At 34.5% G+C, this 102,048-nt stretch overlaps 12 protein-coding genes and 1 long non-coding RNA gene across 22 annotated transcripts; 5 read left to right on the top strand and 8 right to left on the bottom strand.

Annotated features, from left to right (window-relative positions):
* Positions 1–646: 646 nt before the first annotated feature.
* On the top strand, positions 647–6,471 carry LOC117925684 (CRM-domain containing factor CFM3, chloroplastic/mitochondrial). Of its 2 annotated transcripts, XR_004653012.1 has the most exons (10): positions 647–1,674; positions 1,908–2,388; positions 2,476–2,606; positions 3,818–4,168; positions 4,281–4,437; positions 4,516–4,808; positions 4,931–4,990; positions 5,099–5,188; positions 5,695–6,070; positions 6,244–6,471. XR_004653012.1 is itself a non-coding variant. In XM_034844752.1 (9 exons), exons 1-9 carry the CDS (start codon positions 682–684, stop codon positions 5,791–5,793), a joined length of 2,655 nt encoding a protein of 884 aa, XP_034700643.1. In that variant the 5' UTR covers positions 647–681; the 3' UTR covers positions 5,794–6,434. The 2 variants fall into 2 exon arrangements, 1 of the variants encoding a protein (XP_034700643.1); XM_034844752.1 differs by having other exon boundaries at positions 5,695–6,434.
* A 447-nt stretch (positions 6,472–6,918) lies between these two features.
* LOC117925686 lies at positions 6,919–17,079 on the bottom strand. 4 transcript variants are annotated; one of them, XM_034844757.1, is made up of 8 exons: positions 16,848–17,077; positions 15,220–15,338; positions 13,964–14,046; positions 10,866–10,987; positions 9,541–9,705; positions 8,897–8,990; positions 7,350–7,552; positions 6,919–7,228 (listed from the first exon to the last, which is right to left on the bottom strand). In XM_034844757.1, the coding sequence occupies exons 1-7, from the start codon at positions 17,023–17,025 to the stop codon at positions 7,354–7,356; spliced, it is 960 nt and encodes a 319-aa protein (XP_034700648.1). In that variant the 5' UTR covers positions 17,026–17,077; the 3' UTR covers positions 6,919–7,228; positions 7,350–7,353. The 4 variants fall into 4 exon arrangements, with proteins under 4 accessions (XP_034700648.1, XP_034700647.1, XP_034700646.1 ...); XM_034844756.1 differs by having other exon boundaries at positions 6,919–7,264; XM_034844755.1 differs by having other exon boundaries at positions 6,919–7,552.
* Positions 17,080–18,231: 1,152 nt separating this feature from the next.
* Positions 18,232–30,988, bottom strand: LOC117925685. Its single transcript, XM_034844754.1, has 8 exons — positions 30,797–30,988; positions 29,298–29,416; positions 28,120–28,202; positions 27,426–27,547; positions 26,110–26,274; positions 20,020–20,107; positions 18,682–18,884; positions 18,232–18,560 (listed from the first exon to the last, which is right to left on the bottom strand). Exons 1-7 carry the CDS (start codon positions 30,834–30,836, stop codon positions 18,686–18,688), a joined length of 816 nt encoding a protein of 271 aa, XP_034700645.1. The 5' UTR covers positions 30,837–30,988; the 3' UTR covers positions 18,232–18,560; positions 18,682–18,685.
* Positions 30,989–32,469: 1,481 nt separating this feature from the next.
* Positions 32,470–34,540, bottom strand: LOC117925525. Its single transcript, XR_004652985.1, has 2 exons — positions 33,114–34,540; positions 32,470–32,787 (listed from the first exon to the last, which is right to left on the bottom strand). It is a non-coding gene; the product is annotated as an uncharacterized LOC117925525 (long non-coding RNA).
* Positions 34,541–41,193: 6,653 nt separating this feature from the next.
* LOC117924674 (putative transcription factor bHLH041) lies at positions 41,194–44,324 on the top strand. The gene is made up of 8 exons (XM_034843376.1): positions 41,194–41,563; positions 41,674–41,799; positions 41,889–42,000; positions 42,113–42,127; positions 42,222–42,284; positions 42,366–43,013; positions 43,108–43,488; positions 44,037–44,324. Exons 1-8 carry the CDS (start codon positions 41,427–41,429, stop codon positions 44,103–44,105), a joined length of 1,551 nt encoding a protein of 516 aa, XP_034699267.1. The 5' UTR covers positions 41,194–41,426; the 3' UTR covers positions 44,106–44,324.
* A 2,153-nt stretch (positions 44,325–46,477) lies between these two features.
* LOC117925594 (DNA repair protein recA homolog 3, mitochondrial) lies at positions 46,478–53,972 on the bottom strand. 2 transcript variants are annotated; one of them, XM_034844653.1, is made up of 8 exons: positions 53,756–53,972; positions 52,934–52,991; positions 51,789–52,006; positions 50,856–50,943; positions 50,298–50,470; positions 49,767–49,913; positions 48,806–48,940; positions 46,478–47,610 (listed from the first exon to the last, which is right to left on the bottom strand). In XM_034844653.1, the coding sequence occupies exons 1-8, from the start codon at positions 53,810–53,812 to the stop codon at positions 47,221–47,223; spliced, it is 1,266 nt and encodes a 421-aa protein (XP_034700544.1). In that variant the 5' UTR covers positions 53,813–53,972; the 3' UTR covers positions 46,478–47,220. The 2 variants fall into 2 exon arrangements, with proteins under 2 accessions (XP_034700544.1, XP_034700543.1); XM_034844652.1 differs by having other exon boundaries at positions 50,289–50,470.
* Positions 53,973–56,010: 2,038 nt separating this feature from the next.
* LOC117925526 (nucleosome assembly protein 1;4-like) lies at positions 56,011–60,155 on the bottom strand. The gene is made up of 11 exons (XM_034844548.1): positions 59,952–60,155; positions 59,783–59,826; positions 59,403–59,498; positions 58,756–58,848; positions 58,285–58,366; positions 58,138–58,199; positions 57,853–58,037; positions 57,542–57,719; positions 57,408–57,451; positions 56,787–56,982; positions 56,011–56,566 (listed from the first exon to the last, which is right to left on the bottom strand). The coding sequence occupies exons 1-11, from the start codon at positions 60,016–60,018 to the stop codon at positions 56,498–56,500; spliced, it is 1,116 nt and encodes a 371-aa protein (XP_034700439.1). The 5' UTR covers positions 60,019–60,155; the 3' UTR covers positions 56,011–56,497.
* A 1,010-nt stretch (positions 60,156–61,165) lies between these two features.
* LOC117924671 (30S ribosomal protein S16-2, chloroplastic/mitochondrial) lies at positions 61,166–65,079 on the bottom strand. Its single transcript, XM_034843372.1, has 3 exons — positions 64,840–65,079; positions 64,235–64,280; positions 61,166–61,701 (listed from the first exon to the last, which is right to left on the bottom strand). Exons 1-3 carry the CDS (start codon positions 64,970–64,972, stop codon positions 61,470–61,472), a joined length of 411 nt encoding a protein of 136 aa, XP_034699263.1. The 5' UTR covers positions 64,973–65,079; the 3' UTR covers positions 61,166–61,469.
* Positions 65,080–66,904: 1,825 nt separating this feature from the next.
* Positions 66,905–75,712, top strand: LOC117925500 (zinc finger CCCH domain-containing protein 65). Of its 4 annotated transcripts, none has more exons than XM_034844517.1 (10): positions 66,905–67,157; positions 67,240–67,314; positions 67,572–68,802; positions 69,409–69,471; positions 69,574–69,702; positions 71,553–71,603; positions 72,650–72,790; positions 72,915–74,121; positions 74,218–74,474; positions 75,118–75,712. In XM_034844517.1, the coding sequence occupies exons 3-8, from the start codon at positions 68,062–68,064 to the stop codon at positions 74,016–74,018; spliced, it is 2,229 nt and encodes a 742-aa protein (XP_034700408.1). In that variant the 5' UTR covers positions 66,905–67,157; positions 67,240–67,314; positions 67,572–68,061; the 3' UTR covers positions 74,019–74,121; positions 74,218–74,474; positions 75,118–75,712. The 4 variants fall into 4 exon arrangements, with proteins under 4 accessions (XP_034700408.1, XP_034700411.1, XP_034700407.1 ...); XM_034844520.1 differs by lacking the exon at positions 67,240–67,314 and having other exon boundaries at positions 75,118–75,350; positions 75,460–75,712; XM_034844516.1 differs by lacking the exon at positions 67,240–67,314.
* Positions 75,713–77,158: 1,446 nt separating this feature from the next.
* LOC117924900 (5'-nucleotidase SurE-like) lies at positions 77,159–80,377 on the top strand. Of its 2 annotated transcripts, XM_034843631.1 has the most exons (10): positions 77,159–77,439; positions 77,887–77,981; positions 78,239–78,306; positions 78,393–78,436; positions 78,579–78,656; positions 78,737–78,890; positions 79,434–79,586; positions 79,706–79,816; positions 79,954–80,019; positions 80,107–80,377. In XM_034843631.1, the coding sequence occupies exons 1-10, from the start codon at positions 77,204–77,206 to the stop codon at positions 80,215–80,217; spliced, it is 1,116 nt and encodes a 371-aa protein (XP_034699522.1). In that variant the 5' UTR covers positions 77,159–77,203; the 3' UTR covers positions 80,218–80,377. The 2 variants fall into 2 exon arrangements, with proteins under 2 accessions (XP_034699522.1, XP_034699523.1); XM_034843632.1 differs by lacking the exon at positions 79,434–79,586.
* A 1,570-nt stretch (positions 80,378–81,947) lies between these two features.
* LOC117924677 (heat stress transcription factor A-7a-like) lies at positions 81,948–84,501 on the top strand. The gene is made up of 3 exons (XM_034843379.1): positions 81,948–82,975; positions 83,237–84,069; positions 84,200–84,501. Exons 1-2 carry the CDS (start codon positions 82,586–82,588, stop codon positions 84,047–84,049), a joined length of 1,203 nt encoding a protein of 400 aa, XP_034699270.1. The 5' UTR covers positions 81,948–82,585; the 3' UTR covers positions 84,050–84,069; positions 84,200–84,501.
* A 589-nt stretch (positions 84,502–85,090) lies between these two features.
* Positions 85,091–88,942, bottom strand: LOC117925301 (BTB/POZ domain and ankyrin repeat-containing protein NPR1). Its single transcript, XM_034844288.1, has 4 exons — positions 88,164–88,942; positions 87,077–87,824; positions 86,205–86,408; positions 85,091–85,601 (listed from the first exon to the last, which is right to left on the bottom strand). Exons 1-4 carry the CDS (start codon positions 88,692–88,694, stop codon positions 85,330–85,332), a joined length of 1,755 nt encoding a protein of 584 aa, XP_034700179.1. The 5' UTR covers positions 88,695–88,942; the 3' UTR covers positions 85,091–85,329.
* A 4,653-nt stretch (positions 88,943–93,595) lies between these two features.
* On the bottom strand, positions 93,596–95,389 carry LOC117924599. The gene is made up of 3 exons (XM_034843272.1): positions 95,137–95,389; positions 94,252–94,704; positions 93,596–94,078 (listed from the first exon to the last, which is right to left on the bottom strand). Exons 1-3 carry the CDS (start codon positions 95,159–95,161, stop codon positions 93,753–93,755), a joined length of 804 nt encoding a protein of 267 aa, XP_034699163.1. The 5' UTR covers positions 95,162–95,389; the 3' UTR covers positions 93,596–93,752.
* Between the last annotated feature and the right edge of the window lie 6,659 nt (positions 95,390–102,048).

Consider the following 102,048-nt stretch of genomic DNA (forward strand, 5'->3'; position numbering starts at 1 on the left):
CATTGTATGAAACACGCATATAGATGATTGTGGTTGATTATCAAATCTTGTTTGGTTTCCCAGAAAATGTGACTACATACCCTCTTGGAAGGAGTGACCATGATAATGCTGTTGATGGGTCCCAATGTTCTCTTTAAGTTTGGATTTCCATGATGGGGCTTTGTTCCAATTAAGGACCACAGGAAATGGGATGGTGTGGGGCTCTGGAATCCAATTAGACACTTCCCTTTAACTGAGTCTTTGGATTGTTAAAATGATTTATAACAAATTTAGTTATTATTACATACTAAAAGATTTAAAGTATAAGATTTGGGCGGTGAGCTACTAAGACCTTTTAGATTTATTTTCTTTTTCTCTTTCATTCTGAGAAAAAAAAAATTTAAATATTAATTTTTAAATAATTTTCATTGTATTTAATTTATTGGTATTTTGGACAATAAACTAGACAATTATTCCGAGGTCAAGCTTCCCAAGAAACAAGGACAAAAGCTTTCGACCGGGCTTAGACATCCGGGTGCAACAATGGGCTCAACGTGGCCCATCTGTTCAATCAAAGATGACTTTGGGCACAGTTCATTGGACTGAATGTGGGCCTGATGTTGGGTTGGTTCAGGCCTGCTAACTAGAAATCTCGACACTTGGGAGCAGAGCTTCCTGGTCGGGCACCATCTCTCAGTGGTGATGGCGCTCTCACCATCTCCATCAAATCTTCATCTTCATCTTCTTCTTCAACCTCAGGCCCACTATTCAAACACTTTCAGAACCCTCAAATTCAACTGTTCTTGCTCTTACCACTCAATCCAAGTCGACACACAGCAAGTAAAAGTGCCCTTGAAGACTACAAAGGCGAAGAGGAAGCCCAGGCCGAGCTTCTTTGAGCAAATTCGCGATAAATGGTCTCTCAAAATCAACTCTCCCAGAGAGAAATTTCCGTGGCAAGAGCAAGGGGAGGAAACCCAGAACTCTTCTGGGGTTGTTGTGCCTGATTCAGAAGTTATAGACTTGTCCGTGGGTAGCCCGGTGAGTTCCGCTTCGGAGAGTCGTTTCGTTTCTGTTCCTTGTATCCATGAGAGCAAACCCAGAAATCCCCGGTTGGTTTCTGAGCCTGAAATTTCGCAGAACAGTTGTGAACAAGGTGTAAATGTGGTTGGGTTCGGCAGTCATCTCGCAAGTGTTGATGAATGGTCGAAGAGTTTCCAGAAGGAAGTTGATTCCGATGGAAAATTTGAGGGAGAAGGTGTTGAAGTTGATGAAACCCCAATTGGGGTGTTGGGAACTGAGAAGACTGAAATTGAGATGGGTGATGCCAATGTATCTATGAATGAGAAGCCCCCAGGTGGTGATGAAGACTTTGGAAAATTTGAGGGTTTTAGTGGTAACAGTAGTTTAATTGAGTTGCCGTGGAAAAGACGAGAAGGATTGCAGCCTGTTGAAAGAGATGGGTGGGGAAGGAGAAATACAAGGATGGCGGAAAGAATGGTCCCTGAGCACGAACTGCGGAGGCTTAAGAACATTGCACTGAGGATGCTAGAGAGAATAAAAGTAGGAGCTGCAGGCGTTACCCAATCATTAGTGGATGCTATTCATCAGAAGTGGAGGAAGGATGAAGTGGTGAAATTGAAATTTGAAGGGCCTTCTTCATGCAACATGAAAAGAACCCATGAAATTCTTGAGGTCAGTGTTTTTGCTTTGTGTTATCCTTTTCTTTTCTATAATTTGCTTGGTTCAAGGATTTCGAAGTTTCAAATATCTTAATTGGGTGACTTACTTGTACTTAGTTGAATTAAACTAAGATTCTCTTGCTTGATTCTTGAACTAGCATTTACAGTGCATTAAATTTTGTGTATGGAGTACTTGTAAAATTGTGTATGCTACTTCTTACAGTGCTTTAAATTTTGTGCTCTCAGACTAGAACCGGTGGATTGGTAATATGGAGAACTGGTAGTTCTGTTGTTTTGTACAGGGGAATGGCGTACAAACTTCATTGTGTTCAATCATACATCAAGCAAGAACGGGATAATGTGAATGTTTCGGAATATTCACAAGATGCAGCAAATGTCATTATTCAGGATATAGGAGTGAAAGACATAGTTAAAACTACAGAATCAGTTATCTCTGATTCTGCAAGATATTTGAAGGATCTATCTGAAGAAGAACTTATGGATTTAAGTGAACTCAACCATTTGTTAGATGAGTTGGGACCACGCTTTAAAGATTGGTCTGGCCGTGAACCGCTACCGGTTGATGCAGACTTGCTTCCTAGTGTGGTTCATGAATACAAACCTCCATTCAGGCTTCTTCCTTATGGGATGAGGCATTGTTTAAGAAACAGGGAGATGACATTCATCCGAAGGCTTGCAAGAACAATGCCTCCACATTTTGCCCTGGGTATGTGAGAATGATATTTATGCTTGTTAAATTCATAGTAATGCCATCATGTTTCTTATGGGTTCTGTGTTTAATTGAATTTCATAGGAAGGAGCAGGGAACTGCAAGGTCTGGCTATGGCTATGGTGAAATTATGGGAGAGAAGTGCCATTGCAAAGATAGCGATCAAACGTGGTGTACAAAATACTTGTAATGATAGGATGGCAGAAGAACTGAAAGTAAGAACTAACAACTATTGTAGCTTCTGAATATAGATCATTCTAATAATTACTCCTGCAGAATGAATATTGAAAGATACGAAACTTGAGTGTTTAAGTATCAGAAGGCTGATTTGTATGATCAAAGCTAACATCATACTTCTTGTGTGACATAAATCAAAAAAAATTTCAATGATCTGTAAATCTGTTAACATCTGATTGTATATGCTCTAAGTCCCCCAACACTTGTTGAGAACTGGTTTCTCCTCCCACAATATATCATCATTGACCTAGCGCATCGAGATAGTCTGAGGATTGACCATTATTAACTATGAAGGAAAAAATCATCTGGCCATTTTATGCTGTCCAAGTGTAAATGAGAAACCACATTTGATGGATAAAATCCTGAAACAAGGGCTCCATTCAGGTTAGTTGGGTAATTATTTTTCACTGTACCTTTACTTGATTTTTGTATGTTATAATTTGTTAAAGAGCATCATTGTGAACCCAAATCCTGCAAGCTTAAACTTTTAAGAAAATTGGTAGTTCAACATGATATCAAAGCCTCATTTGAGAGGAGGTCATGTATTCTAGCCTCACTGCATATTTATTTCCCCAACTTATTGAGTAAGCTCGAAAGAGGCTAATTATGATTGTTTGCCTATTGGTTTGTGCATCTCTCCATGTGTAAGGGACAGCATGTGAGGGAGGGTACATTGTGAACCCAAATCCTACAAAACTTAAGTTTTTAGAAAAATTGGTAGTTCAACATAATCAATTCGTTAGATTCTTTTAAAGCAAAAGCACAATATTCTTTTATCTTCTTTAGGAACACACATTGTTGATTTACTGCTAGACGAAAATGACATCTAGTTCCAAAATCGCACAAATATATGCATGACTGTTTTTGTTCTTTTTATTTGTATATTAATATTTTTTGTTAAAAGAATAAAAATAAAGTAAAATTTCTTAATTTTGGAATGAATTATGCATGCTTTTCATATAAAAGGCTGGCTGTTTCTGGCCAGATACATGTCAAATTGTGTTGTTTAAACTCTGAAGTCCAGGTACTAGTAGAATTATTCTTAAAAACTCCTGGATTGCATCACCTCTTTTTTATCTGCTCTGCTAATCCCAACTGTTCTAGAATCTACAATATCTTAATTTGAATACTCCATCAATGTTAGTCATTTCTTCTTTCTTTTTTGATTACTTTCATCTTATTCATGCAGAACTTGACAGGCGGAACACTAGTCTCTAGAAACAAGGACTATATTGTCTTTTATAGGGGTAATGATTTCTTGCCACCACATGTTATGGAGGCATTGAAAGAAAGGCGGAAACTAAGAGATCTCCAACAGGATGAGGAAGAGCAAGCACGAAATAGGGCCTCAGCCTTGATTGATTCAAAGGCCAGATCTGCTAAAGGCCCTTTGGTTGCTGGAACCCTTGCTGAAACATTGGCAGCAACTTCTCGCTGGGGAAGTGAACCGAGTGAAGAAGATGTGGGGAAAATGATTAGAGACTCAGCTTTGGCTAGGCATGCTTCACTAGTCAGATATGTTGGCAAGAAACTTGCTCATGTAAGTTAGAAATGCAATAAACTGAGCAGTCCATAAAAGATTATGAGACGCGTAAAAACCTTCTGTGGAGCTTCTTGATTTTCAATGTATTTATTACTCTCATTCATACCAGGCGAAAGCGAAATTAAAAAAGACTGAGAAGGCTTTAAGAAAAGTGCAAGAGGATCTGGAACCAGCAGAGCTCCCAATAGATTTGGAAACCCTAAGTGATGAGGAAAGATTTTTATTTCGTAAGATTGGTTTGAGCATGAAACCCTTCCTGCTTCTAGGTATGGATCACAGCAATTATTCTTGGGATGAATGGTTCTGATGGGAAGGGTCTAATACATGTTTGGTTTTTGTGTCAGGGACGCGAGGGATTTTTGATGGTACTGTAGAAAACATGCACTTACACTGGAAGTATCGGGAGCTGGTAAAGATAATTGTGAAGGGAAAAAACTTTGCACAAGTCAAGCATAGTGCTATTTCTCTAGAGGCTGAGAGTGGTGGTGTGCTAGTATCTGTGGACAGAACTCCCAAAGGCTATGCAATTATTGTCTATCGTGGGAAGAATTACCAACGCCCTCATGCACTGAGGCCCAAGAATCTATTAACAAAAAGGCAGGCATTAGCTCGATCAATTGAACTTCAGAGACATGAGGTAATACTAGAACTAATTCAAGATGCCAGGATGCTAAGGTTTTGGCCTTTAATGGTTCTTCTCAAACTAAAACCATCATATTCTTTGCGTTTTACATCTAAATTTGTGCCCAATTTTTGCAGGCACTAAAGCATCATATCTCAGATTTAGAGGAAAGGATCAAATTGCTGAAGTCTCTACCTGTATGATACCCTTCTTGACAAATATGTGGTCATATGGCTATGCAATACCAGGGATAACCTGGAGAATGACTGTGCATATCTTATAATAATTATGCTGTTCATTTGTAGGAAGAAATGAAGACTGGCAATGGGATTGATGACAAAGCCTTCTATTCAAGATTGGATGGTACTTATTCTACCGATGAAGACATGGAAGAGGTGAATGAGCATTTAAGATTGTTTTATCTGGGTTAGAGATTCCTATATGGTTTGTTAGCATGCAAGATGCACTTGCTTCAAAATCTTCCTGTGCCTTTTTTACTTTAAAACCTAAGAACTAGTTGTTGCCACGACAAACATGCTATTTTGCTTCACTTACTCCAGTTATAACTTGCCATAGAAGGTCGTTATTCTTTGAAGTTCTCTTATAATTCGCTTTTTATTAATCCTGCTAAGTGAGTCATTATCCTTTGAAGTTCTCTTATAATTCATTTTCACTAATCCTAGTAAGTTTATTTTCTTACTCTCCATTATGTTTCAACTATGTAATTTAGACTCTGTATGGTATTATGTTGTTCACTGCACATCTATTTTCGTGGAGATGAGATTCATCACTCCCATTTCCAAATCTCTAGTTTGGATACACTAGGATGTCATTTGGATTAGACTGAAAGTCTTTGGCTTATATTCTTGTTGCTAACCAAAATGCTGGATTTCTTTACTAGGATGAAGGGGAAGAAGCATATCTTGAAATATATGGGAGTGAAGACAAGGGTAGCAATATCCAAAACAAGGAGCTCCTGCTTGAAGGAGGATCAATATAGTAATTCCACCATCTGAGGCTTGGAAGATAAAGCTACTGCATGAGTAAAACAAAGATCAGGAATTTCAACTTCTTGAGCAATGCACGAGATTGAAAACCTAAGAAGGGTGATTCTAACTTAATCCATCAATTGAACTGTCCAAGGATGAAGTTACACAAGTTTTTTGTGTGTGGCATGGACAGTATATGGTGGCATCATGAACTTTCCTCCTGCAATTACCAATAATGGAGGTCAGAAAATCACTCTTTTTAAGCAGGAAGGGAAGGCAATGAAATAGGTATCTCTTTCTCATTCATTATGCCCTGTGCAGCACCATTTGAGAAGTTCACCATTGCCTGTATACCTGTAAATCATGGCTGTAAATATGTCAATCAATTAATGATTGCATTTTCTGATCATTGTTCTTTGGCCTCTTTAACATATTACTGATCTTTCATGGTAAATTATTAGGGACAAATGCAAAGCAGAGTGGTTCTTTTAAGGCATAGAAAGAATTTGAATTTGAAATTGCTGTTCAAACAGGATGGTGTTGTTCAGCTGAATCACTTATACATGTATAATTGAGGTGGCGTGAGATTCCCTTTTTCATTTCTTGGAACCCATTAATCAGAGGAGTTGATACAATATTGAGGGATGTTAAATCATATTGCAGTGATCAATACTCAATACTTCCCATGAGTTCTATGTCTACAATACCTAGGTTTTCAGCTAGACAGCTGCAATTCCTACTGGAAATTGTCATTCATAACTTTACCAATTCAAGAATGCTCCCACTTCCAGTCAACCTACCTGATACATGGTAGTGGAGTTTAAACTGTGTACATGTTTTTCATTAGTGGGTATCTCTTTTTTTGAGGGATGAACTTTCAATGTAGATGGGTTATAACTCACAAGTCATTATCAGTCCTTACGAAGGATGATGACCTAATAATGCAAACCTTTTTTCCATTTTCCAAAAGAAACTTCCCAAATTCCAGAAATTCTCACATCTGTGGGGAATTTAATTGGAATTGAGTTCAATCATTTTATCCAAATTCAAAGGGCTGTCAACTGTAGCTAAAATGACCAATCAAAAATCCAGAAAACCCCCAAATTACTAAACTTGCTTTCTGTCAAAGTTGACTGTCAAGAAAAACTTTAATAGGTTAAATAAGATTCCAAGAGTGGTGTTCCACTCTGATTTGTGCTGCTGGAAATCATGTGGGTTCTTGCACATTGAAAGAGGCATTACTGTCTTGGAAGGGAAAGGTGCAAGCAAGGGAACCGGTTTCTCAACAATTTCATCCAACAAAGAAGACTCAAGAAAACAATATGAGCTGTAAATGCAATCAGCAAACTATTTATGCATGTCCATCTCATGAGCATCGTCGTTTAAAAACCCTAAATGGTTGAGCTCGGGCACCAAGCTGTATCATGAGTAGGGTCCTTAAGCCACCTGAACAACATATTAGATTCTTCACCAGGAACAATGCTGAAAAACTCAACTTTAATAAGATTTACAAATTGTTTTGAACTCTTGATTCCATAAATTTATCTGCTAATGGGCTCTGCATTACCTGGCTAGGGGCTATCCTTGTCTTGCTGCAGGCCTGTCTTTATGAAGTTCAGAGCTACCAAAGCCAACTCAGCTTGATGTGAAGTGTATCTATGATCAGCTCCTTCTACAATGTGTAATGTGTGGTTAGGTATAATCTTGGCGAACTCCAAAGCATCTTCAACAGGGATGATTTCATCGGCAGATCCATGGATTGTCAAAACCCTGTATATACAATATCAATGTGGCAACTAATAAACAATAATCATTTGAAATATATGACCATCATGTGGTCCTTGAATTACAAAATTCTAGGAGTATTAACCTAGTCATCAACCATGAAAATACCCCAATTTTTCACCCACATATAAATAAAAAGGCAAGGTCATTCATCTCAAAATTTATAGCTAAAAGTAGAATAACAAGATTGCAGACAATAACCAAGCTTTGAACTAAAAAAATTTCTGTGGGAAACAATAAACTAATTAATTAAGGGAGTATTAAAACATCCAAGGGAATGAGCTTGTTGAGTTACTAACTTTCCTAATAGCAATGTCAATCATTCTCTGATGCCCCACATGTGTGACCCCATGCCCACTGTGGGAGGCACAACCATGTATATCATGCCTTTACACAACTCTAAAGCACCCACACTGGTACCTCTTGGATGAATCACAAATTTGTGATCAGCCTGATACCCACCATGGGAGGCACTGACAACAGTAGTTGCAGACAAATGGACAACAGCAGATAATTAAACAGAAAAATTTTTGTGATCACAAATTATTAGACAAATAAATAGATGGGGGGAGGACATGAACACGAGACTTCCGATCAACCAAAGCTTTGATACCATGTTGAGTTATTCTAAAAGCTCAAGTTATTAGAATTTGGGCCCACAATGTAGATCATGCTCAAACAGAGTCCACGGATTCAGTCAATGTTTTACATAGAATACGACTTGAAAAGCCCATTATCTTCTTTACAGCATTTAAAATGCACCTTTTCATCTTTTCTTACTTGGGATGAAACCTATGGACTAGGAGTAGACACTGCCCAAGTAGAACAAGATAATGGAAAAAGGATTTGATTGGCAAACACCAAGTAGTCGGGTTAAAGTTTTTTAGAGTTGAAATATTTGTATGAGCTCCCATTTCTGAAATGACTCCACTTTTGTTGTCTGACAACTGAATGATCTCATGGGGCCTCAAATTAAGGGGGAAAAAAGGATGGTTTCATTATATATAGAAGATGGACCATCAATGCACTGTTATTGCAAAACTCATTAGTCCCCTTTATGACTAGCAACCTTTTTGTACATAATAAGCATTTATTAATAGGAAAAATGACTAGGCTTATATATACATAAAGTATACAAGGGAAGCCATAAAAGTGGCAAGAGCAAAAAGAAAAATGGAACTCCACATATACAAAATTAGATATTATAGATTATTAGTTTATTAGTCTATGGAATATTAATTATGTGCCTATTTTAGACACAAGAACATTATTTCAACCAAAAACAGTGTAGATGTAGTCTGCCTGATAAATTTATTTATTTTTTCTGACCTGCATCCTTTTTCAATCTTAAGGCATGCTTCATGCATGTCAGTACTTAGGCGATCCATCAAACTCTTCTCAGTCACACGATAATTAACACTTCCTGCAAAGTAGATATCAGTCAAGTTCTAATATACATTAACAAACAAACACATACACACACACACACAGAGTCTATTGTTGGGTCCCCCATTGGAGAAAACAGGGAACCATATATCAAAATATCCAACTTTCTTGTTTTAAGTTATAATCATTTGACAACTGTAGAGCATGTTGCCAAATCTCATATGGTAATGAATAAGATTTTGTTTTCTTTAGAATTCAAAACAAAGAAGGGTGATAAAAGGTTTTATTGGAATTTTCCCTTACTCTCTTCTGTTAAAGCATTTAGAAAGAAAAAAAAAAACCTGAGGGAAATGATAAAAGAACAGTCAAACCTGCTGGAAAAAAATGAAAATATATATCAAAACATGGGCCAATGTATGAACACAGAAAACAACACATCAGACTCACCCACATCATACTTTTCTTTGTTTGTTTATTTATTTTGTTCGGGATGGGGTTTGGGATTCTAAGGGGGGAATTGGATTTGACTTTAAATGAACAGAATGTCATACAGAAAATGACAGGTCAGACACAAAATAATAGGTTACCTGTTTTATTTTTAACATCAATAAATCCATCCTTCTTGATTCTTTCGAAAAAGTCTTTACCCAAGCGCTCATCAATGCCTCTCTTCAGATTATAACGGCCAGAAACATTGAGAACCATTTGGATATCATGATACTTTGAAGCATACAACAGCACCACATTGCCTCCTGCAATGCAAGAATTCAAAGAGAAAGGGGTACATGAAGACAATTACTTGATTATTAGAGTTGCCTTTCTAAGCTGGCTAAACATATTTTAGCATAAATGAAAGATGAAGGTGCCATTTGCATACGTGTTTTATTTTTTTCATAGGTACATGGAGAAGATACTAGTGAGGAGAAATGTAATTGCAGAAAATCAGTTCCATGGATTGACGTTACAAAGCCCCCATACACAGTGGTTCCTATCAGTATGAGTAACATACAAATTATTTTTGAAAATAAAAATTCTTGAATATCTATATATTTTTTTGATACTTGTGTTTACTCAATTTCACGTATTTTAATTTTATAAATTGACAAGAATATTTTTGAAATATAGGGAGACCAAAAAAAAAAAAAAAAAAACCATTTCCTATCTAAGCATTCTGTTTAAAAAGAAAAAGAAAAAAAATGAAAGTAGAAGTGTATGACAATGGGACCGATGAAGCTAATTATTTAAAATGAAAACCATACTAAATCTAAACATTGGATTCATAACAATTCTATATGATGCATGTCCCCACATCCTTTGAAGGTTATAAAATCCAATCTCATTCCAACTATTGACAATCTCTATCCTTGGACAAGGCACATGGAATGTCTATATCTTAAATTGGGCATTTTTTTTATTCAGGAATTATGGGTGGAATTAGGGATAGTATGTGGATCTAGAACTCACCATTCTACCCCCAGATAAGCAAAGAAACAAAGTTAAATCTCAGGTCAAGAAGTGTTAATCTACAGATCCCACTAAAGCAAAATTGTGGATGAGCGAAACAGAGAAGAAAAAAAAAACCATATAGGCAATATCACCACAACTCCAGCACTCAGCACTACAGCCAATTGAACTAAACTCATACTTGCTTTTTGATTGTAGCCCTTCATCACCATCCCCTCTATCTGTCTAAAGCTAACAATAATAATTGCATGAATAAGAATAAAAATGGCTAAGAGAGTAATCAGTATTGTACCCCATGGCTTGGAATCCAAGTTAAGGCACTATGCTCTATTAGATTGATCTTCTTCACAAAACTCCCATAAAATTATCAATTTATAAATTGAAAATTTCTCTTTTGTTATTTTTATTGCTGAAATCTTTATATTTGAACAGATATAAACTGGCACACCTTTACTATGCCCCAGAATTGCATGTATTACACGCTTTGCACCACGGAAATGTTGGATTACAGCATGTAAATCATCAGCCTCTCTCCAATAGCCACCGTACTGAAATGAACCTTCACTTTCCCTGGAAATCAGATAACTATTTAATGTATAACTAAATCAATATGAATTGAAGTGCAAAGTTTTAGAACTCTTAGGATTGACACCTAGAACTAGATCATTTAAGTGATTTCAAGGTCCTCAAAATCACTTTTGCAATAATTTTTGTATTTATATTTTATATTGCTAATTTGGAACACTTTATCTAACTTGCCTATCTACTTTATGTCATTATTCCAAATCCAAAGGAAAGTGAGGTTGAGGTTGGAACAAATTTAAAGGGATTTCCTTTGGGGTCGAAGGAATTTAGAGAAAATGGGTTGGAGAGAATTTAAAGAGAAAGCCTCATTTAGTGAAGTGACCTATTGTTTGGTCAAATAAGAAAAAAAGGGGCTTCGAAGTGATCAAGGCTCTTCTTAGCAAATGGTTTTGGTAGTTTGCAAATGGAAAGGGAGGATTTTTGGAAGCAAATTACAAGGGGCAAATAAAGAGAAGTTGAAGGGAGTGGTGCTCTAAGGAAGTGAGTGATAGGTACAAGATTGGGTTATGGAAAGCCATAAGGAAATTGTGGGTGATTGTTAACAATGAAATCTTTTTTTTTTTTTAGGCAATTGAAGGAGGGTGGATATCTGGAAGGATAAGTGGTGTGGTAATGAATTGTTGCGTGTTTCTTTTCCCTCCTTATTTGCCTTAGCTAGTTCAAATGAGGCATGGGTGGTGAATATGTGGAATCGGTCAAACGTCAACAGTTGTTAGACTCCTAACTTCTCTAGGCATCTAAACGATTCAAAGATTGAGATTATGGAGCGTTTTTCATTAAGGTTTCAAGATAAGGTGGTGAATAGGGAAGGAGAAAATAAGGTGATCTGGTTGGAGACAGAGAGCGGTTCTTTCTTTGTGAAGTCCCTTTACACTTGCTTAGAGCCTGGGAGTTTAGCCCAATTTCCAGAAGTTGTTGTTTGGAACTCTTGGATTCTACCGAAGGCGAGATTTTCGTATGGGAGGCATCCTGGGGTAAAGCTCTACTTTAGATCAACTTCAGAGGAGAAAGTGGTTCCTAGCAAGCAAATCCTTCCTTTGTCATATCCAGGGGAAGTCAATTGACCACATTCTGCTACATTGTGGTATGACAAGGGTTTTGTGACAATTTTTGTTCTCTATCTTCAGAGTATCCTAGGTGTTATCTTCCTCAATAAAAGAGACTACGTGAGGTTGGCAAAGGTCCTTTGTGGCAAGGAATTGAAAAAAAGTCTGGGGAGCAACTCCCTTGTGCCTTTTTTAGACAATTTGGAAGGAGGAAAATAGAAGATTGTTTAAAAACAAGGAACCTTCTGTCCAATGACTAAAAACTTGTTCCTTTATAACTTGTTATCTTGGACCAATTTGTACATAATTGAAAGTCCAATGTCCTTGTGTGACTTTATTGATTGGTTGGGTTCTCACTAAGGGAGGAAGAAGTTTTTTTATTTTCCGTTTCCCCCTTTTTTTGTCCATCTTTTGGCAGTCATTGTATACGCCCTATGTACTTTGGTGCACTCTTTTTAGAGGTTTTTAATGTATTCTTTTTTAACTATCAATATATATATATATTGAAATTGGGGAAAATTTAACATCCTTGTTTGGTCATTACACAAGCTTAAAACAATTCAACAATTCAATTTGTCAAACACTTAAATGTTCCTTTTGAAACTCACAGCATTTTTTGAACCATGGTTTACCAAATGCTTAACTGATTTCATCACAGCTAAATTTTCTTTCAACATATCTAAAGAATGATTCTCTAAAGAGCTGCAAATATACCTGTCTACTATAGATTTAAGAGAATAAGAGAAGAAGGCAAGAAACAACCACGCTTAGCACTACTATCAGAAATATTCTTGCTGTTATGTCTTCATATGAAATATTTTAGTAGACTGTACGGTCACTAGTGAATTGTAGGGCATTGATGCCCATTGGAGTATAATATAACAAAGTTTCTACTATTAGGATCTATTACACTGAAATCTTATTAAAAATCTAGCTATTTATAATAAAGAATCATAAAATAGATAAATAGAGTGTGTGCTATATTAAAAATGCCAAGAATATCTGAAAGCACCCAAGGAAACTATCTTAGCAACTTTAATCATCAGTAAATCAGCTTTTTATGAACACATGGGACATCCTAATACACCAAGGATCAACTTGTAGTTCTTGAGACTGTCAAATCAGATTAACTCCATGGGTCTGAGAAATTGACAAACAATTCAAGCAACAACAGAAGGAAAAAAGAAATTCTAATCACGAAACAGAGGTTGAGAGGCCTTGTACAATATAAAATAAAAGAAGAAAAGAGACCAAGCTGTGACAAATAAGAGAATGTGATTGGTTTTTTCAATGCAAAAACGAAAGAGACAAGGCACATGAATTGTGGCTAGGGATAGAAAAAGGGAGATTTGAGGTTTACTTGTTGTGTGCATAATGGCACATATGAAATTAAATGCAAGTATAAGGATAGTTAGGAAATTAAATCCAGGGTGGGCCAGGGCATAACCCTTTTCAAGCTTGAGTCCAAATTGGATTCAACCATTTTACCTCAAAACTGTCCATATCCAATTCAATCTCACACGTACCCTGCTAATAGGGGCAGGCAAAATTTTCTCCTCATTGCCAAACCTAGGTCTCATCCCAAAAGCAAAGCAGAACAGGAAGGTGAAAAGAACAAAAATAAAATAAAATAGCCAACACAGGTAAGAAGAAGTACACAAAAAACACAGTTTATTGAAAATTTGGAAGATGAGCACAAAAGAAAAACTACATGTCAGCTAAAAAGAGGACTCAGTTCTAAAACTGAGTTACAGCATGGGATCAGATCTGCAAAAAGAGTGGCTATTTGTGTTATGCAAGCCACTTGACAATTTGGTGAGGTTTATCTCTCAACAGCTAAACAAATAAGTGGCAGAGGCAAAAGCAACCTTCAAGTTCAGGAGCCATGTTTTGTCCTATAATACTACAAGCTTACCCATTTCCAGCAAAGTCAAAGCGAAAGGCACTGATCCCCTCATTTTCCAGAGCAACAGCAAGGTTCACCATGGTATTGTTTTCCTGGAGATGGAAACAAGAGCTGTAAAATCATTCCTCTCCTGAGCATCAACCAATCAAATAAACATACTGCATTTTTAAGAAGAATGATATGTATCCAGTCATTGAAGTAGTATCATGAAAGCTATATTGATGGGTTAAGCCTTATCTACACACATATACAACAGTGTACAAATTTTGCACCTTACTCATGATATGTTCACATATACTCAATAGAGTCCACATTTTGCACCCTACTCACCATATTCTTATCATGCATATATTTAGGTTATAATATTTTGAAGTTAAATGACAAATTCTGTCTCTATAATTGATTTTTTTTTTTTTTTGATAAGTAAAGAAGAGTATATATTAGAGTCTTTATAATTGATTTCCAAGGATTCATTTTAATTTTCTATCTTATGCTACTAAATTGGATCACATTTCTCCAAATGGATATGTCTATACCAAAAAGTGGTTGATAATCCATGTTTCTGGACCCTTAACAAGATTTGAGACCTTGAATGCACAATCTCCAGACTCTCAGAGAATAAATTCTTTAAATTTGGTAGTTCAAAATTTTCCACAAATTGCCAATGAGCATAAAAATGATCTATAGTTCATTTGTCTTCTAGGGAGCAACCAATGGTTTTCAGATTCCTGGCTTCTTGGAGCAAACCAGGTTTAAACATAAGATTGCTTAAAAAGAAAATTTCTGTACATGATGCAATTCATTAAAACAAATTTTACCTATATTCATCACTTTATCTAGTAAGTAATTCTTTTATTTTATTAGTTTTTTCAATTTCTTTTATCAAATAGAATTTGTCTGGGCTGGAAAGTTAAACTGTAGCTGAAAAACGCTAGCTTAAACTTGAGTCCTCCAACCAACACACTTGCAATAAATCTGTTTATGTTTCGGTTCTAAAAGTATTGCTACTATTAGAGAGCAGTAGTTTATAGATCATACAAACACCATTTCAACATGAGAAATCCCAAGACAATATAGTAACAGGCAAGTGCCTTGCTAACTAGATTCTATTTGAGTCTTTGGTCTATCTTACACCTTAATTGGAGAGGATGCCCTCACTCCACCCCAACAAAGAAAATACAAAAAAAAACAAAAAAGAACTAGATAGTATGCATCATAGTCAAAATGGAACACAAAATAGAACTTCAAATATCGAAACAACCAACCTTTGTGGACCGAAAACCATGGCACAAAATTACAATTTCTGCAGATCCAGTTTCATGTAATGAGCCCATGAGTTTTTCACCATGATTGTTTGTTATTATCACTTTCTTCTGCTGAATCACTGAAACAGGGTAATTCATGTGAAAGTATTCAATATCTCTGACAATTGTCAATAGAAGAAAAACTAAAGCCAATATTAAATATAGATGAATCACACAGGAAATCTGTTTACCAAATTTAAATTATCCAAATTCCTCTATTCAAGTTCCACTTTCAAACATCCAAGCCCAGATTCTCAATTTTATCTATCCTTCCAATTATCTAACTTTCATTTGAACACATTAATTTTTCAATGAGTATTTCATGAAGATATGATGGCTCAAATTCTATTATCAATTAGGATTTATGTTACTAGGAATAAAACAGCATGGCCTTGTTATGCATTGCACACTAGATATTTATCAATTAACAAATAAATTGTGTGTCTAAGTAGGAAGTTTTACAACCAACATTAGATCTATACTCGGTTTAAGGAGCATATAGTAAATTATCTATCATTAACCTTTGCAGCCCTTTTAGAAGAAAGAGAAATGTTGGAAGAGAATCATTAGCCTTTAAAACCTCAAGATGAACAAATTTCAGACTAAGATGACACTGACAGGCTGAAATGATCCCTGTACAAAAAGCCTTTCCTCTAACACTCAAATAACAAAAGTCGACAAACAAACACAAAGAATATAACGACCTGCTTCCTCCAATATAGATATTGCCTACTTTAAGCCTAATTGATCCTCACAACTTTAAAACTTGTCTACATGATTAAGAAAAGCTTGTACACATAGTGTTGGGAACCTCTTCCCCTATTTGATATAGAATATCACAATCTCCCTTATGTGACATCCTCGTTGTCTCCCTCAGTATTGTGAGACCAAACAAATAGACACCCCTTATGGGGCCGAATAGACAAAGACCCCACATCAAGTCCCTTCAAGTTGGGGATCAGCTCTTATAACATTTTATAATAGTCCACTCCCTCCTGTGTAAATGTTGTCTGTTTTAGGTTCAATGGGCCTTCTACATCATTAAGAAGAGTCCAAAAATATAATAGTGTTAATAACTTTTTCTCCTATCCATCTATTATCACAAGAGTCACTGGTTAAATACTTGGACGTTAGGAAATTGAACTGCCAAACCTAAGATGAAGGAAACAAAAACCCTACTTCACTGTGCCTAATACAACAGATTCGAGATATCAAGTTAAGTGCATTTATCTTCTTTTTTTTGGTGCACATTAAAGAACATCATTCAAAACTTTATTTCATTTTCTCCCCCTCTGTGTTCTCACCAACCAAACAGCACATCAGCGCTGCAAGAAAAACAGCAGCACTTGTACTCTTTCTTAGCAAATCCACTTCAGATTCAATCAATAGAAACCAGCATGCCACACTTACACAACCAAAAGGGCGTTCATTAATCTCATCCATTTTCATTTTTTTATCCGAATCTCCCACATTTGCAATCATCTGAAAATGGGTATAGCTTAATTTCATTGGTATTCGTTTCAAAGCACAAGAAACAATCAGAAAATAAAATTTAAAAAAAAAGGAATTGAGCTGATGGGTTTGCTCACCTGGGTTTTGTGCATCATGGTTCGAACCTGGTTGAGCCATCCTCAGACTGCTACTGGCCCTGTGCTTGCGAGAGGAGATGAAGCGGACCCGATGGAGAGGGAAAGTGGGCACAGGACTTCTTTCGCAAATAAATGAGGTTGAGAGAACTGAATGATAATTACTGACGAGTTGTTCCATGGGCTGTCTCGACTCTCCACAGTCCACACTCTCCCAAGTGATTCGAACGCTGGAACAAGAATTTACTTAAGGTTTATTACGTTTTGTCTCACTACATAATTTGTAAAAGGGAGCTTCTTTTTTTTTTTTTTTTTTTTGCATCATATATTCTTGCTATATAATTATGTTATATTTAAAGATGAATAAGAAAAAATTAATATTACTATTAAAAAATTTTATTATGTTCATAATAACTATAAATGCTCATTTATTTATTTTTTATATTTAACTTTATTTACTTTCAAAAATTTTATAAAAAAATGCATAAAAAGTAAAGTGTTAGTATACGGCCAACAACATCTTTGTGCATCAAAATCCATGGCATCAAAATCCATTCCTAACTTTCTTCTTCAGAATCACTGAAACAGGGTAATTCATGTGCCAGTGTTCAATGTTTAGCCCAGTGTCCAAACTCAAGCCAAATAAAATATACAGATATTCACAATCAGCTTAGGTTATGTAACATGATGGCATAGCAACTGACTTAAGCAAATCCGGAAGCTTTATAGTCATCAAAGTCTTGTATTGTTGAACCTTTACAAGCCCTTTAAAGGAGGAATAGAAAAGGTCCAAGGGAACATTTTAAGCTTTCAAGGGCCAAGACCAAGTTAGGTAACATTGACACACAATGATTTGTTTAAATCAAAATTCTTTTCTCCAACACCCAAGTAAATAGGAGTCCACCAACGACCCAAAATTCAACAAACAAAACCAACTCTCCTCTTTTACTAGGTAAACTAACACATTCAAAATCACCCTAGACTTCCATCTACCTAATCTCTTATATTTCAATGAACAAACACAAGAAGAAGTCATGAATTACCAAATGCTCCAGTTGGTTCCTGTAAAAGGGTAAGGATTGCAAAAGATGGAAATCAACCCCCAACCACCCGTTGATTACTCTTGACTTGGTATCAAAGGAAACAAACCCCCCTTTCTTGACTCTGTCTAATACAACTATTTGGCTTATTAAGTTAGGTGAATCTATTCTCTTTTTTTCTTGTTCTTTTTTGTCCTTTAAAGAACAAAACATCACAAAACACAATACTAGAAACTTCATTTTCCATTCTCACACCTGTGGGGAATTTAGTTTGAAATTGAGTTCAATCGTTTTATCCAAATTTGAAGCACTATCAAATGTAGCTAAAATGACCAATCAAAAGTCCAGAAGCCCCCAAATTACTAGCCATGCTTTATGTCAAAGTTGTCTGTCAAGAAAAAGCTTTACTGGTTAAATAGGATTCTAAGAATGGTGTTACATTCTGATTTGTGCTGCTGGAAATCATGTAGGTTCTCTCTTCCACATTGAAATAGGCATTTACTTTCTTGGAAGGGAAAGGTGCAAGCAAAGGAGACTCATGACAACAATATGAGCAATAAAACCCAATTAGCAAACTATTTATTCATGTCCATCTCATGAGGATCCTGATATAATAACACCCAAAATGGTCAAGCTCTTATGCCAAGCAGTATCACGAGCAGGGTCCTTCAGCCACCTGAACATATTAGATTCTTCATCAGGAACAAAATGTTGAAAAACTCAACTTTAATATAAAATTTCAAATTGTGTTGGACTCCTGAATCAATAAATTTTATCCACCAATGGCACTGCATTACCTGGCTAGGGTTTATCCTTGCCTTCTTGCAGGCCTGTCCTTATGAAGTTCAGAGCTACTAAAGCCAACTTGGCTTGATGTGAAGTGTATCCATGATTAGCTCCTTCTATAATGTGTAATTTGTGGTTAGGTATAATCTTGGCGAACTCCACAGCATCTTCGACAGGGATGATTTCATCAGCAGATCCATGGACTGTCAAAACCCTGTAGATACAATATCAATGTTGCAACTAATAAACAAATAATCATATGAAATACATAACCAACATGTGGTCCTTCAATTACAAAATTCTAGGTGAAAAATCTCTCTGGGGAACAATGAACTAATTAATTGAGGGAGTATTAAAACATCCAGGGGAAGAGTCTGTTGAGTTACTAACTTTCCTAATAGCAATGTCTATCAGTCTCTAATACCCCATATGTGGCTCCATACCCACTGTGGGAGACCCAACCATGTACATCATGCCTTAACTCTAAAGCACCCGCACCTGCGCCTTGTGGACGAATCACACATTTGTGATAAGCCTCATACCCACCAAGGGAGGCACAGACGACACTAGTTGCAGACAAATGGACAACAAGAGATAATTAGACAGAAAAATGTACATCACGTTGAGTTATCCTCAAAGCTTAAGTTATTGGAAATTGGGCCCACAATTCAGATCATGCCCAAACAGAATCCATGGATTCAGTCAATGTTGTACATAGAATATGACTTGAAATAAGCCCATTTTCTTCTTCATAGCATTTGAAATGCACCTTTTCATATTTTTCTAATTTGGGATGAAACCTATGGACTAGGAGTAGATGATACCAAAATAGAGCAAAATATGGGAAAGGATTTGATTGGCAAACACCAAGTGGTCGGGTTGAAGTTTTCTTGAGTTGAAATATTTTTATCAGCTCCCAATTCTGAAATGATTCTACTTTTGTTGTCTGACAACCAAATGATCTTGTTGGACCTCAAATTAAGGTTTAAAAAAAGGATGGCTTCATAATATATAGAACATGGACCATCAATGACACTGTCATTGCAAAACTTGTTTCGCAGCAGTCCCCCTTCTGACTAGTAATGTTTTTGTACATAATAAGCATTTATTAATATTAAAAAGAACTAGGCTTATATATACAGGAAGTATACAAGGAAAGCCATAAAAGTGGCAAGAGCAAAAAGAAAAACGGAACTCCACAGACACAAAATTGGATTTTAGAGATTATTAATTTATTAGTCGATGGAATATTAACTATAAGGGTGCCTATCCAGACATAAGAACATTATTTCAACGAAAAACACAGTGTAGATGTAGTCTGTCTGATAAATTTATTTATTTTTTCTCACCTGCAGTCTTTTTCAATCTTAAGGCATGCTTCATGCATGTCTGTACTTTGGCGATCCATCAAACCCTCCTCAGTCACACGAAAACTTCCTGCGAAATAGATATCAGTCGAGTTCTAATATACTGTAACAAACAAACACACAGACACACACACGGTCTATTGTTGGGTCCTTGGAGATAACAGGGAATCATTTATCACAACATCCATCTTTCATGTTTTAAGTTAGAATTCATATGACAACTGTAGAGAATGTTGTCAAATCTCTTGTATGGTAATTGTTGAAATTTGGCATTCAAAGTTAGGGTTTTTTAATTTAGGAAAGTATTTTAGGAATAAAGAAGGAGAGATCATTTAGGATGATTCAGTTTCCTAATTTTAGGAGAGAATCAAGCTAGATTGATTTTTTCTTATTCAGTCAGTTGTGTATATATATGTGTATGGTGTGTACCTAAAGTATCAATAAAGGAATTCAGAAATTCTTCATGGTATCAGAGCCAGTTTTCTGAAACCCTAATCCCTTCTGGCCACCTCGTATTCAGGCCATCATTCATTCCGGCCAAATCTCTCTGGCCATCTCTCAATCCGACCATCTCTCATTCCGGTCATCAGTCCCTGTTCTCAGAGCCAAGGGGGAAAACGCTTTCCGGTCGGTCGAATCGTCGTCAGAAAAACATTCACCGCCGGCGAACTTTTCCGGCGACGGTTTTTTTCACACCGCAAGGAGCGTCTGGAGGAGATCTACAACTTTTCCAAAAACACCGGAGCCAGAAAACCATCCACGCGCCTCCCACGCGCGTTTTTCCGGCCGGCGACTGCATCTCACGCGCCGGCGCGTGAGGGCGCGTGAGCCACTTTCCGGCGACGCGCTTCCTACTCCAAGCTCGCTGACGCCGACCAGCCACCCTACGTACCTGTTTCTGCCATCCAAGCCCTGCACGTGCCTCTTTTGGGGTCTTTTTGCCTCCGCGAGCCCTCCGATCAGCTTTTCCGACGTCCTCCGGCTATTTTTCCTCAACTCCAATCCCTGCACGTGCCTTGGGAAGTGTTCTTCTACCTTTTCGGTCCATGACGAAATACGGAATGGCATCATCACAAGTATCCAGCGTCACGTCACCAGAATTAGGAGGCAGATCTGAAATTCCAAACCTTGGTGGTAGTGATTCCTCTCCTATTCTCATCACAGGACACAAATTAAATGGCCATAACTACTTACAGTGGTCACAATCTGTGTTGCTGTTCATTTGCGGTAAAGGAAAGGATGAGTACCTCACTGGAGAAGCAGTCATGCCAGAAACTACAGAACCGGGTTTCAGGAAGTGGAAGATTGAAAACAGCATGATCATGTCATGGCTTATCAATTCCATGAATAATGACATAGGTGAAAATTTCTTGTTGTTTAGGACTGCAAAGGACATATGGGATGCAGCCAAAGAAACTTACTCAAGTTCTGAAAATATTTCAGAACTTTTTCAGGTTGAATCAGCCCTACATGACTTCCGCCAAGGAGAGTAGACAGTTACTCAGTATTACAACACACTCACAAGGTATTGGCAGCACCTTGACTTATTCGAGACTCATCATGGAAATGTCCTGATGATGCAGCAACATACAGGAAAATTGTGGAACAAAAGAGACTGTTCAAGTTTTTCCTAGGACTAAACAGGGAATTGGATGATGTTAGAGGCCGAATCATGGGCATTAAACCCCTGCCAAGTCTCAGGGAGGCTTTTTCAGAGGTTAGGCGTGAAGAAAGTAGAAAGAAAGTGATGATGGGATCCAAAGAGCAACCTGCCCCAACATTGGATGCCTCTGCCCTTGCGACTCGGTCATTTAATAGTAGTGGTGGAGATCGTCAGAAACGGGATAGGCCTTGGTGTGATTATTGTAAGAAACCAGGCCATTATAAGGAGACTTGCTGGAAGCTTCATGGCAAACCGGCTGATTGGAAACCAAAGCCACGGTCTGACAGAGATGGCAGAGCACACGTGGCTGCCAACTCTGAGAGCACCTCTGTTCCCGAGCCGAGTCCATTCAACAAAGAGCAGATGGAGATGCTACAGAAACTATTAAGCCAAGTTGGCAGTGGCAGTACTACCGGTGTAGCCTTCACTGCTAATCGAGGAGGAATGAAGTCGTGGATAGTGGACACAGGTGCTTCTGATCACATGACAGGAGATGCTACCATTCTTCAAAATTACAAGCCAAGTAATGGTCATTCATCCGTCCATATTGCTGATGGTTCAAAGTCAAAAATTGCCGGGACAGGTTCTATAAAACTTACTAAAGACTTATATCTTGACTCTGTTCTCCATGTTCCAAACTTGGATTGTAATCTTTTGTCCATTAGCAAATTGGCCCGTGATCTCCAATGTGTTACTAAATTTTATCCAAACTTGTGTGTTTTTCAGGACTTGAAATCGGGGAAGATGATTGGCAGTGCTGAACTGTGTTCCGGGCTCTACCTCCTCTCATGTGGCCAATTCTCAAACCAAGTCTCTCAAGCAAGTTGCGTACAGTCTCAGAGTATGTTAGAGTCTTTCAATTCTGTGTCAAATTCTAAGGTCAATAAAGATAGTGAGATTATAATGTTACACTATCGCCTTGGTCATCCTAGCTTTGTTTACCTTGCAAAATTGTTTCCCAAATTATTTATCAATAAAAATCCAGCATCTTATCACTGTGAAATTTGTCAGTTTGCAAAGCATACTCGAACAGTCTATCCTCAAATCCCATACAAACCTTCGACTGTTTTCTCTCTAGTACATAGTGATGTGTGGGGTCCCTCCCGGATAAAAAATATTTCTGGCACTCGATGGTTTGTGACATTCGTTGATGATCATACACGGGTAACATGGGTTTTCCTTATGAAAGAAAAGTCAGAGGTCGGGCACATTTTTCAAACCTTCCATTTATGGTTCAAAATCAATTCAATTCCAAAATTCAAGTCCTCAAGTCAGATAATGCAAAGGAATACTTTACTAGTAGTCTCAGTACTTATCTTCAAAATCACGGTATTATCCACATAAGTTCTTGCGTTGACACCCCACAACAAAATGGGGTGGCTGAACGCAAGAATAGACATCTCTTGGAGGTTGCCCGGTGCCTTATGTTTTCCTCTAATGTTCCAAACTATTTCTGGGGGGAAGCTATTCTCACAACTACTTATTTGATTAACCGTATGCCATCCAGAGTGCTTACCTTTCAATCCCCACGTCAACTTTTCTTAAAACAATTTCCTCACACCCGTGCAGCCTCTTCTGATTTACCACTCAAAGTATTTGGTTGCACGGCATTCGTTCATGTGTATCCTCAAAATCGTAGCAAATTTGCTCCTCGAGCGAATAAGTGCATTTTCCTAGGGTATTCTCCAACCCAAAAAGGGTACAAATGCTATTCTCCAACCAACAAAAGATTTTACACCACCATGGACGTCTCTTTCTTTGAACATGTCTTCTTCTATCCCAAATCTCATGTTCAGGGGGAGAGCATGAATGAACATCAAGTTTGGGAGTCTCTTCTTGAGGGTGTACCTTCTTTTCACTCAGAGTCACCAAATCCTCTTCAATTCGCGCCCACTGAGTTGTCCACACCCATACCGTCATCAGTCCAGCCATCTCCTGTGACCATCCAGTCTCCCATGCCTATTCAACCTATAGCCCCACAACTTGCTAATGAGAACTTACAAGTTTACATCAGGAGGAGGAAAAGACAGGAATTAGAGCACGGATCACAGTCAACATGTGGCCAATATATTGACTCCAATTCAAGTCTTCCTGAAGAGAACATAGGTGAGGATAGGGCTGGAGAGGTGTTAATTCCCAGCATTGATGATTCTACTCTGCCGATTGCATTGAGGAAGGGTGTTAGGAGATGTACAGATCACCCAATTGGGAATTATGTTACATATGAAGGGCTATCACCATCTTACAGAGCATTTGCTACTTCTCTTGATGATACTCAGGTTCCCAACACAATACAAGAGGCATTAAAAATTTCAGAATGGAAGAAGGCAGTACAAGATGAGATTGATGCACTTGAGAAGAATGGGACGTGGACTATCACAGATTTGCCGGTTGGGAAGAGGCCCGTGGGGTGCAAGTGGATTTTCACCATAAAATACAAAGCAGATGGATCAGTCGAGAGATTCAAGGCTCGTTTGGTAGCTAGAGGGTTTACGCAATCCTATGGGATAGACTATCAGGAGACTTTTGCTCCTGTTGCAAAACTGAACACTATCAGGATTCTTCTCTCATTGGCTGTCAATCAAGATTGGTGCTTGCAACAACTGGACATAAAAAATGCGTTTCTAAATGGTGACCTAGAAGAGGAAGTCTACATGGAAATACCACCTGGTTTCGAAGGAAGTATGGCAAAGAATCAGGTTTGCAAACTCCAAAAATCCTTGTACGGCCTTAAACAATCTCCCCGAGCCTGGTTTGATAGATTCACAAAAGCAGTCCTGAAGCTGGGCTACAAACAAGGTCAGGCTGATCATACTCTATTTGTCAAGAAGTCTCATGCCGGGAAAATGGCCATATTGATAGTCTATGTTGATGATATTATTCTATCTGGGAATGATATGGAGGAATTACAGAATTTGAAGAAGTATTTGTCAGAGGAGTTTGAAGTTAAAGACCTTGGAAATTTGAAATATTTCCTTGGTATGGAAGTGGCTAGATCAAGGAAGGGAATTGTAGTCTCTCAAAGAAAATACATACTCGATCTTCTTAAGGAGACCGGTATGCTTGGATGCAAACCAATTGATACTCCTATGGATAGTCAGAAGAAACTTGGTATCGAGAAAGAAAGTACACGGTAGATAGGGGGAGATATCAGCGGCTCGTCGGGCGTTTGATTTATCTCTCACACACTCGGCCAGATATTGGCTTTGCAGTGAGTGCTGTAAGTCAATTCATGCACAGCCCCACTGAGGAACACATGGAAGCAGTCTACAGGATTCTTAGATATTTAAAAATGACACCAGGGAAAGGTCTATTCTTCAGAAAGACAGAGAACCGTGACACTGAAGTATACTCAGATGCGGATTGGGCAGGAAACATCATTGACAGGCGGTCTACTTCTGGATATTGTTCTTTTGTCTGGGGAAATCTTGTTACCTGGAGGAGTAAGAAGCAATCAGTTGTAGCCAGAAGTAGTGCAGAAGCTGAGTACAGAGCTCTTGCACAGGGAATCTGTGAAGGGATTTGGATAAAAAGGGTTCTTAGTGAACTGGGGCAAACGAGTTCATCTCCAATTCTGATGATGTGTGATAATCAGGCAGCTATAAGCATAGCAAAGAACCCCGTGCATCATGACAGGACCAAGCACGTTGAGATTGACAGACACTTCATCACAGAGAAGGTGACTAGTGAGACGGTTAGATTGAACTATGTTCCTACCAAGCACCAAACCGCAGACATCCTCACCAAAGCTTTACCTAGGCCTAACTTTGAAGACTTAACTTGCAAGCTGGGATTATATGATATATATTCTCCAGCTTGAGGGGGAGTGTTGAAATTTGGCATTCAAAGTTAGGGTTTTTTAATTTAGGAAAGTATTTTAGGAATAAAGAAGGAGAGATCATTTAGGATGATTCAGTTTCCTAATTTTAGGAGAGAATCAAGCTAGATTGATTTTTTCTTATTCAGTCAGTTGTGTATATATATGTGTATGGTGTGTACCTAAAGTATCAATAAAGGAATTCAGAAATTCTTCAGTAATGAATAAGATTTTGTTTTCTTTAGAATTCAAAACAAAGAAGAGTGATAAAAGGTGCAGAAATTTTCCCCCCATCATTTCTGTAAGAGCATTTTATAGAAAAAATAAACTGAGGGAAAACATAGAAGAACAGTTAAATCTGCATAGTACTTTTCACAACATGCACAGTTAAATCACAACATGGCTGATGTATCAACAGAGAAAACAACACATGTCAGACTCACCCACATAGTACTTTTCTTTGTTTATTTATGTATTTTGTTTGGGGATGGGGTTTAGGATTCTAAGTGGGGGAATTAGATTTGACTTTAAATGAACGAAGTGTCATACAGCAAATGACATGTCAGTTGTCACACACAAAGTAATAGGTTACCTGTTTTATCTTTAACATCAAAAAATCCATCCTTCTTGATTCTTTCGAATAAGTCTTTACCAAAGTGCTCATCAATGCCTCTCTTCAGATTATAACGGCCAGAAACATTGAGAACCATATGTACATCATGATACTTCGAAGCATACAACAGCACCACATCGCCTCCTGAAAGATTCAGCAATGCAAGAATTCAAAGAGAAAGGAGTACATGACAATTACTTGATTATTGTCTTTCTAAACTGGCTAAACATATTTTAGATAAATGATAGATGGAGGCGTCATTTGCATACGTTTTCTTTTTGCTCTTTTTTGGGCTTCTCCTCATTCTTCTTTGGCACTTACAGTAGAGATCAAAGTATTTGGTCCCCAAATTTTTTTTATTTTTTTTATTTTTTTACATAGGTACTTGGAGGAAATACAAATAAAGAAAAATGCAATTGCAGAAAATCAGCTCCATGGATTGGCGATACAAAACCCCCATACACAGTGGTTCCTATCAGGATAAGTAACATATGATTTATTTTTGAAAATAAAAATTCATGAATAATTTTTTTGATGCTCATGTCTACTTGTATTTTCATGTATTTTAATTTTGTAAATTGACAAGAATGTTTTTGAAATATAAGGAGACAACAAAAAAAATGAAAGTAGAAGTGTGTCACATGAGACCTGATGGAGCTAATTATCTAAAATAAAACCACACTAAATCTAAACATTGGATTCATAACAATTCTATATGATGTGTGTCCCCACCTCCTTTGAAGGTTATAAAATCAAACAGTCATTCCAACTTTTGGCAATTTCTAACCTTGGACAAGGCACATGGAATGTCATCTTAAATAAGGCAATTTTTTTATTCAGGAATTATGGGTGGAATTAGGGATAGTATGTGGATCTAGAATTCACCATTTTACCCCCAGACAAACAAAGAAACAAATCAAATCTCAAGTCAAGAAGTGTTAATCTACAGATCCCACTAAAGCAGAATTGGGGATGAGTGAAACAGAGAAGAAAAAAACCATATAGGCATGATCACCCCAATTGAGCTAAACTCATACTTTTTGGTTGTAGCACTTCATCACTATCCCCTCTATCTGTCTAATGCTAACAATTATAATTGCATGAGTAACAACAAATATGGCTAAGAAAGTACTTTGTGTTGCACCCCACAGTTTGGAATCCAAGGGACAATGCTCTATTAGATTGATCTTCTTCCAAAAGCTCCCACAGAATTATCAATTTATGAAGTGAAAATTTCTCTTTTGTTATTTTTATGGCTAACGTCTTTATATTTGAACAGATATAAACTGGCACACCTTTACTATGCCCCAGAATTGCATGTATTACACGCTTTGCACCCCGGAAATGTTGGATTACAGCATGTAAATCCTCGGCCTCTCTCCAATAGCCACCAAACTGAAATGAACCTTCACTTTCCCTGGAAAGCAGATAACTATTCAATATATAACTAAATCGATATGAATTGAAGTGAAAAGTTTTAGAACTCTCAGGACTGACACTCAGAACTAGATCATTTGAGTGATTTTAAGCTCCTCAGAATCACTTTTGCAATAATTTTTGTATTTATATTTTATATTGCTCATTGTAAAATGTAAAAGGAAAAAAAAAAAAAAAACTCTAACTAAAAATACATTTACTTAAATTCAGTCAAAATAGAAAAACGAGATTATTCTTTTAAAAGAAATAAAAATGAAAATGAAAATTCTAGTAATTAGTTCAAAACTGATTTATTGAAAATTTTACAAAATGAGCACAAAAGAAAACTATATGTCAGCTAAAAAGAGGGCTCAGTTCTAAACTGAGCTACACACCATAGGATCAGATCTGCAAAAAGAGTGGCTATTTGTGTCATGCAAGCAACTTGACAATTTTGTAAGGCTTATCTCTCAACAGCTACAACATATATAAGTGGTAGAGGCAAAGACATATATCACAAAGAAACTTCAAGTTCAGTAGCCATGACTGTGTCTTATAATACTACAAGCTTACCCATTTCCAGCAAAATCAAAGCGGAAGGCACTAATCCCCTCATTTTCCAAAGCAACAGCAAGGTTCACCATGATGGTGTATTCCTGGAGGTGGAAACAAGAACTGTAAAATCATTTCTCTCCAGAGCATCAACTGATCAGATAACCATATTGTATCTTAACAAGAATGATATGTGACATATCCAGTCATTGAAGAAGTAGTGTCATGAAAGCTATGTTGATAAATTACGCTAAATCCACATATACTCAATAGTGTACTGTTTTTGCACCATATTCATGATATGCTCACTAGTGTCAACATTTTGCACCCTAATAACCATATTCTCATAATGCATGTATTTAGCTTATACTATTTTGTATTTAAATCACAAATTTCTGTCTCTCTAATCAGTTTCCAAAGATTCATTTTAATTATCTACCTTATGCTACTGACTTCAATTACAATTTTCCAGACTGATATGTATATACCAAAAAGTAGATGATAATCAATGTTTCTGGACCCTTAAGAAGATTTGAGACCTTGAATACACAATCGCCATACTCCCACAAAATCTATTTAAATTTGGTAGTTCAAAATTTTCCATGAATTGCCAATGAGCATAATATCAATCTATAGTTTATTTGATTTCTTGGGGGGTAGCCAATGGTTTTCAGATTCCTGATCTCTTGGAGCAAACCAGGTTTGTACATGAGATAGCTTAAAAAGAAAAATTCTGCACATGATGCAATTCAATTAAATAAATTTTACTTATATTCATCACTTTATCTAATAAATAATTATTTTATTTTACTAGTTTTTCAATTTCTTTTATCAAATAAAATTTGTCTGGGCAGAAAAGTTAAACTGTTTGAGCCCCCAACCAACATGACACACTTGCAACAAATCCATTTATGATTCAGTTCTAAAAATATTGCTACCATTAGAAAGCAGTATTTTATAGATCATACAAACACTTAACACCATTTCAATATGAGGAGTCCCAAGACAATATGATAACAGGCAAGTGCCCTGCTAACTAGATTCTATTTGAGTCTTGGGTGTATCTTACACCTTAACTGGAGAGCATGCCCTCCCCCCATGCCACAAAAGAAAATACCAAAAACCAAAAAGGAACTAGATAGTATGCATCATAGTCAAAATGGAGCACACATAGAACTTCAAATATCAAAACAACCAACCTTTGAGGACCGGAAACCATGGCACAAAATTACAATTTCTGGAGATCCAGTTTCATGTAATGTGCCCACAAGTTTTTCACCATGATTGTTTGGTATTATCACGTTCTGCTGCTGAATCACTAAAACAGGGTAATCCATGTGGAAGTTTTCAATATATCAGACAGAAAAAACTACAGCAAGATTAAATATTCATGAATCAAACAGAAAATCTTTTGCCAAATTTTTTAATTATCTTAATTCCTCTATTCAAGTTCCACTTTCAATTATCAAAGCCCAGAACCTGAATTTTATTTAGCCTTCCAATTATCTAGCTGACATTTGAACACCGTAACTTTTCAATTAATATTCCTGGAAGATATGATGGATCAAATTCTACTATCAATTAGAATTTATGACACTAGGAATAAAACAGCATGGCCTTGTCATGCATTACAAACTATATATTCATCAATTACCAGAAAATCAGGTGTCTAAGTAGGATGCTTTACAAATTCAACCAACATTATATCTGTACTTGGTCTGAGCAGCATAATGTAAATTATATATTGTCAACATTTGCAGACCTTTCAAAGAAGAATGAGAAAGGTCGCAAGAGAATCTTTAACCCTTGAAAACTTAAGATGAACAAGTGTCAGAGTAAGACAGTGCTGACAGCGAAGATGAACAGTTTCAGAGTAACACCCAAATAACAGGGGTCGAAAAATGATGCAAATATCAATCAAGGAAAACCAGCTTCATAAACCAAATGAAAGCATTGTAATGATTTCACCTTTAGCCAACACATATCCAAAATCCCAATGTTGTGCTATCCACCTAACCCCCCCTTTATTTCAACATATGTTTACAAGGAGTCACCAATTGAAAATTTTACCGTAAAGAAATTAAACTGTCAAATCTGTGATATTACAGGAAAATATATATGAGTTTTTCTTAACCTTGTGAACGCGTTTTAAAGCCATGATAGGAAAATATATATGAGTTCTTCTTAACCTTTAGACATGTTTTAAAGGCACGAGGGCTCTTTGGGCCTACACACAATATCTACAAGGTTAGGAGCAACCATTACAAATGGTATCAAGGTTGATTCCTCTACCCAGTGTGGGAGTTTGTTTGGCCCACAAAGAGAGTTTGTCTATTTGACATATTGAGTTAAGTACATTTATCATTTTTTTAACATTAAAGAATATACATAATTTCATTTTCTTCCACATTGTGTTCTCACCGGCCAAACAGAAAAACAGCACTAGTACTGTTTCTTAGCAAATCCACGTGAGATTCAATCAATACAAACCAGAATGCCGCACTTAACCAAAAAGGGCGTTCATTAATCTGATCCATTTTCATATTCTTATCTGAATCTCCCACATTTGCAATCGTTTGTGCAGATGGGTATTGCTTAGTTTCATTGGTATAGGTTTCAAAGCACAAGAAACAACCAAAAAAAAAAAATTATTTAAAAAAAAAAAAAAAAAAAAAACTGAGCTGATGGGTTTGCTCACCTGGGCTTTGTGCATCATGGGTCGAACCTGGTTGAGCCATCCTCGGATTGCTTCTGGCCCTGTGCTTGCGAAATAGGAGATGCAGAGGACCCGATGAAGAGGATAATCGGAGAAAAAGGATCCTTGGTAAATAATTGAAATTGAGAGCACTGAGTGATAATGTGCCGTCTCCACACTCTCCCAAGTGATTGGATGGTGGAAGGAGAATATATCGACTGTTCATTACGTTTTTGTCCTGTCCAATCACTTTTATTTTATTTTAATTTTTTTCATACACTAACCCTTTTACATTTTGCAACATTTTCTATTGTCTTTACATTTAGTATAAATGTTGATTTATTTTCTATTTTCTATTTTAATTTTATTATAAAAAAATGCATAAATAAGAAAGGTAATACAAAAAAATATTAAATGTATAAATTAATGAAATGGATACATTCTCGTTCGCTTTGAGTTAAAGAAGTTCGACTAGACTCCCAAATCTCACTTTTTCAAAATAAAATTTTCAAAAATTTATATTTTATATTTATCTCTATTATAGTTTTAAAATGCTTTTGTATTTTTATTTTGATATTTAAAAATATATGAATGTTCTCCTCGTTTTTATCAAACTAGTTTCCTTCAATTTTTTATATTAAAAAAAAATTCACATTTAAAAAAAATGATTTTAATAAAATAATTCAATTATTTACTTAGTAATATTTTTTTGAAGAAAACATGTTCTTCCTAAAAGATATGTCCAAATATTTTACCTCAAAGACGCAACCCTTCCAACGGACATATTTTGTATTAACCTCCGATAAACATTGTTATTTCAAAGACATAACCCCTCCGATAATCATCACCTTCAACTATAGATAAGAAACTTTACAACATCTTTTACTTATTCAATACGATGTCTCTATTTATTTTTCATTTAGTTACTCATCTCTCAAGTTAAATCAAATTCTTTCTAATATTTAAATCTAGTCAAACATTCATTCCATCGATTATTTAAGAGAATATAAATCAACAAGTAATTCACTATTTCTTTTTATATGATATACTATTATAAACAAGAAATTGAACATTGTATCTAAAAATATTGACCAATCTAAAATACTGCCTCTGAATCACCAAACCATGTCACCACCTCAAAGTGGTAGTACCATAAATGGGAACCAACCAACCAAATACCCTTGAAAGGAAGTGGCCTATTCTAACCCTATATCTCGAAAAGAGACGACCTTAGGTACCAAGCACAAAGGGATACCTCCCTAAACCCCCACCTAATCACTAAAATGTTCATATTAACAAGACTCGTGATTTATAATTTAGAATCTAGTTAAAAGACCGTAATCGCCACCAAAATTGACTACCAAAGTCAACCTGCACCCTAATATAAACAGGCAAACCAGCCCATTGTATCACACAATAAATCAAGAAGGAAAAATTGCTTCCAATAGGCATACTCAATAACCCAATCTAACCTAATCTTTGACTAATTGGCCTAAATTTGACTCAAAGTTGAAAACTTCTTAAGAAAGTGACTACAAAATGATGGTTAACCGTTAAAAATACCTACCATAAGATGACCAAGACCCGTGAGGCTAATAAACTATAAAAAGTCCTTCAAGCTAGTTCAAAGGCAAGTCTTCCACCTCTACCAAATCTCCTCCTACATCCAACAAATGGAGAAATAAAAATTTATTTATTCATAAAAATTTTCACAATCTCCAATATCCTATAAGACAATCATCTTTATATTCTAAGTATTTAAGAGACATAGAGTCAAACTTTAGCCTCGATATAAACCTATTATTTGTGAGTTTTATTTTTTTTGTATTTTACTATTCCATTCATCTTTGTGCAACACTTTGACATGTAGTAGTATAGTTTATCCTTGTCCTCAACAACACAGGCTGCAAACACAATCACCAACTATTCTTCATGTCCACAATCCCATCAGGATCCAACTTTCATCAACTCCCAAATGATTGCTCGATAAGCATCTGTTAACAAAACAATACACACACGAGCAGAAATATAGAAAAGATCAAAAATCATTAACATGGTTCAACAATCGATGTGATCTTTACATTCACGAAGTGCATCAACACTCAAGAATCCACTAATCAACCCTTAACATCTCCTACGAAGCGCAACAAAATCGATTAAGGTTTCCCAATCCAACATCACATTGAATCAAGAGAAGATGCATCGGGCACCTACATCTATTAAGATTATTCATCATAAGCAGGGTTGAAAGACTCGATTTTGATCAAAATTTAAAGTCATCTTGATTGTATTAAGCTTTCTGCTATGGACACAACATTACCTGGCTTAGGACTTAGGGGCTAGGATTATCCTTGGCTTGCTGCAGGCCCACCATTATCAAGTTCTTTACCACCAAGGAAGCTCAGCTTGATGAAATGTGTATCCATGACTAACACTCAGAACCAAACCAAACACCATAAATCTAAGAGAAGAACAAGAAACATTTGTGAATATAATTGCAGTCAGTCTCATTGTGTAAATGTACAGTCATTACAGAATTGTTGGTCATTAAACTATGCCCACTGCAATCCGATAAAACAAATTTTCTTCCAGCAGAATCCATTGTATTGAAATCAATGAAAAACACAAAAGAACATTACAAGGCACCCTTGAAAACTGTCTTAGGAGTCAAGTACTCCAGCCATGATGCAAATGGCTTCCCATGCAGCTAGAATTCACTGCTCTCATGTGGGAACATGAATTACTTTCCCTTCCAAAGCACTAAATGATCAGATAATTGCAGAAGATAGCTTTCAAACAGTACTCCAGGGACTCCAAAGTACTAAATGAAACACAAAATAGAACTTCAACAATCAAAATAACAACCCTTTGTGCATCAAAATCCATGGCATAAAATTACAATCTCCACAGAGACAGTTCCCTAACTTTCTTCTTCAGAATCACCGAAACAGGGCAATGCAATTCATGTGTCAGTATTCAATATTTAGCTCAGTGTCCAAACTCAAGCGAAATAAAATAGGTCATGTAACATGGCATACTATTGATTCAAGCAAAATCCAGAAGTTTTATAGTCATCAAAGGAACAGAGAAGGATGTTACACAAATTCAACCAACCCTCAATTCTTATTTGGACCAAGAAGCACATCAAAGTCTGTATTGTTTGAGGAAAAGAAAAGGTCCAAGATAAAATTTAACCTTTGAAGGTTTTAAGGGCAAGGACCAAGTTAGATAACATTGACACACAAAATGATTTGTATAAATCAAAAGTCTTTTCTCTAACGCCCAAGAAAACGGGAGTCCACCAATGGCCCAAATTTCAACAAATAAAACCAACTCTGCAAAGCAGACTCAAAGCATGGTAATGTTTCAAAACCACCCTAGAATTCCATCTACCTAATCTCTTATATTTCAATGAAGGGAGAAGAAGTCATGAATTATTTTATGCTCCAGTTGGTTCCTGCAAAAGGGGAAGGGTTGCAAAAGATAGAAATTAAACTAAACCCTTACTTGACTCTGTCTAATCCAACTATTTGGGTTAATGAGTTAGGTGAAGAACCCAAAACCTTTCATTTCCCTTTCTGGCAACCAAACAGAGAATCGTTCTACAACAAAAAAGAAGCCCTTGTGCTGTTTCTTAACAAACCCACATCAGATTCTGTCAATGGAAACCCCGCATAACGCACTCAGACAAACAAAAGGCCACCCATTAATCTCATCCATCTCTATGTTTTCATTTGAACCCTCCATCATCTGCAGTATTTGCAAATGGTACTCCATAATTTCATTGCTCTTCATTCTAAACAAAAAAAAAATCCTATAAATAAATAAAATTTGAGTTGATGGGCTGTCTCATCTGGGTTTTGTGTATGATGGGTCCAACAGGATTGAGCCATTTTCTGACTGCTTCTGGTGATACCTGGTGAAGAGAAAATGTTGATCAATGCTATTTTTTTATTTTTTTTTTCAATTATTGTATTGGGCCTCTGCACTGAGATTCCACTCTTTGCAGTGATCGGAAAGAGGTATTTTTCCCATGAAGAGAAACCTTAGAAGGAGAACTTCCAAGTGGAATTGGAATTTTTTCGGTTTTCATAAATTGATTAATAAAATTGCTATCAAAATTGATATGCTTTATCCATAAGTTACAATTGAAATAATTTGTATATATAAACAACAAAATGGACAATGAGAATGAGAGGTGTAATACAATGAGAGTTATAAATGTATCCTCAAAGAAACAAAATTATAATCATAATCTCATCTTATTTACAAACTCATTTTAGCATAAATTACACTTGGAATAACAACCATCCTCTAGAAAAATCAAAAAATAAGAAATAATTTTATTTAAATTTCATTGAATTTTATAGATTCCTACTTTCACTTGATTTGTGATTCATCTTCTAGATTTTCTATTTCATTATTTCTTACCTTATTTTTCTTATCTTTTAACTCATTTTATAAGATTATGATCTATAGTGACTATTATATGCACGTGAGTCAAAATAATCCATAGATGTAACAAACTTGACTATAAAAAAATTCAAAAATAAGATTAATTTACTGAAAATTGAATAAATAATATGATATAAGAAAATATTAAACAAACATATAACATTATTGTTAATATATAAAAAAACTCAAACTAGATTTTGAAGTCTTATTAAGAACTAAAAAAAAATACTAATTCAATTGTTGAAAAGTTTAATATTAAGAAATAATTTTTTTTGAATATAATAATAAAATAACATATGTAGTAGCATGTTGCATTGTGTGTAGCCATAAGCAATGTTGTGTGCAACTATAGAAAGTGTTGCATGCGACTATAGGCAATGTTGTGTGAAACACCTGTTGGTATAGTACCAATCAAACTTGAGTTCGTCTAACTTCTCTAGAGTTAGATGGGTTTTTTTCCTATACAAAATGATGTCTAGACGGGTGGTCCGAGTATGTCCCTTTGAAGCTTAAGTCAGAAAATAATAAGGATGAATCTAGTTATTTCAAATGGCTTTGTATGTGTGTGTACATTTTTCATGCTTTTTGAAAGGTTTTTATGCAGTGGATGACACCATCGTAATAGCGCTAATATTGCATTCATGCCTTTTTTGTGATGAAGATTGTCATCATGACGGAAATCAAGTCTTAGCAAGAGAGTCAACGCCACCATCTCTATGTGGATTGGACAATCATATCAAACAAAATCTGCTGACTGGTGTCATTTGCTAGCTGTCGAGTAAAAGTCTCTAACCATGTAGTTGACTATGCATTTACGTTTGTCAATGTGACTTATTACGCGTAGCAATTAGTAGACATTAACTTTTAGGCGTAAATGTCATCTAGGTCATTGCTCAGGCAATAGGTGTGATTATCCATTTGTTTAATGTCTAGAATCTCTAGCTATTTCGATTTATCTATTTGGAAATCTCAATTGGCTTGGTCTGTCCATTCCGTCTGGCATTCAGAAAGGAGGAAATCATTTTTCTCTTGCACCAGATGGAGCTTGTTCTAGTCAAGACAAACCATTTGCTTACCTTAAACGGACCAAGAGTTTTTGATTTGGAGAAGGATACATGGAGGGAAACCCCCCACAACACCCACTACATCGCGTGTAGCATCCATCATGTCACATATTAATGGTGCGCTATAGTGTGCTAAGTCACAGAGGATGCCTAACATGACTCTATGTTAGCCTATTTGTTGCAACCACCAAACATTACCAACCCACTTGGCCCGCTCCTATAATGTGCTAATACCTCTTTTCCCACTTTGCTTCTCTTCTGAGACTCCTAGGTGCAAGGTGTCTACTCATGAGACCCTTAGCGTACTGGCATCCATAACCACCCACATACACGTGGAAATAAGAAATAATTATAATATATGTATTGATGTTTCCTATGTTAGTAGCTTGTAAAGATATGTCACAAATATTTAACCTCCAGAAGTAAACTTTTGGTTAATTATAAATAAGGCTTTACCTACTGAACACAAAAAAAAAAATCTAATAAAAATGTACTAGTAACTATTTTTACATCTAATTAAACATAATTGCAAACAAACATAAGACCTTTTTGTTAATAATTTTTCTCATTTCTGTCTCATTTGAAATTTTTTATGTATTACATTAGTGGGTGTTTTGGCCTTTAGTTCGAAAAAAATAATCATTGAAATCAAATAATAACCCTTTATGATCTTTTAAGTCTTGACCATTCTCCCATCTCAAAAGCGATTGAACTCTTTCTTTGTCCTTTTCTTACCTTCATGGTTATTTCCTTTTATAATGAATGAGTGAATAATCAAAATTCTTTAAATTTCATTTTAACAAAGAAACGTTTTTCAAATGCGAAAGGAACATTGAATTTATGTAATCATTTCTTAATTGGCAAAGTATATGACCATGAAATTGAGGATTAAATGGAGCAAAATTTTATGTGGTAGGATTGAGAATTAATAGTTATCACAATGACTTTTTCAAATGGTTCTATTGACCAACATAATAGACATTCTAGAGAAAAGTGAGAATCTTCATAGATTAACTTACAATTCAAAGTTGTATATGTTGCAGGTAAGATTCATCTTAGATCTTAAGAAGAATCAAATTATGCTTCCATGAAAATAAAAGTATATACAAGTCAATAAGCAAAAGGACAAAAGAAAAATACTTATTCAAACAAATCATGCAAGAAAAAACAAATGTTCATGAATCATAAAAAAATATATATTAATAAAAAAACTAGCCAAAAAGAAAAATCAATCAGGTGTGAAAACAGGAATGATCTTAGAGTTGTTAAAAGATTAGTCTCAAGTCTCAAAGCAAGTGGATGAGTCTTCTGACCCTTCTTCTAGGAGGTTGGTGGTTTGCACCATTAACCCTCGGCTAGAATCCCAGGGCCAGTTCTTTGAGGAATCAATGAAGCACCAAATTTTAGATGGTTATAAATGTTGATAAGAATTGTATTTGATTGTCACCATCTCATAGATTTTTCCATGAGGCCATGATTTTTATAAGAAGTTATGCAGAGTTAGAAGGAAATTCTTACAAGAATGGTAGTTGGAATATTAGTAATAGAAGATGAAAATCCCTAGCATCATATCCTACTCCAAAAGACTTGGGTCGAGGTTGAATCACCAATCCTCCAGCCAAGGCCAACCACTAGTTTGACTCTATGTATGTTCATGATAATTTCAAATTGTGATGGCTTTTGTTGGATTCTTTTTAACTTGAGAAATATATTTTTAAAATAATTTTAATATTTTAAAATTTTAATTAAATAGAATTTATTTTTATTATGACATTTGTGAAGAAAAAAAATAATAATAAAATTCTCTATTAAAACCCACTTTTAACCATTAAGAAGCTCTCATAAGTGAAATTTATTATTACAAAAAGCGTTTCAGATTCCAATTTAACATATATATCTTTTAATAATTAATATTATATAGAATATTTTTCATCTAGGTATATTTTTATATAAAAAATTATTAGAAATATCTATGTAAATAATTTAATTTTTTTAAAAAAATTATGAAATAGAAAGAGACATAAGTTTATATCAACTAAATAGAAATGTGAAATAAAGTAAAAGACATCTGATGGACATATCGTAAAAATATTATACACTCAATAATTATGTTTTATATTACTTAGTGACTTTGAAGTTTCCGCTAAGACAATAATTACAAATAAATATATCAAATATATATATATATATATATATCAAAGTTTTTTTCTTTTTCTTTTTCTTTTTTTATGGGCTTTAATATTAATGTATAGATGCCATATTTCCCTTCAATAATGTATACATCTTGTCTATTGTGATTGTAGTCTTTGAATGTTGGGTGGGATGTCTTTAACATAAGTCTAGTCTAAGAGGTCTCTTCAAAATCAGAATTGGCTCCAATTGATAACAACATGGTTGAAAATGGCATCACTAGAGAAAAATAACATGGACTATTTTGTAGATACACCATCAAAAGTCATACTTATCCATGCCTTTGCCTTAAGATGCTATACAATTACTAGGATGCTCATATTAGTTTTGGCATGGCTCCTTTGCTTTAATATTCTCTCTTCCATAAATAAATATTTATGTTGTACTTCCATTTATTTTTATAAGTCAAATCTCATTTTTTTTAATTCTTTTGTCTAAATATAAAAGTCATACTTTACAAAAATCAAATTTTCACACTAAAAAGCGAATCTCATTGTTTCAAGTAGGGATACACATGTGGAAAAATGTGGATCCACACATACAAATTTAGATATGTTTTTATTTCAAATAAAATATTTTATTTTTCATGTTAATGTCTTTCAAAAATTTTAATGTTTGTGTTGTTTTTTCAATTAAATATTTTATTGGAATACAAAAGAAAAAAAAAAAGGAGTAATGTTTTATTAAAATTTCAAATAAATTTAAAAAAATAACAAACGTGATGATGTGAGTTCAATAAATAAAGTTTAAAATCATAATACCCGTTAACAAAGGCTTCATATCATATTAAATTATTAATTTTAAGATTAAAAAAATCAGCATAAACTAAATTATTAATTTTTTTAGCATATAATAATCTAAGGAAAAAATGGACAAATATTTATCATTTTTATATTCAATTATTAAAATTATAGAGTATGTTTAATAATATTTCTACTTTAAAATATTTTTAATAGAAGTGTTTTCTCGTGTTTATAAGAAAATCATTTATAAGTGTTTATCCAAAAAACACTATTAAAGTATGTTTGACCATGATGGTACGAAACGTTTCTATCATTTTTAACACTTAAATGATATAAATTTTCAAATGTTAAAAAGTGTTTCTTAGAATCACTATCAAACACATCCTTAATAATTTTTTAAAAGTGTTTCTTAAATTTTTATCAAACATTTAAATTCTCTTTAACAACTATTTTTAAAAATAATTTTTTGTTTTTTAAAACAAAAAAATAAGAAAACATATTTGGCAATCAGAAACTATTTTTTATTTTTTTAATAATATATTATATATTTTTTATTATTTTCATGAAGACTATTTTTTCAAATAATTATATAAATTTGTAGAATAATTAAAAATAATATATTAGATATAAAAATTATTTTTAAAATATATATAAAAATATGTTAAAAATATTTCAAATTCTTAAATAAACTTTTTTTACCTTGTAAAATATCAAAAAATAGTTTTTGAAAATTATTTTTAAAAATGGTTAATAGATAGGATTTTTTTTTTTTTTTTCTAAAACAATTTTTATATTAAAAACGCTTACTAAACATATCATGGGTATATGAACGTGTCTTCTCCTCCCCCTTTGAGAGTCGTGGTTAACCGCCGCGGTTTGTGCAGGAAAACCGCGAGCGAGTCAATTTCAAATCACCAGGCAGTAGTTATCCGGCTCATTTTTCCAATTTGGCGGCACTACTCATGTCTCCAATTGCAGCACGCCACGTCATCAATGACCCAAGGCTTGGCTGTTAGACAAGCTTAAATTGCTTTTACCCCATACTTTCAAGTGCAATTTTTAATAAAATGACAAATACCCTTTCTTGAATAAAAAATAAATTATTTATTTATTTCCATATTAATATTATAATTATTATATAAGTCATATCTTATTTTATTTATTTAAAAAAATAAAATAAATGTTTAAATTTTTCATAATTGCACCACTTTTCCATGTGTAAAACTTATAAAATTATTTGAGAATATATTATTTTATTTTTATTTATTTGGTGAAATATTATCTATTTTTTAAGCAAATTGAAAACATTTTTGTTATGATTTAAGAATTTGTTTGTGCTGAATTATGATTTTTTATTTTTTTTTTTGGCAATTTTTAAAAGTAGGCAATAACAAAAAAAATTAATATTTCATCACTTTCCTTCAATATTTTTCATTAAAACTTAAGTGAACTAACCAACAAAGAGACATTAGCTACCCAAAAATTATTCTTAAATCTAAGCTATGTCTTAGTTGAGAAACACTCTAGAATCATAAACTTTTCAAAAAACAATAATAAAAAAATTCATATAAATTCATGAAGAATCAAAAGTCCACCCCTTGGATTTCCATCCTTGATGTTCTTCACTGTGATGCAATCACAGTAATGAGTACATGCCCTAGCCATGGGTGGCTAAGAAGAAACAAACGAAGAAGAATTAAGAAAGGGTTCAAAACCAAGCAAACCCGACAATAAACAAAAGCGAAAGAAGAAGAGATCCAAGGGAGCAACAACCACCAAAATAAGTGAAAGAGACAGGTTGCCTTCCTCTCTTGACTGTTTTCAAACCCATGCCATGGTGGACTTTGACCTATACTTTTCTCACCCTTTCTTGGCTGGCTCTCTAATACTTTTCTTCACTAGACATTTCCCATTTTTTTATTTCAACTCTTTTTATAAGAATTCAAAGCTTTCTCCAGCCATTAATATCATCTCTTTGATCTCTTCATTGCTTCTGTTTTCCTACATCATCATCACTATTTTTTGGGGGGTTTGGTTTCTGTGTATAATATGGATGACCTTGTCATCCACCATCTTCTCATTTACCCCAGACACCTTCAACAACCCCATAAAAAGCCCCATTTGAATTAGCCTCCAAGACTGTTATCTTTCTGCTGATGATTTTAAAGTTGGGATGGTGATATGAGTTCTAAGGTCCAATTCATGGACTCTACCTTCCTGCTCGATGAAGCAACAAGGACGAGCTTTCTTCGCTATGTGATGGAGTCTTTTGGCTGCTCTTACATTTGCCTTTGGTCATATCAACCGCACCCATCCAGGTAAGAATCCATCATCATCTCATGATCGATCTTTCTTTCCCTTCTGTCTTTGCAGGATTGGCATAGGGATAACCTAATTATTCAGATACTAAGTTCTTGAATTTTAGCAGCTGCTTGCGCTTCCTGGATGGGTGCTACCATGAAGAGAACAGCAACCAACCCTGCTCCTCATCTGGGAGTCTAGCTAGGAGGCTTTTCAACGAATACTGTAATTCAGTATTCATCCTCGAAAACGAGTATGTCACATCTTAGAAGCTTTGATAGAATTCATGATATGATCATCCCTCTTTATATTTGTTGTGATCAGTGCATTTTTCTTTCACAGCATCAGCCGAGTTCCAGGGGAGGCGTTCAAGAATTGCGTGTCGTATATGGAGTTGAATGAATCCCAGCTCGGTAGGATGGCAACAGCCCCAGCACAAATGAAATTCTACCAGGTATATATTTATATAGAGAGGGAGTTTTTTTTTTTTTTTTTGTTTTGAGAGAGTTCTTTTGTGTAGATTAGTACATGGTGGCTAACTTAGAACTTTCGTGTGTTTGTTGCAGGAAGCTAGGATTAAGGTTTGTAAAACAATAATGATCTTAATTTTGAGTGTTCTTCAAGATTCATAAATGAGTATGTATTCATTTTTTCACAATGTTGATTGAATTACAGACTGCGGTATTCATGGGGTGCAGGAGCGGAGAGATCGAATTGGGCATGTCCAATCCAACAATGGTAAGAATCTCTTAGCCTTTTCATCACTTAAAGCGGAAAATTCTTGATGTTTTGGTGCTCAATTGATTTGTGTTTTTTCAGAAAAACTTGGAAATGGAGACGAAAAACTGGTTCCTTGAGGACTTCTCTCCACAGTTTCCTCAGCCTGCTGACCAGAACCGGCAGTCGTCCTCTTCGTCGAGATCAATGTCCATGGACAGCCCAGAGTACCCTCAGGCTCTTCTATTCAATATTCCAAACACATCCTACATTCCAGAACCCCTCAAAGAGGTTTCAATGGAGCCAGCGTTGGGGCCACCATCAACCACAATTAGTACTCCACATGAGCAAGCCATGCAGGCCTTGAACCAAATCAGAAGCCTCAATTTCCCAAGCTTAGAGAGTGAACATGCTGCAATGACCAGAGCCATCCTTGCTGTCATATCTTCTTCTCCTCCATCTTCTTCTTCTTCTTCTCATCACCCACCCCAGCATAATTATGTCAGTGCTTTCAGGAATTATAAAAAGCCTTCAACAGCCCAATTGACAGCCAGTTCAGGCAGGCAAAGTATGCTCAAAAGATCCATGGCATACTTTAAAAACTTACATTTGAGGAGAAGACAGGAACTTATACAAGGAAGCCATCCTTCAGTTTCTCAATTACACCATATGATATCAGAGAGGAAAAGGCGAGAAAAGCTCAATGAAAGCTTCCATGCATTGAGAACACTGCTTCCTCCCGGATCCAAGGTATAAGCATTAATACATATCATCATATTCATTCTATAGAGATAAAGATTAATTCTTTAATTCTTAACATAAATTTCGATTTCGGGTTTTGCAGAAAGACAAAGCATCAGTTCTTAGCGGTACAAGGGAGTACTTGAGTTCTTTAAAAGCTCAGATTTTAGAGCTTACCCAAAGAAACCAGGCTTTAGAAGCTCAAATTAACCTGAAAAATGAAGGTAATAATGAAGGGGGCGGTGGTTCTTCGAATGAGAGACTGAGTGTTCAGATTACAAATGCCTCAGAACCAACACCAGAAGAGAGAAACATCGACTTACAAGTGACCGTGAGAGCAGACTGTTCTATCCTGGATTTGGTCATCAGGATATTGGACTTCCTGAAACTGGTTAAGAATGTAAGCTTGATGTCCATGGACGCTAAGACCCGGATGGCAGAAACAAGTCCCATTAATCACGTAATCCTGAGATTGAAAATCGAGGTATGTATGCATGCTCTCATACAAATACAAATTCATACAGCAAGAACCAACATGCATGCCGCAGCCATGAAAACATATACACATATATATCCAATGAACTCATCCTTCCAATCATGCTTCTGAAGTAGTTTTAATTTACAAACAGTATGAAAATTACTCCAACCTTATTCTAGGGTTTATTCATTTGATCCCCATTAGAAGCTAGATCCATGCTTCTTTTTGAATTTGAGGGTTTTCCTCCATCTAATATTTTCTTGGTTGGTTCCTCCAGTGCATGTGTTTTAATCATCTAAATTAAAGTAGCACCCCACAAACATTCTCCTTTTTTATCAGAAATCAATTCAGATAATCCAATTGAAGAAATCTCTGATTGTCACTTTTGATATTTAACTATGAATACATTGCACCTACTAATGTCTAATATATTCTTTTGGGTAGTGCATGACTGATAGTAACTATAGGAAACAAGCTGGAAGGAGGTGATAAAGTACTTTTCCTGCTATTATTGTCATTATTATTCATATGTTGTTCAACTTCTTTGTTTGTAGGCCAGTGAATGGGACCAGTCTGCCTTCGAGGAAGCCATAAGAAGAGCTGTTGCAGACCTGGCAGTATGACTAGGCAAAATCATCCGCTGCGGTGCGCCGCTCTGTCGCTGATACCGCCCATCCTTCTACAACCAATCTGACTGCCTGGTCAATTCCCACAATTTTTTTTCATCCAATTTTGCTTGATTTTCTCCTTTTAGTAAGCTTAGCTAGCCATTAACTCTCAATGTATACGAGAATTTTGGATCACAAAAGCATATGATTAATGGAATGACTTTAGATTTCTCATGAGTTCCACCGATTGGGGTGAAGCCCCATCGACTTTGAACAGACCCCCATCACATAACATCACTTTCCCTCTATATCATGTGTCGCCCATATTGACTGCGATTTTATATATATGGTTGATGTGTGTATATATATATGAATTCAAAGATGGTCCAAGTTCAAAAAAACAAACCCTAGAAACTACCTTTTCAATATCATCAACCCACCAGCCCTAGTAGCTTTCATGGCTTCAGGGATGATTCGTCACTACTAACTAGTCAATAGAGGAGACGTTTTGTCCTTGTGTCTTCCTAAACCCTACCGTGTATTTCTTTTTGGCAACATGGGCTATGTCTCATTAGGGTTTCTTTTTTCTCTTGGGGGAAAAGTCTTCTTTTTTCTCTTGGGGGAAAAGTCTTTCTTTTTCCTGCATAATTCAAAGTGACCTTGAGACGGCGGGTTTGACTAAGAATCTAATCTGATCAGAGACTGTGTAGATGTTTGCTTCAAAATAATCATGGTGGTTTTAATAATGGATATAAAAACTTATAAGTTTATTTCAGTACCTAATCTATATATTAAAAATGAGAGCCACCATTTTTGAGGTCCTTGGAATGTTTGAGGGGACCAATTGATGCTAGCTACCTAACTTCGATTTCTATCTTAAGAAAAGTTTTAAGTTGTTTCTTTTATTTTGATTTTTCTTGAGACTAATGGAAGAACAAAAGGTCAAATATATACAACTTTGATTTTTTTGGCTTTGCCAAAATGGAAAATGTTGTTTAAGCCACTTACTTTTAGTGAAAAAAAAATTTAATTTGTTGAAAATTTGATTTATATAAATTACTATTTAAAATTTAATTTCACTATCATACGTCGGAAAAGAAAATATTATATAAAATGTAAACAAAATATTATTAAAAAACATAAAGGTAGAATTTTTAACATAGAGTACCATCAAATAGCAAAAGATATATAAGTCGAAAAAAATATATAAAATATTTTTTTTCGACCATTTAAGGAAAGATAAGTCTATTTTCACTCGATATTGGTGGTTGTCATGCGAATATTAACTCTAAATAAAGCGGTTTTTTTATTTAATTAGAACTGCCTAAAGTTTCATACTGAAGATTTTTTTCATATTTTGATGAATTTCTTTTACTTTGATTACATCATTCATACTTTGGTTAAATTTTTTTTATATCGGAGTATAATTTTATTTTATAATGTTTAAGTGAGATTAAATGAAAATATTGTAAAAAAATATAAGTACGAGGTTAAATAGTTGGAAAGAGGAAAGAAACCCTTGCCCTCCAAATTTGAAAGTGACGATTGATAAATTGTCCCCACAAGTCATAATTGGGTCTACAATGGCTGCTAAATTTTAAGTACTATTGAATGAAACTAATAATGATGAAAGAATTGGAATATTTTAGAATTGCCATCTTGAAATCATGACCACAAATCTATCTCCGATATAAATAGTTGCCACTCAAAGGAAGAATGACTTTCCTTTGGTATGGTATTTGTACACTTTAACGACTACAAGATCAAACCCCTATCTCCAAGAACCCATAGTTGGAAAATAAATTTTAATTTAAAAAGAAATAGAAAAAGACCATATCTAGTTGTGCAAGAGTTTTATACTTGAAAGGCTTATACTTGCATTGCTACCTAGTACCTAGGTGGATTCCACTTCTAGAAACTCAATTTCTCCCTTGTTTAAAAAATTTTTATCTATCTTTCCACTTTTCTGCCACCAGACCAATGTCTGAACAGCAATAAGTCAAGGACAACTACCACTTTGAAATATCAATAATTGAAGAAGACAGCCAAAACGGAGGGTTCCAAGAAGTAAGCAAAGGGCAGAAAAGGGGTGCCTTGCTCAAAGGAAGCAGGTTAAGAAGACCATTAATAAAAAAATTATACTATATTCCCTTTCTCAACTGGGATTTTGATAGAGGACGGTTGGGAGAGGAATGGAAGGGGGTGTGATATTCTGATTTCTGAAATGAAAAAGACTGGTCATCCATGTGAACAAAAATTTGAGCACGAGGTGGGGGACCAACTTGGTTAAAGATCTAAAATCAAGTCATGGGAAAACTACAGAAAACCTAATGAGGGTGCATTCACCATCAACCTCACTGAATAACAAATATGTGGACAAAATGCTATAAGTGAACAATGAATCATTCATTCATCACCCCAGAATACGCATACACTGCTGGAGTTTAGCAGCCTGGAAGCTGACAGTTCATATTGGAACAAAAGAATGTGTTATCATCTCATGAAGCTTCAAATTGTGTGTTCTAATAGGGCCCATATTTGACAGCATTTAGAGTCTGAATGCAGCAATGAGCGTGAATTTGAACAAGGATAGTCATGGATCATGCAGAGACTTTTCTCTCCCTTTTATACATTCCTGGAATAAAAATCAGACAAAGCCCCACTCAACCAGGTCTGTTACAAGAACCAAAATGAGCAACCAGAGAATAGTATTCAGAACAAAGAATAGTTCACTGGAGGAAATATGATATTACTTTTATAGCATTTCTTGAATTTTCATGACTAACAAGAATAATCAACAGTGGAGATGATTCCGGGGAATTGAGTAAGGACCCTGCATTCTTTCAAGTTGCTCCTTTAGAATTCACAAAACTTTCACCCACGACATAATCCAATATATATTATGACTCCCAAATATAACTTACAAGACTGTCATTCAGAAGCTTTGATACCTGGCCACAAGCATGTCTTGAATGTGATCCTAAACCACAGGCCATCCAGATACTTCTTCTATCAATCTGTGTCCACTGAATCTTTCCATGTATCACCACTTGATTGGAAAAAGGGTAATGCAGATTCCATAACCTGCCAAGGTGAAAAAAGTGGGTACAACTTGAGGTCATTTGCTCTTTCATGCCTCAACTGCAGTTACTTCTTCATCAGTAGTATCAGGTGGAACAATCCCTTCTGCAATATCTTCATCAACGGCCTCTGCTTCCGATTCTTTTTCCTTGTTTGTCTCACCAACTAGCTTCTCCCTAAGCTTCCTCATAAGCTCCTCTCGCTCACTTTCATTCTGAGAGAGGAACTGTTTAATGGCGTCCTTGCCACGGAAGCTCTGGCCATTGTAACTGTACATAGCACCTCCACCCTTTATGATGAATTTATGTTTGCATCCTAACTCTACTATTTCGGATTCACGACATATACCCTTTCCAAACTCAAGCTCAAATTGAGCAGTTTTAAACGGAGGGGCATGCTTGTTCTTCACAACCTTCACAAGAACTTGACTTCCAATGGTCTGCAAAACAATATTCCATCAGGATTCATCAATACCAAGAACAGGATCTACTAAAAGAACTAGGTCCTATCTTGTACATGTGTCTGCAAATAAAAGATTAGGGTCAACCAAACAAAAAGGTCCTCCACCTCAAATATCTACATTGTAAGAACATTGGCACGATTACATGGTATTTGAACCATGTTATTTATCATGGGATTACCCACAGCAGAAAATCTTTTAGGATTGAAATAGAATACAGTTGTGTGATGTAGGCTGCACTGCAAAGGTGGTGAAGACAGGTTTAAAGCAAAGAAATAGTAGAGTACTAGAAATTACTTTTAACAATTCCAATCACAAGATAATTCCATGATTAGTAATAGTTAGTGATTCCTTTTGAGCTTTCCTGGAGAGACTAGAGGGCCTTTATCCTCTGTTTGGTTTGAGATTTTTTTACTGTCTTCCCTAGCAGAATCAGTCTGCATTGTGGCTGCTCATACACCACTAAACATGTGCACATGTCAAGGTCCCATCTATCAAAAGGATGCATCCACACCAAGAACAGGTCTGCTAAAAAACAGGACCAATCTTGTACATGTGTACAGAAAATAAAAGATCGTGATCTAATAATATAAGAACAGGTATTCCAATATTCACACAAACATTGGAACAATCACATTTACTTAACCATTTCATTGTATCATCATGGCAATATCAAACAGCAGCAGATCTTTTGGATTGAAATAAATCCCAGTTGGGTGATGTAGGCTGCAGCTATAAAGGTGGTGAAGACACAAATTTCAAGACAAGAAACCATAGAAGGGCTGGAAATTACTTTTAACAATTCTAACCATAGAGTAATTATGTGGTTAGCAACTCCATTCAAGCTCTCATCAAGAAATTTGATGGCCTTTATGCTATATTTTTTTTTAAATCATTTTGCCTTTTCTGCCCTAGAAGACAGATCTGCATCATTTTGTGGTGGCTCATAAACCACTAGTTACAGTACATGTCTAGTTATGGTACTTAAAAAACATGCCCCTAGTTTGAGGCAAATGCCAGTTATTTTTTCAATACAATTCAAACCAAATAAAAGGTCAACGACCCTCACAAATTTTGGAACATGCCATGAATACACCATAATCGTCACCAGAACCCCTTCTTTTCAAGTGCTACACACAAATTCACAAGTCAAAATATAGGCAGAAATTCATACCTCTTCTCCTTTCTTGACAAGTCCTATTCTCTTAATATTTAGGCGCACTGAAGCGTAGAACTTTAAGGCATTACCACCACAAGTAACTTCAGTGGGTCCACCAAACCCTCCAAATGTTGATAGCTTTGCTCTCACCTAAATATAAATGTGAATAATCAGGAAAATCTTGATCATGAAACACATATCCACATGTTGGAGAAACTTCAGAACAATCGAACTGCTTCATGAAGATGCAAATGAACTTCAATTTTCCAGAATTAGTTTACACATCAGATAGAAAAATAAATAATACAGTGTGAGAGTTATTTACAGACGACCGCTTATGTCTTATCGCTCAATTATTCAACATTGGCTGCTTATATCATATGGCTCACTTTTTCTGTCATAATAAACCAATTTCAATATTTTGGATGGACCCATAATAGGAAATCATTCGACTAAATCAAAATTTAGTTTGAAAAAATGCTGATGATATCAAGCATACAACTTTTATATCTAAGTTAAGAACCAATTGAATGCACTGAATCGCTAAGGTTGTAAAAATTTAAGGGACAGATAACAACTTGGCACCAATAGGTAAGATGAAATTGCTTAGCCAAATGCACAAGGTGAATTCAGAAAGTTTAGAATTGCAAACAAATGGGGGAAATCCATTGTTCATTTTGAAATAATATACAAAGAAAAGATACTTCTAACAAGTAAAAACTAATAAAAAAAAATTAGAGTGGATAAACATAAGCCATATGGGCTACTAGCCACTCAAACAAAGATTGTTGAGGAAGATTCCAAGTGCTTTCCATAACTTGTTGATCTGTCACAACTCATTTCTACCAGATGATTGAGTGGAAATTTTAAATTTTAATGACTAAGAGCAACCAATATGCAGTTCACATAAGGCGATGGATGCATAGCTTTAACTCGAAATGTATTCAATGAAGAATCACAAGTTCAAGACCGGCACCTGATTTATAAATATTAAAATAGTTTGTGATAATGACAAAGAGTGGCTCAATTTGCGAAGCGCCTGACTCATCAATCTGGCTTGCATTGCCATGTGTGCATCACCCATCTCACCATCAAGTTCACCTTTAGGCACTAGGGCAGCTACCTGTCACGCCAATTACAGAATTCAAAACCCCATGTAAAAGATATAAAATAGGGTAAGAATTTACATCCAAAAAGTTCACTGAAGAGATGCTACAAATCATCTGATAGTTATGAATTTAACTCATCACTGGGAATTCAAACCACATATACTCTGTGCAGAAAAATCAACTTGACTTTTTTCAACCAAGGAAAAAAGAGATGATGACAAAATAAAAAAAGAAGCATCCTATAGAGAAAGGGGGGAGAAAAAAATAACACCCAGTTTACGAGAGATAATGGAAAACACTGATCAAGCATGTCACTGCAGACACCAACAGTCAAAAACTAAAGTATAAATGCTTTACTGCCAAATAGAATTTGAATCCAATAAAAGCACCTTACTTACACTGTCTACAACAACAACATCAACTGAACCACTCCGGATCAGGGTGTCCACTAGACTGAGAGCTTGTTCACCACAATCTGGTTGCGAGAGAAGCAAATTTTGAGTGTTTACCCCAATGGCCTCAGCAAGCGCTGGATCAAGAGCATGCTCAGCATCAACAAATACACAGTAACCTACACGACATAACATGAAAAAAACGCCTTAATATCCAGGAAAAAAGCTGATTTCAAGATCCATGACACACCAGAAGCACCTCACCATCACCCACTCCTCCCTCTGGCACCAGAAAAATAAAAAATAGGGAGATAAAACTAGAGATAAGAAAGAAGTTTATTGGTGGAAATCAATATTAAAGCCATCACATAGCCTCAATTTCTGTGATTGGTTTTGTGAGACCATGGACCAGAAATTGGTGACTATGATGAAAAAGCATACAACTTGATCCCCTGACTAGATGACCAAGTTAATGAATTGGTTGTCTGCTAAATGAATATTTTTGTCCCAACCAAAGACAGATGTAGTAAGCAATGAGTTGTGTTAGGAGTTGCCAAAAGTCACCTCCTTCCTTTTGTGCTTCAGCAATTACATGTAGAGCAAGAGTTGTTTTTCCAGAAGCCTCTGGACCATATATCTCTATAACCCGTCCCTGCAGAAGGCCAGAAAAGTCATACCAATAAACAGCCTTTGTTCCCTCCCTCCTCCATTAGTAGAAAAGAAATTAAATTTCAGATGAAGATCATTTAGCTAATGATGTGAATTTTCAGGTCCAAGACTTTCATGAGCCTTTTTAATCTATATATCATAACTGAGTGGAAAAAATGATAATGATAATCAATAAGTAAATCCATGTAGCCATTATAAATAAGAACTAATAAGAATGTGGCACGTGGCCCAACTGCTGACATGGCTTACAGTTTCCAATAATGCTGCCTAGCTGACAGTTGAAACAGGGGATTTGCACCACAGGCAAGGTAAACGTATATTTTTTCTTCTTTTTTTTCCTTTACTACAGGGGGTAACAAAAGTAACTTACTGTGCAAACAGAAAATAATTTTCAAAATTCTCTGTTTGATTGAATGATCCTAAGGCACCAGTGTTTGCAAAAACTGTGTTACTTAGAGGCATAACATTCTAGGGCTAGGTGATGAAAACATTAATGGCATATATGTTAACTGTCATAAAGAAGATGAATATCAAAACATTATGCTCCATAAGAAAATAAAATAACTGAGAATTCTCTTTTTAATTGAACTATCTTAAGGCGCCAGTGTTTGCAAAGCCTGTGCAATTACTTCGAGTAAAAACATGCTAGAGCTAGGTGATGAAGACATCAGTGACATACTTGTTCTAGAGAAGATGGATATCGAAAATATCATGCTTTGTGAGAAAATGAATAACTTCATTCAAATACTTCTGTTCTAATACTGGCTATAACAGAATTAACCTCATGACAGAGAAACAATCTGATGAAATCCAAACATTGCTATATACCTTTGGAAGTCCACCAATCCCCAATACTATATCCAAGGCAAATGATCCTGTGGAGACCACTGGAACATGTTTAGAAGAAACAGACCGACCAAGCCACATGATAGATCCTTTTCCAAATGAGGTAGTAATCTGATCCAGGGCTTGTCGTAGGGCCAGCTCTTTCTTAGACAAATTCTCTTCATTGGAGTCACTTCCATCAGACTTAGATCTCCTCCTACCTTCAAACGCATAAAAGTTGATACTATTAAATGCTCAAAAAGAGAATGACCTGCATCCACATTGCTTATTCAATGCTAAACAAAATTCCAAGCAAGCAGAATACACCAAAAAGATCACAGAAGAGGCAAAAGGATCACAAGCTTCACAAAGAACTTCAATCATCAGGGCATTCTTTGTTCTCAACATTTAAAATAGAATTGATAGCCATCAAATTGACCAAAACCAAAAGTTGTGCACATGATACATATTGGCATGCAATATGAGTCTAGGATGACTGAGACTACAGTATTGTACATGACATCATTTATTGTTCTAAGACAGGGAAAAAGGCTAGCAGAGCAAAGAAAGCCTCACCAAGTGATGTAGCAGCAAAATTAGTATCCTATTGTGCATCTGCACAGCATCATATCATGGCCCTGAGAGGCCCATTTTTGACATAGATTATAACAAGTTCAATTTTATTTTTAATTTTTTTAATCAGAAGCAAGTTCAAAATTTTTTTAATAGGCAATCCCTCTATCTTCTTTATCTTCTTTTTTTTATTACGTGGAAATGAATGTGGAATTCTCCCATCCCAAACCCTCACACTTGAGAATGGGCTACACAGAAAGTCCATAGTTATACTTTATCTAAATTACAAATTTAGAGACTCCCCAGTTAGAGCCAATCATTTGCTTTGCTCGCATAGTGTAGTTCCCTAATTATTTTATTGCTCAGTTGGCAAGATTTGCAGGCCCCAACCTCCATTTGGCCATAAAATCCTCATTGCTTACTATTTAGCAACATAAGACCGCCAAAATAAAGAGTAATCAATAATAAACTTTAAACAAAACACAGAATTAAACCCATAATATAATTAAACCAAGCAATCCTTAAGTAAAGCAACAAAGAAAAAAGTGGCAGGGCATTGCAGAAGCTTTCCACACCTTTAGAAGAAAAGTTACAAAACTGAGAGGATGTTCCCAAGACCCCTTTTCTAAAACCCTGCAAAACAAAAAATAAGAACAATAAGTAAAAATAAAAATAAAATAAATCCAGTCAATAAAATCGTCACATCATTCTTATCTAGTTTCAAGCATTTGCTAAAAAAAGTGATACAGTTGCACATTCTCAAAATGCCAAAATACCCATAAATGAATTAAAAAAATGAATTTGGTTAGATTTTAAGACGTTTTCATGTTTTTAGCAGGAAAGCCTACTTCAATTTGGACTTTGATGGCCAGAATAACACCACCAAATTCCAACAAGACAGAGCATGAATAAATGGTAAGCACAGAGAATAAGCAAATGGAAATCAGTCACAACAGTGACTACAACGACCTAAAAATCACCCTAACTGATCAAAACCCACTAAGACCCAAATCATTACAATGATGATGATGATGATTTGGGTCTTAGTGGGGTTTTGATCAGTTAGGTTGATTTTTAGGTCGTTGTCACTGGTGCCAAGGGCTTCAGGGTGGGAAGAACAAAAGCCTAAAACCCTAACGCTCCGTTTATTGCTGACAAGATATATGAAAATTAAAAATAAAATAAAATAAAATCCAATCTTCAAGCTATAGTTATTGATGGGCAAAGCACTAATCAAACCTCGCACAACAATTTGGCTAACTTGAGTGAGGAGAAGTAAAACTTTAAAAGATTGTTTCATTTTCTCTCCTCCCATAATTTTCTGAGCAGCCAAACAAAGGGACTGCCGAGAAAAATAACACCAACATTAGTATAAAAAGAAGTGTGAAAAGAATCACCTCCACTGCAAATAAAGAGTGTCTGAGAGAAGAAGCGTTCCGAAGAAGCCTCGCCATGGGGCAAAACAACTCTCCGGAAGCCAAACACAAAAATAAATTAGAACTAATGAGGAAAAAAAAATGGAGATGGTGTTATTACGCCATGCTTCTGCACTGCAAATATAGGGTTTTAGAGAGAGAACTGGCTTTTTTTGTTTTTTTTTTTTTTTTTCTAGTTTTAGGGTTTTTGGTTTGGTTTCCCTCCCTTTTGAGACCTTCGCCCCAGTCGGGCAGTCCAAGTTTGGACTATGGACTCTGGATCAGAAGAAAATGTGCTCCATGGGCCCTGAATTGGGCCGTACTTTATGAAAAGTTTTCGGCCCAAAAAATACCCCCTTTTTTTTTTGACAAGAATGTATTCATTTTTTTTTTCTTATAAAAATAACATTTTCTTTTAAAATTCCTTTCCAAATAATCAAAATATCGAAGGATATTTTTATCAAAAATAAATTATTTTTAAAGTTCAAAAGTGAAAAAGGTTATATTTACAAATTTGGTATCCGCTCATCCTTTTAATCAAATAACTAAAAAAATCAATAAAATTTATTTTTAGAAAAAAAATTGATATTATGAAAATTAGTAAAAAAAATTATATATTTTAAATTTATTTATATAAAAGATAAAAAAAAATTAAATAAGATTGAAAAAATATATTAAAATAAATTATTAATAGTCCATTTTTATTTTCCTTCACCTTTTCTTTTATTCCATAAGAAAAAAAAAGTAAACTAAAATAATTTTCTCATATTTAATTTTATTACAAAAAATACAAAATAAAATCATATATAATTAAAATTTGTTAAAAACTTTTATATTTTCAAATTATTTAACCCCTACAACTATTTTTTATTTCTTTTACTTTTTTTTCTTATACTTTTTCTCTTTATTTTTATTTTTTTAACATTTTCTCCCTAATTTTTGAGAACCAAATATAACAATTTTCTATTTTCCTTCCCTATATTTTTTCCTTAATTTTCAAAGAACCAAGCATATGGTTAAAGATATATCAAACTATCATCTAATTAATTTTTGAAGGTATGCTAACCGTTTGTTTGATATGAAAAGGTATAATATAAAGTATTTATAAAGAAACAAGAATATTATTAATTTATCGTTTCAAAGAAATCTCCCACGTAAATATTTGTTTGAACTAATAAAGGGTTAAATACATTTTACCCTATTAACCTTTAACGTGGTTTATACTTTGTATCTTTACATTTAAAACCCGACACTTTGCCTCAAATTACATTCATTTTATAAAATCATAAAAGGGATTAACCTTTTTTATAATTTGATTTGAACACTATTATAAAATTTGGTAAAACTAATTTTAAATTAACAACCTTAAAGTAAAATTTCCCAAATGCTTTCAAACTATAGTAATTATCAATTTTGATTTTTTATTTTATTTTAAAAAGATGTTTGTATGATTATTTGTAATTTTTGCATGCAGCTATAAAACATATGACAACTTCAAACTTAGGTAATATATATTTTTCTTCATATTTCAGTTGTTTTTCTTTCAATTTTAGCATTGTTTTTATACTTCACAAATCATTTATTGGTTTTTTAATAAATTTAAAAGGCAAAATATTGTATTTTAACAAATTTGAAAAGCAAAATGCTGAGTTTTGAATTTAAAGAAATAGTGTAAAACACATTAAAAGTTTGAAGAGACAATTGTATTTTGGCTAAATATTTTTAACCTTCATTGATTTAAAATTTCATTACATATTCTGTATCATTTTTATTTATTATTTTCACAAATCTCTCTTTTTACTCTATATTTAGAAAATTAGAATTCAAACTAACACGGAGAAACCGAAAGTGAAAATGCATCATTATATCTGGTCGTACGATTCAAGTTGTGACTCATTCTTGTGGTCTGAGCATTCTTTGATTCTTTGTATTTTGTTTTCTCCGTTCAAATATTCTAATTTAACCATCCACTTCAGGGTACAAATTCTGAGTGATACCCGTTTGATACCTGTTAACATTTTTCTTTAGTGACATGAGAATATTCACTTGATTTATCAACATCAACTACTATACATGAGATTGACCCACACCCATTACAACAAAAACACATGGGGGCACATCCGACCGAAGTGCCCCACCCCCACCCAGATCATTGTCTTTTTCCGACCAAGAAGCTGTCCAAAGATTTGAACAATAAGTTTCATAGGTTAAACCTTCACACATCCATCAAGACAAGATTTGGACAATAAATAATAGTTTGTGTATATCAAGTAGTATCAACGGGAATGGACTCCAGTCTAGGCAAATTCTGAAAATAATGGTTACAACAAGAATGGGTTGGAGGAAACCATAAAAATATGACTACAAGGACTATCGAAACATGATATGCTTTCCATAGTTTTCAACTGTTCACAGCACCAACAGCTTGACAAGGCTCTCCTCAAAATACATCCCTCCAAACCAACAAGTCAAAAATGAAAAATAATAAGATTGTAAAATTTAATATTTTCTCTAAGATAACCATAAATAAAGAAAATGATCAAAGGAGAAAACACCCAAACTCTTTTAACATAACAGAAAGACCCAAACCGTCCCCTCATCACAACCCGCTACCCACACCCCATCCCACCCCCTCCCCTCTCCTCTCAAACTGCAACACATGTTGCAGTGACTCCATAGACAAAACTCAGCCAATCTCAAATCTTGCTTCGCTTATCAAACGCTCTACTGCTGCTTACATTCCGGAGGGCGCTCACCCTGTTGCCCATCTCCAACTTGTGCCCTGCCACTCTTCTACAGTTCACAGAACCACAACCACTCAAAATATGCAACTCAAAATTTCAAAATATGTGGGAGAAAAAAATGAAAGGATAACAAGATGAATATATGGTCAAAATATTAATGACCACATCCAGATCATAAAACAAGCCAACAAAGAATGATCAGCATCACCTCTAATCGGAATACAAAAATATGCAATTTATATAATAATACAAAATTTAAACTTTTATACCTTCTTCACGGCTTTGCTATCCTCTTCATCTTCATCATCGTCCTCTTCATCATCCTCTTCTTCATCCTCATCTTCATCATCTTCATCAATGTCTTCATCTTCATCATCTTCCATGTCACCAAACTCATCACCCTGAGCAGCCTCCCCTGTGAACCATGAAACAGCATGGGGGATGATTTTGTCTCGAATGGTTGACCTGCACAAAGCATCATAAGCTTTTAGATGGCATAGACGTGAATTAATGATGGATTGGAAGGCACTTTCAAGAAGGAATCACTCCAACTATCAAAATGGAAAAGAAGAAAACACACAAATACAACAAAAGTGATACAGCATTCAATGAAAAGGCAGGGTGATTTGCTTCTTTGAATAGACAAACAACACAAATGCCATTGAATTGCAAGAATTAATATGCACGCCAAAGACCAGCGCAAAGCATTACTTCAGAAAATCATTTTGGAGAAACATAACATTTCCCATACCACAAATAACAGAAAATTTGATAAAACAATATGTTAGTGCAAAGGTATAAAAAACACTAGAGGGAACATGATCACCAATATTGAGATCAAAGATAATATTCCTTGGAAAGAAAAAAATCGTAAGTAACTTATAACTTACCCAATGTCATAATCTTGTTCCATCTGATTCTGAAGCTCTTCAGCCTGTTCAAAACATGTAAAATGAAATAAATACAGAATAAATAATCAGTTAGCATTTAATCATTTATCGGAATGCACTGTCACTGTTCTTACAGTGTCTTCATCAATATCTTCATCATCCTCAGGAACTTGTGGTGGACTAAAGAAATTGAAAAAACTTTCACAACTTTCTGTTTTTGTGATTGGCTTGGCATTTTTAGAGCCCTTCCTAGGCTTCTTCTTCAGGAGCTTTTGAGTCAAGCATTTTCCCGGGAACCATTCAATCTCCGTCCTACAAAGTACCAACTAAATATTAGTTACAGTGAAAAAGTTGACAACAGCTATATAAAGACATTCCCAATAATTACAAAACAGGAAGCTTGAAAATAAAGTCAGCAGGCTAGTGAAGCAGTAAGTGACGTTACCCAATTGCTTTCTCAAGAATAGGTTCATCTTCGTCGATCATGTGATAAGTTTTTGTCAGAACAGAATTCTTGAAATAAGGATTGGTGTCAAAGAAAAACTCAAGCTTAAAACCCTTGGGGTTATCAATCCGACACCACTTGATATCCTTGATATATTTGAGAGCTCCTTCATCACGCTCAGAAATCTATATTTCATAAAATAAATGAATATATAAAGTAACCATAATTTTGACTTGCAATTCATATAGAAGCACTGAAAAGATTCAAACAGCATACTAAACTAACCTCCTCAGCTAGCACTTCATTAGTCTTCATTGCAGTAAGCCAAAAGTCAGGCACTCCTTTCTCTGCACAAATATGCAATAAAAGATTAAGCTACGCAAAACTTCCCTAGGGAGAAGAAAAAGGTACAGGATTGATAGGCATTGGTACCTTCAGCTTTATCCTCTTGGTCCATTGTCACTTCATTCGTAACTCCATCCACTTCAACAACACCATTCACAATGTCATATCTCTGCAAGTGTTGCAGAAAAATTAGCAAGTGGAGAACACCACAAGAAAGACACCTATAGGTACTCCAAGAGTGGTAAAAAAAAAAAAGAAGAAAAAAAAGCCTGGTAATGGATGTCTAAAAGCAGGGCGGCAAAAGCACCTAATATAGCACATTTGGTACAGGCATTTGCCTTATGCACCTAGCGTAATGCCCTAGTTGATGGACAAGAAACATTAGTAACACGCCACACCAACAAGAAATACAATACGTAACAAGGGCTAATAAGGGAGCCAATGTTAAACACAGATCCACCCCATGTGAGAGGAAGCACTTCCACATGTTTCACCTTTTACCCATACCCCGCATCCTTAATGGGTGGACTTCATGTAGAGAATGGATGAATAAGATACCTTGGAGTAAAGAGGTTGATATAGCTTTTGATATTTAGCTTCTAGTGCTGCTCTCTCCTCAAAAAATTTTGCCTCCAATTCATCATGTTGACCCTGTGAATAAAGAAACATGGTTAGAAATTTGGACAATTTGAAATATTATATCATTCTCTCTTTGTCTTTTCATGAAGGAAAAAACAACACAGTTAAGGAATAAACAAAGGGCATCATAAATGTGCAACAGAAACTTGCAGAACCTTGAGGTTATAGTAATTTACTACTCACAATAACAATGCAGAAAATGCATGCACAAACCCCGAGATAGGTTACAAAAATTAAAGCACAACACTCAGCATCAAAGCCTTCTGGGAAGGAAGAATCTAAAATTCCAGAGATAAACTATCATATTAAATGGTCAAGATATCAATTAAGGGCCCCCAAAAATAATCACATTCTAGATATTAATTTTGATTTCACTTTTGCTCTTGAAGTCTAGAACAAAGTTAAAACAAAGTCAATAAATATCCAAACTTCATCAACAGATACCATGAAATTTCTGATTAATGAACACCACCAGATAATAGAAAAAAATAATAATAATAAATCCAAGTACCAACACAACAAAATTTGAAAATAAATAAGAATATAAAACTTGGGAAAGGACATGCCTGGATCTCCCTGAGAGTCTCCACACGCTTCCTAACTTTCGGCGTCAGATTCTCAAGAACATCAGAGTGCTGCCCAGCCAGATTTTGAAGCTTATTCTGCACAACACGAAACATTATCAGCCAATTAAAAATCAGCATAATTTTAACCTCCGTTTGGTTTCCGAGAAAATAACAGCTAAATAAAAGAAAATAAAAATCAGAACCACAGATTTTCAGGACCTGACAAAACAAAAACCCCTCCCCCACTTTTTCTAAAGCAACCACTCGCTTCAGTTAAAGTGAGTTTTCCGGTTCCAAAAAAACAAAATAGCACAAAACACAATATTCAATATTTTCTTTCATCTACTCAGGGATCAAATGGAGAACCGCAAGTTACCGACCTTGAGCGCGTTGACGAGGTCAGCTCGATCCTCGGCGTTGAGAGCTAGAAAAACAGATCAAATCAAAATATTAAGAACTGGGATTTATAGATACAACAGAAGGTTAAAAAAAATAAGAAGGATAAAAACCAGAAAGATGATAGGTTTTAGGGTTTGCTGAAATTGTTACCGGCGACAGCACCGGGTAGAGAGGAGCCGAGATCGGCCATGTTGAAGTTCTCCTTGCTGTTGCTCATGGAGACTTTACAGAGATTGGGAGGAAGAAAGCCTAAAAACCAAAACCCTAGAAGAGAGCCTTGTTGTGGCCGGTAGGAAAGCTGATTTGGGAGGAGAGTTAGGGTTTGGAGACTCCCTTCAAATCTTCTCCCTCTCTTTATAAACCTCACACCTTTCGCTTATTTATTGTGGCTGTGCCACTGTAAGACCGCGTTTGGCACTTTCCCCTATTTCTAACATTCTTATTTTACTCTTACTTTTCCTTTTTTAAATGGCTTTTTTTTTTTTTTAATCTTAATTTCTTAAACAAGAATGGGTCGGAAATTTTCCCATTGGGATTTCAGATTTTAAATAAAAGTTAAATAAAAATTATAATTTAAGTCGAACTCATCTATTAGATATCCAATCCATTCAACTCCAACCCATGACGTAATGCACAATCAATTTTCCACCATAAATATTTTTTAAATAGTTTCCTAATAAATAAAATAATTATTTTAAAAATCATAAGATATAAACAAACTATATAATAAAAACAAAACATGTTTAAAGATCATTAGTTATTAATTAAACATTAACAATAGTCTATAAATTTGATTCCAACATTCATAAATGTTTTAGTAATTAGACAAAAATAATAAATGTACCAGTTTAATATAATTAAAAAATATTCTATTTTTGTTTTTAATAATATAAATTGTAATAACCTTTACATAAAATACGGTAACTCCCCCTCATATTTTGTTAAAAATAAGAGAATGGTTGACCATATGGTTTAAAATTAATTTTCTATTTTTAAAACAAAAAATTAATTTTATTTGATCATTGTTGTCTGAAAATAATTTTAAAATTCAAAGTGAAATAGAGAATAATTTAAAAATAAATAAATAAATAAAATTTTCTTGAGGTTTTAAAAAAAATAAAAATGGATGATGATATTTTTTAAAACTATTAAAACACTCTTTTTAAAAACAAGTTTCAGAAACACGTGGCCGAACAAGCTCTAAATTTTTTAATACCAATTGTTTTAAAAATTTGTAAAAGTTATTATCTGGTTAATGTAAATTTTAAAATGTTTTTATATTTTATATAATAATTGCTATCATTTTTTATTTTTAAATATAGAAAGAAAAAAAAAGTTCTGCTTCAATGGCATACCGCATGCCCTTTGAATAAAGGTTTTTTCTTAATCATGGCGCGATAGATCACAACATGTAAGATAGAAAGTACACCTTTTTTTCAAGTTTCAATTATTATGTCGAGGAACTATAGTCAAGCAACTGTGTTTCCCGCCATCCACCTTCAAATTTTCTAGAAGCATTCTGCCTTAAAACTCATAGGAGTACACACATGACACATCACATGTTGCGGAGGGCAGGTTTAAAGAAACTGCGTTAAAAACCAGTTCATCTCTGCTAGGATCATTCCTAAGAAAAAAGAATCTTAGAAGAAGCTGCAGCCACGAAAAGTTTCATGGGGTGGAAGGGCTGTCTTCGTTGCCATCTTCATCATCTCTTGGCTGTTCAACATCGGTTGGCTTGTTTGGGGTCAGGATGCGCCCAGTTAGAGGATCAACAGGACGGGTGTCACGATGGCCGCCTTTGCGTCCCATTGCCACCATTGGGGGTGGGGGTAGTAAACCTGCTCTGAAAAGAATCTGTTGGACGGGATCTGAAGGCTGAGCACCAACTGATAGCCAATATCTGCAGAGGAGATGAACAGAATTTGTAGGAGAGGATTAGGATGCCGAAATCTTATGCCCATTTAATTAAAACAGATATTAATGGGGCTTGCACCCGTTTTCTCAAGACACCTTCCATTTTTCTTGATGTATATATTACAATTATTTACCTATCAAAAACATATTTCGTGGTTATTTAGCAATTCAATGCAATTAGTAAGGTTCATTCCCATTAAAATGTAATAAAAAGATAAAATAAATATCACATGAATAACTAACCATGCAAGGACATACAAAATAGCATTTCAGATCTCTCAGAAAATCGTGTTGATCACTACTTAGGCAACTGTTAACCATGCAGTGTCAGAGCAGATTCCTTAATCTTGCTCTCCAAATCAGAGAATCCTCACACCCTTTTCGAAACTATTCTTGAAACAAGTTTTCATTTTTAGAATTAAAAAAAAAAATCTAACTTTATAAACAGAATTGGCAAATTTATAATTGAAAACTATTTTTTGAGAATTTGTCTTAAAATCAGTGTTTTTCAGAACAAATTTGAGGTGTTTTTAAGTTTTTAATTGTAAAATATTATGAGAAACAGTTGAAAATACGAAGAATACCATGGGAACTTTTACATTGAATATAAGTGCACAGATCTCACATAGAATTAGTTGAAAAGGCTGTTTTCCATATTTGAGCTTTTAAATAGAATTTTATTTCTGAAAATAATTGACAACTGTTTTTTAGAACTATTTCTGAAAACTGTTTTGCAATAACTGTTTTCAAAAGGGTTGCCTAACAAACACCTCATTTCCTAACTGGCCAACAAGGAATAGTGGTAGACACTCTATGACCAGGCTAAGAAAGCAACAATATTCTCAGCTGCCACCCAGAATTTATTGCAATTCAATCCCAATCAATCTTATATCTCAGTTTATCTCTCCCCTCATTGATGGATCAAGTATGGTTGGGAAAACTGTCTTCCCATTGGTTGTTCCCACCTTTGATGGATTCTCCGTGTCTAATTTTATACATGTATCTCCCTGTGTGTTATATGAGATGATGGGCAAGTGAAAACAGCATCCACCCAAATTTTAATTACTTAATGTTAGATGGTCCAGAACTACAATGTGCTAAACCCTATAAAAAAGCAAGTCTACCCAAATTTTTGTTGCAGAAGGTTAGGTGGTGGAACTACAATGTGCCAAACCCTATACAAAAGCAAGTCTAAAGAGCACGCAAACCCAAAAAAAAAAAAAAAAAACTGAGCTATTTGATATATTATCAGTTAAAATATGGAAATTATCCAAAGACATTATATTTGTTCATGAAGGTCATCAATTGGAATCTGAAGGGCTTAGGCTGTAACCAGCGCTTCAAACCATCATGTGTTTGATTTTGTCTCTGTTTGGGAATTTGGTACCTCGATAAAGCCTTGATCCTGACTAGTCAGAGTTGGCTATTAGGACAATTTGGTGTGCTGATCACCAGAAATGATCCTCTCTCTGTCTATGGAACCTCAAGGTAGCATCATTGTTTGCGGGACTCTAAAACAGTACACTGAATTGATGAGTCCTCAGGCTCAAACTGCATAGAATACCATAGGTGCTTAGATTATCCTATCTCATGCCACTTTATTGTCTTGGGAGGGGTTCTGGGAGAAACTCTACTTAGGCAAACAAATTGATTGGCCTGGTTGATGTGTGAGAGTTGATACTAAAGTCACCACATTCTCCCATGACAAGGGAAGTGCTAGTAGGGTCAGTAAAATGCTCCATCACCTCATTTAACATTCTTCCTAAAAATTCAATTTTTTCTTGGTCCAAAAAGAACCAATCCCCACTACTTGAGGTCAGCTATGTGAATCCTTTTCAGCATTTCAGCCCCATCCACAGCAATGTCCTCCATTCAATCCTTGGCAATCACTCCCTCATCAAGTTATTTAAAGCCCCAAACCCCCATCGTCCAACCTTGAGAAAAGAGCATAGGGGGACCAACCTTGGCCAACTCATTCTAATGATGTAAGAACTCACTCATACAAATCATTTCCACTTTGCATAGCACTCAATGGTGAAGAAAGAACTTCCTAATATAATATTGACATTTTCATAGGAAATAAAAAGACATAAAACATAAATAACAATTATGTGTTATCACTGCTACTTTTTCTTCCTTAATCGGCTGTTGGTTTGCTCTACACTTTGCCCCCTGCCTATGAGGCAGAAGAAAAGGCCACTGCCACCTCTCATATTTTGTCGATGAAGAGGCAAGCAATCAGATAATATACTTCTTCAACCAAAAAAATGAAACCTTAAATTTACAAACAGGTGAACAATGGATAAATTCATCAGCTTATCCAGTTATGCTAGCAAGAGTTTTAGAACCTTTAGAGTGCAACCAACACTTAGAATCCAACTATTCACCAATCAAAACACTGTCCCAATAACCTTTAGAGTGCAACCAACACTTTGAATCCAACACTTAATTCTTAATTTATGGAAGTATTGACTGAATTTAAGAGTGAAATAACCATAGAATATCAATGAAATACTTACTTCACTCTATCAAAATTGAGACCCATCCGTTTACCGCCATCTTGACCTGCATCAAATTATGGATATTAAAACAATCAACAACTTAAAAATCATCAATCCTGTTGATTAGCAAGCAGAGAAATTGGACCAAATTCTTAAGGCTTATCTTTCACGTTATATCTGGTTCTCAAAAATTGGAAAATGAATTCAACAAAACTGAAACACTGTATTAGCACAAGCTGAGCGGAATTTTCAGTTTACTAAAATCCTAAATGGATAAATAAGTAAATAAACACAATCAGATTCAACTTTTTTTTTTTTCTCTTTCCTACATTTACTCAGCAACCATGGCAAGAAAACATGAATATTGTGGCAAAATCGGAGTCTTTTGGATGAGAAAACCCAAAATGACGCACAGTTCCTCACAAAAATCAACAGTAAAGTCTCCATTTGTTTCTCTTAATTTCAGATACATGATAAACTTCGCTGAAGCATTTAAAAAAAATAATAAAATAAAATTCTCTGTACGGCAATTTTTTTCCGGGGAACCAATTTCCATGGAAACAAAAGGAATAAAAGAAATGGGATCACCAATTCAAATGTGCCCATATAGAGAGAAAGAGAACCTGGAAGTGGATTGTAGTAACCCAAAACTTCGAGGTGCTTGCCATCTCTGGGAGATCTGCTGTCTGCAGCCATAACTCTGTAAAATGGTCTGTTTTTGCATCCAAATCTCGATAATCGGATCCTCACTACCATTTTCTCGGCCAAAGAAATCGAATTTCAGAAATCAGATTCAAAATCTGCTTCCACTGCCAGATAGGGTTTAGGGTTTTCTTTCTTCGTGAACCTCCTCTTTCGGCCCTCTGCTATTCAATGACGTGTTCCGGTTCGGTACTCAAACCACCAGACCGGTCTAGCCCGCTTTGCACCTCCTCAAAGTGACGTCGTTTTACTAAGCATGAATGTGCTAACTGTCACGTTTTAGTATTCATTTTAAAAGGTTAATTTCTCAATTAATATCCCCAAAAAAATATATATATATTTACAAAATTTATCTAGTTTTGTTAGGTTTGTTTAAAAATTTAAAAATAAATAAATTTTATTATCTAAAATTAAATTTTATATATGAAATATATTCATAATAGTGCTGATTAATAAAATTTGAATTAATGATATATTAACCTTAAATTAAGGGGTTAGAATGAAATTAATGTTTATTTTAAATTGTTTTATGGTTTATTTGGTCTACCCAATGGTTTGAGGAAAAAAACACAAAGAGAAATGATGATTTTTACTTAAAAATGTGAAAATAAATAAATAAATAAAATTAATTAAAATTTTATTTTAAAAATAATTAATATTGATATAAAAAATAAGAAAGCTAATCTAAAAAATCATTGGGGTATGTACCAAAACACTATCCACAGTTACCATGATTTACAAAGAAAATTACCAAAGTTTCTTTAAAAAGAAAAAAAAATGAAGTTTTCCTTTGTTTTTTCATTTTATTTTCTCTCTTTTGAAAATTAAAATTTCTATATATATAAAAAAATGTATATAGAATTTGAATGAAATAATTCCTTATATTTGAAAGATTCGTGTGTATCTATAGATATGTAATAGTTTTTTTTTTTTTTCGAGGTGGGTTTTAGAATGTTAAAACATTTTTTCTTCTAAAATTGTTATTCTTTCAACGACTTATTTCTTATTTCATGCTCCACGTTTTTTGGTTATTTGATTAAAATTGATGAAATAACCCCAAATTTGTAATCTAACCCTTAATTGAATTATAGCCTTTTTTTATTAAAAAAATATCTTTATTTTTTTATAAAATAATATTTTCTTTTAATATATATGTATGTATATAATTAAAATATTAAATGAAATTTATATAAAAAAATGTGTTACTTTTTAAGTTAAAACATGAGAAGGAATAAGTTTACAAATTTAAAAATTATTTCGTATTTTTTAACCAATTATTTTTATGTTTTTATAAATTAATGACATTAGTTGTACTCGGACGTGAACACATAGTCATCAAATTTGATACTTGTTGTGACTAATGTTTGGAGTACCTTGTAATATAGTCCTCTTCACAATGTTGCATTTGTTTATGAATTTTGTTGTGGAGGTCGTCAAACTTGGTCATTATGGTATTTTTTAATTAATGAAAATGTAGTTGTTAGTTATCTAAATAAATCTTTAATCCATTTCGAGGTAATCTCGATATTTTGATTATCCTAAAAACACTCATAAATAATATTACTGCTAAAAATATTTCAAGTAGAAACATTATAAAACATATTATTAGTATGTCAAATGAGTATAAATTAAAATTCTAAAATAAACCATAAGATGAGGTCATTGAAATGCTTAGTCATCATCCTTTCTATTAAATCTAATTATACAAATACAGAAAATGATTAAAAATAAATCATTACACATAAAAATAATTTTAAAACATATTTTTAAATATAAGAAAATAGACTTTTACTCTACAAAAATATTGGAGAAAATTATTCTAAAAAATTGTTTCAAAAAATACTTATCCAATAGAGCCTAATAGACAAGTGGTGTTTTTTTTTCCTTGACCAATACTTCCAAGGGAAGATGAAGTAATTTTACCCAAAAATTTATTTATTTGCTTCGGTAAGGTTATAGCTGCGCCGCTAAGCCGCGGCGCGGTGTAGTGAAAAGCGCTCACAAAATCAAAATCTCGCTAAACCCTTCCTTCCGCTGATAAAACCCTGTAGAATTCTCGAGTCTCAGCTGTTGCCATCAATGGAGGGATCGACTTCTGAAACCCCAAAACCCTCGGCGGCATTTCAGTTCAATCCTCACCGCAAATCCCATCTCAGGAGTCACACTTACTCCACCCTCCTTCGCATACTATCTCATTGCCACCAACATTCTCACTGCTCTCATGATGATCCTGTTCCAGGTAAAGCTTTTAAGTCATTCGGTTTTTGTTTATTTGAATTTTTATCATTGTTTTGGGTTGCTATATTATTAATTGTGTCAAGTTTTGATTCACGGACTCGTTTGGTTGCCGAGAAATTCAAGGGAAAAGGAAAGACATTAAAAATTTACATTACATGGTAAGGAAAACTAAACCCTAGAATTAGATTTCACCCAATTCAAATTTCTGGCTTAATTGAGTTGAGAATTTCACTGTGGATGCAAACCCCCTGAAAGTAACCGGTTTTTATTTTCTTTATTTTTGGTTGCCTTTTTTTGTTCCAGCAAAAGGACGTTAAGAATTCAGTCTGGTAGAAGCTTTGGTTTAAATATTTGATTATTTTTTCTTTTCCGCGTTCTGTTTTTATTTTTATTTTTTTCTCTCTTTCCCATGTAGACCATGATAGCAGTGGTTTAGGGCGGGTGACTGAAAATGAAGTGGGTAATGAATTGGTTGTTTCTGATACTGTGGAGCCAGAAGATATGCCCATTCAGAAAGACCCAATAGTTCATGAAAGTCCACAGGGTATGCCTATTCAGAAGGACACAATAACTGATGAGAGTGCTGAAGTGATTGGTTTCCAGGAAGTGGGATTGAGTAACGTGCAAGTGGTTATGGATGAGTTGGAGCAGATAATGAGAGGAAAAGAAAACAAGGACGTAGTTGTTGGTAAAAGTAATAGCTCATCGATTTTGTCATTTGACAAGGATCAAAACAACACTTCAAGAGAGTTGGAGCATTTAATGGAGAAAAAGAAGACAAGGGAGATGTTGTTGGTAAAAGTATTAACTTGTTGACTTTGGCATTGAACAAAAACCAAAGTGCTGATCATGTTGATGCATGTATAAATAATCATGAAGATCGTTTCAATCTTCAACATGTTATCATGGAGGAAGATGAGGATGGGGAACAGGTAAAAGCAAGCGATGAACAGAATAATGTTGTGAATTTAGAAGGTCTCAACTTGTCCATAGATGATAATATAAATGGTGAAGATTCAAAGGCAGATATAAATAACAACAAAAAAAGTTCTCCTTTTAAGGGGATTGCACTGGAAGATCCAGGGCTCAAAGTGCAGCAAAAAGAGATGGAGCTCGAGAAATCAGTTTCTCCCAGAACAGCGAGTTCTCCATTTTATGTGACTGTAGATGGAGATATTGAAGAAGGAGAAATTTCTGGAGATTTCATGGGTGATGACCTATCAATAGAGGATGATGTAGCATCAGAGATGAAGAAGGGTGAGGAGGAGAGTATTTCTGAAAATATCATTAATAAAGAAGAGTTCACTTGTAATGAACAAAAAAGAGTAAATGATAAAGATTCTGAATCCACTTCTAAAATTGTAAGCTCAGTAGATAAAGGGGATCATGGAGTGGAAGTTACAGAAAGTAATAGAAACCAGATGAGGTGTAAATCTCAAATGGGTCAAGGTGGAAGAACTATAAATGGTGCAAAAAAAACAGATGGTTCTGACTGTATGAGAGAAGCTGAAACAACTAAAATGAAAGGTAGCAGAGCAAAGGTGGACTTTGACAATCCAGCGAATTTTCTAGATGATTTAGTATTCCATGGAGAAAGCTTAGCTGATAATGCAGCTGAAAATCTTTCAATTACATCTGTCAAAGAGGTACAATCTCATTTTGCAAGTTATTTTTTTATTCCTCTCAAGTTACTGAGTTTTATGTTACTGAACAGTATTTTTAACTCTTAAAGCTGTTATGGTTGGTTCAGATGCTGCTTTCATGAACTTATCAATATCCCACCTGCATGTTATGCAGAGGACATTTATTATATCATGATATCTCATTCTTTTTCTTTTTTTAATGAAATTTATAAAGAATGGATGGGTTCATTTCCTTGACCTGAGGTCCTGAGTATTTGAAATATGGTGCATCAGGAACTTGGAAACTCTGTCTCATGATTACATGAAGTCATATGCAAAGGCATTGCCTTCAAACTTTAAAAAACATTGTAAGACCCTGGTGGTGTAGTGAAGAAATACTTTTTGGGAGTAATTAAAATAACTGCGAAGTTTTCTTTCTTGTTGTTGGAAATGACATATTCAAATTATTTTCATAATGTCCTTTTTCTATAAAAAAAAAATACCAGCAGATTTCTCTTCAACCTCTTTTTTCCCCCCTCTTTTTAAATGCACATCCTTCTTTTGTTTGCTGATTTTTGGTCAACATGCATGATTCAGCTAGTGTGGTTTAATGTTGGTCATCTGTGGCAGGGTGCTAGGGTTACTAAAAAAAGAAAGCGGGTGCTTTCGAAAGAAAAGAGAGTGAAGAAAAAGGTATTGTAGTTATCCTTCTGTAAGAAGAAAGATCTCTTCGTATCTGCTTTTGAAGTATTTAACTATTCTTTTTTTTTTCTTCTCCTCCATTTTATTCCACAGCAAAAGGAAAGAAAGAAACGAGCAGAAAAAAACAAAGAGCTTGGTGTTAAAAGATTGAGACTGCTTCCAGTATCAAAGCCAAAAACTGTAACATATTGCCGTCATTATCTCAAAGGAAGATGTCATGAGGTTGTACAATAATATCCTACTCTAATTTCATTTTTGTTTTATGTTTGGATGGAAGTTTCAATTGCTTAGATGTTTCAAATTTGCTGGTCCATGCAGCAATGGTGCATTCATTTGTTTATATCGAGATTTACTTATAGACTTTTATCTTCATTGGTTGCCTTTTGATTACAGTTGTCTGTGTTAATTGTAGTTGGTCTGCCCATACTGAAATTTTTTATTTTGATTTCCATTGATCAAGTGGCACTAGTTGGCAGGTCAATGTCGTAGTGTTATAATATGATGAAGTGCACTTGTTGAATTTCATTGTGCTAGAATCCTGAGTCTTTTTCAGTCCTTGACTGTTGCTCCATCCCCATATCATAGTTTTGTGAGATAACTCATCAGCCTTCACATTCCCTGGTTTTTCTTCAGTCATGTTCTTTTCCCTTTTCAGAAATAAATGTCCTCAACTCCTGCCTCATTGTTAGCATGCAAACAGAAACAATTTGGCCTATGTGCTTGATCCTTTGTAAAGGCTGCATCTTTGATGGGACAACATAAGGTTTATTAGGAAGGTGCCTTCACTAATATCCACATAGAAACTGGTGTTTATCTTTAATTTTCATTTTTGGAATATGATTTAGAATATTTACTTAACAATCCAAAGCTACAAGGGACATGCAGCATATACCAATTCACAAAGGGTGGATAAGACTATGAGACTGTAACAGAGTTCCAAACTCTGTTGAAATTCAACAAAGAGATCACTAAAGCACTAGGATATAAGAACAACAAAAAAGGGTGAAGAGAAAACTGCCCCACATGATGCAACCGTTACACTCCATGACCTTACATCTCAGCAAGAAATGATTTCATAGAAGAGTATAGAATGGTTGAAAAGATGCCAAAAGTAGATGACATATGGTGGGCATCCATGTGTGAGTATGGAATTACACATGCAATTATTTTTTTTGATAGGTGGAATTACACATGCAATTATGCGTGATACTGAAAGATAAAATCACAATAATTAACTGTGAACTTGGAAAGAAGAGAGCTACATGAATCCCGAAGTTATTTTAACTGAAAAAAGAAATAATTTGATCCAATTAAGGGAGCAGTCAAGCTAAATTTGGAATTAAGGCGTGGTTGAGAGTTGAGCTCAGTTGATGTTGGGATGGCAATTGTCTATTAGATGCATTGGGTCAAATTAATTTTTTTTTTCTTCTATTTATTGCTAAAGAAACAGCAATCAAACATAGGTTCTGGTAGTTCACATGGTTATTAGTGTTCAATTTTTATTTTTATTTTTTCTTACAAAAGTTAATAGTTTCATTTTATATGCCAAATTCTTAAGTGTGCAAATTGATATCCTTTCTTGTTACCATGGTTTCATGTGATGCTTCAAATTCTTTGCAAGTGACCATTTGATTCCTTTTTTGTTTTCATCTCTCTTCTAAATCCAATATTTTCATGTTCTTTTCCACTAAAATTGCTCTGTTGTCCTCGACATTCCCTGTGTTTGTTCACTTTGTCCTTCCTGAGAAATATGGACTTCGCTCATATTCTGTCTTTATCAATGAGAGTTAGAGGGATGCTTAGAAGATTTAAAATTGGTCATAGAACCCTTACATGCCTTGGCATGTGAGCGTCTCTGTTGATATCTTTAGTTCAAAATAGATTTGCAACATTTGTATTCCAGACCATAGGTATACTACTTGGCTGTTGACACCTTTCCTGCCAAACATATCTTTTAATGGAGTTCTTGGGAGAAATAATGTTATTTTTCTTTGATATTTAATAATTCTCTTTCCTTCGATTTTAATTCCTTACAAAGCTAATTGTTGCTATATTTCCGTTTTGTTTCACAGGGTGATCACTGTAGATTTTCACATGATACCATACCGTTGACGAAATCCTCGGTAATTTCACTTATAACTTATACTCTTTTTGAGATGCTAATAGCTCTATTCAAGTGTAATTAATTGTGTCATAAATGTGGTTGCTCATTAATATTGGCCAAGCTTTAGTTATCTGCATTTTTTCTGATAAATTCTCCATCTTTTTGCTGCTATTGTCTATTCTTAAGAGGCTATGTTCTTAGCAAGGAATATGATCTATATGTTTGAAAACTTCCTTTTCATCCTCTTCTACTTAATGACATGTTGCAGTTTTTGTCGGGCCACCTGATCCAATCTGCCATTTAATTCCCTTCTGAGTTTCTTCTAGGAGTCCCATCTTTATTGCAACTTAATCTACCTCAGTCGTGCCTCTGATATGGTTCAAATTTGTGTTTCTCCTCTTTGGGTTTATTTTCCCTGGAAGTGCTTCCTTCAGTTTTAGTTGATCAATAATCCAACTTCTTCAAATCCAGGTGTTTGAATATTAATGTTAAGAAGCCCTATACCGAACAAAGTATTAATGCAAGACATAAACATCATCATGGAACCATAGAACAAGTTCCTAAAGTGGATTGGTTACAATGAACATTTGCACAATTTTTAAGATCCAAGACAATTGTAATACTTGCTAAAAGGAAGTGCTATATGGTTGGTTTCTCTCGACTGCAAATATTATATACCTGGTTTCTTAAAGACTTCAGATGAAATCACTTATTTAGGTTATGCTGAATTACAAACCGTGTTAGAGATTTGGAAACCAGATTGTGTGGATCTTTTGGGCTTCAAGTCCAAATTTTTTTATGCGATATGTTGTGTGTTTGACATTGTGTTTCCCAGATCCATGAAACTTTGAGAAAGTTTAAAATTGGTGGTAGAAGCAGCAAAATTTCTTGTTTAATTTCATGCTTATTCTATTCTGGAACAAATGTTTTCTCTTATATTTTACCATGCACCATGGGGCACCGTCCTTCATCACACAATTCAAGTACAACACGAATGATGCTTATCATTCTTCTTGAATTATTGAGGACTTACTCCCTCTCTCTCATGCCATTTTGGTGTTACAGCCTTGCTGTCATTTTGCACGTGGTACCTGCATGAAAGGGGATGACTGTCCATTTGATCATCAGCTGTCCAACTATCCCTGTAATAATTATGTCTCAAAAGGTTTTTGCAGCAGAGGTGATGATTGTTTGTTTTCACACAAGGTATCTCCAAATTATTATGAAGTGTTGCTTATTCTAAGAAACTACTAATGTTTTATGGCTTTTTTCCCATTAAAATGGTTCTATATTACAATAGATTACATCTAATTAATTATTTTCACCTCAGATGCCACTCAAGGAAAGTTCCCCAACTGCTGTTAATGTTTGCAAACCTGTGTCAGAGCCTCCATCTCTGCCCGGTAAGTCATATTCTAAGAAGCTGGACATGAATGGTACCTCTCATCAGAATGGCAATTCTTTATCCCACTCTGTTGGAATTTTCCCTCAAAGTAATATGGAAAAGAAAGTGGCAGAGACTGTGCTGAAACCACCTGAGCAGGCATCCAGGGGAATAAACTCTCTCTCCTTTGGGAAATCACCAATGGACTATTCTGGTAAGCTGAAACAAATTGGTTCATCTCCTAAGATGGATGAAGGTGTCGAAGTTGACAAACAGAAAAATCAAGGTGAAGTTCAAAACATGAATGAAAAGGCAAAGAGAACTCCAGTTACAGTGCCCCCACGGGGAATAAACTTTCTCTCATTTGGCAAAGCTCCATTGAATGATTCCAGTGTTAAGGAACTAGCTGGCTCACCCTCAAATAGGGAGGATGGTAACAAAATATCGCCATTAGGTGATTCCAACAAGTACAAACAAGTTGGCTCATCATCAGCAAGGGATGGCAACATCAATGTTAGCAGTCAACTTAACCAAAGTGCAACAGAAAGTATTCATAAGTTGAACGAGATGTCAAATGGAAGGCAACCTGCAGCGGCACCTCCAGGAATAAACTTTCTAAGTTTTGGTAAAACTCCATTAGATGATTTGAGTAGTAAGAGGCAGTCTAAATCACCTTCCCAGAGCAACAATGTAATTGAAATACCCATTCAAGAGAGACAAAGGGCATCTAGTGGATTTCAAAACTCAAGTGCAGTTCCATGGGGGCTTCCAGCTTCCCCAATTACTTCAGTTTCAGACCAGTTAGTCCATGGACATAATAAAGACACATCAAGCTCAGCTCAGAAGGCTCTCTTGTCAACGCTAGCATTTGCAGCGAAGTATGAATCTGCCTTGAAGATAGATCGGTCCATTGTTGCCCCCTCTGTCAGCATGGAGGCCAATAAAGAAATTAGGAATGTCAGTAATAGTGAAGGTTCACAAAACAAATCGATGAACGCTTCAACAATTTTGGATTTCTTATTTAGTTCTGGTGGTAAAACCAAGCAATAAAGAGAGATGATGATGATGCAATGGTGCTTTGCCTTATCTCTTGTGCTTGAAAGGCAAAAGAGACAGTCATTTTTTTCCATTCTTTCCCATGGCAACTAGCCAGGTACAGATTGCTTTTGTATTAGAATGATACTTGTTATTTCTAAATGGTAATTTATAACTTCCAATTCTCTATTGACTTGGAGCTGATCTTTTACAGGCAAAAGGTTTTCATAGTATTAGTTTTTGGATACAAGTGACAGTGAGTTAACATTTTTCAAAGCAATAGAGACATTCCTTCTTGTGTTGTTGATTTGGAGTTATTCTCCATATGGCTAGTTTGTCACAGTTGCAGTCACAAGTTATTTTCAAATGCATCTCTGCCATCACAACTGCAGACCAATGCCATGGAAGCATGAACAAGGTTACGGGGAAACAACTGTACAAGGTTCAACTTGCTTCACTACGGTGGATGAGGTGTGTAGGATTATGATTATTGTGCTTGAATATTGTGTATTTATATAGTTGGATATCCTTTATTTTCCTTGAATACAAAATCGTAAAAATGGAACATAGAGCCTGTTTGGGATAGCATTTGCATTCTGCATTCAGCAACAGAAGAAATGGAAGGAAAAATAGAAGCAGAACTGCTGGCTGAATTTTATTTAATTGTCTATTTGGATATCATTTATTTACTGGATGCAGCATTGTGAAAATGGAACTTAAATCAACTTTTCTTAAGCTTATTTTAGAAAAAAATTAAGTCTAATTTAGTACATGAAATCTTCTTCATAGGATCTGACCCTCTGACCATTTAGAAGCCACTATGTTGCAATTTGAGGCTATATATTAGGATTTGTCATGTGGCAAATACATTAGGGTTGCAGGTTTCTTGGTTGTACATCCAAAACACTATTACAAGCTTCAGACAATTAATATTCACCTTTTCCCCTGTGTGTCTTCATAGTTAACATGCTATATGCTAATAATCCAAGCAATCTGGGATCTGGTGACATGTATAAAAAATACCCAAGTAAATGCTGTCCCCCAACCAATGAACCAAAATTTAATTTGACCTGTCCTAGAGTCTGATACTGAATTCATTTATCTTTCCATGCAGTGCTTTCTATGCTTTCACTCTGCAGAAGTTATCTCCGGAAAATCCTCTAGTGGGCTACATGCATCCAAGGTAGAGCCCCCCTTGTTTTGAATGATCGAAGACTTTTAAAACGGGTTCAGAACCCGAAAAGAGCTGGACATACTGAAGCTAGCCCACCATGAGGCCTCTGGCAGAGGAGGAGAGGAGGAGGAGACTCCATGGAATGGTTGGTGGGCGAGGCAAAAGCAGGGCCGGTGAGCTTTGGGAAACAAGTTCCAAGTTTTTGATGTTAATGATGATGAAGAAAGCTTTTGCTGTGAGATGGTTTTATGCTTCCATTAAGCCTAACACCATCTTTTTCAGAGGAGGGGCTGCAGTGCTCCATCCCTTTTCAGGTTTACAGGTGGAAGACTCTTAATGGGAATCAGGCGACCTGATTAAGACCATAGATGCCTTTCTCCGTGATTAATGGAGTGTGTTATGGTGATGGAGACATTGTACTTGTTCATTCTGTGATTCTCCTGGTGCTTAGTATCTTGTAGCATAAGGGGCATGATCATGTATTTTTTCATAAAATTTGAAAATAATAATTATTATTTTTTGGTTTTGAAGAAAATGTTTGACTAAATATGTGGGAAAATTATCTTAATATTTTGGTTTTAGAAAAAAATCACAATCCTAAAAGCTTCCTATTTTTTGTTTTTAAAATTTAGAAGTTAAAACTTTTATGTAACATATAAGAATTTCTAGAGGCTATTATAGAAAAAGTAATAGTTTTAAAATTTTGATGTATTAATTTTTTTTATTATCTTAAATTTAAAATATTTGAAAATGATTTTTAAAAACATGAGTACCTTTTATATGATAGGTTTTAGTATTTTTTTTTTTTTTATAATAGAATTTATTATCACTTTCTATATGGAAAAAGCACATAATTTTTTTAAAATAATATTGGATTCGATTTTGCATGGATTAAGGGTTTGTTTGAGAGTTATTTTTAAGAATAATTTTTTTTTAGAATAAAAAACACAAAAAAACACGTTTTATAATAAAAAATGTTTTCTATATTATATTTTTAAAAATAAAAAATAAAGCATTTTCAAATAACATCTTTTAGTTGTTTTTTTTATTATTTTCATTTGTTTTGAGAGAGCTATTTTAAGAAATGGTTATACGAGAATAATTAAAAATAAAATATTAAATATAAAAATTATTTTTAAACATATCTTAAAATTTGTTCTCAAAATCTATATTTTTAGAATTTTTTAAAACAATTATTATACATGCCCTAAGTTTTTTTTTTTTTTTGTTGATTTTTGTTTAATAATTGTTAAACAATTATTAAAAGTCAAAATCAAGACACATGATTAACGGTCATGATTTCAAAAATAAAATTTTATTAAATATAAAATAAATTTTCAAATAACTTAAATAAAAACTTTTATGAGAGCCAATATTATATTTAGTATCTATATTAAACTCAATGTTCCTCTTGTTTGGCATAATTTTTTGTTTTTTTAGTAAATTTCAAAACAAAAATCATAATATTTGAAAGGTAATATTACTTTTTCATAGCTTTAGAGTTTAAAAGATAATTTTTAATTTCTTGAAAATGGATCCAAAAATGATATTTTCATTTAAAAAAAGGCTTTTATTTGAGGTAAAGTAAATTTTTATAATACTAGTATAACTTTTTTAATTTAAATTTTATTTTTTTAATTAAAGGCAAAAAATAAAATAACAAAGAATTGATTCAAAAGTACCTTTTATTTAGTTTTTTTTTTTAAATGGTTTTTAGCATTTAGAAAATAATATAAAATACATGTAAGGTCTAAGAAATATTTAATTATTTAATAAAAATAAAAATATAATCATCATGGCCGAACACATATTTTTAAGTTCGTAGAGTGGCATATGTTGGCTCAAAGTTGCCACGTCAACAAACAGCCGGTCCAAGAGCCGAACCGGACGGCCCAACCTAAACCGGAAAATTCAGGAGCCCATTGCGAATATTTCCATTTTTATCCTTTTTTAGCAAGCCATCCTTCGTCTTCTTCTTCGTTCTCTTCTCTTCTCTTCCTTCTCTCTGTTGGTGAAGAAGAAAAGTATGGAGCCTGCATCACTCATTTCAAATCTTCAACAAGTTCTCATCACTAAAAGGGAGGATGGGAATAGTATTTCTTCTTGTTCAAGTACAGTTGATGAGAGTGCGGTTAAGGATTGTTCAAGGGCAGTTGTGCTTGTCACCAATGGAGATGGTATTAAATCCCCTGGTCTCACTTCCCTCGTCCAGGCTCTGCTTCGAGAACCTCGTTTCCATGTTCACGTCTGCGCTCCCCAGTCGTCAGTTTTCGTTTGTTCGCCGTTTTCTCCTTTTTTTTTTTTTTTTTTTTTCTGTTTGGATTTTTAGTGTATCATCTGTTCGGTTGCTGAGAAAATGTGGGGCTACGATAGAGAATTTTCACTTTGGGGCCATGAAAAGTAGGAATTTAGGGCTCGGTTGATTTGGGTTTCGGAATTGTTTTTTGGTAACATGTCTATTGTCTATTACTGTTGTCTCTTTTTCATTAACAACATTTGAAAATGAAAACAGGGAAAGCGACCCCTTGTTTTGGTTGGGAAAATCCACCGCCGCACTGGTTTTGCAGCATTCCCAAATCTTCAACCAGACTTCGCCTTTGTTTCTTCTCCTTTCCTCTGTTTTTCTCAGCATCGAGACAGAGGGGCATATTTGCAGAATTTTCTCTACAGATATGTTTTGCTTATATTACTGACTTAATGCCACTGCAGGGACAAATCTGTGTCCGGTCACTCTATGACAGTTCAGGAGACTCTCACTGCCTGCTCTGCTGAAATTGGTGGTGCTACTGCTTATGAAGTCTCTGGTAATGCCCTATTCTGTTAACCTTATTTTCCCAATTTACAAAATGTGAATTTTGTTAATTAAGAGTTATAATTATCCCAGTTCAATCTTGCAATTTGCCTTTCCTCGCTTGGAAGTGGTTTGTGCTTATTCTGCCCTATCTATACTATCGTGGGATTGTTTACACAATCAAACATCAACTAGTTACATAATGATTTCTTGGATTTTGTTTGAAATGTTGATGGTAAATTGGGTTTCATTGCTGTTTGTTATGATCAGGAACTCCTGCAGATTGTGTTTCTTTAGCTCTGTCCGGGGCATTGTTTTCTTGGTCCAAGCCTGTTTTGGTATGAGCTTATATTCATTCTTGAGACTGTTCTTAGCTCAATAGACATGACTTTGTACCTTTTTTTATTTATTTATAAATATTCAGGTTATTTGTGGAATAAACAAGGGATCAAGTTATGGTCTGAACATGTAAGCAATGTGATTTTCCTTCATAATGTTAATGAGCTTTTATATGCTCTCACCTTGTTATTAGACCTCCTGTTGAACACTAAATAATTAATTGAGATCATCTTTGAGGCTAAACTCGTGTAAGTACTTGTGAGTCAAATAGGTTTCATTCAGGGGCTGTTGCTGGGGCTAGAGAGGCATTGTTGTGTGGTGTGCCAGCTCTTTGCGTTTCTATGAACTGGTGGGTTCATCTTTCTTTTTCTTTCTATTACTTTTGTGATTTCAATAGAATTCTGTAAAGTGCTGGTGTGAAACAATTAGGAAGGAGGATGTAAGCTGCGACAATGATTTCAAGGATGCGGTCAATGTCTGTTTACCCATAATACATGCAGCCATAAGGGATATCGAGAAGGGAATTTTCCCCAAAAGTTGCTTGGTCAACATAGAAATTCCCAGTTCTCCCCTGAAAAATAAGGTTAGCTAATTTGACTCCTCTTCTTTTGGTGATGGTGGGATATTGCAATTTATATCATGAAGTTATTGTGCCATTTCTCATGGATGATATGCTAAAGAAACGTGCACTCATGTTCTTGGCACTCTCTTTACAATTCCAGGCTCTTCTATGGTCCCCTGGATCATTATTTTGGGTGAAAACTTAAGGGTTATCTGAGGTGCTTTGGAGGACACCCCATGAAAAGATACCATTGATTGTTATTTTACATTGACATTGTATTTGAAACGATCCCATTTTGTTCTGACCATTGGAAATGAGTTTCTATTCAAGGGATTATGTATAGGATTTTAGTAAATAACATCCATCTCTTTATGTGTCTTAGCTCAATCTCTGCATTGAACTAATTTTTAGTTTCTAATGACTCTATTTCTCCCACCCTTCTCCAACATTACAGTTCAAGGTGTTGGATTGGTTTTTGAGGATGAAGACGATTTCTGCTTAAAATACCTTTCCTTTCATATGTTACTTGATTTATATAGTTTCATCATGCTCCCTGTTTAACAGGGTTTCAAAGTATCCAGGCAGAGTCTAAGGAGGCCTGCCCTGATCTGGCAAGCAGTCTCAGCAACCAAACACCCTTCCATTGGCCATTTCATGTCCAATCAGCAAAGCCTTGGCTTTAAGCTTGCACAGCTTGGTCGAGATGCTTCTGCAGTGGTAAATACCTCTTAATAAATATCATATATTCACCAATTTTTTAAGCTTTTGTTTCAATAGAATGCCTTACACTATTTTCAGCATTCACTCTTGAATCATCCCGTCTTTGGATTTGGCAGGGTGCAGTGCGGTGCTTGAACTCAGACCAAAAGAATCAGGAGATTGAATCAGTTGGGGTTGCAGGAAAACTCAGCTCCCAGAAAACAGTTAAAAAATACTTCCGGTTAAAGGTAAAGCTCTTCAATGTCTTTGCTGAAGTAGGTTCCTTTTCTATTTTGCTATGCTGTTTTGCTTTCTGATAGCTCTACTGAGTAATTACTTGCAATGAAATATTGTTGCTAAGAAGTAGCTATTTATACAACTACAGTTCCAGGAGATGGAGCAGGGCAAAGCAGATGAGGATCTAGATTTCAAAGCTGTTGAAAATGGATTTGTGAGTTAGAAAATTTTCCGTTGGATATTTTCTCTGCAACCTCTAATTCTCAGGTGCTGATCCAGACATCACCTTCTGGCTTTGCAGGTTGCAATCACCCCTCATTCTTTATCCTCATATTCACTGCCTGGGGTTCAAACATGGATATTGAATTGGATTAACTTTCACTTCCCTGAGAATATACTTCTTTCTTCATGAAACTTAGGATTCTCTGCTATTTGTTTTTTTTTTTTTTTTTGACTAATTCCAACGTCCATGTTAACCACATTTATCTTGGTTGCATGGTATACAATGAACAAGTATAAACTATAGTTCCAATCCTAATAGTTATAATAATGTTAGCGAATTTAATGGGTTAGGATTGTGTTAACAAAGTTAATGAGTTATAATCATGTTAATAGGTTATTTATGTTAATTCATAAATAATCAACTTCATTCATTTATTAAATGAGTTAAACAATTGTGTTGTATTTTTAATGTAATAAACGGGTTGTGTTCGTGTGAAATCATTTTGACACGATTATTAAATGAGACATTTTAGTTGAGTAATTTTTTAGTATTTCTTATTTCAACTCAACATGACATGATCCATTGTCACCCTTACATAATATTTTCTATCTCATATTTGGTTGATGATATGATTAAATAAGTTATTTCATTGTTTATAATGTCTTATGCTTAAGTGAGGAATAAAAATTGATATAAAATTAGAGGATATTATATTCCATTGAAAATTATATCCTAAGATATTTGTATCTTATTTTATGTTATTTGGTGGATCAAACCTAATAAAAGGGTCTATGGGATGGTAGAACTTCATAATTTCCATGTGAAAATTTGAATATGATATCATCTATGATGACTTTCGTAAATATCATCTACTTTGGCTCCTTTAATTTACATGATTTTTGGTGATGCTAGAAGTTGTTTCAATATACAAATTTATCTTGTTTCAATATTATATATTATCCCCTATTTGGAAGTAAGCTTTTCCTTTCCTTGGGTAGTACCTCCTAACAACGAGTAGTTTGAATCTTGACTTGTATTATTGTAGAATAAGAAGTAATGTATGTATAATTTATTCAAAATCATTAAAGTGGGATATACTTTTTAGGGCATATGAGTTGAAACAACAATAGTAATATTTCTAGTGAAACATCTTTCACAATCCCTAGAGAGATGGTTGACTAATAGATGAGATAAGTAGTTCAACTCATTCATGTCAATTCATAAATGTTTGAAATCCATATAGTGCTAAGAGACCTTGTTTTTTCTAATTTGAAGTGAAGGGTGACATAAAATTGGCCAATTTTTGGCATTACATCCGTAGTGCATTAATCATTATAGTTAGTAGCTCCAACTCCATATCGAGATCCTAATCAAGATCATAACTATCGATAATATGGTCACCATCTCAAATTTTGACATCATAAAAAAGAAAACCTTTAGGCTTTTTATCCATAAATTTGTTAAAAAATACCATAATAACATATTCATAGGAGTTTATTGCTAGGTATTTGATCCAAATATGATTGTCAAAAGTTTGTCTATTGTTTGCAAACTAATTTTGATTCGTTTCCACCTTTGAGTCTTTCCATTCATCTAGGTGGCGTATGGCATTCGATGTAAAAAAATTTGAGCAATCTTACAAGTATTTGGGCTTGGGGGTGGACGTTCGAAAATACTATAATAATAGGAACATAGGAGTTTGTTGCTACGCAGTTGATCAAATAGGATTATCAAAAGTTTGTCTATTGTTTACAAACTAATTTTGATTCATTTCCACCTCTGAGCCTTCCCTTTCATCTTAATGAAATCAAACATAACCTAAAAATTTAATGAAGTATAAAACAACCTTCTACATACGCTTAAAAACAGAGCTTAGTGAAAAAGGAGAATAATGTTATTATTAAAGGCCAAAAGCCGCTTTTGCTAACCTGGGCCTTGGTAAAGTACGATTTCGTAATTTGGGATGCTACGACCACTCAGATTCAACCACCTAGGTAAGGCCTCATCCACGAAGATGGCCAGCGCAGCATGTCTGGTTCGGTGCCACTGCCATGTGTGCAGCCACGATGACGCAAAAACGACCAACCCCATGTCGTTTTATAGAGTACGACCACCGCCAGTCTTGCTGAAAGCCTGAAACACCCCCCGGAACAGCTTGCTGGTTACGATATCGACACATGGCAGTCATGCACTTGCGCTACCGACAAAAGTATGTGTATACAAATGGCACAATCGCAACCGTCAGTTTTCAGTCATTCTGATCGTGTGCTGCAAAAGTACGGAATATAGAAGTACGGTATATATTCGCCGGAGGCGGTACTCTCCTCGTGAAGGAAAGATCCAAGGGCGGACATTCGATCAGGAAGAATGAACGATGATAAGGTGTGGGGCCACACCGAAGATTCTAGAATCTTACAAATGGCAAACTCTTGGTAGGAAAAGCATTGCCACGTGGCTACTCACTTTACCCCTCCATTGATTAAAAACTCAATCCACTATTCAAATTTCAGTTGAATTTTGAATAGAAGACGAAGAAGAAGAAGAGAGGAAAAAAGAAATGGAGTCAGTGGTAGTTAAAGAAGAGAGCATGGGGGTGGAGGTTGAGGATAGTGGGGCGTTGTGGGGGAGTTCAGTGGCGGCCAAAGAGGAGAAGATGCTGGAGGCTGATGGTGGTGGTGAGAGTGGATGGTGTTTTTCGTCTTTGGCGGCGGCGGCGGCGGCGGAGGTTGCGAAGCCGATGGAGGGACTACATGAGGCAGGTCCGCCGCCGTTTCTGAAGAAGACGTTCGAAATGGTGGAGGACCCAGAAACCGATTCGGTAGTGTCGTGGAGCGTGGCTCGTAACAGCTTCATTGTTTGGGACTCCCACAACTTCTCCCAGAGTCTTCTTCCCAAGTACTTCAAGCACAGTAACTTCTCCAGCTTCATTCGCCAGCTCAACACTTATGTGAGTAGCTCTTCTGCAAATCTTTTCTCTCTCATGCATAATTCTTCATTTCTCAAGTTTTATTCGTCACAGGCATTTTCTTTCCTCTTTTTTGAATTTGTTTTTAATTCACAAGGCTTTTCGAAGTTTTTGTGGTCTTCACTTTAATTTAAGATGTATTATATATGAGTTTTCTGTTAATTGTTTGTGGTTCTGTTCCTAGAATTTGAGGTTTGTTGTAATTGTTACTGATGAGTTTTTGGTGGCATAATGTGGTTGCAGGGCTTCAGAAAGATTGATTCAGATCGATGGGAGTTTGCAAATGAAGCCTTTCAAGGAGGGAAGAGACATCTGCTGAAGAACATCAAGAGGAGAAGACATGGTTGCTTGCAGCAACAAGGATCCAGATCTGGTGCTGAATCGGTGAAACTCCAATTGGAAGCTGAAGTTGAGAGTCTGAGAAAAGATCAGAACATCTTAAATGTCGAAATCTTGAGAATGAGACAACAGCAGGAGACATCACAGAATCATCTGACTGCGGTCGAAGAGCGCATCCGAGGTGCAGAGTGTAAGCAAAAACAGATGTTCATTTTCATGGCCAAGGCCGTGAAGAACCCTAGCTTCGTTCAGCAGCTAATCCAGAAGAGGCAGAAAAGAGAACTGGGTGATGGTGAAATTGGGAAGAAACGAAGGCTGGCTTCAATGCTCAGCGTTGGGAGCTTGCTGGAGGCAATATGTAGCAACCAAACTGTTCACTGCCGAAACCAAAACCTAGTTCAAGAAGAACCCTCACTCCAATCAGAGATCCAATCGTTGTTCTGTTCAGGCATAGATGATGAATCAGGAGGCAGTCCTCCTGAGGATCAGGAGGCCAGTGTGATATCTGGAACAGGTAATCCAGATTTATTATCTTTTAATAATGGAATGCTGGAGAAACTGATGGAGGAAGATCCCATTTGCCAAAATGAAGCAGAGGAGTTGCTATCCGGGAAACCTTCAATTCTTGATTTTGAATTGGGGGAGTGGATTGAAAAGCCTGTTGATTGGTCTGTGTATGTAAAAGAGCTGATGGAGCCGCAATTTGGTTGTGTTTGATGGAAACTGGCTTTTTAGCGGTATCTCTCTTTTGATCTTCTTGTCCATTGTTTGCAATCTATTGGGTTTATTTTATCTATATATGGATTATACTGAGTTTATAAACAGCTTCTGCAAATCAAACTTAGAAGGCTTCCTTTTCTATTACAGCCGGAAAGACACGAAGATGTAGCTGGATCGGCACTACCACAAACTTGACACTTTATAAAGTTGAAGAAGATCGTCAAATACTGGCAAGAAATGCCCAACCCATATTGGTAGAACTGGTCTTTAGTTCAGTTATAACTCATGTGCATTCTTTTCTTTTCTCACCACTCAGCCATAATGTAAAAATCTCTGTTGCTTGAACCCTTCTAGTTTGCTCACAAAGTCATAATGTAGCTTAAACTCGAGGATTGTTACTTTACTTTTTATGTTATCTTATAAAATACTACACTTCTGGTTTGAATCCATGGTTTCTGAGTTTGTTGTTTGCTTAAAGTTCATAGTTTCTTCACCAACGAAAACCTGTTATATTATCACTGTTCCAACCCTCTAAACAAACTAAAGATACTCGAGATAAAAGAAGGAAAGAGACAGAGTATTCTTTAGGCAAGAGACAGGGTTGTGGGCTTCCTGCAGATTGGACAAAGTAGAAGATCTTTTATGTCCTTACCCTTAATAAATTATTTTGTGAACCCAAATGTAGTTGAGAGGGCCTTCACTCGAAAGTTCAAGCAATCTATGTGTTCGGGTTTAGGCCACACCTTTCATTTCACATAACAAGTATTTAATATGGGTGGTGGGTTTTCTGAGTTGTGATTGAAGTGCTTTTGTTGCATGAATAAGAGAAGACAAGCATAATGATAAAAGCCACGGGGATGGGCTCTCTGGCTTGTGATAAGATCTAGAGGGTGCCAGAAAGTTTAGTCAAAAAATGAATTCTAAAAGCAGATGGAAAATTAATCCCACCCACAAATTCTCTGCAAGCTAGTCCACAGCTTGAAACAGAATTTAGCAGTTGGTAAGCATACCAAATCCACAACTGTTAAAATACACTAGTTGTAAATTGTAATTACCATCTATTTCTGTAAAGAGCCAAATCCGTAACTCAATGTTTTTCATTTGTTTGTGTCTCAATTATCGCCAGTTTTGGCTTCAAACAACATAAGTCAAAACATCTCACTCCTATAGTTGGAAACCATGTACAGGTAGGTAAAAACAGAAAAGGAAGAAAAAGGGGAAACATATACAACAGTGGCAAAAGATGCAGTTCTGCAGCCTTCATTTGAGTGAATTCTTTACTTCTTGCAAGAGAGTCTACTGTTAGTCCTTCCAAACCCTAGAGATGTGGATGATGATGAGGATGATATCCTAGACTTATCATTCTCCTCTTTGTCTTCATTGAATGCCTTGCACAGTTGGTCCTGGAGTTCCTTGTACCTCCTCTTCTTCAGAAGTCGCTCCTCTGTAGTGCCGTTGCCCAGGTATGCCAAATCTGATAAGTCATCGGCATCCATGATCTTGTTGAGTACTTCTGAGCATCTAGGGAAAAAGCGTTTCCCAAGGTCCACTGCACACCAACAAAATGGAAGTGAGTATCAAGCATTTGATCCAGAAAATTTATAGGATTCATAATAATTAGTAAGTTAAAAAAGGGCGGTGCTTTTTATAATTGACATTTCTGGAAATTGTGAAGTTGCCGAATATGATTTCATAGATTTGAAACAAAACTGCTCCTTAGCTGCAAACAAACTCCATTCCAAAAGGACAGTAACCCTATCATCACTGTGGCTCGGTCTTGCATTTTTGCCTTCATTGAGATCATTGTTTTGAATACTACTATGTTTTGGGGTCTCATATTTCTTCTTTATTTTTCAAATTTCAACTCTCAATGACTCTTTTTTGTTTGAGGAAGAACTTTGCCAGAAATCTTCAGGAGTAGGTCAGAAAATTGAAATACAAAATTTCCTGATAGAACATCCATATATCATGCCATCAAACTCAACCCAACAAACCAGAGAATCACTTGGCATGGACTGTTCTATGCAAAAAAGCCGTTTGAACTTGATTATAATTCTAGAAGCACATCACCATTTGTGGTGGATGGATACAGTTTCAAGCAGAAAAGGGAAAACAGGCTACAAGATATGCATAACATCAAATGATTCATTACCAGTTTTGGACAGTGCTCTTAGCCTATTTAGGTGCTCCTCTTTAATTCTGAAAGGCGCCTCGTTTAAGTCCACAGTTGTCCTCTGGGCATCAGCCAAATTCCTAGGCCTGATTGCAGTGAGTGTAAACTCAGAAGTGCCATCCACTTGTGCAATATCCATTGCCACTTTAGCTTCCATGGGGAATAGAAGTTTTGCTAGTCCAACTGACAAGAAAGAGCAATTCTTTGTCATGATCATGATCATAAGCTGACTGAAACAAAAACTTGCAAACAGAAAACCTATCTACAGTAACGAGTTCAATGTGAAGCTGCAAGTTGATAAGAACTTCCAGGGTGAATCTAATGTAGAAGAGACAATCTCATTCCTTTTGTCTTTTCTCAGAAAAGAAAAGAATAATCTTCTCAGAAATGAGAAGAATAACCCAAGGGACAAAATATCTTTTCTCACTAACAAGCAGATGAATGTCAAGAATGGTTTGAAGGACTATAAAACTGGTGCCAACAGAAATGATAATCAAGTATTGAGAAAGCAAAACTTTTAAAATCAATATATGACTGTTCAAAGCAGATGTATGCTTTAACAGAAAAGCGTCCTCATATAAGGACCTGGGAATTGGTTGAGAATGGAAGCGAAACATCTCATTATACACCTTGCAATCATTCATTTTAAAGCATATATTAACCATACATCCACGTATACGATAGAAGAAACATTGCAAATAAGTAATTATCAATAGGAGTTTGCTATATCATACAGTTCAAAGATATGGCCATACATTTCTTTCTTAGTTCTAGGCCTAGCACAAAAATGTTAAAATCAATACCACATAATAAACCATATGTAACAGAAGAAGAGAAAGTTGGAAGTTCACCTCTATTTTCGAGGTACAACAGCTTCATTCGCAGATCATCGCCTGCTATAGCAAGAGAAAACGAAGCCTCCCCTATCAATGGATCTCGTCTTTCCGCTTGCTCCAATACCTCTACGCACAACTGATCCTTGGGAGAAGGTTTTCCTTCCTCAGTAGACTTATGGTAATCCACAGCCCTGGTGAGCCTCTTTGCTATTTGCAGTGCATTTCTACCGTCTGGCGTGATATCAGTTGGCCGAGCTCCCTTAGTAAGAAGGGATACTATAATCTTGGGCTCTTTCCGCATTGCAGCAATGTGTAGCACAGTATAGCCCCTATGATTTTTATGGTTAACATCAGCAAGTCCAAGATCAAGAAGCTCGGTTGTGGTCTTTGCATCACCAAATGCCACAGCATAGTGAAGGGCATATGCATCATCTAGAGTAGTATGTCCCTCTTTCAGTAGCATCCTCACCAATTCAACATCATCTGAATCCAGAGCCCGGTGTATCCTCTTCACATGTTTGTCAGGAAAATTGGTGCTTTCAGGCTCCTCAAAGCCAAGCTCCAATCGCGAATCCACAATCCGTTTCACCATTTCTTGGGGCAAGGCCCTCTCCAGAGTCACGACATCCACATCAGATTTGATGATAATGTCAATACACCTCGCTAACAATCTATCACATGCTTTACCACACAGATTAGCAACAGATAGAATCACTAAAATGTCATCTGAAGCAACCTTGTCAAGAATGTCCATCAGGCGTCTCTGTAACATAACACGACAGTAGATGATATTTCTATGAACTGAGCAGTGAGCATAAGCATGATTTGAGGTATCATTTCTTCATTTTCCCACTTTGGGAATTTCCATTTGTGGCGTTATAATCGTAATTCATGATTGTTCACATTCAAAAAAAGTTTCTTTGAGACATTCCAAAACAAAAACCCAAATTCCAAGCATCCAAACACAACCACAGAAATCAAAACAAGAGGGTTCCAGAAAATCAATCCTCTGTAAATCATTCATATGATCCCTCAAATAATCTAAATCAGTTTAGATATTGTTATCAAATCAGAGAAAAACAGAGGGGTCTGGTTCAGATACCTGATAAAGGCCGACCAATTCAGAGATCTGAAAAGCGAAAGAAGCATAGAGCACCTCCACCATGAAATCCACAGCGGGCCTACAAGCGGAGTGGGGGCAATCATCATCAACGCACGCACAAACGCCTTTTGGCAACGCCCCAACTCTCCCACTATACAAATACCCCAAAACCGCCACGAGCGAGTCGTACCCAACATCGAATTCCTTCGCCAAATCCTTCAGCTCGAACTTCGCCTCCTTCTCCTTCCTCGCCCCCGCCAACACGGCCTTGAAAAACACGCTCCTCGCCGCAAGAATGCACCGGTGCACCGGCACCTCCCGGCCTCCGGCGACCACGATCCTGGCGTCTGTGAAGAAGTCAAACTCGGGGGACTCGAACACCGACTCGAGATTCTCCGAAAGGCGCCTGAGAGCCGAGATGTCCGGCGGAGAAACCTCCGAGGAAAGGGATTCGGTGGTGGCTGCGATGCAGCAGATGCTGCTACTGCCACTGAAGTCGTTGGAATCGGAGAGAGCAGCTCTGTAGTCCATGGAGCCGAGAGACAAAAAGGGGTTCTAGTGAGAGACGGAGGGAGTTAAGATACAGAAATAGAGAAAGTGGGGGAAAGAGAATAAAAAAACGCCATAGGATTTGCAGAGAAAGAAGTCAGATGGAAGATGAACACGATCCAGCTGAAAAAGCACGGTAGTGAGAATCGGAGAAATTATTTATATTCATTTGTTTTAGATTCTTGTTAGGGTTTTCATCCGTACATCATCATCCTCTGTCCCTCACTCCAACTCTCCCGTTGACCAGGCCACAACAAAATCTAAGATCATAACAATCAATTCTTATCAATAATTAAAATTATTATTATTAATTTTTATCAACTATAAATGAGTTATCATAAATTTATTTGTATTTACTATTTTTACACCATTTTTGTATTTATGAATTTTATAATTTCTATTCTAGTTTAAGAAGTATTGGTTGGTTTTAGGCATTTAATGACTTGTCATTGTTATAATTTTTATATTTTTAAAAATTATATATATAAAAAAAAACCAAACAAAAATCCAACTCAGAAAAGAAAATAAAAGTAAAAAATAGAAGAAAAAAAATAATAAATTTAAAGTCAATAAATTAATTTATATATTATTTTAAATTATTTTTTTTATATAGAGCTTAAATAAATTAAAATAATATAATTTTTTAATAATTTTAATTATATTTTATTTTCTCTAGCATTTTTCATTATGAAACCAGACATAAAAAAATTATTTTATTTGATGATTTTTTTTTCTTAATAATTTTGGAAACCAAACATAGTCCTCATATTTCAAAGATGTTATACAACATTTAATTGCATCCCTCTCTAATTATATATATATTATTAAAAGTAATATTACAGTCTATTCAAAAAAATTGAAAATGTTTTTTTTTTAATATTCTTTTGAAATACTATGTTTATAATATTAGAAAATCAATTAAATAAAAATTTCAATTTTATTTTACTAATCAAAATAAATCCACAAAATTTACTTTTACCTTGTGTTATTGTGACAAAAAGAATCTTACATAAATTGTTTACAAAATAAATTTGATTCTCTTAGATGATAAGAGTTGGGAGATTTTGATGCAAAATAACTTCAAAGAAAAATAGTTATATTCTCCATAATCATGGTAATGAGTTTTCCCATGAAAAAAAAAATTGATTATAGAGTTAGATTATATTACACTAAAGTGTGTTTAATGATAAATTTAATATATCAATAAATTTGATTCTTTCTAATCATATGGTGAGATTTTGATTACAATTTAAAAAAAAAAAAAAAGGAAAATAGTAATATTCCCTAAAATCATATTAATGAATTTTCATTTGAAAAAAAAAAATTAATTTGTTGTCAAATCTATCTCATTCAAGACAACATTTTAACAGTAAATTTTTTGTAATAATGATACTTTGAATTACAAAGAAATGACTAATCGCACCACATTTTCGTGCTCTTTACAAGAGTTTGAATGCTTTAAAACTACACACTTGCAACTCACACATGACCAATGACTTAAAATAGAATATCATCTTTGGGAATCACTTGAAATGAAATACCGCACTTGGAAATGTTCCATACTTGACTTATAACGGATGATTATTTGACCGATAAAAATGGCATGGAAAGGTCTAAGAGTGAAAAAAAAAAAAAAAAACTATTGAAAATATATTGATTAATAAGAATGTAAAATAAATAAATAAAATAAATAAAAATTAAAACTTATAAATAATGTTAATTAAGGGTAGAATTTGACTTTATGGTTAAATAAGAAGAATTATTTTTATGACCTTAGGTACTTATGGTTTAGTAGCGACCATCTTCCAAAATACAAAGATCATTTTTTTATTTTTTTTTTATAATAGCACTTTAAATCAGAAGAAACGATAATACAAATCATATTTTTGTAAATAGTAGCACTTATTCTCAATTTTTAGTAAAAGTTATCTTTTTATCATTGTTTAAAAATCCATTTTTCCATGTACATTTGGGAAGATGATGTGAGATTTTGAAAAAGTCTCAAGCAAACAATTTGGAACATTTTGATTGGGTTGAAGTCAACTAAAGTATGCATTTTGTTTAATACAAATTGAACAATAGAAAGTGAATCAAAAGCTCAAATACTTCATTCTTTAATGTTTTTGTTTTTTAATTTATTTTTTACACATTATTTCAATATTTTTAAAGTTTTATTTGACTCAGCTTTTAAAAACGTCTTCCTGGCATATATAGTTTTTTTAAAGAAAAATAAAACATTTAGCAAAATTTAGAAAATTTTTAAAAAGTTTAAAAATCACTCGTAGTACTTGCTGAAGAGGTTTTAATAGGTGATTATCTCAAATAAAAAAAAATTCATTAAAAGAATTTTTATTGTGTTTGACAATGATTCTTAGAAATGTTTTTTTTTAATATTTTTAATACTTAAAAATATTGACAATGATTCTTATAAATGTTTTTTTTTAATTTTTTTAATGCTTAAAAATATTGACAATGATTCTTAGAAATGTTTTTTTTTAATTTTTTTAACACTTAAAAATATTAAAAATAATTATAAGAATCACTGTCAAACACACTCTAAAAATACTTTAAATAAAAACACTATCAAACGTACTTTTAAACTGCATTTAACGATGATTCTAAAAACTTTTCTAATATTTCTAATAAAATTTGAATGATAAAATTTTTTAAATATTAAAAATATTATAAACATTTTCTAAAATCACCCTTCCTCAAACTCTTAATCTTTAATTTACTATGTTTTGACATCTTTTAAGGCGTGTCAAAACATAAATTTTGAGGGTGATTTCTATCACATCCTTGCCATCCTAATCAATATCATATAAGAGATAATGCCCTAGATATCTGGGGCTATAAAGAATGGTGGGTCTTCGTCTACATCAGCAGATTACCTCATATTGAAGCAAAGCCACAGAAAGCAAAAGAACGCGTAAGTCTACAAGAAAGAACCAAACAAGTATGGGAAACTGAATCAAACAATAAAAATAAAGGCATGAAGACAGCTTGCAGACGCTTTCCTAATTGAACCCACACACCATGAACTCAATTCATTGCCCTTATGTTTTACCTTGAGAATCATTAAATCCACCCGTCTAAGCTTACAGGTCCGAAATCAGGCTGTCAGTCATCACCGATAGCAATGTCTAGCCGCCCTGTGGTGAATGATAGTCACTACCACACAGCTAAATGTTGCTACCTGGACATAGATCCTGTAAATTTTTTTCCTTGTCTTATTTGGATGTGAGAAAAATTAAGGAAGCTGATGAAAGGAAGGGGATGAAATGAAAGAAGAAAATAAAGGAAAAGAAGAGAAAAGAAGGGGAAATAGGGTTAATTTTTTTGGATGGGTAGGTATGGTCCGTATGGAGTGGTTGAAGAAAATAGCATTTTGGACATTTTATATGTAAATTTTATTTTAAAAGAAAAAGGAAAAATAAGTGGATATGTGGATAGTTTAGGGGGATGTGAATAAAAAATAATAAGATGAAGATAAGTATAACCCATCTCTGATAAATAATGTGAGGATATAGGGAGAGAAAACATCATATGCTTCGACTCGATAGTTATATCTGTTGGGATACAACAATATCGCTCTTAAGTTTAAGGAAGGGTCATTCAAATGGTGACTTTCAGAATAGATTTGTAAAGTTTAATTTGGAATATTATAAAATGTTTGATCTATCTTCATTGAACACTAATTGATTTTAATATGAGACCGTCAAAATCGGATCAAATATTGCATCACAGTTAAGGATCATGGGTTTGAGTCATTAACCCAAAATAATTTTGTCCTCTTTGTATGTTTCCCTTTTTGCCCAACCCTAATAGTGTATACATTTTATTAATTAATGTGTCATTATTATGTAAATCATGTTTATCCTAAATTATAGGATTTAATTAAGTACAAAACATTACATATTGTATCAATAAAAGCACTTCTTAAACTATAAAATAATTTCCTTTAATTTTTTTTATCTTTAAATTAAAAATAAGAAGAAGAATGATTTTTAGTTTTTTGCTTCCAATAATTTTCATTAACATAAAATATTTATAAAAAGAAACAAATAAATTAAATTTAAGATTACATATTAAAAGTTAATTACAAAATTTTGTTAAAATACCAAGTTCATTGGACGGTTTGTCGATTCTTTTTTGGGCTCTTAGTTGCTTTTTTTATAATAAAAAATTAGAGAATATTTATTGGTATAAATTTGTTTTAATGCTCAATTTTTCTATTACAAGTTATTTGAAAAAATAAATGTAGCATTTAAAATATTTTAATAATTTTTTTTATGTCTTTGATAGTTTTTATTAATAAATATATATATATATATTTAATTGATTAAAAATGATGAAATAATCCTCAAATTTGTGAATCTTTTGTTTTTTTGAAAATAAAACATTACAAATAAAACACGAACATTTCAAAAGTGCCCGAATAAATTTTTGTTCCAGAATATATCAAAGAATTGTTTTTGAAAACTATTTTCTAAAACTGTTCTTGAAAACATTTCCAAACAGGACCAAACTTTATGGGGCTATGCTGGTTTAATAGACATTTGGGCTATGCCAATTCAGTGAATCAGAATTCAGAAGCCTAGAAGCAAGTCAAGCTCTTGGTGAAACTTCATCAGAAGTTAATCACAACTCACAAGATTTGGATGGCTTCTGGCTATATATCAATTGAAAAGTTTAGCTGAAATATCAACCTGCAGGGTTTGGGTTACTGAACCGACATGCCTCAGCCTGGCTTATTAATAAGCAGCCCTCAACTGAGACAGAACCAGCAGTTCAATACTACATATTCATGAATCAGACCAACCAAACACCTTTTAATGTTGAATTCAAACTGAAACATATCCACCATCCAAACAAATCCAACAGAAGGCAAAGGGAAAAACGGAAATGCATCCACATCTTCCAACACATGTGATTTAGCAGTAAAAATAGCATTCAATCATGTTTCATTACAGGATGATTGTGACATTGTTATAGATCAAAACAATCCATCAAGATTGCAAAAATACATATAAGAAACAGTTAATTTTTCTTGCTCGCCCAAGGAGACCGAACTTTTTCCAGCCCTTTCCGAATGTAGAACCTGAATCCACCTTCCTTTGGTGAGGAAACAAGATCACTGGGTTCTTTCTTAGGATGAATGGTTTGAGCAAGGGCCTCAAGTTCTTCCTTTGCTCGTTGGAACACACTCGGACCTTTAACTTCATCGATTGGGGTGTTCTCATCAATATCATCACTCATTCCATGTGTTTCTTCATGATGATGGGGTGGTGACTTCTTGGTGTGCATTATTGCTTCAATCTCTTCCTTGGCTCTTTCAATTAAATCGGGTGCCTTTACATCATTCTCTGCCAACATAAACCACAATGCCAGATTTGAATCATCAGACAAAGAACTCAATTTGCCCAAAGGGGCTTTTCTTAGTATTCGAGAAAATTCATTTGAATTATGAAAAACCATCAACAACAATTTGAAAAAGGACTGCAGTTCTTTTAAGACTGTGTGGAGTGCAAGAACACACCTTCCCCAGTCGAAGCTGGGACATGAATTTCAGATTCTTTCTTTGGGTGAATTGTCTGAACAAGAGCCTCAATCTCCTCCTTCGCCCGTTCAAACACATTTGGAGCTTTGACATCATTCATGGGGGTGTTCTCATCAATGTCCTCCCGCATTCCATGAGTTTCCTTGAAATGGTGGGGTGATTTCTCAGTAGGCAGCATTTCATTATTTGAAGTTGTTACATGAAGTTCAGGCTCCTTTTTCGAATGAATTGTCTGAACAAGAGCCTCAATCTCCTCCTTGGCTCTCTCAAACACATTTGGGGCTTTAACCTCATTCAATGGGGTTTTCTCATCAATGTCATCCCTCATTCCATGTGTCTCCTTATGATGGTGAGATGAATTCTCAGTATGCAACACTTCTTCAATCTCTTCCTTAGCCCTCTCCATTGAATTGGGTTTTTTTACATATTTATCTGCCACCATATCATATTCACATTTCACAAACACACATACAAAATCCACAATTTTGCCTTACATGCTTCAGTCCAATTATCAAGGGATATTGGGAAATTTACTCTAATTTCCAAAACCAGACACAAATGTCATAAACCCTAGACAATGAAATCAGTCCATGAAACAAATACCCTCTGTTTGGCTGCACAGAAAAAGTCAGAAAAAAGAATAGCAAATTTGGAATCCTAAAAAAGATATCTAATCCAATACAAACCCTTAAAACCCCATGTCCCCCATTTCTAATCCTGGGTTTTCTGCACAATCAAACCTAGCATAAGATATCAAATGTTGATCTACTTGCGATTTTTCTGTGCCTTCTTGGAAATTGCAGAACATGGGGAAAGTATAAAAAAAAGGGGAAAAGGAAATCCGGGAAATGAGAAAAATCATACCTGGCGGTGGTGGGTGGTCATCCATTGAAGAATCGGTGTGCTTGAGATTTTGAAATGATGAGTAGATCGAGACTGGGATTGGAGTTAGGTGCAGACAAAACACTTTTCGAATTTGGAAACGTTGGAAATGTGGGGGACGGCTTTGGATTCTCTGTCTTTCTAGTCCACTTTCATGTTCAGTTTTCGGTGTTCACAACTCTTTTGCCTTCTTCCAACCGAATCCGCTCCGTCATGTCCTTTTTCTCATAAACTGTATTGGAAACTTCTTACATATATCAATCGATACGTATCCTAAATCCATCTCAATCTTCAACAAATTTTAAAGTAAGCATTCTTCTAGAAAAAAATTTATTGGTTGTTTGTATTATTATTATCAATAGTAAAATATCAATTATATATTATAAAACATTTTAAATAAAATTATGGTTGGTTCCAAAAATTTGTCGAGAAAATAGAAAAATAATTTTATCATATTTGATTTCATAATGAAAAACGTAAAAGAAGATAAAATATAATCAAAATTAGTCATAGATTTACATAATTTTAAATTATTTAATTTTTATAAAAGGGAAAACTAAATAAAATGATTTTAAAAAAACCTTTAGTTTTACTTTTTTTTTTTCACAATTTCTCTTTATTTGTGACATTATTTTGAGTAAAATGTTTCTTATTCCGATTTTGAGTGCTTCGGATAACATGCCGAGGAGAAAGTTTGTGAAAATAATTGAAGTGAATTTACTTAGGTAATGTTTGGTTCTGCAAACCATTGAGGAAAAGAAAAAAAATTGAAGGAAAATAGTTTTTTCATGTTTAGTTTTACTATGAAAGAAAATCAAATATAATTAAAATTAGCTATAAATTTATATAATTTGAAATTATTTAATCTTCATATGATGAAGAAAAATTAGTTAAATGAATTTAAAAAAGGATATAAAAATAATTTATTATTTTTTTAATTTATTTTTTATTTTCTTCTATTTCTCCTCTTTATTTTCTTTCCCTTGCATCTTTCCTCAAAAATTTCAAAAACCAAACATGGATAGCGTATATTTGGTTATTGGACAATATTAAAGAGAAAAAATTATGAAGGAAAATGAATTTTTCATATTTGGTTCCACAATAAAAAATTATATTAAATATAATAAAAATGGGTAAAAATATTTATATATTTTAAAATTATTTTGGCTATATTCAATTCTAAAAATTATTAAGGAAAGAAAAAAAATACTAAATTTTTTTTTTCTCATATTTGATTTCACCATAAAAAATACAAAAGAAAATAAAATATAATTAAAATTCATCTAACATTTTATATATTTTTAATTATTTAATTTTTATATAATAAAGGATAATAAGTGAAATGAGTTTGAAAAAATATATAAAAATAATTTATTGAGTTTAAACCAAATTTTAATTTTCCTTCTAATTTTTTTCTCTCGCATTTTTTCATAAATTTTCCAAAAGCTAAATATTGGTGTCAAGCCAATTGAGTCAGGTCCGTTTAATTTCGCTGAAGTCAGATGAACTTCTTTCATTATTCGTGCTTCTTGAAGAGATCGTCCAATTGCATTGGAATCAAACGGACTTCTTTCTAACACAAAGGGATGTCCGGACGGGTGGTCCGAACATGACCCTCCGAAGCTTAAGTCAGATAAGAGTAGTTCTAACTATTTTGTGGGAGAGAGTAAGTGTATGCATATGCATGTACCTTGTTCATGCTTTTTGAGAGGCTTTTATAGAACTGATGGTAATGTCATTGTAGTGTTGAGTCTGTTGACTATGCACTTTAACTTTTTTTTTGTAATGATGATTGTCCTTAGGGTGGCCGAGCAATCATATCAGACAAGGGTGACTGACGGGTGTTATTTGCTGACATACCAAAATCTCGAACCATGTAGCTGACTGTCCATTTATGCTGCCAAAGTATGGGATTATGTGTAACAATCAATTGACATTAACTTTTGGGTGTAAATGGGGTCTCGTCCACCGTTTAGATGTCAAGTGTCTAGGCCGAGACTCAAATGTCATGTGCAATTGATCAAGCATACTAGCAATCTGATAACTTAACTGAACTAATTTTCCTGTCTGAGATTCCAACGAGCTTAAGTTATCGATTCCGTATGGCCTTGTGGGAGAAGATAACCCTCTCACTTTTCGTGTCATACGAAACTCATCTTGGTCTGAACGGAATGATCCCAGGAGGGTTTCATGTTTGTCCTAAACGACCAAGAGGTCTTCAACTTGAGAGGGATACATTGAGGGAACCCCATACTAAACATAGTTTTAGTCTTTATATATAAAAGTTAAATAAATCATATGAATTTGAAGTAAAATATAAAAATAATTTATTAAATTTAAATCCTTTATTTTTTTTATTTTTTTATTTTTTTATTTTTTTCCTTTTACACTTTTTCTCAAACTTTCTGCAAACCAAACATACCCTCGTAGAAAATGATATTGTAAGAGGGTCGGGATGGTAAGCTTTCAATATTTGGGTATCATTATCACCTTGTTTCTCATAGAAATTTTTGACACGGCAAATTTGTGTATCATCTTGTCCATCCCTCCTAAATATCAAAATAATTAAATTTATTATTAAAATAATGGGATGGTAATGACGGCTAACCTGTCCCAAATCCAGGTTCATTGTAATCCCTTATCAATTGGCAGCCCCTTTAATGGGAAGGTGGGATGTATGGTCCCTCCGCTACCATGAAAAGCCCTTTTAAAATGTATCCAATAATTTATTGGCTTCTAATTCTAATTGGTTGCCAACTTGCAAAATCTATTTTTATGTTTTAATATTGCATGGGTCAGGTGGACCAGCTTCGTCAATGTCATATTTGATCCATTGATCTTTGTGGTTTCTAAGCACTAAATTATTCTAAAATTTATTTAATTGGCTGGTTGGCTTGAATTTGATTGAAATGGACTCCTCCATGGTTGAAGACTTAGAAAGGTCATTTGGGTGATTGGTCCAAGTCCAGCTGCTTTGGAGGCCAGTTTGAACTGATCATTCACCTAAGAAAGGTCAATTGAGAATTGCTACATAAACCTAATCTCTTCATAGGTAATAATTTAAAATATATTTTTTAAATTTATTTAATTTTTATATAAAAGAGGAAAAATAAGTAAAACCAGTTTGTAATAATATATAAAAATAATTTATTGATTTTTTTTTTCTTAACCAAAATAGAATGAGCTTGAAATCTGAGCCGATTCAGGGAAAAAGACAACCACTCAGTACTGGGGGATCTGACGATACCCCGTAAGGGAACACGGGGGAGAACTAGACAAAATGAAAAATCAATGGGCGTGTAATTTTTCAAGAGCCAAGCATGATTTACAAGTTCAAACACGAAAGAGATTAAACTTATAAAGTTGTCATTATTTAATTTATTTTAATCTAATTATTACTCCTGCTATATTTAGATTAGTCTATTTAAAGGAGCACCAAAATTCTAACGCGACGATGACACGAAGACGATGATGATGTGACCCTTGGTTTCAGACAAATATACAATCATAACGCGGTCTGGTGGACCATTGACAAAATCAATTCAAAATAGCGTTTCAGTTGGCAGAATCAGAAAAAAAGCACACATGTGAACATCAAAACTAAGGAGTCTCCATCGTGTGCCTGTAAATGACTCACTGACTCGGTTTCATCCTTAGCCGCCTCAAAATTTAACCCTTTGTCATCTGTCTTTTAGCCCAGCTGATCTCAGCATATTAGTTGTCGGTAATTAATAGTATTAAGTCCAAATTTAGATTATATATGATTTATGAACCCTCCGCCTCATTAGACTTCGACTTCAAATAGAATAAAAAAATATGTTTTTCAAAATATATTTGAGAGGTTTTTGACTTTTTTGGGCTTAGTATCTTGAGCCGAATTGAAAAGACGGACAACGTTTTAAAATTTTTGTATTATATATGGGTGTGTAGTATTTTCATAAAAGTTTAATTAAGAAAATTGTTTTTATTTTTAAGTTTTTTAAACAAATTTTTATTCTTAAAAATAAATAAAAACTATTTTTAAGAACTATATTCAAAGAGTTGTTTTTGTTTTCAAGGACGTGAGTGATTTTGGAATAGACTAAAAGCATTTCTTAGTGGCAATAAATTTTAAAAAATGTGAAAATTTATTTCAAAAGATTATTAGATAATTTATTAGTATGTGATTTTTTTAAAAATCATTTTTTTTTTATAATATAAAACATTACTAAAATTATAACGATTCGTTCTAAATCATGTAAATATTATCTGCTCTATACATAAAGGGATTATCACGGTTTTATGGGACGTAACAAAGACGTTATATATATATATGAGATGTATTTATGATGTCTCATATTGAATAAAGGAGGTCATTCATGACACACACATATATATATATATATATATATATATACTCGTATTAATTATATAAATATGAGAAGGAGGCATCAAAATTTGTTATGATTTAATTATGAAATTTTTATTGATAATTATAGTCACGATGTGAAATAATTTACTTTGCGGCAGCGCATGGAAAGTTGACAACCGTGGCCTTTGTTTTTTCTTCGTTTTTGACTTCTCCATATTTATCCAATTTTTTTAATTAAATAATTTTTAAAACATTGGGTGTCAGGTAATTAAAAAAAAAAAACATATATTTTTTAATAATGGGCCAGGTCGGTTGCCCAAGCCCATAAATAATTGTGGGCAGCCACAGAGTGTACTGGGCTCATCTGTACAATAATTGTCCCTCAAATTATCTAAATACAGAAATGGCCCACAAGGATCCTTCACACCCGCCTCAATTATTTTTATTAAAGAATACTGAGATATTCGTTGTCGACAGTGGCAAAGTCTAAAGACACCTATAAATAACCATATTCCTTTCTAGTACATTATTCATAGGAAAATCCCGCTGTACTTTTCTCGTACATTTCCTATCTAGAAAAAAATTGACATTTGTTTTAAAATATCTCAAGAGGGGAGGAAAAGTATAAAACCATTACACTCTAATTGATTTGTTCAAATTTTACTAATCAAATTGTCAAAACTAAGAATGAGTCGGTTTTTTTTTTGGTATTTAACCCAAATAGATTCTTATATTGCTTACAAATATGAATGTCCGCCATATATGTTTTGTGTATATAATATGTAGAAATTTTATTGGGAAAAATATAGAAAAAAGAACATCGACTTTTATAAATAAATCTTATCTTTATTAATTTAAAAATATTTTAAAATATATGTATTTTTTATAAATTATTTCTGAAATGACGTTTTTCTTATGAGGTTAATAATACTAATTGACAATTTTTGTACGTGATAATTTATTAAAATAAGAAATTTTAAAAATTAAAAGTATAATAAAAACTAAAAATATAAAAATAAAATATTAATTTTTACTTGATTTAATCATACTAATAGAAAATATAGATATTGAGAAATAGTTGAAAATACTATGAGAGTCAATATTTTATTTTTAAAAGTTTTAAGCTTTTTGGTTTTAATTGTATTTAATTTTCAATTATTTTAGTTTTAATTGTGTTTTTTATTTTATTATTGTTGTCAACTAATAAAATTTTTATTTAATTTTATTAAAAAAAATGATAAGATGAGTGGATTTATATAATACAAGATATAATATCGTTATTAATTATAGAATTAGAAATATTTGATTTATCACTTGACAATCTTAAAGATATTATATAATAAAAAATGATAATATATTTATTTATAAAATATATTTATCAAATTAAAAAGATCAATTAATTTTTTGGTAAATTTATTTAATATTATGAAGTAAAAAAATATTTTATGAAATAATTATCTGACTTATGATAAAATATATATTTTTTAAATATTTTTAAATTAATGGAAATAAAATTGATTTATAAAAGTTACATTTTTTTCTAAATTTTTTAAAAATTAGTAAGTAAAAACTCAATCTTCTAACAAAAATTCATCTCCACTAACTATTTTCGTAATCCAAGCCACCCCAAAACTTAATAAAATAAAATATCTAGGTTCTTTGAACCATTCCAATATCATTCATAAACAAACACGACATTGAAAGTTAAAGTTTGAATGGATAATCATATCAAAGTATGCCAAAAAACTTTACATTGGAAAGCACATTCTTAACAATTTTAGTTTTTCTCTCCTTTTTGAGAATTTTTTATACATAAATTTTGAAATAACCTCAATTATATTTGATTTTTTTCTTATATTTTTAATAAAATTAAATATAAAAAAATCATTTTCTTTTAGACGAACATTTAGAACATGGAAAAAGAAGCTTTGAAATATTCAAACTGAGGAATGTCACAAAAGTTTATATTAAAACAAAAGGTAAAAAATGTGACAGAAGGATGCAAAGGTGGCTAGAGCATTAAACTTAGGTATGGTACCACTTTAATATTATAAATTAAAAAAATTATAAAAAAAAATAGTTACGTAATAAATATATAGAAAGAGAGGGTACAGTTGTATTCTTAATGACCATTTAATAATACTGCAACCATGCAAACTATAAAAATGAATGCATGTACGTCACCCCACCCTATGGTCAACAGGAATGACGGTCCAACGGGGAAATCATACAAATTTAAAACCCTAAAATGCCCTCACCCAGGGTTGGTGATTATGTTCTCCATTTCTTCTCCAACCTGCAAGTCTGCAACCATGGATTCACTCATTTTCAATTCAATATTTTCCAATTAAAGCAATAAAGAGACGTAGCAGACCGCCTATGACAAAATTTATGAAGTGGGGGGATAAGAGGCAGGCGCAAAGAGACAAGCCATGCATTGACTTCATGATATTTTTATATTCATTGCCCTAAAAAGGGGTTGATTTTGATTTTTGACCCACATGGTGCTTTGTTCTAAATGCCAGTTGGAAGGGTTTTTGAGT

This window comes from Vitis riparia, chromosome 11, assembly GCF_004353265.1.
Source record: "Vitis riparia cultivar Riparia Gloire de Montpellier isolate 1030 chromosome 11, EGFV_Vit.rip_1.0, whole genome shotgun sequence".
NCBI lineage: Eukaryota > Viridiplantae > Streptophyta > Magnoliopsida > Vitales > Vitaceae > Vitis > Vitis riparia.

Excerpts from the sequence above, each read along its gene's own strand:
- LOC117925684 (XM_034844752.1), top strand. The coding sequence starts at position 682 with ATGGCGCTCTCACCATCTCCATCAAATCTTCATCTTCATCTTCTTCTT. Across the intron at positions 2,389-2,475 it reads GCCTCCACATTTTGCCCTGG|GAAGGAGCAGGGAACTGCAA; the intron begins GTATGTGAGAAT and ends TGAATTTCATAG. Across the intron at positions 2,607-3,817 it reads GGATGGCAGAAGAACTGAAA|AACTTGACAGGCGGAACACT; the intron begins GTAAGAACTAAC and ends TTATTCATGCAG.
- LOC117925686 (XM_034844757.1), bottom strand. The coding sequence starts at position 17,025 with ATGGAACAACTCGTCAGTAATTATCATTCAGTTCTCTCAACCTCATTT. Across the intron at positions 14,047-15,219 it reads ATGGTTTTCGGTCCACAAAG|GAAAACAATACCATGGTGAA; the intron begins GTTGGTTGTTTC and ends TTCCATCTCCAG. Across the intron at positions 9,706-10,865 it reads AATTCTGGGGCATAGTAAAG|GAGGCAATGTGGTGCTGTTG; the intron begins GTGTGCCAGTTT and ends CTTGCATTGCAG.
- LOC117925685 (XM_034844754.1), bottom strand. The coding sequence starts at position 30,836 with ATGGCTCAACCAGGTTCGACCCATGATGCACAAAGCCCAG. Across the intron at positions 29,417-30,796 it reads CCATGATGCACAAAGCCCAG|TGATTCAGCAGCAGAACGTG; the intron begins GTGAGCAAACCC and ends ACCCTGTTTTAG. Across the intron at positions 28,203-29,297 it reads ATGGTTTCCGGTCCTCAAAG|GAATACACCATCATGGTGAA; the intron begins GTTGGTTGTTTT and ends TTCCACCTCCAG.
- LOC117924674 (XM_034843376.1), top strand. The coding sequence starts at position 41,427 with ATGAGTTCTAAGGTCCAATTCATGGACTCTACCTTCCTGCTCGATGAA. Across the intron at positions 41,564-41,673 it reads TATCAACCGCACCCATCCAG|CTGCTTGCGCTTCCTGGATG; the intron begins GTAAGAATCCAT and ends GAATTTTAGCAG. Across the intron at positions 41,800-41,888 it reads GTATTCATCCTCGAAAACGA|CATCAGCCGAGTTCCAGGGG; the intron begins GTATGTCACATC and ends TTTCTTTCACAG.
- LOC117925594 (XM_034844652.1), bottom strand. The coding sequence starts at position 53,812 with ATGGCGAGGCTTCTTCGGAACGCTTCTTCTCTCAGACACTCTTTATTT. Across the intron at positions 50,944-51,788 it reads GGATTGGTGGACTTCCAAAG|GGACGGGTTATAGAGATATA; the intron begins GTATATAGCAAT and ends GGCCTTCTGCAG. Across the intron at positions 49,914-50,288 it reads TTGTAGACAGTGTAAGTAAG|GTAGCTGCCCTAGTGCCTAA; the intron begins GTGCTTTTATTG and ends TTGGCGTGACAG.
- LOC117925526 (XM_034844548.1), bottom strand. The coding sequence starts at position 60,018 with ATGAGCAACAGCAAGGAGAACTTCAACATGGCCGATCTCGGCTCCTCT. Across the intron at positions 58,367-58,755 it reads ATCAACCTCTTTACTCCAAG|AGATATGACATTGTGAATGG; the intron begins GTATCTTATTCA and ends CAACACTTGCAG. Across the intron at positions 58,200-58,284 it reads CCAAGAGGATAAAGCTGAAG|AGAAAGGAGTGCCTGACTTT; the intron begins GTACCAATGCCT and ends ATATTTGTGCAG.
- LOC117924671 (XM_034843372.1), bottom strand. The coding sequence starts at position 64,972 with ATGGTAGTGAGGATCCGATTATCGAGATTTGGATGCAAAAACAGACCA. Across the intron at positions 64,281-64,839 it reads TTACTACAATCCACTTCCAG|GTCAAGATGGCGGTAAACGG; the intron begins GTTCTCTTTCTC and ends AATTTGATGCAG. Across the intron at positions 61,702-64,234 it reads CTCAATTTTGATAGAGTGAA|ATATTGGCTATCAGTTGGTG; the intron begins GTAAGTATTTCA and ends TCTCCTCTGCAG.
- LOC117925500 (XM_034844517.1), top strand. The coding sequence starts at position 68,062 with ATGGAGGAAGATGAGGATGGGGAACAGGTAAAAGCAAGCGATGAACAG. Across the intron at positions 69,472-69,573 it reads AAAAGAGAGTGAAGAAAAAG|CAAAAGGAAAGAAAGAAACG; the intron begins GTATTGTAGTTA and ends TTTATTCCACAG. Across the intron at positions 69,703-71,552 it reads TCAAAGGAAGATGTCATGAG|GGTGATCACTGTAGATTTTC; the intron begins GTTGTACAATAA and ends TTTGTTTCACAG.
- LOC117924900 (XM_034843631.1), top strand. The coding sequence starts at position 77,204 with ATGGAGCCTGCATCACTCATTTCAAATCTTCAACAAGTTCTCATCACT. Across the intron at positions 78,437-78,578 it reads TCAAGTTATGGTCTGAACAT|GTTTCATTCAGGGGCTGTTG; the intron begins GTAAGCAATGTG and ends TGAGTCAAATAG. Across the intron at positions 79,817-79,953 it reads AAAAATACTTCCGGTTAAAG|TTCCAGGAGATGGAGCAGGG; the intron begins GTAAAGCTCTTC and ends ATACAACTACAG.
- LOC117924677 (XM_034843379.1), top strand. The coding sequence starts at position 82,586 with ATGGAGTCAGTGGTAGTTAAAGAAGAGAGCATGGGGGTGGAGGTTGAG. Across the intron at positions 82,976-83,236 it reads TTCGCCAGCTCAACACTTAT|GGCTTCAGAAAGATTGATTC; the intron begins GTGAGTAGCTCT and ends ATGTGGTTGCAG.
- LOC117925301 (XM_034844288.1), bottom strand. The coding sequence starts at position 88,694 with ATGGACTACAGAGCTGCTCTCTCCGATTCCAACGACTTCAGTGGCAGT. Across the intron at positions 87,825-88,163 it reads AATTGGTCGGCCTTTATCAG|AGACGCCTGATGGACATTCT; the intron begins GTATCTGAACCA and ends GTTATGTTACAG. Across the intron at positions 86,409-87,076 it reads GTTGTACCTCGAAAATAGAG|TTGGACTAGCAAAACTTCTA; the intron begins GTGAACTTCCAA and ends CTTTCTTGTCAG.
- LOC117924599 (XM_034843272.1), bottom strand. The coding sequence starts at position 95,161 with ATGGATGACCACCCACCACCGCCAG. Across the intron at positions 94,705-95,136 it reads TGACCACCCACCACCGCCAG|ATAAATATGTAAAAAAACCC; the intron begins GTATGATTTTTC and ends ATATGGTGGCAG. Across the intron at positions 94,079-94,251 it reads CCCAGCTTCGACTGGGGAAG|AGAATGATGTAAAGGCACCC; the intron begins GTGTGTTCTTGC and ends TTATGTTGGCAG.